Source organism: Glycine soja, chromosome 18, assembly GCF_004193775.1.
Source record: "Glycine soja cultivar W05 chromosome 18, ASM419377v2, whole genome shotgun sequence".
Taxonomy (NCBI): domain Eukaryota; kingdom Viridiplantae; phylum Streptophyta; class Magnoliopsida; order Fabales; family Fabaceae; genus Glycine; species Glycine soja.
The window spans coordinates 5,917,078-6,033,966 of NC_041019.1; the positions used below are offsets into that span (position 1 = coordinate 5,917,078).

The window sequence follows — 116,889 nt, forward strand, 5'->3', positions numbered from 1 at the left end:
AAGGGATCACTTTGACGGATGAGTGTGGCCACTCTCTTGTAGGATTCAGTGAGACCGGACACCAATTGCAGAACCAACCTACTGTTATCGACCGAAAAGTCGGCATTCTTGAGTTGATTCAACAGTGACTTGAGATGTTGACAGTAAGCAGAGACACTTGAAAAGGCCTTCATGGCTGTGTGGGTGAAATCATACTCAAGTGTAACGGCACGAGAGTGTTTGTTATCTTGGAATATATCACGCAACCTATTCCAGGCCTTCATTGTCGTGGTGTCGCGTTCAAGAATAGTATCTAAAAGATCATGAGAAATGATGGCATAAATCCATTGTAGAACGGTGGTGTCTAGTGTCAACCAGAGTTCTGTCTCTTTCTCCGTTGGTAGCGCCTTCTGCTTGCCATCCTACAGAGGAATTATATGATCAATTACCCTATGGGATCGTGCGTGAATTTTGAAAATTTTAGCCCATGTCGCATATTAGACATTTTCCATCTCAAGAATGATTGGGACATGATTCTTGATGTTGAATACAACAAAAGCAGGGTGAAAGGTAGATTTTGAGTCAGGCATAGTGATGGAGAAGAAGGGGAGAAGAAAAAGAAGAAGAAAGGGGTTGAACGGTGCTAGGGTCTGTGTGCGGAAGGCTGAGGAAGATTCAAAAATCTTTCACTAAGCAATTTGATACCATGAAAGAAATTATTTCCTTGAATAATTCATTAAGCATCATTCACTTATATACAAGATTACGAGCTAAAGATATATAAGCTAAAGATATGACTAAAGATAAATCTAATAAAATGGCTAAAGATAAATCTAATAGATATAATAACTATAAAACTAAAAATAAACCTAATAATTAAATATATGAAAATAAATCTAATAGATATAACAATTATATAAAATCAGAATATATTATTATATCTTCTGACAGAAAGTTTAACTTATATATATATTATCTAGATAATGAAGCTTCTCGTTATAGATTAAAAGAAAATCACCTCACTTGGTCTTTTTAAATAAATAAATACAAAATTTTCCTATGGTCTTAGTTCTCAAACAGAAACCTTACATTAGTCGCATAAAAAAATCCGTAAATAACATTTTAATTCTGATAATCCGTTATAATAATTATAAAATAATTTTAACATAATCTAGATGGTTAATATGTTATCAAGATAGCCAAGTTCTAGTGATAGATTATAGACTACAAAAAAAAAAACCAAACCGCACATCGTCCTTTTAAATAAATAAAAAAATGCTAAGTTTCCCCGCGGTCAAACAATAACCTCGCATAAAAAATATTATGTTCAATTGTTCATATCTTCTTTTCATGATGATAACTTATACCACTTTTATATAATCTTATCCAAAGAAGATTCATTCAATGCGGGTCCTCCCTAAACAACCCCATATTCAAAATATCAAAATCTTTATATTAAAGCTGAACAAAAGGGGCCCTCCTTATTTATCCCCTTAGTTTTTGTTTTCATTTCTTTCTAATAAAGGGGCAAACTAGTCTCGTAATATATTAGAGGTTAATTAAATTTATATTCCTCAAATTAATTAAATGAGGTTTTAAATTTTTTATCTCTAAACTATTTTTTTTTAAAAAAATTATCTTTAAAGAATTTATTGTATTAAAGATAATCTTTGTTATTGATATTCTATGTTAAATAATATCATAAAATAAGACACATTAAATATCATATGTATTTATGTAAATAATTAAAATATTATATTATTAAAATATAAAAAAAAATTATTATTAAACGTTTCAAACACGCATATGTAAAAACATATTTATAATAATATTTTTTAAATGATCATCATAGTCGAGAGACTATCTATAATAACAAAAAAAAAAAATAGGAAACAAATTTTGAAAAAAAAATTAAGAATCAAAAATTCAAAATCCTCATTGCAGGATTAAAAATTTAATTAGTCCTATATTAAAATATGTAATATGCTATCTCGAACATGGTAACCCACTTGTATCAATACCATTAGCAAAACCAAGAGTAGTTAGAACCGAAAGGGTAATAGTGTCACTGTGAGTGTCATATACAAATCATATCATATGATATATATTGGTATAATATCAACACCATAGGCTTTGTGGGATTATTCTTAGTTGCACGCAGAAAAATTTTCTGGGAAAATATCTTGGTATGGGAAAGGGATCTTTTCAGGACTCTGTTAAAGCTCTGGAAGCTGACATTCAGTATGCTAATACCCTGTATGTCTCTCTTTCTGTCTCTGTTTTTGGCCAGTTGTTTCACTTCTTTGAATGAGAAATTCTGTTTTTGGCTAGTTGTTTCACTTCTTTGAATGAGAAATTCAGTTTCAAAAGCTTGTAATGTAAATTCCTTCCTATTTCCAGATTAAAAATTGAATATTTTTTCTATGTTGTTGAAGTTTCAAACATGATGCATCACTGGAATTTTTATTTTTTTTCTAGAATTGAGTCTTTTTTCTTCCTCTTATGCATCAATTTGTGTAATCTATGTCAATGTTGTTTTCATGTTGTGTGGTCAACTTTTGTTATTTGGAGCTGAATGCTACTGTGTTTTTCTTGAAGTGGTAGAGTTGGACTTTGAAGCTGAGAATTTGTTTAAAGAAGATGTTGATGAACTGCACCTGTGAATTTGCATGACACTCAGTTGGAAAATTGAATTAGATAACACTTTTCAATATCCAAAAACGTCATTGATATGTTTATGATGGAGTCTTTCATACTAATTCTTTAAGCAGAGTTTAGCACTTTTCTCATGTGAATGAGATTGTATGCTTTCTTTTCCCCTCTTTGTTAGGGCATTAGGCTATCCAAGGGACAAAGATGGAGGATGCTTTCAGATGAGGATATCATACAGTCCAGCAGCCCCTCTTTTTCTGTTTCTTGTTCAATGGACCGATTACCGCCTCGCCGGTGCTCTGGGTTTGCTGAGAATTCTAATTTATGTGGTATGTATGTCCTAAATTTTGAAGTTACAGGGTTTTAGAGAGAAAAGAGAGAAGAGAAAAAGACCAAGGCACTAACCCTTATTTATATAAATTAATAGATTCCTGATTACTTAAATAAGGAAACAAATCATGGTGATTAGTAAGAAATATGTAAAACTAATCCTAGGGGATATTCTAGGATAAGAAACTAATCCTAAAGGATCATCCACGATACTCTAATCCTTAGAGAAGTAATTTAAGATTCTACAATAAATTAAAGATATTTTCCTGATGTTCTAAGTTCTAACACTAAACATGCCATGTATATTCAAAGCTTTAGTAGAGCATAATACATTTTTGTGTCAAAATTTTATTTTCTTCTTTTGTTTCCTTCCTAATTTCCCTTTTCTTAAAATTGTCATAATCTGTTTGTAGATTTAATTTCATAACATTTCCTTCAACATTTATGCAGACTTATGGAAATGGGAAGAATACTATGTCAATATATGAAAGGAAAGCAAGCATTAGACAATTTTACTGTAAGTTATATGCTGTAAGATGAATGTATAGCTAATTACTTATATAGCTTTATGCTATTTCCTCTCTTAGGGAGCAACTGGCTCCATGTTTATGTTCTTGATGATTAACATAACAGTAACATATTTTTCTGTTTTTCTCTTATGCTGATAAACAGCGATTATATTTCCTGCTCTGTTGCAACTTGAGAAAGGCATCACAGATTTGGAGGAAAGGAAACAGAAAGAAGTATATGCTCTTAGATACCAAAGGAAAAGTGAGTTCAATGAGAGAAGACAATCTGAAATTGACATTGAAAGAGAAGAGGAATGTGGAGTGTGCTTGGAGGTGAAAGCAAAAGTTGTGCTTCCTAATTGCTGCCACTACATGTGTTTGAAGTGCTACAGAGATTGGTAAACTTCCTTGATTGTGATTCTATTACTTCATTTCATCATCAAAAACTCTTTAGATTCTTTCCAGTTATATTTTTATATTATGCTGATCATATTTTTGACATAAAACCAAGTATTTATCTCACATGTTTTTAGTAGTCTGTCATTCAACATATGAATGAAACATGTCAATGTCACATTAAAAAGAGAGGATGTCTGTCTCCCCTGTGATGTGAATCATGGGATGCAGATATTTCTATGATCTAAATTTATGATCAACCTTTTTTTAAATCAGGTCCTCTCCTTTGCAGGGCTAGTTTTGTAATCACTTAAATTAGATGATATCAATGACTAAGCTTATGCCACATATAGAATCTTTTATATCAGTGAGAAAATTTTGTATTTGTCAAAATATGGTAGGATTAGTCCCTTTTTAAGTGAGGATCCTGAATTCCTGATCCAACTTTTTTGAAGATAAAATAATTGTTGACAAAAAAGTTGAGAATGGTTCTCATAAATTCATAGATTGTTATCAGATTGCTTTTACTTTATCAAAATCTAAACCCTTGATTTCATCAATGGTCATCCTCTTTTTGCACCTAACTTTCTGAAGTTGAAGGTGCATCCACCTCAACACCCAACATTCCTTTACTCCTTGTACTAGTTGATTGTTATATTTGACCATGACATTAGAAAATCAGAAAGTGATCACTAGTTTGTTGTTCTCTAGATGTGACAATGGTGCTTGTTGATTCAGGTGTCAGAGGTCTCAGTCTTGCCCCTTTTGCCGGGATAGCCTGAAGAGAACCAACTCTGGGGACCTTTGGATTTACACTGACACCAGTGACATTGTTGATGTTGGGACAATTTTCAAAGAGAATTGTAAGATGCTGTTTCTGTACATAGAGAAGCTGCCTCTAATTGTTCCAGATCCCAGATATGTGTTCTATGATCCACTTCTGAGATGAAGGAATTGCCTACAGATTTTTGGAAAATAGTGTGTATGTTTCACTTTACTTGTACATGCATTTTAGACCATAATTTAATTGTGTATATATTTAACTGGCTTTTTTCCAATCGGCTTCAAGTTGGTGATTTATTTCTAACCCAAAGTTCCAATATTCTGCTGTCCCCTATCTATCTACCATACAGTGATTTGCTTATTCACTTATAATAATAATAATAAGGCAAACTAACCACGTTCTCAAGGAATTGATTAAAAACTAAAAAAAATTATTACGATGCACAAAATTATGTTATTTATGACTTATTCTATATTCTTTTATGATTTATATAAGAAATATTTTATATTTTAATTCTTACATTTTCTATAGACATTGGTTAATAAAACGCTAATCATGTTTAGTTTTATCCTTTAAAGTATGCCAAATTTTGATTTAATCGTAAATTGTGCTTAACGCGGTTATGCCCCAATTAATCAATGATATCCATTATCCATTCAGTGTACAAAATGGCTATTGATTGATAAGGATGTGAAAGTGACATAATCATGCCAATCCAATTCCAATGTGAAGGCTCCACCCACTTCACAAGATTCCTTTTTTCATGATATTTTAATGCTTATTAAAGTATAACCCTACCTCGAATGAACCTGTCCCTCTCTGAATCCTACTTTGATTTCAATGCCCATTTTGTTTTCTTGTGTCTCCTTATGAAAAGTCTCATCCAAAACGAGTGAACCAAATAAATGTGGTGCCACTAATTATTTTTCAATTATAGAAAAAATAAGAATATTAGAGTGTATTTGGTTTTGCATTTTTATTTTTTAAAAATTGTTTTCATTTTTAAAATATTAAAATTCTGAAAAAATGTTTGATTTAACTTCTTATTTTCTGCTTTCAAGAAATAAAAACATTGAAAATATACATTTTCAAAAGAAAATATATATTTAGATTTGTTTAAAATTTCATTTCTTGTTACCGTGTTTTTATTTCTGGTTTAACTGAAAACAAGATATTTTATTGTTTCCAGTTTTTTATTCGTTAGGAAAAATATTTTCACTGAAAATGAAAATAGAAATTCAACCAAACACATTTCCATCACCATTTTTTATTTTCTGTGAAAATGAAAATAGAAAATAACCAAACCAAACACTCCATTAATAATATGCAATTAAAGATTTTTTTTTTTCTTTTTCTCTTTTTCTTCCTACCCCTACCCCAACATGTAATGGGGCTACTTCTAATGGATCATCATAGTTGAATTTTGGGGAGTTACTATTTGCTCCATTAGCTTTTGCTATTAGCCACTACCACCCGATGAAATGTCTTTTTGTCCTCTGGTTCAAATTCTTCACCCATCCCTCTTCTACCCTTCCTGTACTCGTGTCCTCCCTTTTTTGGCACTCTTCTCCCTCTCCTTCCTAACTGTGTCTTAGGTGGTGGTTTTCTTTTACTATTTCTTGTTCAATTAAATTATAATTTTGTTAAAGGTATATTTATAATAGAATCATAATTTTTTCTAAAAATAAAAAATGTAACAGAATCTTGATTTTGTTGTGTATTGACACAACGAAATAATAATTTTGGTATATTTTTTTGGAGTTTATAATATCAAAATAACACAATAAAATCACAATTTCGTTAAATATTTAATTGAAAATCACAATGAAATATTGTATTTTGATGTAGTTGCTTAACCAAGACTCAAATTTCAAGCAACTAAAACCATTTCATGTTAGTTCACCCACATGCTTGGTAGTAACTACCTTCTTATTATTGTTGATAAAATTTAACTCAAAATATCATTCAACAATTGGATCAATAAAATCCACATATATTTATAAAATTATTGATGGTGTGACATTTAATTAAATTACATGTAATTATATATATATATATATATATATATATATATATATATATATATATATAGTTTTTAATTATAGTGAAGTGCATTGAAAAATTATTTTTTTCTTGTAACAATACTAACATAATTTACTATTTGATTTTAATATATTTCAGCCATTGACATTTAATTTTATATTAAGCCTATAATTGACATTGAAATTTAACTTTAAATTTTTTTAATATCTTAAATATGATTTATTTAATGAAAATTAATCATCAATAAAAACTAATAGATATTTCATAAGAATAACAGGTAACCAAAAACATACTATGTCATTATTTCAAATAAATCAAATCTTATATATACAATCTATATTATTAAATATTAATTTTAATTTCATATGCATGTTATCACCAAATTCAATAATTTTTCGTTGTATATTTTTTTACTTATTTATGTTTAAATATATTATTATTTCAAGGAAATTAAATTAATTTAAATCATATAGATTTTTTTTTGCAAAATTAAATCAGATAGATATTTTGTTAAAAATAAAACTTTTTTGTTATAAAAGAATTAAATGATACTTTTAATTTGACTACATTGTCACCAAATTTAATGATTCTTTTTTATGCGTTATCTTTAACCACATCAATTATTATACATATTACCCAAAAAAAGAAGATTTTGGTATTTGCCACATGATTGCTTCGTGTTTATTTTTTTTAAGTAAAAAATAGACAATAGAAGTATAGCTTAACAAATTCAATGAAAATAGTATAATTTATGTTACTTTCTCTACCTTTCTTTTTCCCCCATTGAATTAATACAATTGAACTTGTTATATATCCGCGATGCAAGACTTGAGCATGCAATTGCTTCAAGTAAATGGACATGCATGTTCAATATTGTTTTAGAAGGAAACTTACGCAATATTGCACAAGATATTGGGGAAGAATAATTTCGAAACAACATAGAATATGCATGAAATCTCAACTAAGGAGATGGAAGATGTTATTATTACACAACAAAGACGTGGAATTTTTTTTAATCGTAGCAATCCCACTTACAACAATGTAAAATGCATTTTACTTTGGGATTTACTCTTCCTCCACAAAATTCAGGCGGTGGCGGAGAACACTCCTCAACGTCACGGCACGTGCCGTGCTTACATCCTGCCTCGAAACCTGCCAAATTAATTTGTTCACTCTTATCAAAACCTAAATGCTTAACTTAAAATGATTTTCATGATAAAATTTTGCATTATAGACAAATCTAATGTATATTAATGTTAAGTGTGCATAATTGTATATGAGAGACACACACAATGAAGAAAAATCCAGAGAGAGAAATACCTTTCGTTCCAGATGCTACGAGAAATAAAATGATCAAGCAAGGAAAGAATGGTGAAACTTTCGTCATTATGTGTGTTGAAAGTGAATTTCAAAATCAAATTTTGTTCTACGATATCAAAAAACTATGTTTTTGATGACTATTTATAATGCTAAGTGCATTAATTTTTATAATAACAAAATCTTGGTAAAATAGTCGGTTTCCTAAACTAATTAAACTATATGTAATATGGTAAAGTTTTGAAAGGTCTTTTTCCAGTCTTCCTAAAATTTCCATGTTAAGAAAAAATAATCATTTCAAAATCAAATATTTTTTGGGTATGAGATATTTTTAAGAAAAATAAAAGCAACTAATTAAACTATATGTAATATGGTAAAGTTTTGAAAGGTCTTTTTTCAGTCTTCCTAAAATTTCCATGTTAAGAAAAAATAATCATTTCAAAATCAAATATTCCAATATGCTAATTATAAAAAGGTTTTTAAGTTAAATATTAAATATAGTTTAATTGGCATTGGTAGTGTAACAGTTTTTATATTTCAACAAATCAAAAATCATTCATTGAGAAATTTTATTTATACATTGTCTTTGCTTGAACTTTTATATATTAAATAAAAAAAGAAAAAACTTGAACCACAGAAAATTTAACATAATAGAGAAAAAAGAAATAAAAATAATATTAAAATGTTATAAAACCACGATATATAAATAATATAATTAAAAATATTGAATGAGAAAAATGACACATTTATCGAATTAAAGAAACAAAAATAGAATCAAGTTTTTCTGAAAATTAATATTACATTTAACGAATAGAGAATGTTTAATCTTCACATTGAAATTAAAATACAAAGTGACAGCAGTTCTGCAATCTGATTCAACAGTAAATTGCCCGTGACATCTCACAAATTATGCTATCTATGTCCATGTCATTGAGCATAAACACTTCACATTATTTTTCGTGAAATGCGTTATGTTGATATTTTGGCTTCCTCATACGTCATGGTTTTTGTTTTTAGTAACGTCATGGTTTGACATTAAATAACTTTTAATACTCATAATTATAAAAATTATTCTAACGCTTATTAACATAAATGTGATGTGAAAAATTAATGCACTTAATTATCCTTATAAATAATATTTAATTATGAAGAGAACTTTAACGTATTGACACATGAAAATTAATGCATTTAATATTATTATTATTATTATAAATAATGTCAGAACACACAAGTTTGTAGAAGAAAAAAATTGATTCTAAAAATCAGTCTCAACAGAGATAAACAAATGGCAAAAGCTTCATTGTTGTTTCCTTACTTGATAGTTATAATTCTCATAGCATTTGGAACAGGTATTCATACTTGTTTTTCTTAATTTGTTCAGTGTCTCTTGTATACAATTATCTACATTTGAAATTAACATGTTGTCTACATTAGGTTGCATGCAATGCAAATTGTGAAATGAATTTGATAAGAGTGAATGAATTTGGCAGGTTTTGCAAATGCATGTAACTTCCCGTGTCATTCTCGGAACGGTTGTGGTAATCTACACTGCCCTGGTTGCTTAAAGCAATGCGTCAACTTTTGTTGCCTTTGTGATTGTAGTCCACCACCCAATGGAAATGTTTCATAAACAAAGAATCATAATAATTAAATAAACTTGAGATTTCATTGCTCAAATTATGATGTATGAATTCCCTGCCTTTGCATTTGTAATAAGAGAAGATGAAATAATCAACAACATTGGCATCTCTTCATTTGAGATTTTCTTTTTTTTCTTTTTTCTTTTTGTGTGTTTTAATTATATATTTCTGAAATTCCACTATGTGCCAATATCCCTGGGCATTGTAAATTGTTGTATAATTCTGCTCATGAACTTGGTTAATTCATTGAACATCCTATGCAATGTTTTTAATGGTACAAAAAAAATGCATTATACTATAACTGTAATTGCATATGTTTTCGTCGAAAAGAATTCAACACACATGACTATCTTGAATCGTGAGCAATATGCATTCCGTTAATTCTGTAATGTAGTAAAAAAAAAAAACTAAAAATGAAAGACTTGGTGCAACAGACGAAGAAAATGAATTTGAGTCAAAGTTAACCTATAACAATAAGAAATTATTAAATTTGGTCGATCATACATATTAAATTAAAAGTACTATTATTTAATGATATAATAACATATGTTTTAAACGAAGTAACTATAATTTAATTCTTTTGAAAATAATAATATAATATGTGAATAAGTCAAAAATAACGTACAACAATGAGTATTATTTAAAGGTATTTGTTATTTTTTGTATAAAAACTCATTTAATAAAACATCAATTTATTTTAATCTAGTTTATTTTAAATAATAACATAATATGTGAATAAGTCTCGAATAACAAAAAAAAAAAACATCGAGCTTCGTGCTAGAGAGATGAACTTAAAAAAAAACAAAATAAAATATAAGTGTAATAATATATGAACAAATTCTTGCATTTCACATATTTTATTAATATTTTTCGGTCTTTATTATCTTTCTTCTTATCATGTTATATTATGTATTACACTTATATTTTTATTTGTTTTCTTTCTATATATTTGCTAATATACTTATTTTAATTGGAGTACGTTAGTATCTTATACCACCAAAATTTTAGGATGTAAAACCCAATGTTTCTTTTGTTTTAATAAATATAATTTAGGGTGATTAGAGCAATTGCAATAGAAAGAAAAAGAAAAAAAAACTCTTTTCTCTCCCCTCTCCCACCGGTTTCTTTTTTCTCTCTCGTCATCCACCCGCACTCAATTTGCAGACTTATTTTCTTTGCAGAATTGGTACTGATTTCCCCATGCATTTTGTTTCAAAGAATTCAAGGAACTTCATATTTTTTTAACCCTTTCTGGGTGGAATACTCATTACAAAATTCTGTTTTTTTTTTCTTTCGACTTGACATTCACTTGTGATCAAACAGATAAATTATTAAAAACTAAGCACAGCGTGATCGATGGCCTAGCCGTGGCTGCGATTCAGTCAGCGGGACGTGCAAGTTAATACGTTGGGAGATGAAAGAGAAAACACAGAATTGGTGCGTTAAATTACGTTACACTAAATTTATTAAAGCAGTGGAGGTGATTAGTTTTTTTTTTTCAAATGTCATGGGTTTAAATTTTCTGGTGTTCACTTCCTTTGATTTCACAATAATTAACAATTAGTATTAAGATTCATATGATTCAATTATGTGACCATTCAAACAAGTAAAATGAATTTCTTATATCAAAAATCTTTCTAACAAGTAAGTCTACAAATGGAGGTCAAATGGTGAATCATGTCGACATTGTAGCAATATAAGATACTAGAGCATATTACAACAATTAAGAGATCCATTTGAAGAACATGAGGACTTTTTGAAAAAGATCATCATTTAAATATTAGTGGATGAAAATGACTTTAAAAAAAATTACTATAAAAAACAATCATACTTAAAAAAAATTATTAAAATAAAAATGTGAAATAAAATTTTACATCAAATAAGAATAAAAAAATTAAAAACAATCTAAATAAAGATAGATTTCATAAATCAAAATCTTAAAATTAAAATTTTAGATTAATATATTTCACTTGTACTAATATCATCCATCATTAATTAAATTTCGCCCATGTTTACACTTTTACAAACACGCACATACACAAAAGCTTTTATATCAAAATCATATGACTTCACGTGATTCACAAATTAATTTTCTCTTTAATTAATTTAGCAGATATTTGTATCAAACCATGTCCTTTATGGTCAACTTCAAATTCAACTTGGGTTTGACTGCGTGTAAAATTTGACCAACTTTATGTCATAGGGAACAAAAGAACAAGCCTAGATGACATTCACTAGTGCTTTATTCAATTCCATTGGAACCTAAAAATCGTTTTCTTTTGGCTAAATTACAATTATAATTTTCATTTCTTTCAATTCTTAATTTACGAATTTAGTCTCATTATTTTTTTTCGATCTTAGTTTTCATATTTTAAAAAATATACAATTTTGATAAAATCCTCAATTTTTATACCTTATTTATTTATTTTTACATTTTAATAAATCAAATAATTGTTTAATTATTAAATGTCAATATTCATATATGCATTGCAGATGAAGATTTCAAAATCACAATAATCTAGATGGTGATTGAATATGAAGCTAGGTGTTTTTTGTGATGTAACGAGGGGCTCATATGGCTTTTACGCCTTATTCAAGTATTGGTATTACTTGCACTCCTTGTGCAGCAATTATGATTTAATTTATTCAATAATATTTAATTTTTCTTTTAAAATAATATTAATTTTCACTTCATTACAGTATTGACACATCATTATCAATTGTTAAATTAAAGTATATATGCAAAATTGAAAATTAAATTAAAATTATAAATTTTCTAAAATATAAATTAAAATAAGGAAAAAAAAATAAGATAATCAAAATCGTAAATAAAAAATTAGGAGAGACCCAAATTATAATTAAACGTTGTCTTTTCTATGTAAATGGGATGTAAGAGTCAAGAAATCACTAATAAATGTGGCCCCCATTTGATACCAAATGCTGAAGCACATTGGATGTTTCATTACTCTATGGCCTACTAGTGAGTCCACACTCAAACCATGTACACCAATTTTCCAATTCACAACTATAGTATAAATACCAACATTGATTAGCACAATTCCTACAGGGTTAGTAGCTTGTTTATATAGCTTCCCAATCATCATCCATCTTGTGGCAATTTCATTATGATGAAAATGGCTCTACCAAGAAGGCTACATGGTTACTCAAAGATGGATAAGGAAGACCATGAAGAGAGGGTACATAGAAGAGCACAATTTTTTATCTACAAAGTATTAGAGAAAGCAGATTCTCGTAGAAAGCCATCATGCGTGAGGATTAGAATGGTGAAGCTGAAGATTAAGATAGGAAATGGCTTGAGGAGTATCAAGAAGGGGATTTTCTCTAGGGCTGGTTTTCATGGACAATTTATGATGGGTCAGGTGAAAACATTGAAGAGTTTGATGATTGGCCGAAGACAGACCATGAAATTTTGTGTCTGTTAAATTTCATGTATTATTACTCTTATATGTGAAATGCAAGAATTTGTTCTTATATTTTATTTTGTTTTTTTAAAAAAAGTTCATCTCTCTAGCACCAAATTCAATGTTTTTCGTTATTTGAGACTTATTCACATATTATGTTATTATTTAAAATAAACTAGATTAAAATAAATTGATGTTTTATTAAATGAGTTTTTATACAAAAAAATAGTAAATACCTTTAAATAATACACATTGTTGCACGTTATTTTTTACTTATTCACATATCATATTATTATTTTCAAATAAATTAAATTAAAATATGCGAAATGCAAGAATTTGTTCATATACTATCACTCTTATATTTTATTTTGTTTTAAGAAAAAAGTTCATCTCTCTAGCACCAAATTCAATGTTTTTCGTTATTAGAGACTAATTCACATATTATGTTATTATATAAAATAAAATAGAATAAAATAAATTGATGTTTTATTAAATGAGTTTTTATACAAAAAATAATAAATACCTTTAAATAATACTCATTGTTGTACGTTATTTTTGACTTATTCACATATTATATTATTATTTTCAAATAAATTAAATTATAGTTACTTCGTTTAAAACATATGTTATTATATCATTAAATAATAGCACCTTTAATTTAATATGTATGATTGACCAAATTTAATGATTTCTTATATATTGTTGTAGGTTAACTTTGACTCTCGATCTTTTTTGACAGAAAGATAAATCTGGGTTATTGCATATTATATTGTATTCAAATAAATTTAAATTAAATCTTATAAATTATATATTTCACATAAATTCATTTTCTTCGTCTGTTGCACCAAGTCTTTCATTTTTATTTTTTTCACTACATTTCAGAATTAACGGAATGCATATTGCTCATGCATGATTCAAGATAGCCATGTGTGTTGAATTGTTTTCGACGAAAAATTATGCAATTACAGTTATAATGTATTTTTTTTGTACCATTAAAAACATTGCATAGGATGTTCAATGAATTAAACAAGTTCATGAGCAGAATTATACAACAATTTACAATGCCAAGGGATATTGGGACATAGTGGAATTTCGGAAATATAGAAAACACACAAAAAGCAAAAATAAAATCTCAAATGAATGTCAATGTTGTTGATCATGAAGAACCGACGATGTTATTATTTCATCTTCTCTCATTACAAATGCAAAGGCAGGGAATTCATACATCATAATTTGAGCAATGAAATCTCAAGTTTATTTAATTATTATGATTCTTTGTTTATGAAACATTTCCATTGGGTGGTGGACTACAATCACAAAGGCAACAAAAGTTGACGCATTGCTTTACGCAACCAGGACAGTGTAGATTACCACAACCATTCGGAGAATGACACGGGAAGTTACATGCATTCGCAAAACCTGCCAAATTCATTCACTCTTATCAAATTCATTTCACAATTTGCATTGCATGCAACCTAATGTAGACAACATGTTAATTTCAAATGTAGATAATTGTATATAAGAGACACAGAACAAATTAAGAAAAACAAGAATACCTGTTCCAAATGCTATGAGAATTATAACTATCAAGCAAGGAAACAACAATGAAGCTTTTGCCATTTGTTTATCTCTGTTGAGACTGATTTTTAGAATCAATTTTTTTCTCTTACAAAGTTGTGTGTTCTGACATTATTTATAATAATAATAATAATAATAATAATAATAATAATAATAATATTAAATGTATTAATGTCAATACGTTAAAGTTCTCTTTATAAATATTATTTATAAGGATAATTAAGTGCGTTAATTTTCATAATGTGAGAAAATATTATTCAAAACTAAGGATTAATTGATAAATATTTGGGGCGGATTGTTTGATTTGTTTTTGCACAATAATTAATTTAAACCTTGAAAGTGTAAAAGGGTTTCAAATTAATTCCTAAATGTTAAATTTTTAAAAAAAAATCCTTAAAAATGTCTTTCACATTCATCCTTCATTTCAGGTATGTCCATGAATATTATCAATAAAATGCAATTTAGTATTTGCATGTTATCATTAAAATGGAATTTAGTCCTTATATGGGAAACTAAATTGTATTTTAACCATAACATGCATGTACCTATTTAAAATGAAGGATGAATGTTTTTTTTTCTTCTCAAATAACAATATAAGGATGAATTGCAAGAAGAAAGTTACGGCAAATTAAAATTCACTCTTATCAAAACCTAAATGCTTAACTTAAAACGATTTTCATGATAAAATTTTGGATTACAGACAATCTAATGTATATTAATGTTAAGTGTGCATAATTGTATATGAGAGACACACAATGAAGAAAAATAGAGAGAAAAATACCTGTCGTTCCAGATGCTACGATAAATAAAATGATCAAGCAAGGAAAGAATAGTGAAGCTTTTGTCATTATGTGTGTTGAAAGTGAATTTCAAAATCAAATTTTGTTCTATGATATCAAAAAACTATGTTTTTTATGGCTATTTATAATGCTAAGTGCATTAATTTTTATAATAACAAAATCTTGGTAAAATAGTTGGTCTCCTAAAAGAAAAAATTAAATATTTTGGGTCAATTGTTTGACTTTTGACTTTTCTTTTTTTAGGTGTGAGATATTTTTAAGAAAAATAAAATCAATTAACTAAAGTATATGTAATATGGTAAAGTTTTTGAAAGGTCTTTTTTCAGTCTTCCTAAAATTTCCATGTTGAGCACTTCTGTTAAGAAAAAAGAATCATTTCAAAATCAAATATTCCAATATGCTAATTATAAAAAGGTTTTAAATTAAATATTAAATTTAGTTTAATTGACATTGGTAGTGTAAATGTATTAATTTTCATAATGTGGAAATACGTTAAAGTTCTCTTTATGAATATTATTCATATATAAGGATAATTAAGTGCGTTAATTTTCATAATGTGACAAAATATTATTCAAAACTAAGGATTAATTGATAAATATTTGGGGCGGATTGTTTGATTTTTTTTTTGTTTTGAACAATAGTTAATTTGGTCATTCAAAGTGTATAACGGTTTCAAATTTATTCCTAAATGTTAATAAATTTAAAAAAAAAATCCTTATAAATGTTTTTCACATCCATCCTTCATTTCATGTATGTCCATGAATATTATCAACAAAATGCTAGAATTTGTATGTTATCATTAAAATGAAATTTAGTCCTTACATGTGAGACTAAATTGTATTTTAACGACGATAACATGTAAGTACCTAATTAAAATGAAGGATGAATGTTTTTGTTTTTCTTCTCAAAATAACAATGAATGATGAATTGAAAGAAGAAAATTAATTTTAAAATTAATCTTAATTTATTATATAATTATTAAATTTTAGATATAATTGTCACTAAGGAACTTAACATATCTCGTGAGAAAATTCTTTTTACATGAGTAAGAGAGCTCAATCATACAACCAAATATGAATAACAAACATTTAAAATCACACCTGACTTGAAAAAGTCATGTGTCACTTTTTTAAAAAAATTGGATAACTTTTATTTTATTTCTCTCCGTTTTACATGCTTTCTTAAAGGATTGACATAAGTTACACTTTAATTTTAATACATTCCATTGTTATTTGCATTTAATTTTAAATTAATTATAGTATTGACTTTGAAATTTAACTTAAATATTTTTTTTGTCTCTTAAATAAGATTTTAAATAATATTAACCCTGTAATTAATTGAAAATTTTTAAGTTATTTAAAATAATAATTATAACTCTTTAATAATGGTGTGACATGTATTTAGTCTTATCACTTCAACAATCATTTAGGTTTCATGTTAAATATCCGCAATATAAGAGCCTAAAATTTATTAATTCATTTAGGAAACTTATGCATGGAGGTAAAACAAAATGTCCCTCTAACCAAAAATAATATAGGATTTGAATTTTAAATTTTAAGCTCGAATTAAATACAAGTGTTTTTAATCGGATATGATCATAGTTCGATATGAACTTAGTAGTCATGAAAAAATTGGCTAAAAATTCTAGACAACTGAATTTTAAGACTTGAGAGCTTATTTTAGATGTCTAAATTAAATTTAAACTTTTTTAGTCCAACACTTTATAGCTGGCGCAATTCTCATCAGACTAATCCGCATTAGATTGGATACTCATTTTATCACCTTTACTTATTTTTTATTATATAGAGTAAAGAAATCTTGACACACTTTTATCCATAATAAAAGCACTTAGACAATTCCCTTTTAATTATAGTATTACATGCAACATTCTATACGGACAAAACATTGCACAACATATTATTTGGATCGATCTCATTCCTGATCATAATTAACAATAACTTGGAATAGCAAAGGATATTAGTACAAATTAAAATTTCGAAACAATATAAAAATATGCAAAAGCAAAAAGATCTCAAATTAAAATTTCAAAACAATATGAAAGTTAAGAAGGTATTATTTCAATTTCAACTTTTATTATTACAAGTAAGTTTCAACATATAAACATGGAAGTTTTGCATCTTAATTTCTACAATAAAACTCATAAGATTAACATAATAACATAAGATTTCATTATATTTACACGTGAAAAGGAATAATTTATTTTAAAAAAAAAAACTCATTATATAAAATTTTCTTGAAAAGCAAAACAAATAGAAACTTACATTACCCAAGACATGAAAGACATACTAAGACTATTATATATGTCCAAATTATACTAAGACATTTATGTTCAGCAAAAATTTTGATAAATAATTTTAAAAAAATAATATTTCTCTCATAAATTGAAAAAAGTGACTTATTTACCAAGGTTTATTTTTTATATAAAAAACATATATCATTTAAAAAAATCATAGAAAAAAATTGATAGGAAAGAAGTTTCTAATTTCCTAAAAATCATAAATTGAAATACTTGATTTCTCACGTTGGAATGCATTTTAAAAAAATAACATTTCCAAAAAATAATAATTTTTTAATTAATTTTCCAAAATAAACTTTTTCAAATTAAATTTTTCTTTTTACTATAATAAAAATATTATATTATTCTTCATTAATTATATAATCTGATAAATTATTAAAATAATCAGTAAAAATAAAAATTTATTTAAATATTCTGAATAGTCAGTCGATCGTGGGAATGAAAAAATTTCTTCCAGTCAAACACCCCCTCCAAATCTCCGGTTAATTCAGTTTTACATTCTTGTCACAAATCCATAAAATAGAAGTAAATCATTAGACTATTTTTTAAGGAAATAAATTATTAGATTGTTAGAGAATAAGAAGTTCACATAAAATTAAATAAAGCTGTAAATTTCTTCCTAACTAGGAACAACATTTCATACAAGACAACACAGTACACGTAATACATATTGTTTTGTATCAGAAGTCAAATATTTAGGAAATACAATAAATATTTATAGAAGTTTATCTATTTTAAGAATAATTTATCATAAATAAAATCATTACTGGTAAAATTCTTTTCAATTTAAGAACAATCAACCACTAAAATGGTGATCAATAACTGATCGTTCATGTAGAACAAAATTAATCAATTATCTGACTAAATTGTTCTTAAACTGAAAGTACTTTTACTAAGAACACTAGTAATTTTTTTCCTAAACATTATGGTGAATATGCTAAATATATACCATATTTACAGCGGTATAGTGAAAGAATCAGTAAGATTCTACTAGTTTCTGGTGATCTCCCTCAGCAACTCTGCTTGTGAGGGAAGGCCTCATTGTGACAATGGCTGACTCATTAGCCCCAGCTTTAAGAGCAGCCTTTGCAGCTTCCAGGAACCTCTTCACTGCGTCTTCGGCGTACCTGTTTGCTTCTTTCACTGTCATAGTTTTACCAATGTTTGGATAGGAATTGAGTACATAATCACCATTGAGCTGAGATGCAAGCTGGATTAATTCCACTTGGAATTCTGAAAGACTTGAGTCTTCTCTTGGTCCATGTTGCCTTAGCATCTTGATGTCTGGAAGAGTTTCTATATAATTGGAAATAATGTTAGAAACATAATACAGGAAATAAATAAATCACCTGCATCAAACGGCTCTAAACAGAAAATGACAGATAAAAAGCTTTGTGTACTATATATTTTTGGATCTTCATACCAACAAGTGCACCATTGATGTTTCAATATACTTCCAAACCTGAGTTTTAGATATAGCCAAAAGTGGAAACTTACTAGTTTTTTCTTAGTGCAGTTAGCATGGGAGACATAGGAAATTTCCAAGACTGCATTCAGGCATGGCTTGCCTAGCACTAAGACTGGTGTCCACATTAGGTTTATTGCATTGGATGAAAATTTCAGAGTCTATTGCTCATCTTTAGTTTGTCAAAAGAAAAAATGCAGACCAGTATTATAAATGTATTTATACATTAATTTGAAGTTAGTTTTTTATGATGGACCAAATTTTAACACATAATCATGTCTAGTCTGGAAAAGGTTGCTTGCATTGGATGCCTGGACTAGAGACTACAGATGAAATAGAATTTTGCAACCATAACAGAGTACCAAGAATGCTGAAATTAGATGTAACAATCAAAGAAGTAGATGCAAACCTGGACAATCATCACGAGGAGTATCTCGAATGTAAAAGTACTTTTCAAAGGTACCAGCCCATGCATCTCTCTTTGTCAAGAAATTGGATTTTAAATTGAAAAGCTTCTTTACTGTGGCAGGGATAGAGGAATGTTCATATTGAGAATATGGTGTTGGCCCCTCTGCTTCATGAATCACTGCAAATAAAAAATATAAAAAATCAAGAACCAACTCATGCTGAAAATGGTACCAACAAACATGAACTGAAATAATTAAAACTTATTTTTTAGAAATTGGACAAAAGAAGCAACAACAGGAATAACAACATAAGGAAAAACATATAACCAGACACAAAAAAGTGAACTTCAGAGATCCAATATTTGCCTTTGTTCGCAATTTTTAAATATTGCAATGTAGTAGAAATATTTCTTATCATTGTCACATATATTCCATATTTGGCTTCAAGCAATAAGCTACTTTCTTACTGTTCATTCTCTACATAAATGCTCTAACTAGATTCTCTGATTAGTGAGAACTACAGTGTACACAACAATGACCAAAACTAGTTTTCAGCGTATTATACAAGTACACAGGAGCATAAAATTCAGTACATCATTTTGAAGTAATACAAAAATTTTCCCATTAATAAATAAAAATACTGTTAATGGTACATGCACATAACTCCATCAAGTGCAAGAGTGAGTTGATTCATGTAAAACTAGAAACACTTGTATCTCAAAACTCCATTACCAGTACCAACCTATATGCCAATTTTCTCTACGTCAAGACCCAAAATGACATCAACAAAGTTATGTACAATACAAATCCCACAAAAGCAATCAAATAGTAATTAATTAATGTCCTCAAAACTCCAACACCAACCAAATAAACGTAAGCATCTTCATGCACAAGTATACTCGAACCAAGCCTAAAGGTACAACACAAAACAACCCAATCTGCGTCAAAATTTCAAGACCAACAACAAAAACACACTTAGCAACAAGTCAAAATCCCCTATCTCAACCCAACAAAGCCAAAAAAAACGCATTCAACGAAGTCAATCCACAAAACCAAAACAGAACTCATCCCAAACCATCAAAACGAAAAAGAAGACAAAGCATTTCAAGAAGAGGATGAAAAACCATCTCCCACCTGCTTCGGTTTTTTGGTTTTTAAAACACTTGTGTTAGAAATAATCTTCTAAATTTTCAAAGAAACAAAACAAACCAAACAAAACCCAAATCATCTCGAATCTCAGTTAACCAACACAACCTGAAAAAGCTGAAAACTTTAGAGCACATACCAGTACCCTTGTCGATCCAAGGCGAGATAATAAACGTGGGCACCCTCACCCCCAACCTATCAAACCGAAAGTAATAAGGGTGGGGCCCAACGATCCCATCGGGGTTAGGCACCCCTTCCACCGGCGTCGCCACATGATCATAAAACCCACCATGCTCATCGTAAGTAATCAGCACCGCCATCTCCTCCCACTGCGGACTCTTCCTCAAAACCTCGTACACCTCCTTCACGAACATCTGCCCGGCCGCCACGTCATGCGAGGGGTGGTCATCGTTCGCCGGAAAAACCTCCACATCGAAGTACCTCTGCTCCACCACCACGTAGTTCGGAAGCTTCCCCTTCTCGGCGTGCTTCTTGAACTTCAAGGCGTAGTCGTGGAACTTTACCGCATTCTTGAGCTTGCGCAGGCTCTTGAAGAAGAGCGTGGCGGGGATGTTCTGGTAGTAGACGCCGAAGGAGAGACCGTTCTCGTTGAGGGAGTCGAAGATGGTTTTCTGGGGAAAGCCGTGGATGAGGTCCTTGCGGACGTTGCTCATGGCGCCGTGAGAGGTGGCGGAGTGGATGTAGAACCGGTTGGGCTGGGTGGAAGCAGGAACGGAGGCGAACCATTTGTCGAATAAACCGAATTGGTTTGCAAGAGCAGTGTAGACGGGGAGGGTATGGGGTTTGAAACCGCTCATGACGGTTTTGGACATGCCCAGGAGGATTGACTCGGCTTGCTGGGCGAAGCCGTTCATTGGGGGAGGGACTGCAGAGGTGTCGTTGGAACCGAAGATTTGCTCGCGAATGGCCTGGAAGGAGTGGCCGGGGTCGGCGTCGATGAAGAGGGCATCGTCAGTGACGGGGATTGTGGCGGAGGAGGGGGAGGAGACGGAGAGAGGGTTGGATTCGCTGCCGGTGAGACCGTCGATGTCGGGCCGGGAGGATTTGAGCCAGCCGAGGACGTGGTCGAAGGAGCGGTTCTCCATCACTATCACCACTATGGTTTTGATCGGCCCCGGGATCTTGTGCTTCTTGCGGAAGGCCAAGGTCGCCGCCGGAGATACCAGGAGGAGGAAGAGGACCAACAGAGAAAGAGGGACTCCACGCCGGAGAGACATCTTCGTCTCTGGGGAACTGAAAATCAGATTGGAAAACACAGAAGCAATGAGTTTGTTTGTAAAGTTACTTACTTTTTAAAGTCGGGGTTTGGGGTCTCCCATATATGCATGTTTGATTTTCACTTAGAATTGTGTCATGTATCAATGTAGAAGAATTCATTGTTAAATTAAGTGTGAAGAGAAAACAATTTTACTACCAAATAATGATTCTTATCTTTGTTTTTATTGGCTACTAAATTTGGATGCACTGATTCATTCATAAAATTACTTTTGTTTCAAATTTTAATTTTGTAGGTGATTCTCAAACATAATTTAAAGTAATAAAGGAGTTAAGATTAAGTTACTTAGCTGAGGTGTTGACGGGAATAATAATGAAGGGAATAGGATATGGCCATATGGGATATGCTTTCAAATTAAGGATCCCTTGTTCTTGTCGTTGTCTTCCTCTTTTCTAGGAAACACCCAAATTTTACGTGCGTAAATATTTCCAAGCAAATTCTCACCGTAGTTTCGTCGCTTTGTAAACAGGAAAATATCTAAGTTTTGATAGATTTTAGAAATAACAATAATACACTCTTTTTTCAATAAATTTGCTTTTGTTTATAAAAATATTATGTTTTACTAGTATATATTATTTTTATATTATTATTCAATCATAAATTATTATTTATAATAATTTTTTTAAGTTTAATAGAATTATGATAGAAGTTACATAATGATAATACTTGATTAAATAATAATGTAAATCTAGTGCATTACTATTAAACACTTTGTTTATTGAAATCGGTATTGTTCTTACTAATTGTATGAGTTTTATTTTTAATCCGATGGTTTTCATTTCTAAATTAATAAAATTTACATAATTTCAATGAACTTAATTTATATATTGTTAGTGTAAAAAATACGTTACCAATCAATCTAAAATCATGAAAATAATTATTAGTGAGATACTTATTGTAAAAAGTAACCAAAATTATTATAGATTATTTGCTCAACTTCAACAAATATAAAAAGAATGTGTGTTGATATCACTTATCTAAAATATTGTATTTCTAACTCTAGTATTAATCTCGTACTTTTGTTTCTCAGAATTTTCTAATAGAAGACGATGCAAAATAATAGAAAAACATTTTATCATTTTTTTCTGTTAATGGGTCGGTCTTTTCTATGTATTTGTCACGCGTGAAGTTGAGATGTCCATAAAGTATATCACTTTGATGCTTTAAATCAACCGTAAAACGAAACAAAGTATTAGCACTGGTAAATGATTAAATATACTTATTTAAGTACCCCTTGATGTGTTAACATGTTAGGTTAGGTTGAATTTCACTAAACTCAGTTATTCAATCGATTAAAATTTTATAGGTTAGATTAACTTAGACTTATGTAAAAAAAAAATTTACATATACAATTCGATTATAAATGTGTTAGATTGGACTAGTCGAGTCAGAATATTTGAAGAAAAAAAATATTTTATAAAAATAAATTATTTTTTTCTAGGTTTTGTAAATACATTCAAAAAATTAAATTCTCACTGCTTAGTGTTTACAATAGACTTTACAAAACACCCCAAGCTACCATATATAGGATGCTATCGACAAATGCTGAACAAAAGACAAAACTAGAATACACTGAAATTCAAGCTGCTGATTTTCCCTTTTATTTTTTGTAATCTCATCCATTTGGGCCACAAACAAACCATTCTTTCCAGTCTCAACATTTTAAAACCTTGAGAATTTCAAAATGGAAGAGGGAAAAACCTCAAGAAATTAACAGCTTCAAGTAATGAACATAATACACAAACAATATCTATAGTAGACATGTGTGGACAATCAGAACAATCAATGAACAAACTTCAAATGTGAATTTTGTTAAGCAGATACAAATTTATAGCCTTTACCATCTTCAATACCATATGTCTTATGCCTATTCTTCCTACCATCTCTTTGAGGAAAATCTGCAGAAAGGTGAGGAGGATGAGAAAATGCTTTTTCTCTAAAATCTTTACGGATCTCCCACAGAACCTCTGCACAACTCTTCATAGATGGTCGTGGTTGTCTCCCTGGTGCAAGGCATTGGAAAGCTAGCTTGAGAACCTTTTGTACTGCCTTGTTTGAGGCTGGATTTCTCCTCAGTCTCGGATCCATGGCCATCACAACTTCTGCTTGTTTCAACAACTGCATTGCCTGCATTTCATGCAAAACAAATCAACTTGGGGTTCATTGAAGGGTACTATGTTCTCAGTTCTCACCTTCTTTCATTGTCATGATCATTGTAAGACACAAAGGAAGTGGTATGCTATGCTTTGCATACTATGCTATTAACACATGTAATTCAAGTTGCTAAATGAATTTATATCATAGCTTTGTAGAAACAAGAAGTAAGGTAATCACATTTAGCAAGGATCATTGTATGGCTCTAATTTGATTTTTGTTCAACAAACATTGCTCAACCATTATTTCTTTCCGTTGCCTCAATGATAATGACTGTCTTTAAGGATACTGTATGTTTTACAAGAACGATTCTGGTTCAAAATGAAGATCAAATTAAACTTAGTTATTGAGTCAACACTAGAATTTATAAGAGACCTTATGCTATAAGTCTGAGTTCATTTTTTGGCCAAGATTACTGATTTGATATTAGTAGGTTAGCTAGAATTAGTCCATTAAATTTTTCTATTAAAAAGATTATGGTTAATGAACTAAGGAGTTGGAAATTAGGCAAAGAATATTTAATTATCCTTCCTGCATTTCCTTGTTTTCAGAAATCCAATAATATCCTATCAGCCTATTACTGTCCATAATAAGCTTTTAATTGCTTAATCTTCTACTTGCCTTGACGACTTACAAGTGTTATGAGAGAAAGATATATCCAGTCATGGCCAGTGTCCAATTGTTTAATCAATGACTCCAAAGTAGGACGTAAAACTAGATAAGTTCTGTAGAACTAAACTTGAGACTTAAACTTTCATGAAGAGAATAATTATCAAACAACATCTAGTAATAAGGTAATACTAGCAACTTATTGCTATCACTAGTTTCCGAATTCTCTGATAAGAAATCTGCTGGGAACAAAGATACTAAATTCAACTTCTTTGGCATTAGGTTAGTTTATCCCCATGGCCTTTTAGTTAATTATGTACACTTACAAACAGAGGCAACAATGCTTTTAATAGTTCAAAATGACTCCTGGGACAGTTTAGCTACTTACTACATACTTCAAAACAAGAAGAAAACTAAATGTCAATCAGAAAATGTAATATCTATTTATTGAATAATCTACAAACCACAATGTGTATGCTTAGAATACTAGGATGCGGCACAAAAATGTCTTCATGTTTTCTATATTTTGTCTGGGATATGATTGAATCAAGCACAATTTATTCTAAAATGATGCATGTTCTCATGGAGTAAAAATACTTGTTTCTTTGCAATCTATTTGATGGATTGGACCAACTTTTACCCATTTAATTGTAACTCTCTCACTGAGAGGTCTCTGTGGTTCAATTGGATGTCTTCCTGTCATCATTTCAACAAGCAACACGCCAAAGGAATAAACATCGCTCTTTTCAGAGAGATGTTGAGTTCGCATGTAATCAGGATCCATGTAGCCAGCAGTTCCTTTAATTTGAGTTGAAATATGGGTTGCACCAGGGTCTTCTGGTCCCAACCGAGCAAAACCAAAGTCTGCCACTTTGGCCCTTAGTTTATCAGTGATTAAGATATTTGATGCTTTGATGTCTCTATGAATAATTGGATGATCTGTCAATCAAACAACACATACATTCAGTCATTAAGAGCACAAATAAGACTAAAGATTGTTGTAAGATTACTTTATCAAACTTTGCAAATAGCATGCATGAATACATGTAAACGTAATGCAATAATTAAGCAATCCAAATTTGTTGTTACATATTTCTTTGTTTTGTAATCTAATTCTAAGGACACATACCTGTGTACATATGAAGGTAAGTAATTGCATGAGCTATATCAATTGCTATGTCTAGACGCTCACCAATTTCTAGTACATCTCCCCGAATACCTGCATTAATAAGTGCCAATTTCTGTTTATGTCAATATAGGCTATAGAAACTGACTATAAAGTTGATGTATTTGATAACTTCTTTATAGACCAAATATATAGACTATGAGGGATTCCTAAGACCATTAGACAGAGTTCCGTTATAACCCTGGACTTACCATCTAAATGTTCCCGAAGAGTTCCATTACTAACATATTCAACAACAATAATTTTTTCATGTCCATGCTCCAAATATCCATACCACTTTACAAGGTTAATGTGCTCAATTTTTGACAAGGTGTTTATTTCATTCTTGAACTCAGCTAAGTTATTGTTTGGTAAATCCTGCCAAGAAACTTCACTACATCAGGCTCATCAATAAAAAGTAATAAAACTAAAAAAGTCATACATGATCAGGCTTATATATGATGAACCTGCTTCTCTTACATCAACTTAAAGCACAATTGAACAATTCTAGAGATGTGAAATAATCAAAAGATGATTATTATACCTTCTTGGCACGCTTTACAGCCACAAGGGATCCATCATTAAGCTTTCCCTTATACACTGTTCCAAACGCACCTTCCCCAATCTTATTATCAAGAGAGAACTTTGCCGTTGCCTTGTAGATTTCCTCAAAGGTGAAATTTCCCATTCCAAGCTGACTACTTCTTGTAGGGCCAGATGATGCAGAGGAATGAGAAGACACCCTTTTTGATGAACTCTTGGAACTATCAGATGATACATCTGTGGAAGCTGCAAATTCCAATAAATTTTAGTTTTGCAAAAACACATGATTGTGCACTAAGATAAATACCCCCAAAAGCATTTATACATAAAGAGTACTATAAACAAACACAAAATCACTGATTAAAAAAAAAACAAACACAATGAAATCATTGAACATCATCAATTGGCAGAAAAGAAAACGCATGTCATTATTCATCAAACTTACATGATACCCCTCTAACTTTGTGTGTATTCTTTCGGTCATCACTTTCAGCAGCTTCTGAATCTGTTTTTCTCTTCCCAGAGAGAAACAATGTAAAAAATTTCTTGAAGGAAGACTTGAAATATGTCAGAGCAGAATGGTTCTGAACACTGTGACTCTGTGTGCCATTGGCTGCACCTCTATCTTGGAATCCAACATTCTTTTGTCTTTGGTTAGACTGATGCAAACTGGGGGCTGGTGTTTTCTTCATTTGCAGAAGCTAATGCTATTCCATATCATCTCTTTTAACCAAAAAATAAAAGGAAGATGATCTCAGTTGCTTCCATTTTCGTGTATTCTATTTGTCTCCTTGAACTTGCAATTTTTTTTATAAATAAATAAAAGTCATATTCGTTATGTCCCACGACTCAAAGGATCAGCTGCCAGGAAAATAACAAAACATTCAAACCATTCCAAGTCCATGGCTTGCTGGAGTTGGACCACAATGTGCCAGTCTTAGTCACACGCGCTTTCCTAGGTTCATACTGCACAAAATGTTATAAACAGTTCTTTCTAGACTTTGTTTTTGAGATGAGAAATGTTACACTAATGTTACAAACCACTGCAAGTGTAACATTTTAATATTAAAGTTAATTATAATTCATTGTGATGAAGTTGTTTTGTAATTGTGAATCTATTTAAGTATTTAGATGAGGTATTAATGAATGGGAATATTGTTAAAAAAATCAATGTTTTCTTTATGTTTTGAAGCGAATAATACTTTGAAATAAATTAAAATGTTTAAAGAAACATATAATTTGAGACACAAGAGATAAATAACTAACATGGTAAGATATAATAGATAAGATAACTATATTTCTTGAGAATATGATCACGGAATTAATTCACATGTCCTGGAAGAGGAAAAATATTAGTCTTTGACTTCCTAAATACTTAGAAGAGGAAAGACAAAAGAGAAAAAAAAGAAAGAAATAATAGATGGGAAAAAAAATTGGCAGTACTACAAGAAAACCATTAATGTCTTAGTTGCAGGCCCCTTGAATGACTCACTAAATTTACACGTCCTTTTGTTAAAGAGGGCTAAAATGGTGCCCCCTCGTATGGGCAAAATAGAATACAGAAAAGTCGGATAAATGGGTCTGGTCAGCGATAGTTATTAATTAAATAATTTAAATTATGAATGAAAAGTACAAGAAGGTCATGAATTAGTGGCGTGTCTGTGTTATTGTTATTGCTATGTTATTGTTATTTGATAATTACTTTGATGAAAAGGTTGGCGTTGGCTGCCATTTATTTTTAGGTAAAGACTAGTAAGTGTGTTTGGTATTATTTAAGAAATTTAAAGTGAAAATATTTTATGAAGAAACAAAAATTTATATTATTTGTGATGTTTATATATTTTTTTCAAAAAGCAAACTGTATTTACAACGAAATTGGGACCCAAGAAAATAAAGATGGACCATAGGAGTTTGCTAGCAGTTCGTCACAATCAGAAAATTTGAGCATTCCTTGATTTCTCCTTTGTCTTGTAAGGAAAGAAAGACATGCTTGACTATTCCAGGAAATTGTCACACAATTTCGAGTTACGAAGGAGAAGACATTCACGGAAATGACTACTAACACCAAAAATAAGTCACGAAAAAATGTTTCTCTTACATAATTTTTGCTGGTAGAATTAATGTCTCATCTAAGGAGAAATGTGAGAGATGTGATTTATCTAAGAATAAATAAATAAATAAATAATAATTAAAAACTAAATTAAATATGAATTTTTTTAAAAAATAATATTATTTGATGAGAGTAGTGATTATAAAAGGAGTTAATAATCACTAACGTGAAACAAGATCTTCTCCCAAAAAATCAAAGTGTATAGAAGAGAAGTCTCATTATAAAAAAATACGTATTGTTTATCTATTATTTATGAGAATCATAGGTTTCAAGATCCTAATAGTTTCTTATAATTGTTAATCTAAGAAACCCTTAAAATTTACATGTGGTAGATTTTATTTTTTCCCCTTGTAAATATGATATTTTGTATAAAAAATATAAAAGGGAGATTGTTGATTTTTTTCCAAGAAAATATAATATTGGAGAAAGAAATTAATTTTGTATTGTTTGCTTGATTACTTCACAAATTCATGAAAAGCAAAAGTACTATTTAGGCTGGTATGTGCCTTTTTTATCTCAATTGAAATGAATTCTCTAGAATTGTTGTTCCAACCAACTTTTTGCTATTCTCAATCCCAAGTGTTAATTTTTTTTTTCAATATTATTATCAAACATGATTAAAGGATTGAAAGTTTATGTCCTACAATTAAATTAACATAAATGCTTGAAAATTGTTGGTAGCAGTAATGTGATTGGATTTTTATTATTTTATTGGTTATAATGTGAATGTAGTATTTATTTGGCCTAGAATGAAGTTAATAAAATGATTATGAATTGTTAATAGCAATAAGTATATGCATGTCGTATATTCGGTTGGAATTAAGTGTATGATGGATTTGTTAATCACCAAAGTGACCAAATCTATAAGGTTATTTAATTCTAAATTAATAATTATTTCAATTACTCATAGAATAATGGATGCTAAATTATATGATTATTGGTTTGTACTACTAATTGGTGCATATTTAATTTCCAAATAATGTTAAGAATTTTATTAGCATCTTTATGTTTGTATGTTGTGTGTTGGTGTATCACCCAAAGGAGAGCATCAATATACATTGATCGTTATCTGAATGAATTATATGTATAACATGTGTTTTATGTCTCAAAACGCTTATGTGAATTTTATTATGTAGTACATGTTCTCAATTTACTGAATTCTCATGTATCACCTATGTCAATTTTTAATGGGCTTAACTTCCCTAACTGAAATGAGCAAGTCCAATTTAACCTCGGTGTATTGGATCTTGATCTTGCTATATTGGAAGAAAAGCTTGCTACTATTACTAATGCTAGTAGCAATGAATCTAAAGCCCATTATAAAGCTTGGGAAAGATCTAATAGACTCATCTTAATATTCATGAGAATGAATGTTGAAGACAATATCAAAACAACTCTCCCTAAGATCGATAGTGCTAAAGATTTTATGGGGTTAGTGAGAGAGCGCTCTCAAATAGCTGATAAGTCTTTTGTTGGGACATAAATGAGTATGCTGACCACCATGAAGTTTGATGGTTCACGTACTATGCATGAACATGTCATTAAGATGATAAACATTGCAACAAGACTTAATACCTTGGGAATGACTGTGAATGAGAACATCCTTGTTCAGTTTATTCTAAACTCATTACCATCTGAGTATGGTCCGTTCTAAATGAGCTATAATACCATGAAAAATAAATGGAATATGCATGAATTGCACGGTATGTTAGTTCCGAAAGAAACGAGACTTAAGAATCAAGACAGTCACTCAGACCAATATGTAAGCCACCAAGGGAATCAAGGAGCTAGAAAAAAATTGTGAAGAAACATGATAAAGGAAAAGGGCCATTAAAGATCAATGAAAGTCTTGTGCAAATCCAGAAGAATGCATCAAAGAGCAATAATTGTCATTTTTGTGGGAAATCTGGACACTTCCAGACAGATTTCCCAAAGCGTAAGTCTTGGTTCAAAAAGAAATGTGAGCTTAATGCTCATGTATGTTTTGAATCAAACTTAATTAAAGTTCCCTATAATACATGATGGATTGATTATGGATATAAGACTCATGTTTCTAATACTATGCAAGGATTCCTTACCATCCAAACCATAAGTTGAAATGAGAAGTTCGTCTTCGTGGGGAATAGAGTGAAAGCTCTGTGGAAGCAGTCGGGACTTATCGTTTAAAACTCGACACTGGACATCGTTTAGATTTACTGAAAACTCTTTATGTACCTAGTTTATTTAAGAATTTAGTTTCATTATCTAGACTTGATGTTACAGGATACTCTTTTAATTTTGGTAATGGATGTTTCAGTTTATTTAAGCATAATCTTCTCATTGCTATTGGTGTTCTTTGAGATGGTGTATATAAATTAGATGGCTTGTATGTTGAAACAGTTTTAACTCTGCATCATAATGTTTCACTAAACTACGTTTAGTGAATGAACGATATGCTTTCTTGTGGTATAAATGTTTAGGTCAAAATTCTAGAGAAAGGATGGAAAGATTAATAAAGAATGAAATTCTTTCTGATCTAGATTTTACGGATTTAAATATTTGTGTGGATTATATTAAGGAAAAACAAACAAAACATACAAAGAAAGAAGCTACAAGAAGCACTTAGTTTCTTGAAATTGTGCGTATTGATATTTGTGGACCTTTTGATGTTAATTCTTTTGAAAAGGAAAGATACTTTATCACCTTTATTGATGATTATTCACATTACGATTATGTCTACTTACTGCATGAGAAATCTCAAGCAATGGATGCCTTAGAAATTTACTTGAATGAAGTAGAAAGACAATTAGACAAAAAGGTAAAAGTTGTTAGGTCTAATAAATGTGGTGAGTATTACAGAAGATACGATGAAACTGGGAAACACCCAGGTCTATTTGTTAAACTCCTTTAGAAACGTGACATTTGTGCACAAACACAATGCCTAGTACACCATAACAAAATGGTGTATCAGAAAAGGCGTAATACAACTTTAATGGATATGATTAAAAGTATGTTAAGCAATTCAACTTTAACCGTATCTTTGTGGATGTATGCCTTAAAAATTGTCATGTATTTGTTGAATAGGATTCCTAGTAAGGCAGTTCCAAAGACAGTTTTTGAACTATGGACGAATAAGACACCTAGTATAAGACACCTGCATGTTTAGGGTTGCCAAGCAGAAATAAGGGTTTATAATCCACAAGAAAAAAAATTGGATGCAAGAACAATCAATGGATATTTAATTGGTTATCCAGAAAAGTCAAAGGGGTATGTATATGTTTTACTATCCTAATCATAGTATGAGATTATCGAAACTGGAAATGTAAGGTTCATTTAAAATGGTGAAATCAGCAGGAGAACAGTTCCATGAGATGTGAAAATTAAAGAAGTTAGAGTGCAAGCCCCTTTAGCTTGTGCCTCTAGCAGTAAGGTGATTGTTTTTTAGTTGTTCCAAACAATAATGAATAAGAGCAATACAATAATGAGTTCATGATACATAATGAACCTATTATGGAAGAACCACAAGAAGTAACATTAAGGAGGTCTCAAAAAGAAAGGAGACCAGCTATTTCGAATGACTATGTGGTATACCTACATGAAACAAAAACAGAAACAAACTTAAGCATTAATGATAATGATCCAGTTTCATTTTCATAAGCTGTAAGTTGTGATAATTCTTAGAAGTGGTTAAATGCCATGAAAGAAGAGATAAATTTCATGGAACATAATAGTGTTTGGGACCTTGTAGAATTGCCAAAGCATTGAAAGAGAGTTGATTGTAGGTGGGTCTTCAAGACTAAACGTGACTTTCATGAAAACCTTAAACATTACAAGGCTAGACCTATTGCTAAGGGATTTACTTAAAAAGATGGCATTGATTATAAAGAGACATTTTCACCAGTCTCACGAAATTCTTTCAGGATTATCATGACATTAATAGCCCATTATGACTTGGAGTTACATCATATGGATGTGAAAACTATCTTTCTTAATGAAAATTTAGAGGAGAATGTTTATATAAACCAACCAATGGGGTTCTCAGTTAAAGGAAAGGAACACATGGTGTGCAAATTAAAGAAATTAATATACGGTCTTAAGCAAGCTTCCCGCCAATGATATTTAAAATTTAATGATACCATTGTTTCCTTTGGATTTAAGGAAAATATTATTGATCAGTGTATTATTTGAAGGTTAGTGTGAGTAAGGTTATTTTTCTAATTCTGTAAGTTGATTATATATTGCTTGCAACTAATGATCTTGGTCTTCTTCATGAGACTAAGAAGTTTCTCTCTAGCAACTTTGAAATAAAAAAAATATGGGTGAGGCAAGCTAGGTGATAAGGATAGAAATATTCTGAAATAGATCACAAGGATTGTTAGGCTTGTCTTAGAAAGCATATATCAATAAAGTACTAGAGAGATTCAGGATGGAAAAATGCTCAGCATCACCCATTCCAATTCATAAAGAGACAAATTTAGTCTCACACAATATCCTAGAAATGAACTGGAACGAAAACAAAGGGAAGCAATTCCATATGCATCAGTTGTTGGGAGTATTATGTATGCTTACATTTGTACTCGACTTGACATAAGCTTTGGAACTGGAATGTTAGGAAGATATCAAAGTAATCCGGGAATGGAACATTGGAAAGCTGCAAAGAAAGTTCTGAGATACTTACAGGGAACGAAATATCACATGCTTACATATAGGAGGTCTGATCACCTTGAGGTGATTGGGTATTCAGACTCAGACTTTGTTGAATATGTGGATACAAGAAAATTCACTCTTAGCTATGTATTTCTCTTAGCCAGAGGAGCAGTATCATGGAAAAGTGCAAAGCAATCAGTTGTTGTTGCATCTACCATGAAAGTTGAATTTGTAGCATGTTTTGAGACTACAATTCAGGCTAATTGGTTGCGGAACTTTATTTCAGGACTTGGATGAAAAACCAAAACAGAAGTCATCCCAAACCATCAAAACGAAAAAGAAGACAAAGCATTTCAAGAAGAGGATGAAAAACCATCTCCCACCTGCTTCGGTTTTTTGGTTTTTAAAACACTTGTGTTAGAAATAATCTTCTAAATTTTCAAAGAAACAAAACAAACCAAACAAAACCCAAATCATCTCGAATCTCAGTTAACCAACACAACCTGAAAAAGCTGAAAACTTTAGAGCACATACCAGTACCCTTGTCGATCCAAGGCGAGATAATAAACGTGGGCACCCTCACCCCCAACCTATCAAACCGAAAGTAATAAGGGTGGGGCCCAACGATCCCATCGGGGTTAGGCACCCCTTCCACCGGCGTCGCCACATGATCATAAAACCCACCATGCTCATCGTAAGTAATCAGCACCGCCATCTCCTCCCACTGCGGACTCTTCCTCAAAACCTCGTACACCTCCTTCACGAACATCTGCCCGGCCGCCACGTCATGCGAGGGGTGGTCATCGTTCGCCGGAAAAACCTCCACATCGAAGTACCTCTGCTCCACCACCACGTAGTTCGGAAGCTTCCCCTTCTCGGCGTGCTTCTTGAACTTCAAGGCGTAGTCGTGGAACTTTACCGCATTCTTGAGCTTGCGCAGGCTCTTGAAGAAGAGCGTGGCGGGGATGTTCTGGTAGTAGACGCCGAAGGAGAGACCGTTCTCGTTGAGGGAGTCGAAGATGGTTTTCTGGGGAAAGTCGTGGATGAGGTCCTTGCGGACGTTGCTCATGGCGCCGTGAGAGGTGGCGGAGTGGATGTAGAACCGGTTGGGCTGGGTGGAAGCAGGAACGGAGGCGAACCATTTGTCAAATAAACCGAATTGGTTTGCAAGAGCAGTGTAGACGGGGAGGGTGTGGGGTTTGAAACCGCTCATGACGGTTTTGGACATGCCCAGGAGGATTGACTCGGCTTGCTGGGCGAAGCCGTTCATTGGGGGAGGGACTGCAGAGGTGTCGTTGGAACCGAAGATTTGTTCGCGAATGACCTAGAAGGAGTGGCCGGGGTCGGCGTCGATGAAGAGGGTGTCGTCAGTGAAGGGGATTGTGGCGGAGGAGGGGGAGGAGACGGAGAGAGGGTTGGATTCGCTGCCGGTGAGACCGTCGATGTCGGGCCGGGAGGATTTGAGCCAGCCGAGGACGTGGTCGAAGGAGCGGTTCTCCATCACTATCACCACTATGGTTTTGATCGGCCCCGCAATATAATTTAGGCTAATTGGTTGCGGAACTTTATTTCAGGACTTGGAATTTTCAACAGTATTGTTAGGCCACTGAAAATGTATTGTGATAACTCTGCAATAGTATTTTTTTTCTAAGAACGACAAGTACTCTAAGAGTGCTAAGCATGTGAAATTAAAGTATTTTGTCGTAAAGGAAGAAGTTCAGAAACAAAGAATGTCAATAGAACATATTAGTACAAACCTTATGATAACTTACCCTTTGACAAAGGGATTATCGCCCAAGACATTTATAGAGCATGTTGAAAGTATGAGTATTATTGTTATTGATGATCATTAAGTGTAATTTAACTTATGCATTTTATTAACACTCTGAGCTCATTTATGATATGTTTTTTATTACATGTTCTTTATGTTTGCATGCATATTTGTATTAGAATATTGTTAACAGATTTTGTTATGAATAAAGACAGTATGTTGGACCAATTATGTACTTTTAACTAATGCTCATATTAAGGAGAAGACTAATTTGTAGTTCATGGAAGAAGCTATGTTGATTAAGTGATGTACAACTGTCATGACTCGAATTGGTTCTTATTTATAATCATGAAATTATAATGTATCCAATGTATAGAAAGGTTTAGTCATTTTAATGTGTATTATGTTAGTTTAATCTATTTATTTATTTAATTCATAATATTTGGTAATATCACATGAGTCAAGTGGGAAAATGTTAGAATTAATGTCTCATATGAGATAGGCATGTGACTTATGTATAACTAATAAATAAATAATTAATAATTAAGGATTAAATTATAATTGGGTTAAATAAAAGAAGCTTCTAGAGATAACTCATGCTTGATGGGAGTAGTAGTTATAAAAAAGGTTAATACTCACTAATATGAAATAAGGTCTACTTCCTTACAGAAAAGTGTTCTCTCTAACCCTAGTCATCACAGAAACGTAAAGAGACAAAAAGAATAGTCAAGGAAATAAAATCATATTTCTCTCATCTTTCAAGAAATCAAAGTGCACCAGAGAGAAGTATGAGTATGGAGAAAGACACGCATTGCTTATTTATTATTTATGAGAATCATAGATGTCAAGATCTTGTTGATTTCTTATAATTGTTAATTTAGGGAACCCTTAAAATTTACATTTGCAACTTCAAAGAAAAAGAAAGAAAAAATAGATAAATTGTTGATAATGTAAGGTAATAATAAAAGAGAGAAAAAATAATTGGATATTTAAAATTTTTGGATGTGAAAATATAATAGCTATTCCAAAAAAAAAATGCCATCCAACAAAAAGCCCTAAAACCATAAGAAAAGAATGAGATATACATAAAAAATGTCATTCAACAAAAGTAACCGCTGACAGTTATTTTTTAATTAGAATTATAATACTTGCCAAATAAGGATGGCGTTTGAATCCAAAATTGGACAAGTCTTTTATTCAAATTTCAAACAACTTGTATTTACCTTACTATGAGAAAATGGGTGAGGATTTGAAATTAGTTAGATATAAAACTTTATCTTACTTCATTCAAACAACAATTATTGATGTTTGGTTTTGATTTATAAAAAAACAAAAAACAAAATCACTCAAATTCCATTTCAAGTGACTGTCGGTTATCAGTTTACGAATAAATGACTTCTCCCTACCAATTTGAGAAAGACCATGTGTGAACCCTAAGCATCATTTCAATGTTTTCCCTTTCTATAATTAAGGCAAAATATCTAATTTATTTATACAAGACAAATGTTATTGCTAATAATATATTTGTTACCATATTCTTTCAAATACCCTTTTAATTATTAGTTAAAATTATTAAAAATTAAAAATATTATTCTTAGATCTCATTTCTTATTTAATCAATCTTCACTTATAATTTTATATTTTTTTAATAAATTTTAACTAAGAGCACATATTATATTATAATGAATGAATATATTAGAGAGTATGCTTCCATTCCACAATAACTTTAAACGTAACATTTGGGGATAATGGAATCGCTTTGGTTAGACTTTTAGCTATTTTGACTGATCTAAGAGAGCCATTATTCAATTTAGTCTTAGGGGCCAAACGACTTTGTAAATCAAATATTGCTGATGGGAAAGGCAATGCATTCAACGACGATATTGTGAAGTTGTTCTATCATTTTCTTATTGTATTTTGTAGAAATCCCAGCACTTTAAGTTCTCGTGCAATTCAACACTCAAACGTTTCAACACCTAGGCTTTGAAGACATTAATTTCATGCCTAAGAGCTGGAGTTTTAGCTTCTAAAATAAACAAATAAATGCTTCTACATGAATAAAAGGGACTGATGGGAAATCATTTGGGCATTCTAGCAGAGAAGATGCTGGAGTAAACACTTAGAATTCAAATTTGGTTTCAAAGGAGTCTGTCAAGCAAGCATAAACAGAATTTTGATACTCAGTTCACTTGAAAACCTTTGGGTTGAGACACAAACTTATAGCAGCCAAAAACATCCAAATCCAGAAATGAGAATAGCCCGGTCCATGGCCACCATTTCACTTTTCTACCACAGAGGACATAGCCCAGTCCATGACCACCATTTCACTTTTCTACCACACAGGACGCGGTTTTCCCCATTTGTACCTACGAAAAACACCTTTCAATATTTATGGAGAGCACATAATGATACTTGTTTTCCAATGATAGAATTCAAAAGCAAAAGGAGCTTAGAAAAAATGATCTCTTTAGTAGATTGTAGTATAAATTATTTAGTCCCTGGCTTAAACATGATTGATTAATTAAAATTGATGCTAATAATATTTAGATTAAATTATATTTGCATTCTCCTGCGTTTTTTTTTTTTTCCGGATTGCACTCGACACTTTTCATTTTTTTCACCCTGCAAACCCCTTAATTTTTTAGCTCACATTATAGTGAGTCCCCTCTCTCCTAAACATCATTTAACAATCTAACAGAAAATAGGCACATGTTGATCAGATACTTTTAATTAAAATTTATATCTAAAATAATATCATTTTCTCTTTTTCACACTCACATCCCCTGTGTTTTTTTTTTTAAATGACACCCAACACCTCTTATTTTTTGCATCCTACAAAAATTCCCTTAATTGTTTAGCTAACATTACACTCAGATTCCTTTCCTCCTAAACATCGTTTAACAACAGAAAATAGACACGTGTTGGTCACATGACTTTTAATGAAAATTTATATCTAAAATATTTCATCTTCTCCCTCACACTGGTACGCCTATGTTTTTTTTAAAAAAAATTACATTTGACACCCCTTATTTTTTGCATCCTACAAAAAACCATTTAATTCTTTAGCTTACATTATACTGAGATCTCTTCCTCTTAAACATCATTTAAAAATTTAATAGAAAATAAACACATGTTAATCACATTATTTTTAATGAAAATTTATATCTTAAGTATCCACATCTTCTTCCTCTTATCTTCATAAAAGACATGATACAATTTTCAACCTAAAAATATTTAATACTCTTTCTTTTTTTTTCTCTAATTAGGCATAAACTCAACTTTTTATTGAAAGTAAACTCATTGTTGGTATGTATATATTAACATTGTTCTTTCTTTTTATTGAACGTGAACTCATTATTAACATCCTTCTTTCTTTCTTTTTTTCGTTCAATTTTTTGGTGTGTTGAGTTGCTTGGTTGTTATTTTTGTTAGATATGTTCATAGCAACATCTATTAATTAACTATAGTCTTTTTTTTTCAAATTTTAATGTTTTATTCCAGCATTTTTGTTTTTAATTTCTTTTTTTTGAAATATTTAATTTTAATGATTAGATTTTTGATATAATGTCACAATAAAAAATTATACTTTAAGTGTTAACAATAATAAAATAAGAGTTAAACATTAAAAAAACTATTATTATCTTTTCATATAGTCAATTGTTAATTTTTTATTTAATATTTAACAAAAATATCAAAACAATTTTATCTACTCATATATTTCAATTAACATTAACAAAAATAGATAAAACTAATATAAAAAAAGAAAAAATATTAGATACAATTGAAAAAAATAAAACATATGTGGAACAAAAATGTTAACATAATTTCTAATCACAAATTTCAATTAATGTTGATTAACAACATTAATAAAAAAAATGATCAATTATGCGGAACACAATCGTTTTAGGTACTTTTCCATCTGTGTTCAATACTAACTAACTAGAGCGATTTCCTAAGGTAAATAATCCAATGCAAAAATATTCACAACACATTAAACATTGAGTAGAACAAATCTTTGCGAAATATTAGATAAAATTAATTATTTAATCCATTAATTTATTTTTTAGACTTAATTTATTTTTTTAATTTTTTAAATCAATTCAATTTAATCATTAAGTTCAAATTATAAAAAAATTAGATATTGTGACAATTCAAATTTATCTTTAAATAATTTTAAATCATCATTTGAATCTCAAAACAAAAAAAAAAAAACAAATTACACCTAAATAATAAAATAGAATAGAAGAAAAAAAAACTAATTTAGCCGAAATAATATGCCTAACAGAAACGATACTCCATTTAAATTTCAAATGAAATATTTTCTATGCAAACCAGAGATTCGTATGATACATAACAAACCTAAACTAAAACACCACGCAAATTCAAAAGAACCAATGTCTTATCCTGCAACCCAGAAAAGAAGGGTTAAATTCTTTAGCCTCCAAAACCGTAGAGGGTCCTTCCCTGCCTCTTGAGCGCATAAACCACATCCATGGCAGTCACCGTCTTCCTCCTAGCGTGCTCGGTGTAGGTCACAGCATCTCGAATCACGTTCTCCAAGAAAATCTTCAGAACTCCTCTGGTTTCCTCATAGATCAAACCACTGATCCTCTTAACGCCACCTCTTCTCGCTAACCTACGAATCGCAGGTTTCGTGATACCTTGAATGTTATCACGAAGAACTTTTCTGTGCCTCTTGGCACCTCCCTTTCCCAAACCCTTGCCACCTTTCCCACGACCAGACATTTTGTGAAGAAAATTTGATACAAATCGAATTTGAGGATTTGGGATTTTGGTTTGAATTGAAGAAGAAGAGGGAGATTGGGGTATTTATCGAAGCGGGGAGAGGAAGCCAGCGTGTTTTGAATTTTGATTTCTGTCGTTGGATTTTTCGCTTAATCGACGGTTCAGGTTTGCGATCCGTGGACTAATAATTGGACAATTATGGAACGTCGATAGATAGATTTCAATGGCCAGATATCGTTTTAAAGGGAGTGTTCGGATCGGGATTTCCTTCACTTTTTCGAGTTTTCATGGATGCTGCTCTTTTATTTTCTTTCTTTTTAATGTGATAGACCGGAATTAAACAATATGAAGCTAACACCCCATATCATAGCATCTTCTAAGTTCTAGCATAAGCTAAAGCAGGGAGGATTAATCTTATAACTAATAAGTTCTAACATATGAAGCTAAAGCACGGAGAATTAATCTTATAATCAATTCAAATAAATGAATTTTATAGGAATATTAATGTTTTTGAGTTTGGATTGATCATTAAATTGACCGTGACAATAATTCAAAGTTCATTGGTTCAGCAATAATTAATCAGTAATTAAATCGATTTTAATAAAATAATACAATACATAAATATGATACTATAATTTTATAACATTAAAAACTAAAGTAAAATATTATTTATTAGATTCTTAACATTTAAAGCACACATAAAAATGTCAATCAAATATATCACGATACTTAAGTTTAAATTTTAATAAAATACAACAATTTTTATTAACAATAACATGTTTACATTTAAAGTGGAAAAAAAATTAATACAATACAAAATTATAAGAAATCGAGATAAACAATTTATATCTATTTGTAATTTTTATTAAATGTGTGTTTTATTTAGCTTTAAAATATTTTATATTAAAATTTTAAATTCAAAGAAAAAACAAAAAAAAAACATTCTTTTAAAAATACCATTTCAAATTGATATTTTATATCGATTTTATTTGATGTTACACTAGTTATGAAATACTCTTATCTTATAGAGTCTTTGGATCTCCCTAGATTGGTTCCGATTCAACCAATTGCTCCCGTCTAATTTTAACAATCTTAGGGATATTTTTGGATATCACTAGGAGCATAAGACCCTAGTTACGATGACTATCAAATCAAAAAAATATGAAGCACAAGCAACGAGAGTTTAATTGCGTTGTATAAAAGTTAAGGCTACCACATTATGTTTATTACTTTCATGACAACATAGTTAATTAGTTAAAACGTCTATTTTATAATAAGTAACTAAATAGAGTATAAATTGATTACTCTGTAAGTTTATATGTTTGACTATTTATATAGGTGAATGATAATGACTTTAGGAACCTTATATTAATAATCATTTTGTAAGAAATTATATTAATATTTCAATACATTTAAGTTTGTTTGATCTTGTTTATAATTAAGTTCTGAAAAAATTAGAAGAGCTTTTTTAAAATAGTTAAAATGTTTTATTTTTTTATCTAAATTTAGTTTATTTAGCTGTAGAAATAAATGAAGAAAAAAGATAGCTAGTGTGAGACCCAATTCAAGGCTAAAGGGGTTAGAGTTGAAACCTGGTGTGCATCGAGCAAATTGCTCCCACTTCCAAAGATTTGAGTTAAGTGTGAACCTCATTCTCAGCACATAGGCCATTATGCAAGAATGACAGGACAATATGTTTGGCCTTCTTTAAGCTCCAAGGATGCGAATTAAAGGAAGATTTGGTTAAGAGAGTTGTCTAGGATTGAAGGTGAAGGCTGGGAAACTTTCTTCTTTGCTCTCCATGACTTCCCTACTATTTTTATGTTGGAAATCTTTAATCCTTATTCACCACAAGAAAAAAAATGTTATAACCGACAAAAAAATTTCACGAAAAATTATGATTTCCGACAGATTTAATTCTGTCAAGAATTTTAATTCTGTCAGTCGAAAATTGAAGTTTTCCCCAAACAAAAACGACCCAACCCTAGCCCTCCTCAGTCACCTAGCACTGCTACCATTGATCCCTCAATCACCTTGCATTGTGCTTTCACACTATCGTTGACCTTTCACATCGTCACTACCATTGACCCCAACCCATGCCCTTGAGCACACTATCATCCTCACTTTGGTCATTCAACCTGCTACCATTGTTGGCTTCACCTATACTATGTCCAATCGCTATTCATCTTTCAACCCACATGGAATTTTTCTTTGCTTTCAAATCGTAAGATAATCGTTGCGCACACTCTTTGTTCACCTTTGTCCTATCTTTTTGTGTTTGGTGATGAATAATATGAATCATCCTTTTATTTTTTGTCTTCATTTTGTTTGGTTTCACCTTTGTTCAGTTTTCAAATCCTTTTATGAATAATCTACTATCTTCATGGATGTTATTCTTTGAAATAATTTGCATTGAACGAGGGAGGCAGACTTATAATGCTTCTTTGTGGATATAAACTCTTGCTTCTGCGCTTAGCAACCTTATATCGATTTTCAATGTCATTCCAACAATCATTTCCAAGTGAATATCAACCTAACTCGTTCAATCTTGGAAATTTCCCATGGATATATTGCTATTGGAAATTTCCCATGGAAAATATCCATCATAAATTTTCAAAGGAATCTTTTTGATGGATATTTCGGTCAGAAATTTTCAATGGACAACAAAAATCCATATGTTAAAATTTCCTACGACCATTTTTCCAATAGATTTTGGTTTGTCAAAAATCCGTCGAAAGTTTTGAATTACCAGTGGATTCTGGTTGTCGGTAATAGCTTTTTTTGTAGCGATTCTTTATTCTTTTTTATGCATAAGCTAAAATTCGCAGGTACATATCCTAGAACAGTTCACCAAAAAGCCATAAGATCTACAACATGCCTATTTATTAAGTATTAGAGAAAATATCTGAATCCGTAATTAGTTCCTGATCAAAGTATTCTTCAACATCGTTGAATCACAAACAATCGATCAATAATATAACAAGTGGTCTTATGGTCTTTCTCAGTCGGAGCCTCTTTATTTCATAATAAAACTATTAACTCGTTGGCAAGTGTACTAAATTTGTCACAAGTAGTAAAGTACTCGGAAGTCCGAGTGTCGAATCCACATGGACTTTGTTTGTACTTAGATTAATGCAAACCCAATCTAAAAGCAATAGATAAAGAATTTAAAATAAAGATAAGAAAATATAGTAGATAAGATAAAGATTTAAAAGAAAGGATAAAAGATTTAAAGATAAATATAGAAGATAAAATATTTAAATTAAGATATGATAAAGATAAGAGAAAATAGAAGATAAAAAAATAAGATAAGAAAAGTAAAAGATAAAAAATAGAAGATAAAATCAGAATATGATAAGGTTGGGACCTGGCCTGCCTTGTTTGCCTAGAATGTATGAGTTTATGATTTTTCTTTATCAACTTAGGTGACTCTGTTCTACCCACATCTGTTTAATTACTTGCCCCTGATTCCTCACAATGACAAGCCTATTTTATTTATCTATCTTCCAAATTCCTTTGCAAAGACTCAACAAATAAAATGCATGAAGTATGAATTATAGATGTTTGCGAGAATGCATGGACATAAAATAATCATTATATTCCTAGGAATGACTTTTTTATGAAATTCTTTCTTTTTGTTCGATTAGAAGTTACCCTCTTCCGAGTGTCTAACCCCTAAAACCAATGCATGCATACCTTCTTTAAATCTTATTTAGAAGTTACCCTTTCCCGAGCGTCTAACCCCTAACAGAATATAAAGATGAATAATGCAAGATAAAAGCAGGAAAGATAATAGAATAGATGGGGCTTGGCTTTTAGGCCTGCCAGACCCTAACTAGGGGTTCAGCCACTCATGGCCATCGACCCTTAGGAGATGGGGGTTGTTGTCTTTTTCTCCTCCTTGGCTTGACTCTCTTTTTATAATTGTTGGAGTGGACTTGGGCTTGATGCTAGAAATCTTTCTTTTTTGATATTTTTGATATCTTTTGTATTTGTTTTGCTTGTAATTATATCTTCTTGAGATTTCTTGATATTTTGGATATTTTTTTGGATCTTTTTTTTCCTTTAATCTCTCCTTTTCATATTTGCAAGCCATGAATAAGAAAAATATTAAATCTTAATATTTAAGCCAAAGATAACTGCTAAATTAATATTTTTAAAGATATTTTCAATATATTTTTATTATCAAAATAACTCATATTTAGCAGTTATCAAAAACCTTCGTAAATCTTAAGATAGGGAAAAGATAAACTATGTGCGCAACTTGATATGTTGGAAACCATAATCTTCTTATAGTGTATTAACCTAATAGAGTTTTCATTATCTGCTAATAGCCAATACTGATATATGCTCATTTAAGCTCATATCAGCTTATTTAATAGTCTAATGAATTCACTTAATTTGACCACATAAAATAAAGTCCACTAATGATAACTAACTAATGTAATTATCTTATAATATTAGTTACATTAATTATTAGAATAAAAAATTCCAACAATCTCATTATTTTTTCATCTATTTTCTTCTTTTCTTATAGTTGTATAGTTAGATTTACCTATACTGGGGGTTGATGTAACTGAACTCATTCTTATGTTTGCATTTTGATTATTAATATTTATGTTTATTGTTCATTATTAAGTGTTATTTTCTATGCATTAATATTTGCTTTGACTTGATCACTACCATTTGTTTGATGTTGTGGTTTGAATTGTCATTGAAAAATGCTTTTGAACTTAGAAATGGAGAGGAACACCTAATGGTTTTTGTGTCTAGGAATGAAACAAGAATTGTTAATCATCTTTTAACTCTTACTCTTAAAGCAAGCCACTTGGTTAGACTAGTCAAAAGATTGATAGTTTGGTCAAGGGATTTAAGGTTTTTTTTCATCTGAGGGATCCGGGTTTGAGTTTTTTTTGTGAGTAGATGATAATAATTTGACTTTGAACTAGAGGAGTGATCTTTTCTAGTGAAATCAATCTCATCTCTTTTATTCTTTGTTATTTTTACCTCTTTTTATCGCATTCTAAATGTTAGTAAAAATTACCCAAAAAGAGTTTTTTGTTCTTTTGCTCTTGAACTTTATGTTTATTTTTAATTTCTTTCTATTTAAATTTTGGCAATCAAATTAAATTTGTTGTTTCTAAAAGCAATAGTTAGTGAACGTTGCTATTTTATCGAATATTACATGAGTTCTTGTAAATAGGTATGATACTTGATCTTTCATTCTATATAATTTGCTCGACTTGGTATGCTTGTCAAAAAGCTAACAAATAACATGATTAATATTTCAAAAACATATGTATGATTTTGATACATTATAACAATTTTAATATAATAAAATAATAAATAACAAAAATATAATTTATATTTGTTTAAATAGGTTGGCTGGCTTGTTGGAATTTTTTTTAATGACTTGGTATAACCTTTTTAACTAAATAGGCTTTTATAAAAACTGAAGAGTAATTTGTTGTCAGAAAAGTTTAATGTAGGCTAGGTGATAGACCTTTGTTAAATATATTAATTGTTATTTTTAATTATTGATTTTTTTTTTAAAAATATTGAAAAAAAAAGTTGATAAAAAGTTGTGTTATTTATATGATAATCCTCTTATATATATAAATTTATATCTTGTTTTATTTTTATATTTTACTATTTTATGTCAAATTACTATTTACAGCCATAGTTTTCTATTTATTGGATTAGAACCAAGTATTTTTATAAATAAAAAAAACAGGTATTCTTCAGCTTGCCATTATCTCATGACAGTCATCGGCATAAAATTAATAATTAGTAATAAGGATATATAAAGCATACCAATAACACAACACAATATCCAATAATAAATAATTTTATTCTTTTTAAAAGAAGATGACCCAACAAACTCACCTTGACACACGTTGGATGTTTATACAATATTAAAGGGGATGCATTTCCCACAACTAAATCGGTCTGCAACAGCAAAATAAATATCAGACTCATTCTGTCTCATAATTAAAATACAGAAAAAGTAACAATATTTTAATAATATTTCAGTTATGTTTCTCTTATAATACACCTTAAAAGACACATTAAATTGACCATTATGCGATCTTAAAAATAATCCTTCCGTGCCTTATGAAAGATTAGGCACACACGAACATTAATTTATCAGCTTCAAATCAATCCTCAACTTCTGTAAGTTGTTATCGGACTGAACTGATTTTTTATATTAAATCTGTGATTTAATCTTATCCAATAAAATATTTCAATTTTTAGTTTATTCAGTTTTAGATATATTTTTCAATCACTTTTTCAGTTTTTGTTAGATTGGATACCTACTTTTGCCAAAAAAAGCGCAAGGGTTTTGAAGAAGTAAACAGTGTAGCGGTTTTTTGTTAAGGCAAACTCCGTCCAAGGGTCCAAGTGGCTCAGTCCATGCCATTTGCATGTCACTGATTTTCAGCTACTTACACATTAATCTTTCACACTCACACAGTCACACACAACATTAGCATTGACAAAACTCTTAATACACTCTCAACCATCATGATTGTCAAACAAAGTTTGCAAGCAGAAAATGAACAAGAGCAGCCACACCTCCTCACCTCAATCAAGCTAAACAAAGATTTGTTGAAGAGTGAACCCCCCATTGATCATGATCACAGTGAAGCAAAGAAGAGTGATCAACCCTCGCAATTCCTTTGTGGTATATGTTTTGATGACAAACCACTGTCTGATATGTTCAAAGATGGCAAGTGTAACCACCCCTTTTGCACTCACTGCATATCAAAACACGTGGTGACTCAAATACATCAAAGTATTCTCAAGGTCATTTGTCCAGACCCCAACTGTTATGTGGAATTTAAGCCTGAATATTTGCGTACCATCTTGCCTTGTGATGTCATTGATAGATGGGAATGTCTGAGACGTGAGTCTTTGATTCTTGGGTCGGAGAAGACTTACTGCCCTTTTAAGGATTGTTCGGTTTTGTTGGTGAATCAGGGAGGAGAAGTTGCCACCAGTGCTGAGTGTCCCTCTTGTCATAGGCGATTTTGTGCACATTGTAAGGCTCCTTGGCATGGAAGGAAGAAATGTAAGGAATTCCAAAGGGTGAAAAAGAATGAAAAAAAGTTGGATAAGAAGTTTTTCAATTTGGCAAAGGAAAAAAATTGGAAGAAATGCCCCCACTGCACTATGTTTGTCCAGAGATGTGGTGGATGTGACCACATTGCCTGCAGGTTTTGTGTTATGTATCATTGATCATTTTCATGGCTTTTGACATGCTTTCTAAATAATTCATTTTTATTTCATACTAATGGAAATGTATGTGGGAAGTGATTGTATTAGCTCCAATTTTGTCTTTCCAGGTGTGGATGCAACTTCTGCTACATTTGTGGGAAGAATTGGAACCCTGAACATCGATGCATGATAATGAAGAGAATAGTTTACGACCTTTATCAGAGAACTGTGGGTTGGTTCAGGCGTGCCAATTTGCGTTTTTCGGGGGGCCGAAATTCGTCAATGAATTGGTGAGGAAGACGAGCAAGGAAAGATGAAAAGGTTGTAGGTGGCAACTTGGTAACTTTCAGAAAACCCAGATTCAAAGAGAAATGCTCCAATGAACATCACAATTTGAATAAAGTGAGAAAAGAATAGTGGAAACAAAAAGAAGAGAAGTAGCCTGTTAGCACAAGAAGAAATGATTAAAAAAGTTATTGCTGGTTTCAAAAAGTTATTTATTTGTATAAATGAAGAAGGCTAATTATTTCTTCATCTGTTCATCACTTTCCTCAATAAGAGTTGTAGGTAATTGAACTTTTAATTTTAAAAAAGTATAAATTGTTTTTTATTGTGATTGGCTGATGTTCATCGTGTTATTTTTTTTTTTTAAATCTGGATATCATATTTGTTATTTTAAATATGTTCAATACCATCCATTTTAAATTCAGTTCATGGTTAATTTATCACATGGGATGACATTCGATATATCTCCCACGATACTTTATAAGTGTATGCAATAGTCATATGATTGTCATGTTTGACAATGGAGTACTTGGTTCTGAGTTTTCCACACATTTTTTATGAAAAGAAACTTAGGTGCTTTGTGTATGGCAATAGGCGTTGATAAGCTGTAAGTCGACAGTTTACAGCATAAAGTATTTGAACCTCTTAGATAACTTCCGAGTACAAGGATTTTTCTAACATGGATTTTAGAGAGTGGCTGCATAGTAACACCTCGTCTATGGATGTTCTGCAAGGGAGAAAATGGAACATGATTTTTGTGGTCACATTGGATAATATGCTTCTAAGTTATTAAAGCATATTTACTGCAAGGTGGATGCCATTCAGGTCAGTTTTCAGAATATTGAAGTTCTGAATGCAAATTCTGATATACATGTGCCTATTCCTAATATATGTTGGATACCTTGGTGCTGTGATGTTTGCTTATGGTGTTGATATGGGATATTGCACCATTGCTCAGGCTGAATTATGGGCAATTTATTTGGGAATGAAGATTGCCTGGAGAAGGGGTATATATACATTTTGATGTGGAGTCTGATTCGTTGGCGGTTATTAATCTTATAAGGCATGGTTGTCCTATTTCAGATGCTTGCTATGCTCTGATTCAGAAGATTCATGAATTTAGGAGGCTTGAAGGGAATTTTGATTGGTCTCACACGTTCAGAGAAGGAAAAAAAGTTGCTGATAAAGTTAGTAAAACTATGGTTATTCGCTTGAGGATCAACTGATTTTCGATTTAGTTCCTTCTTTTCTGTCTTATGCTTTTTTAGAAGATGTTTCTTCTACCATGTTTCCACGCAGTTTTTGATTAGTTTGTTGTTGGAGCTTTAGCCCCTTTCATTAAAAAAAAAAACTTGCAAGTACAATCATGTGATGTTTGTGTCTTGAATATATCTGGTGGTCTAACTTACTGAATTGCCAAAAGTAAAAAAAAAAAAACTATGGTTTTAATGCAAGAAAATTAATCATAATGATAAAAATTAACTTTAAAAAATCACTTTCAGAGTAAGTTGATCCCCATATATATTATCTATTTTTTAATATCATTTTATTGTAGTTTTCATAAAAAAAATTATTTATATATAATTTTCTTAGCGAGACTAATTAAGTTGATTTGAGATTAATTCATCATAATTGTTTTATTTAAGCTGATTGGTGAAGCCAATTTTTTTATGTTTATATTCATATTTAGTGGTATAAATAAATCAACCAAGTTATTCCTGAATTTCTGAAATATTCAGTTCGACCCTTAATTACATGTTTAAGTTTATTTGTTTAATTAAATAAATAAATTTAAGCTTGAGGTTAAGTTCAATCATTTAAATAAGTCGAACTCAATCTTTCAAAGTTCAACATTAAGAATCCATGAATAGTTCATTTGTTTAAATATATATATATATATATATATATATATATATATATATATATATATATATATCATATTTTTGTGAAAGCAATTTTGATCTCTTAAAAATATGTTAAACTAATTATTTAGTTCATTTTCTATTAATTTTTTAAAATTCCAGTTATCGCTCATTTTTCTATTAGTGGATATATAATTATCTAATGTTAAAATGATTATTAAATATTATATCGATATAATTAAAAATTATTTAAGAAAAATTTTATAAAAAAAAAATAATTAAGTTATAAATGAGTTAAAGATTATGTTTCTCGACAAATCAAGTTTAGATTTTTTATTTATATTGATTCAATAAATTAGTCAATTGAATCATCAATTTTTTTCACAAGTCAAATTCAAATTTTAAGAACTCCATTGGACTCGTTATATTCCTATTCATACTTAACTTGGTATCAATAATCAAGATCATTTTTGTTATCGATTCTATGAAGGATTTTAATATATAAATTATATATGATTTGTTTATAAAAGTGTCATAGTTGTTTACAAAAGAAATTTTTTAATTTAGTTTCTATAATTAATATTATCAATTAATTTAAACTAGGCCAATTGACACATGTCTCTATCCAAAACTCCATAAATTAATATTAAATTGATTTTTAATATTAAAAATTAATTTATTTAAGATTTAGAAATTTAGTTACCAAAAATATATATACTTGTTAAGTTACCTTGTTACCATAATTAAATAAAATATTTTATTTTTATAAGTTAAAAAATAGATAAAATTTTGGTAAAGAAAAAGAATAAATACAATGATGACACTTTATTTAAGCATAAAATCTACCAGGATTGAAAAATAATATAGTTATCATTATATAACAAATCTTTTGTTTTGGGTGTGTATTATATAATAACAAATTACAAATCTTACGAGTCCAGCAAAAATAGATTTCTAAGAGCGTGACAGTTTCATCAATCAGCCTCCCTAATATCATCATCATGGTCCTTTTACTCTCACTCGTGACTTCCAAAACTCACCATGCCCTATCTCTCCGCGAACGCTTCGCCGCCATCGTTTCCAACTTCACCACCTCTCTCTCCGCCGCTCCTTCCGACAGCCCTTGCCACCATGGGGCGAGAAGAAGAATGGTGATCAACTCTTCAACAGCCACGTTGACCGACGGCGACGAGAAGAAAAAATTCCCCCTGCTTTGTCATCATGATCACGATAATGAAACAAACAAGAGTGACCAGTCCTCGAAATTCTTTTGTGGTATATGTCTTGATGACAAACCAGTGTCTGATATGTTCAAAGTGGGTAAATGTGAGCACTCCTTTTGCACTCACTGCATATCCAAACACGTGGCCACTCAAATGCACCAAAACATTCTCGTGGTAATGTGTCCAAACCCAAAGTGTTCGATGGAATTGAAGCCTGAATATTTGCATGCCATTCTGCCTAGGGAAGTTCTTGTTAGATGGAAATGTGCGATGTTTGAGTCCTTGATTGTTGAGTCGGAGAAGACTTATTATTACTGCCCCTTTAAGGATTGTTCTGTTTTGTTGGTGAAAAATGGAGGAGAAGTTGTGACTGGTGCTGAGTGCCCCTCTTGTCATAGGCTGTTTTGTGCGCAGTGTAAGGTTCCTTGGCATGAAAAGATGAGTTGTAACGAATTCCAAGAGTTACAAAGGAAGATAAAAAAATTGGATGAAATGTCCCCGGTGCACGAGCTGGATGTGAACACATTACTTGCAGGTTACATTGAACATTTTCATGGCTTTTGACTGCATTAATTCTATGTGCTGTTGTAATTCATTGTTAGTGATTGTGTCAGCTCCAATTTTGTCCTTCTAGGTGCGGATGCAGCTTCAGTTGCATTTGTGTGAAGAACGGGAAGCCTGGACATGTATGCAAGAAGTGATGGCATTGGCAAGAAAGATTTTTGAGTTCTACAGTTAATTGTCAATTCTAGGATCCTTGGCTTATCACTTTCAAGTTTCTATACACCAAATCGGTCGAGGCTTCTGATATATAGACATTTAAAATCGTTTTTCATATCAAATGCTTGTTTCTTCTCTCTACTATGTAGAGCTTTCAATATAGCTTCAAGCATGAATTGTGGCTGCACATAGAATATAGACAACCATTAACATAAGTGTTAATCTCTTTTGTGTCCTTTAAGTGATTTAAAATTTGAATCATCTCTTTTGATATGAAATAAATCATATTAAAAAAGAATTGTTTGTGCTCACGATCTCAATTGGTAGGGGTCTCAATTGGTAGGGGTTACTTCCTATTAATGCCCTGATTAGGAAAAAAAAAATACTAGTATAATTTTCAATCACATGAAATGATGCAACCTCATCGAAACCGTATTGGAGCCTTAACACCATTTTATTCTGTTTTTTTTTTTTGTCAAAATTAAATTGAATTTAGATTTCAATCTTCTATTTATTAACTTCCAGTATCAATGGCCGATTGAGTTTTATTGTATTTACATGGGATGTTAAGGGATACCAAATCTAAAATAAAGACCTAAATATGTTTTAGGTTTAATCTTTGATTTTTCTAGTTTACAAATTGTAAAATTGAGTTTCTCACATTTCACAGTTTTGCGATTTTAGTACTTTTGTCAAGTAACATTGACCATTAGAAGCCGATGTTGACCACTCACTCTATAACGTGGCACACTTATTAATTATTAAACCGTAATTAGAAGATAATTAAGTACAGAAATTTATCAAAAGAAGCAACCTTCATCAAAATGAAAGAGATCTAAGCCAAATCTGAATTTACAACAACAGATCTAAAACAGATATAATTCAACCTTTATCAAAATCAAAAGATATCTAACTCAAATATGAAATTACAACAATAATAGATCTGAAACAAATATGATTCAAAACAAAAAGAGATATAATCAGAAAATAACAATGGATTTGTTTTTTAAGACAAGGTGTTGTTCGAAAGGCACCTACCATGATAGGAGATCTTCGTTGATGAATCAATCCTACGATGGTTGCTTTAGTTCTCTATATAGTAAACTAGAAATAGTTGTTAATGTTTATTTATGTGGAAACTTCAAAGAATGCTAGAGAATTGAATTTCTTTATTTATGTGGAGAAGACACATTAAGTGAGTAGACAAACATACTAAAATCGTGAAATTATGAAACATGCTATACTCAATTTTACAATTAAAAATCAGGACATGAAAATGACAAATTTTACAAATTAATGACCAAAATTATAATTTAATTTAAGATAAAATATTTTTTTGCTTTTTAATTTTTTTTAATTCAATTTGTCTTTTTTGCCTGTTTTTTTTTCTCTCATAATTTTGAAATATATCACTTTCGATCTCCTCAAAATATCGTTTGAACCACCTTTTGTCTTTCTATAAAGTAGTATCTAAATCATTTTAAAGTATAAAAATTGCACATTTCAAAATTAGGAGAATGAACAAAAAGAATTTAAACGGACTAAAACCAAATTTTAAAAATTTTAGAGGAAAAAACATATTTTATCATCTAGAATAGAATCCAATGTTTAACCGAATAGGCATAAAAGGAATAAAACATAAGAAAAAAAAAATTGAAGACAGTACAGTCAACTTATAAAAATAGAGAAGACAAAAAAATAACAACACTACTTATATCGATCGTTGTGATTTTCACAAAGTCGTGGGTGAATGCATTCCTCAATTATATCTAGGTCTCTAAATACCTTGCTTTTTGGAAGAAAAAAAAAAGTCAAATTGTAATGTTAAAATTAAATATAAGTAAATTTCGCTGGACTAACCTAACAACATATTTCAAAATAAAATCAATCAATTTTTGTTAGGATATAATTTGTTTTGAAAAAAATAAAATCAATAATAGTAACTTGATATATAATTTTTTTAAAAATCAAATCTGTAGGGACATGTAATTAAAGTGAATAACAACTAATATACAAAATGTATGGATGCATATTAATATCAGAATTATAAAGAAATAAATATTATAGGTGTAATTATATTCTCTATATTGGAGATTGATTCACATGATCAGGCATCTGTTGAGGAATTTTACTCACATTCGTTTGGAGCAGTGTATAGAGAAGGGAATATGTGTGCAGACAAGCTAGCTGGCCATGCTCGTTTTGTTTTTGCTTAGTTGTTTCTTGGACCTCTAGTCCCATTATTTATCAAAAATAAATAAAATCACATAATAAATATTTATATCAAAAGAGGGAACTCAAGAAGAGATATGAGGTTTTTTTAATCCGTATCAAAGAATTTACAATAATTACTAACCATATTTTTCAATCAATCAATTAAACTAGATCTTTTTTATAAAATAGAGTATGTTGAAAAAGTTAAATCAAACAGATAGTAAAATCTTTAGAGAAGAAAAATAATATTTAAAAAAAGGTGTTTTTGGAATAAAAAAATTGAAATACGTGGGAGCTAAAAATAACAATTGAGGAGGTGAGAATAATAATCCCCTTGAGCAGCTAATGTGTGAGTTATTGGATTTGGACTTCTAAGTTGTAGGCTCATTAAATTATTAATAAACTTAAGGCTTAATCATCAATTTAATTTTTAAATTATATTAAAATATTTAATTTGGCTCCCAAAATTTTTTAAAAAAATTGAATTTAATCTACAAATATTTTAAAACGGATCAATTTGATGTTTTCCGTCCAATTAAGCCGACGCCGTTAAAATAGCAAATTACAATGACTTTTGTTTACAAATACTGATAATTTTTAATCACCATTATATTTATTATTATTTTGAGAAAATAAAACAATTTTCATTTCTTCTTCTTCTTCACTTCGACTCTGCACTATGTTCTTTCTCTGTCACCACCCAAGCCCCCACTGTGGACACTCCAGCCCCACCCTTCACCTACCACACCAACTCCATCACCGTCACCTTAACCCACCCAAACAACACCCTACGCCACCACCCCTCACCTATCACATTGACTCCATCACCACCACCTTAATCTACCAAAATACCACCCACAACAAGTCTAGATATTATCCACCCCACCACTGTTCTCTGTGAAAGCCTTTCGGGGACGAAGCAATTGGAAGTAAAAAGAAGAAATGGAAATCATTTAATGGAGGTTAAAAATTATTATTATTCCTAAACAAAAATTACTAAAAATTGGAATCCTAACCACGTCAGCTTAATTTGAAAGAAAGGACCAAATTAATCTATTTTAAAATAATTTAGACTAAAATCTTTAAAAAAAATTGAAAACTAAATTAGACCTTTTAATATAATTTGGAAATTAAATTGATAATTAAGCTTGAACTTAACGCTTATCCATTTTTTAAAATTCTTATAAAGTGGCTGAAAGAATCCTCTATATTAGTTGAGAAGAATTTCAGAGTGGGACAAGTGGACCATTATGTACTCAACTTCAAATAATCTAATTTGCAAAAGCTGTTTGGAAAATGTGCAACCTCCTAGATTTGCTTGGTGGATCGTAATTCGCAGCTCTCTTTCTTGTTTTAAAAAAAAATTAAATTATATTAAACCCAAAATAATACAATTATAAACGATATATATCTCAGTTAGAGAAAATTAAAAGCCAAAATTAAAAGTCTCCCTAATACAAGAAGACCTATATGATGATAAAATAAATACGACAAGTACACTTGTTTATACATAAGAAACTTAATTTTATTTTATTATTATTATTATTATTATTATTATTAATCTTGACTTGTTTCTTTTGTGCTTATTCAATTTAACAATCGTTACAACGCATGCCCCAAAACCAAAACCCACGGCACGCAGTAGACAGGAGTAGTGGTGCAAATGATGTCCTCCCTAATTTCACGTTGGAATACTGTATGGAAGTGTCATTGGTTGGTCCTTTCTTTTTTAAATGTTTTTGCTTAATCTAGTACTTTTTTAAATGTCTAACTTCATACTAGAACAGTATTTTTTAAAATATTTCCTTGACAAATCTCGTAATATTTAACAAAAATAGTAGATGTATTTAATATTTAAGAACTATAAAAAAAAAGCGATCGAACTCATTATTTATTGAATTCTACATATGTTTTATCTAATGAAAAGAATATTAAAAAATAAACCTGAAATTCATCATTTAGTGATATAAGAAATTAGATGTGTCTTAAATTAGCTTCTTTTATACTAATCTTCACATCCACAAGGAGAATCAACCAACATTTTTATAAGATATTATTTTGATCTTAATCTTTCGATTCATCTAGAAAAATGAATCTTGATTAATTTAAAGTTTCACTAAGAGATAAATAAAGTTTAACTAAGAATTATTTTTATTCAGGGTTGAACTTAAATATTATTCAAACGAATCAATCTTCACTTTAACATATTAATCACTTGTGTTCAATTATTTGATTTATAAAATATGAATTTGATTCTTATTTATACTAGTAAATAAAATTGACATTTAAGGTTTAATATCAATTAATTAGTAATAAAAACTATATTATTTAACTAAATTATATTCTGATAATCATAAAAGAGTGTCATGTTGGTTCAAGGTATAGTTGGATTAAGGATTAAAAAAAGTGTTTATAATTGGTGCTTTAAAATGATGTGAAAATGGAACAAAGGTATCAACACTCTGAAAAGTCAGTCATTTAAGTTTGGATGGAATAATTTAACAAACTTATATATCTATTACTTATTGGCGTACATGTGGATTTGAGCTAGGTGTAGTTGTTTTTACAGTACTTATCCCAATTGATGAAAAATACAATTTTTTTATTAATCATCATACGTATAGGCCATGATTTAACACTATAAAAGATCATGATCTCGTACATGTGAAAGAAAAAGCTATGTAGCAATGAAAACTAAAAATACATGTAGAAAGAAAGGGACTTGGGTTTTAGTCCACTACTATTTTTATAATATTTTTAAATTATATACTACTTTATCACATTCTTAATTTATATAAGTGTTATATCATCCATGTCATATTAAAAATATTACATCATCGTCAACTAATGATTAACTGAGGGATTAAAATTGAAATCAATGGTCACCTAATCAATATTTTCCTTTTTATCTTATAATAAAATCCATTTAAGAGTTCTTAAAAAAATTGAAAAATTGATTACTGAAATGGAAATGTTATTATATGATTTTAAAATTGATCTTTTCTTATTAAAATTGAAATCAATGGTCACCTAATCAATACTTTCCTTTTTATCTTATAATAAAATCCATTTAAGAGTTCTTAAAATTGAAAAAATTCCCTTAAAAAAATTGAAAAATTGATTACTGAAATGGAAATGTTATTATATGATTTTAAAAAATAATAAAAATACAAAATGTAGACTAATAATAAGTTATAAGATTGAGAATCTAACGTATGAATTTGACATTGATATGACAGACATTTCAAATTATTATTCATACATTTCAAATATACGAGTGTTCAAAAATAAATAAATCATTAATTACAATAATTAAACCCATAAAATGGACTCAATTTTTCATTGAACTTAATTTAAATTCATTTCCCCGTAGGAAAAAAAAAAACAAGTTCATTTGACTCAATTTCTATCTTAATACTGATTGTACTTGCTTTTCAAACAAACAAACAAAAAAAAAATGGTTGATTGGTTGTACTCACTTGAGACACAAGTAATAAGTTCATAGCACCGCAACAAGCCAAACTAAACTATATTTACAGATCTTAATGTAAAATTGAATACACTTGAGACACAGATCTTAATGAAGACATTGATTAGTTTGATTGATAAAGAATGGTGATAAGTTACTTCATTTCATTATCGGTAAGAGCAGAAAAATGTTTATGTAAGTTATTGAGCTTTAGCTTTAAGTAATATTGGTTTTATTTCACACGATTAGATCACATCAAGTTGTTTATATAAAATATTGTTATTAATATAAACAATCACAACATAAATAATATATTTTTTAAACATTATAAAACTGTAAAATCGATTTAAATACCCACTTTAATAATCTTGATCATTATTAAAATAGGTTAAATTATTAATTTACTTCCTATTTAGTTCTTATAATTTAAAAAGTGGTATTTTTAGTTACTATAATTATACGAACTAAAAGAAAATTAAAATATAAATTATAAAGATTAAAAAGAACACTTTTAAATTACAAGGACTAAAAAAGAATTAAAATATAAATTATAAGAATTAATCATTTTAGACTAAAAAATAAAAATTATGAAACTATAAAAACAAATAAATAATTTCACCATTAAAATAAACAATTCATTTAAAGAATCATTCATTCTACTTGAGTTTTCATGCTAATCCAAAATGAAAATATATTAATATTTATTGATCAGGCGCGAAGGGTTTAGTTCTTATTTTTAAGAAGAATATAAAATAAGATGGGAAAAAGTCTCATTACATGCAAATCTAGCTCAATTTATTTTTAATATAAAGTTGGTCCAAATATTAATATCTATAAGATTATATATTGACTAGCACTCACAAGTCACAAGCAATGCACTGAGTGCCTATCACTTTTGGCGCTACCTTACCTAACCTAACATAACATGATCTCACGACCACACTCCTTTCACTCTCACTCATGACTTCCAAAACGCACCGTTTCACTACCTGTCACCGTCACCCTTCCACACCCGTCACCGGTTTCTGTGCCTCCTGTCTCCGTGAACGCCTCGCCGGCATCGATTCCTCCTCCGCCGAATCGCCGGAGCTCCGCCGCACCAAGTCCTTCTCTGGGCGCACCACCGACGCTCCCTCCTCCTCCGCCGCCCCGGAGCCCCGCCGCAGGTCCTGCGAGGTCCGACTGCCGCCGTTGGGAGGCTCGCTGTCGGACCTCTTCAACGTTGACGACAAGAAGAAGAAGCCTCCGAATCGGAATGCTGAGATCTGTTCCAGCACCACCGGCGGCGGAATCGGAGAGAAAGAGCGCGGCGACCCGGTTAGGGTTTCCGGCGATGATGACGGAGAGGGTAAGACGATGAAGGAGTTCATAGATCTTGAATTGCGGAGCAAAAAGAACACAGGGAGAGATTTCAGAGACATCGCGGCGAGTTTTCGCGAGGCTGCTTCCGTATTCAGCAAAAGGTTGATGAAATGGCGACGGAAGCAGAATGCGAAGAGAAACCGCTACAACGACGGCGCAGGCGCCGGCGCCGGCGTTGGTCCGATCGAAAAGCTAGGGCTAAGGACATTGCATGAGGCCCAATCTGAGGTCGGAGAATACGGCATCGCCTTAGGTAGAAGATCGTGCGACACTGATCCGAGGTTATCCGTGGACGATTCGCGGTTTTCGTTCGAAGCTCCTCGAGCTTCATGGGACGGTTATTTGATAGGAAAAGCGTACCCTAGGGTTTCCCGAATGGTTCGTGTTGGTGATAGGGTTTTGCTTGAAGAAGAAGAAGAAGAAGAGGGAGAAGAGAGTTTGGAGAATGGTGAAGAGTGTTGTCCTGGTGGTTCAGCTCAGACTAAACATTACTACTCGAATTGGCATAGGAGGAGGAGGAGTTTCGATAGGTCGAATTCGCGTAGGAAGTCGTTAATGGGGGAAGTTGATGAATTGAGAGCGATATCTAATGCTAAGGTTTCCCCTGCGACCACTGAGTTGTTCTATGGTGCAAAGGTGTTGATCACTGAGAATGATTTGAGGGATGCGAATTTGAAACCAATTAATAGTGTTCAATCTGATAATGTAATGGGTTCTGCTTCCAAGGATGATGCTTGTGATGTTGCAATTGGGGATGATCAAAAGGGATTGAACAGGTTTCACAAATGGGGTAGGTTGTGGAGTAAGTTGGGGTTAATGCAGAAGAGAAGGGAAGATAGGTTGGAAGAAGGAGAGTATGCTGGTGGTGGTGGTGGTGATGTGGTTGATAAGCCAATTGCAGAGTCTTGGCAGAAGCTGAGGAGGGTAGTTAATGGACAAGTGAGTGAGTCGGTTAGCCAGAAGCTTATTCGTAGCTATAGTGTTAGTTGTAGAGATTCTAGTAGAACCGCGGGTTTAGTCAGTGGCTTTGTGGGTTCTGAGACTAAAGGCCATGTTTTCAATGGAAGGCAGAAGTTTATGCTTCAGAGAAACCGGAGTGTTAGGTATTCACCAAGTAATGTTGACAATGGCTTGTTAAGGTTCTATTTGACACCCTTGAAAAGCTATAGGAGAAGCAGATCTGGAAAGAGTAGTTTAAAGAGTTCAAATCCCACAGCCAGAAGTTTCTTTTGAGGCTGTAACTAGTGGAATGTGGTTGTAAAAACATATATAATGAAATTGTTTCTTGTCCTTGCGATATAGCACTTCACATTGTTAGATTGCATCACATTGGAAAGATATAACTGTTGAAATCTGGCGGGTTGCAGCTGTTCTCATGATGTTGGTAGCAGAATAAAACATTCATACTGCGATACTATTGGCATTGTGAATTTCTGATTGCATACTATCATAAGAGTAAAGATGTAGGTTAAGTTTTTAAAGCCTGTTCAGCTAGCAGAGAGTATTAAGCTTTATCCTCCAATTATGGTTCAACTATGCTATTGTTATGGAAGCATGAACTAAGACCACTTGTAAATTTCTATAACTATTATGAATTTATGATTATGAACCTAATTTCTGTTTTTTTTCAGTGTGTAACTTTTCTTTTTATTTTAAATTAAAATTATATGCTTTAAATGATTTAAATGTTCTTATTCTTGTTTTATAAACTTGAAATTAGAAGGAAAAAATGGGTGTAAGCCTATTTGATTGCTATAATAACAATATAGGATTGTCAATTAATTTTATGTGAAATTTCATAAACGATCTGTTTGACAATGGGCTTTGCAAAATTCAAGCGATAGGAGAGAGCAAATTTGATCATTTAACAAGATTTCTTGAATTTATACAAGAGCAGACTGATTATTCCTTCCCTTTTATCATCAATATATAATCAAACACTAAACGCAACAAAATGCTACTTCACCATGTAGCATGAACAAGTTTCCTAGCATGTACTACAACTACAGTCACACAATCAGTTCATGTGTCATGAGAATAACACTGGCATTCACTCACTTTACAGTGTAAAATTATTCAACATCAAAACCCTTCTCCCTAAGTTCAGTTTTGACCTCATTCTTCATCCTCAACCACAGCTTCTGAGCTTCCTCATCAAAATTCTCCTTATCACTCTCAGCCATCCCTTTTGGACTAGTAGATGTTCCAATCATCCCTCCCTCGGCGATGAACCCCTTCAATGCTTCTTCGTGCTCCTTCAGCCGTGGCTTCAGTTTCTCCCACCCCAGTGATGAATTGTTATTGTAGAGCCACAGAGCCCCAAGTACTGCATAGGTGCAAAGTAAGCCCTTCCCAACACGTTTGAAAAAGTGGTAGTCTTCGCTTTCCAACCCAATATTCTTCAGGTATTTCTTAGCATGCATTGAACTCAGCAGATGAAAACCTGGATTGGAAGATAAGAATATAAAACGAAACAAATGCAATCAAACAAAAAGGAAACTGAGTGTCTGTTTCAGACATTTCATCAAACACCTGATAAGCAAAACACAGTTTCAGACATTTCATCAAATACCTGATAAGCAAAACACGGTTTCAGCTGAAAACGAAAGGATTCACTGTATTGAACATAAGAAAGGTACCTGTTTTGGGGTCCCGAAAACGCTTAGGGAACATTGCAATAGTTCAAGTTTGACAAGTGTCCTAGATTAGGGTGGGGGGTATTTCTTTGTTGATGATAACCTTTAGAATCAAAAGCTGGCAATAAGGTAATGGGGTTGCTAGAAATTAAAAGTTTTATGGTTGAAATTTGAAAACTTAGATTTAACAATGAATCTAACAGATGAGCATCAAGGGAACCGAACACGTCGAAAATTCGTGGTTGTAAGTGAAAATTGTCAAAGCATTGTTATAGGTTTGGCACATTCTCAGAAAATTCCACGTTTGTCTTAATTAATTGGATGGACACGCACTTCCCTTTTCCCCCCTAAAAAAAACGTAAGCTCACAAAAAAGGTTCATGGAACATTTGTTTATTTGAAACAAAAAATGAAAATTTGATGAGATGTGTGAAAAAATTTTACCCATGTAAATGATACGCTTTGAGAAAATTCCCGTGGGATTCTAAACACATTAAGTTGTATTTTGTTGTTTTTCTATTTTTGGGGGGTCTAGGACATAATTTTTTGTTTTGTAGTAAAAAGACATTTATTTACACATTTAGAAAAAAAAATATTCTCAATTAGTTTTGTTTTATGCTAATATATATGAGCAAACATAAAGTCATAAAGTTTAAGGTGGTGTTTGATTTAGGGTGGAAGGAGAAGAACATGAATTTTTTTTTGTATTTTTTTTATATGAATTCACATTTTTTATCCTCTATTTTAATTCATAAATTTCTCTTTTATTTTTATCCTCTAAATTAAACACACCCTAAAAGAACTTATTACACTATTAAGTCTTTCAATATCTTATTCTAATTTAACTTAATGATTTATTTTTGGTGAAAACTATATTTTAAATAAAGTTTTCAAAAATAAATCACTTAATTTTTTAAAATAGTTTAATTTTTAAGCATTGTTGGATAAAAACTTCTATAATGATAACCAATCAGAAATCATTTCATGCTTGATTTTTAAAATAATTATTACACCGATGCTAATGACCCAATTGGAGAGGAAGCTTCACTAGAACAATAACTTGGGTCGATGTCATTAGATGAGCCCAAGTTTGTAGGCCTCAAAAGATGAAGATTAAATCAAGACATTCACTTTTTTGTACTTCTTTACCTGTTTCTTGCACTTTCCATTTTAATTGTGTAGATAAAATGGTCCTCAATGAGTTTTTGCACTTCTCTACTTGCTTCTTGCCCTTGAATGTTCACTCGCTCTCTCTCTCAACCCTAAGAGGCTGTGAAGATGGTTTCGGAGTATGGACCCAATGGGTCGCCGTCAAACACTTGTGAGAGTACTTAATTAATGTGATCTTTTAGATTTAGATAGAATGAAATTAAATAACTATGGACTTGTGGTTTGTCCCCATATTAAGGCCAAAGAGAAATGTTAACAAGATACTCTTTCTTATCTACACTCTTTTAAACACACAAAATTTGTTTTATCAAGAAACAGAAACGAAAAAAATATATATTAAGTAAACATTGAACAAACACAATTTTGATATTTATTAGAGTCACAAATATATTTTAATCCGTTATTAATGGTTTAAATAGAGTCCGAATTTTGTCTTGCACATTCGTGTACTTTCCAAGTTCAGAAATGTCAAGTATTTTAAGCTGGGGGCTTTTAGCTAAGGCACAAGAATGAAGATTAAATAATGTTCATTCCAATAAATTCAATGGTTCAAATTCAGAATCTGAATTTTGCAGTTTTTTGCATTGTATTTAGTGGACTTAATGATGGCGGAAGCTTATACAATTTTTGGGATTAGGCATTCATTGTGCTTTTAAAGCATAAATGACATAATCCAAACGACAAGTGCAAAGAAACTTTGCCTAATGAATCAAGTCAATAAACCCAATATTTCTGAGAACCAATGTGTGCATTCTATAATACAAATTAAAACACGACACGATGTTAGAGGAAAGTTAGCGATCTCTAGATTGTGCTAGGGGTTAATCACATTAATCATTAATGACCAGCGAAAAGCATAGCAAACACTAAAATAGCTACTATAGAAAGGCCTCTGTTAACAACGTTTGCAACCTTAAGAGGAGGAAGTGCTGGTGGCTGAAGTTCAGTAGGAATGGTGTTTAATAGATCACCAGGCTTAACAGGTAAAATAGTAGGATCATGGGACTCCCTGCAAATTACAAATAGTTACATTAAGTTTCAAGTTTTGCTTACCAAAAATAATGTTTTAGTCATACAGTAACTGAAATTATAGTTTGCTAAGATAAAGAAAAGACATTTAGATTGGAATAACTCACTCATGAATCTACTTGCAGTGGCTAGAAAATCGGTCACGATTCCATCAACCTTGGCAGTTTGGATATAAGTTGCAATCTTGACATCAGGATCAGACCAATACTCAAATGCCAGGGTTGTGTATTCATTTTTGAGATTATGGACTACTACTGTGAGGTTTGCATCTTTCAACTTTTGAAAAACATTTGGCATTCCTACTAAGAAGGAAGCAGATACTTTGATAACTGAGGGTTTTTGGAAGATTCATTGCCTCCACATGCTTCTTTATTTCTTCCACTGTTTGTCTTGGTACATCACTCACTTAATCATTCAATAACATAACCCTTTGTAAGATGGGATGTATTTAAACTTGGATAGAACTGAGCTATCATCTGATTGAATCAGAACTTGTTGTTTGGCTTGCTTATCAAAGGTGGCATTGCTCAAAGCAGTGCTGACAGCATCTACAATGTCAAGACTTTTTTTGGATGCAAGGTAGGCGCACATTCTGTGAGGAAAACAGAGTTAACAATAGTAACAATTTTTTCAAATAGAAGTTTAAGGAGGTTGGTAATACTCTTACACACTCATTCAAACACACTTTATTAGTGGTTGAAATTTATTAAAAACTAGAAAATAAGGGGAAAAAAACTCATTAACAGAAGTTTGTGCTTTTTAATGAAGTTTAACCAATAGTAGAGATTCTGTTTGAAAGAGTGTATTGCTAACAGCAAAAGCATTATGGGGAAGTTAGGAAAGTTGCTCACTTACAGGGTAGAACTACATGCATCTCAAAAGGGGCATCCATCCCCCCTAAAGAATCAAAATCCCTTAGTAACTGCACCTAAAATAGAAAATTGCCCCCGTCAGCTTTTAACTTTTAACGTGTTAAGTTTAATATTACAACTTTCTTCTTCATGCCTCTTTACAATAATCCTGTGTTAATTTTTTCGCCCCCCTTAACTTTTTTCTCTAGTTCCGCCCCTGCTCACTTGTATGTTTGACCAAAATGCCAGGAAATGCCTTAGTCTTGACTAACTCCAAAAATTTTGAGGGTGACAAATTTATCGTTGGTCTTGTTTGCAGGGTTTCTTATGAAACCATTGCCTTTACTAACCATTTTAGCTGAAACAAGAATTTTATACTTAAGTTTATTGTTGAAATCTTAAAAGCTGAAGCTGAACTTGAAGTCTTCAACTTCTATAAAAGTATTTACGTTTTAATGTCTGAATCTCACTCCATATAAGGTCAAAGGAGAAAATTCCACTTTTTGGTTGAAGTTCTGGGACATTGGGATGAGATTGATGAACACCCTGAAGCACCGGTTTAAGAGCTGATTTAGAAACCATAGAAAAAAATTTATGTGTTCTGGAATTTGGAGAGACCACATCCAGGAATCGTTAAGCACTGCTGAGCCATTGGTACGCTGTGTGCAGTCTTAGCAGAGTGTAGACACCGTTTGGAGAGGCATCCCAAACGACCAAGTCAGGTATTAATAGAGACTACATATTTCATTCTTCACTTCAGTAGATAAAGGAGTAGCTAACTTGTGCCACTGCCACATCCCTCCCTCATGGATATCACAAAGAGATAATTGCACATCTTGTATATGAACATCAATTTATGATGTAGTAAGGAAAGACAGAATATAATTGGAAAGATATATTTTGACACCCTAATGCTAATAGACACCTAGTGAGAGAGAAAAATATAGGTATGATAGACAGTATAATGTGATAGGAAGAGAGAGATAGAAAGAAATGAGAGTTGTTGGTGGGGTGTTTGAAATATTGGGGTGTTAAAATATCACCACTCAAAATAATTAATGTTTGATGCTTAATATTTTTGAGTAATACTGATTTTAATAATAGCATCTCATGCAATGCCTAATTAGAACAAGTTTGTTTATTGGGAACAATTAGGTAAAGTTCACTTAGCAATTTAACTCACTGAGATGAAATTTTATGTAATATGGCATCTATATGAAACGGAGCAAGTATTGGTTAACTTTAATTCCTGCATGTTGATGAGAAAGATCAGACACATAATAGCAATGGTGATAATAACAATTTTACATCATTTTTTCAAGGATTTGACACAAGAGCTTACAGTGTAGGTGAAAAACAAGACTACAAGTGAAGGAAACTTCCAATGTGATGTATAATGAAACTACTTCCAATGTACAACTTAACCCACTTTTCAGCGCAGAGTTCCCACAGGTCTCTTATATGTATACAACATAGACACCACAAGGAATGCTATCAAGTTCACTACACTTAGCAATGCCAATAGCCAGAAGAAATAATCTATGTGACCAAAGTTTAGATTATCAGGTATCCACCCTGGACTTCCATTCCTAGTGCTGATCTTTGTCACAATTGTCACAAGCAGAGAGCTCAAGTACTGTCCAAGCGCAACAGTGGTAAGTGAGAGAGCAGAACAAAAACTTCGCATAGCATCAGGGGCTTGCTCATAGAAGAACTCCAACTGACCAATGAAATAGAAGACTTCTGCACAGCCTATGATGAAATATTGAGGAACCTGCCAAAATATTGTCATTGGTATCTCCTCAAGTTGATAGTAGTTGTGCCTCCTCACCATTCTAAGCCGTATGAGCTCCAATATTGCTGCAGCTACCATGGAAAATATGGATATGAAGAGGCCAATTCCCATTCTCTGGAGCTGAGTTAGGCCATTTTTGTTCCCAGTGAACTTTGTAGCAATTGGCACAATGATCCTGTCATACACTGGGACCCAAAATATGACACTGAGGGTGTCAAAGATGGACAGTGAAGCTGGTGGGATTTTGAAAGTGGAGTTGCCAACACGAGTGTCCATGGTTTGTCCTTGCAACACAAATAAGGTGCTCATTTGACCATAGACAGTGGAAAATATGATGCCAGTGGCCCATACAGGAAGTATTCTTAAAATGGATTTCAGCTCTTCCACTTGAGTTACAGTGCAAAGTCTCCAAGGGTTTTTTGATTCCTTCACTTTATCTGACTGTGCTAGCACTGCTGCTTTGTCAAAAAATCTGTGACACACAACAAGAAAAGTGAATAAAAATTAGATAAGTCAAATAATAGGTTAATGTCTAATGACAAAACTTAGATACACTTCAGGTGTTTTTTGTATTGTTCTCCAATCAAAATTGAAATTTCATTTCAGTAATCCATTTAAAAAGGTTAGCATTAAAGAAAAATGTAGATTACCAAGATGAAACTCTAATTTTGATTAAGGAACAACACCAAAAACACTCCAGAAACTGTACCTAAGTTTTGTCCAATGTCTAATAGATCGAAAGAAACACTTGGGACAGCCCTTATATAATTTGCAAGGATAATATTTTCATTTTCTCACTGAACAATTGAAAACCAGTGGTCGTAAGATTGTCCTATTTTGATATGATAGCATGTAAATGGCATGAATGTAGACTAAATCCCTGCCTCTTGCATTCTATACTATATAATGCAAGTGTGACATCAAAATTGCTTCTTATTGAGTAAGCAAAATCCACTACTTTGTCATCTAGAAATCTGTTGCCATTTCTTCATTTACCTTAGCTCATTTGTGTGGTCAAGCTTTCGGCTTCCTTTTATAGCAGATTCAGTTTCAGCAGTCTCATATAAAAGTGACTCGTCAGCAGGTACTTCAACATTGTATTTTCTTATGGATGCCATTACCACCTGACAGATTCTAGTGATGGCACTGCCTCCAGGCTTCTGATTCCTATACAACCTAGTGCCTGAAAAGAAACTCACCACAGCAATTGCCATGGCTACAGCAGGAATACCAAAGCCCCATCCCCAACCCACATTATCTTGTATCCAAACCAATAGAGAAGATGCAATAAGAGCACCAATGTTGATTGAAAAATAGAACCAATTGAAGAAAGAACTCTTGCGTTCCTTCTCAGCCGAGTCAGTGTCATCAAACTGATCTGCTCCATAGGATGAGACACAAGGCTTAATGCCACCGGTGCCAAGAGCAATAAGGTAAAGAGCTAGGAAGCACACTGCACTCTCTAGAGTAGTAGCACGACAATTTTCATCTCCATGTCCATGACATGTTGGTTTTATGCCAGGAACTGATGCAGACAATGTCAAGAGTGTCATTCCCTGTCAATAAGATTTTTAGATGTTGTTTGACAGGAAAGAAGATACAATTTCACAAAAAAATTGGACCAGTTTGCACACATTATTGTTATGTTGATTGACTTCACAGCACAAATTCTGTAACATTTTTGTGGGGGATCTAGGAAATATGAATATGACACAAGATACATATACAATACAACATAACAGTTTAAATATAATTATTGTGATATTCTAATTAGTTTTGACATAAAAGTTATAAAAATGCATCAACAATATTTGAAATGTCTATGCAATCTGATATAGTGAAATTATTACATGATTTAGGACCACCACATGTAATAGAATTTTCCAATTTAAAAGACAGAATCAATAAAACTTAATTACATGTCATATGGAAATTTGTCCAGACCATGATAGTCTCGGATCATGTAATATTTTCTACTGGTATATATGTATCTGACATGGTTACAACACTAAAGGTTTAGAAATGTCTGAGCTTTAGGTGGAAATTCTCTTTCTTCATTCTAATTAATTTAAATCCTCTTTCTTCATTCTAATTTATTTATTTGGAATCAATATTAAATCTCAAAGTGATCATAGACAAATTTTCAACAAAACCCCAGTTTCAGTGCCCACTCAATGAGTACCAAATCCATATCCCTTTTTCAGGAAGAAGTCAGTAATCATAGACAATTGAAGAGACCATACTCACAATAGCATAAATTATTGAAAAAACAGCAATTGTCCAATATCTTCCAAGGTAGGAATCAGCCAAATATGCCCCAATCAATGGTGTGATATAGCAAGTTCCACTCCAATTAGAGACATTCTTGGAAGCAGTAGCACTATGCTGATTTAGCCGGTTCTTGAAATAAAGCACCAGGTTTGTGCTCATCCCATAATAAGCCAATCTCTCACAACATTCGTTTCCTGCAAATAGAAGCTTGAAACGATAAATATTTCACACACAACACAGTACATACACATCACATCCTACCTTGGACTTAAACGAACACAACAATTACCTAAGATATAGGGGCAGGCTTTCCAGGTTCCAGTTTCCTTTTTATTAGCTGGATTTCCACAGTAATCGACTGTTCCATCTTTCGTGTAACCATCATCCTCTGCCATTGTGATTCAAAACTAGTACACACTAGCCAATTGTTCACTTGCAATTGCAACCAACCAAGCAGCACGGAAATTGACAAACTAAAACACCAACAACAGAAAACAACAAATTACTGATAAAGGTCAAAATTGAACATTAAAAGAAAACAAAAAGAAACAGTTTTATTTTTTTAGCAATCTCAGTTATAACTAAGTCACAACACTTTTCTGGTCTTTGGCTAAAGAACAAAATTCCAGCAACCAGTTTTTGATTCTGATGATGAGTTATATTCAGTTCCTTTAAAAAGAAAGCAGTCAATTCAAGAATAACAGAAAGGTTCAAGATTCAAATACATGAATCCATATATCAGTAGAAGTTAAAAGAAAAAGAAAAACTTCAAATCTGACTGCAACCACTGATAAAGTCTCAGAAAGATAAACCCCAGATCAGAATACAAAAGCAAAGAATGGAATCAAATAACTGCATCTCTAACCTTAAGCATAGAAAAAAAAAAGTGCATCTCTAACCTTAAAGTTGGCAACTCAAGCAAGCATCATCCAGCAAGATGTAATAAATATTGACAATGGTGTGTATATATACACTTGATGCAGTAATGATGGGTACCTACTTTTTAGTTTTTGGTCTAGCCGCCATGAGAAAATATAATCTCACATTTTCTAATATATTCTTTTTAATGTATTTTTTTATGGATTAAAATTGTTAAAAATTATAAAATTATGAGCACAATTTATTAAATGAAATTGAGATTTGCATGATTTTATAATTTTTAATTAATAAAAAAATATATTAAGATATACATCACAAACTAATCAGTTGGGGACTGTTGACTTGTTTCACATGTAATAATGTGATTAAAGAAAGATGCAAAGTTTGGGATTTACCCTCTTTCAGTTGTAAGATACATAGCCCACAGAGAAAATTATGCAAACATGGACCTTAAATTGGACTTTTTGGTTATGACTTTTGATTGCTCAGTCAAGTTAAACTACCTATGTACACCTAACAATTATCTAAGATCTCGTATGAAAAATTGAAATAAATGGGAATGATTGTATGAAAAATAAATGAAAATGAGTTTTTAGTTTGACTACGGAAGTGTGATGACGTGGGTCAGTGTACCATAGTGGGAACACAGCGGTGCCAAAAGCCAAAGCAGAATTCTCATTATTGTTTTTAAAATGTTTTGCTTTTCAAAGGAAAAAATCAGCTCGCGCTCCGGCTGAGTTTAGCTGTGTGGAATGAAAAAAAGAAAAAAGAAGAAAATTGAAGATAAATATTTAAATTAAAGAGTGCTGGAGATTTAGGACCCATATTATTTTTTAATTTTTTTTTCCTTAAATAATAATCTCTTCTTGACGACCAAACCAAAGGTTGGTGTTTTGAAAAAGAAAAGAGAATGTGGATAAAATATACTAGCTTCTTTTGGATAAGCTTTCACTTAATTACCACTCAGGACATGTTTGAATAAAGTTTTATATATAAACTTATAGGAAAATAATAAGAAAAAAATATTTTTTTAATGATTTAACTTATACATAAGTTTTTGAGAAGCTAATATGAGAAAAATTATAAATTAATTATAATTTTGGGGGAACATATTTTATTTTTTTTCTCTTTTAAATATTTTTACAAAAAAGTTATTCAAACATTTATAATTAATGAGAACATAATCCATCGAGTTTGAAATCATTTGTCTGTAAAAAAATATTTTCTTTAAAGAAATTTATTAGAATGTTATTATCATGTAAAGATTCGATTATACCCTATCTAATTGTATTGTGATGTAAGATTATTGATTTTTGTAATGATTATTTTGAAAACCATGTTTAGTATAGTTTATAGTTGGTTGATAATGTAAGTTCTTTTTATATTAGTAATGTATTAAAACTACATTTTTCTTGTAGGGATATAAGGTTGAGTAAGAGTATATGAGTTATTATAAATTTTTAATACTCTTCTTATTTTTACATATAAAAAAATAATATAGAAGATAAGTTGCTTTAATTTTAATATAAGAGTTTAATTTTTATATGCACAAAAAAAATTATACTATCAATTAATTAACAATTAATTGATATAGAAGATAAGTTGCTTTAATTTTTATATGTAAAAAAAAATATACTATCAATTAATTAACAATTAATTTAAATATAATTTTAAAGTAATCATTATAAAAATCAACCATTTAATCATAAATAATACAATTAGATAATAATATAAAAAAACATATATTTTTAGTGCATACAATTAAATTCTTAATATAAACTATCAATTAATTAACAATTAATTATGTTGCTTAATATAAAAACATATAAAAAAATGATATAAAAACAATTAATTCTTAATATAAAAACATATAAAAACATATAAAAAAATGATATAGAAGATAAGTTGCTTTAATTTTTATATGTAAAAAAAATATACTATCAATTAATTAACAATTAATTTAAATATAATTTTAAAGTAATCATTATAAAAATCAACCATTTAATCATAAATAATACAATTAGATAATAATATAAAAAAAACATATATTTTTAGTGCATACAATTAAATTCTTAATATAAACTTTCTAATTTCATGCGAAGATAAGGGACTACGGGACAAAGAAGGAATTCAAGTGTCATGATTTACTATCATGAATAAATAAATAAACAAATATTAATGTGAAATATAAATAGATAGTAATATAAAAAAATAAAATATATTTGATTTTCAAATCATGTAGTAATATCAAAACTATAAAAGTTAAAAAGAACTTTTATAAGAGAGCATAGGCTGTTGGGGTCAAGTACTGCTATCTTTGGCCAATAAAATAAAAGCCTTAATTATGTTTTTTTATGTAAATTCATATTTTTCTTTATTTTTTTTTCTATAAAAAAAAATCATTTTTAGTTTATCTTTGTGTTTTTTCAGTTTTGGTCCTCTAAGATATTTTGTTTGTTTTTAATTTTATAAATTTAATTCTTTTTTAGTTTTAGTTCTTGTAAACGAAAACTTATGGGATTATAAATAAAAGAATTGAAATAGTAAGGGAACCAAAATTAAAAAGTATCAATTTACAAGAACTAAAATTAAAAAATTTACAATATCAAAAATAAAATTAAAAAAACACTAACTTATAGAAATTAAAAACATACTTAATCTAAAATAAAATATAATTTTGACCTTCGTTTGTCATGTGTGCATATGGGTGACGATTGGGTTTCACTATAGGAAGAAAAAACATGTAAAATACCAAATACTAATTATTGTGAAGACAACTAACAATAATGTGAACATCCTAGCTAGCTAGTGTCAACTAATTATTAATAATATGTCATTTGAAAACAACGCAATGCATATTTAAGATAATCGACTATAATGTAAGCAACGAATAACGAGATCGAGATATATACATAATGATAAGTGACGCATTGCATATGCCATATCGTTTCTTTATCGATCAATTATCCACATCTTAACTGAATGATTATAGTATATATATTTTTTGCTTTCAAACTTTCTACATAACTAATTTAATACCGTGAGCTTTTTTTTTTTTTATCAAATACGGGGTAGTTTCCTTTTAAAAATATTAAATTAGTATAATTTTAAAGAAAATTAGCATAAGAGTCGTAATTGTAAATTTTTATATTAATTATTTATAATCGTCAATAATGATAAATTCTGACTGTTATAAACATTTTTGGTAATTAATTATAAACTGTCACAAATTGTTTGTAAAAAAAAAAAAGAAGTCATACTTCTAAAATATAACTTCTTTTCATAGACAAATATTAAACTAGTTTAGTAAACAAACCCACCAAACACGCACCTTATTATTTAAGTTGTTTAGTACGTGCACTTAAATGTGTCTTACAAACTACGAATCCAACCTTAAATTATTTGAATTTTGTGCTGAAACTGAGCATATTTTAATATAACTAGAAATTTTACCCCTGAAACCGTGCATTGCACGGAGTTAGCAAAATATTTTTAATAAATTATTTGATTTTTTTTTTTACATAATGTGAGTTAATTTAGTGTGAATATAGGTAAAGATATTTCAAACATTAAATGTGGTTAGTTCTATGATATGATACCAAAAGTTTTCTTCTGTAACAAATTTTAACAACTACCGAAAATAAATTTTACCTTTCTATCAAATGCTTATGGATTTCCTATAGCACAAATATTATAAAGAATCAAACTACAAACCTATGACACATAAACTATTTATCCATGGCGTGATGTTACTCACTAACAATAAAATTGGATATGAATCAAATTTAGTCTTTTATTTTATACATGATTATGAAAAAAAAACTTGAAGCTAAACAAAAGTAATTAAAAAACCGGTTATTCATATTCTTTCTACAAAATCTGAGCACCAAAATATTTAAATAATGTTTCGGTTTTATATAGTTTTGACAACATCCTCTCACTTAATTATCACATTATAATTCTTATGAAATTTTTTTATTTAATCTTATCTCAATATATAATACAAATATTTTGTTAGATTTTAATTTAATTTTCAAAATAATTTTTTTTAGATAAGACTTTTGCAAAGATTAAATATATTTCTTTATTAGTTTTCAATAATACTTTTTTACCTTATAAAAAATTCTCTGATATTTTATAATTTAGAAAAGACTTTAAAATAACTAAAAGGAAAGATTAAAATATATAATTGATTGAATATAAATAAGATTTAAAAATATATTAATAACTCGAACTAAATAATTGATCGAATATTTTGATACAACTACTAACTAAATAACTCTAACACGTTTCTACCTAATAAGCATCTATAAAATATTATCTTAATATTTTTATTTAGATAAAAATTTGAAATAAATTAAAAATTAAAATTAAAATATACATGAATTTATAAGAAAAATATAAATAATTAAATATCATTAATTTTTTTATAAGTTGATTGAATACAAAATGTAATTTTCTTCCAGAAAAAGAAATGTACCTACTTTCAATTTGTTTCTTCAAATTTTGGCTCAATGAATAACACACCAGATGGAAAACAAAAATAATATTGTTCTCAGGTTTATAGAGCAAGAATGAAAGATTATAAAATTAATAAATAACACAAATATATAAAATCGATAATCAACATAATTGAATAAATTGCAAAACACAAATGAAAACCCACATAAAAAAAATCTATTGATAGTAAAAAAAATTTATCATAATCCCCTTCGATTAGTTGAAGTTCTTTGCAAATATAAAGATGATACAAAAAAAACCCAATACAACAACAAATGCACAATGAAATACAATGTAAATATTTTACATTTGACTTCAATTCTTTAATTTTGTGTTCATATTTTTCTTTGTTGTTGTCGTCTTGATTATTGACTATTTAAAAAAAAAAAGATAATAATAAATAGAATAATGTTGACAATATATTTCAAATTAATGTATTAAAGATTTTTGTTGTGTCAAGACCTTTTAAATTTGAATTTGTCCCAATCAATGTTATTAATGTTATTATGTCGTCTATTGTTGTGTCACAACAATAGTAAGGAGTTTTGTAGTGAATTGCGGCAATAATTAAAGGATGGTAAGATTGAGAGAAATAATATAAATGAAAATAAAAAATAAATTAAAAAAGGTAAGATTGAGAGAGAGAAAGATAAAAAGAATAAATGAATATAAATCAATTTTTTTAAAACAAAATTATCCCAAAATATGCTAAATTCCTTTGAATTTGATGCTTAATCAAATGCTTCAAGAACATTTTAAAAAATTATAAAAATATGTTAAACCTAACATGCACATAAAATATCAGGATGAAAAAAAAACACAAAGACAGATAAAAGAAAATATATGAGTAAATACCGTGTCTAAAAAACCGCATACCTAAAGGTTAAACAAAGAACATGTAAAATGAATAAATTAAAATAATTTAGATAGTTATTTTAAAATTAAAATAAATTAAATGATGAAAAAAAAAAGAAGCTTAAAGTTGATTGGATTGTAAACATGGAAGTGCATGACAACCTGATATTGTGTTATAGGTCCTGCAATAGTGATAAGAAAAAAAAAATCAAATTTTGAATATTACAAGGAATTAAAAATACAAAAGGATCAATGTGATGGATTGATAGTAAAGTCCTCTTTTCTAGTACACCAATTGTGGCTCTCTCCTACGTGAATTTGTTTGAGAGTTTATGTGCTTGGTGTCCTTTTCCAAATACAATGAATGGAAGTTGCATAGATTCATAGGAAGGAAGAAAATCAAGAACACAAAAAATATAACAAAAACTTCTCTACATAGCTAGCAAATACACAAACTCCTTAAACATTACATATTGCATTTGGGTTGAGTAAGCAAGAGGCGAATCCTCCGATAATGAAATGTCAAATCAATCATATGGAATAATATTCATGCATAGTTTTGAATTAATTTTTTTTAGAAGGTTGCATTTTAAATAGAAAATTTTGATCGGAGGATTACAAGTTAAATAAAAATAAGAATAATTTCATATTTAATCACACTCTAATCTATTCATTCAATTCTTCAAATCAATTTGAATTTTTTTAATACGAGAAATAGTGTGCACTTGATGAAATTAGGAAATAATACAAATCAAGCAAAATAGTTAGATCTAAACAAAATTTTGAAATAATTCAAAAAATATTATATGTAGTGAAACAGATGAACGTTTTTTGGTTTAATAGTAAAATACATAAGACATATAATTAATTGACACGAGTGTTATTTAATTGATTCAAATGATTAATTACTATTAATTGATATAAACATTCTTTAATTTATTCAATTTAAGTGGTTAAAAATATTTTCATAAAAAATTTGGTTCAATTTAATTGGCACTAATTGGAGAACTTCTGAAATTTTTGTCAAGAATACTTTGTAAATAATTATCAAACATGATTTGATTGGAACCATAACGATATTGCCACAATTTTATATATTTCAAAATTAATTTGAAACATAATCAAATAAATTAAATTCTGAAACATAAATTATTACTATTACTATATCACGTTCAATTATAAAATAAAAATAAAAATAAATATTTTCTATTTTTAAATTAATTTTTTGATATAAAAATAAATTATAGAATATAAAATAATAATCTGTCTCATTTTTAAATTAATATTTTATAGAAAGTAAAACCAAGATCTACTATTTTTAATTATAAAATAATTTTTGATTCCGTAAATTTTTTGGACTTTTACAATTAAACGTTGAAATCTCTCTCTCTCTCTCTCTCTCTCTCTCTATATATATATATATATATATATATATATATATATATATATCAGGTTTATTTATTTAATTATGAATCCTTCTGGTTATTATTCATCTTATATAAAGAGTATAAAAATATTAAATTTAATTTCAAAATATTAAATACAATTAACAATTTGCAAATCGTAGTTAATAAATAACTGTTTTAGTTAACGCGATTTTAATTTGGATTCATATAATCAGGATGTGATTTAATATTAATTTGTAATTAGGAAATATTTGTTTTAGTTAACTTAAATTAATTAAATACGAAAAAACAAGGTCCATCATTTTCGAATTTAAAATAATTTCCAATTTTCATTAATTTATTCTTATTTTTACAATTAAGTGTTAAAATTTTACATAAAGATATTTTTAATATAATATTATTTTCTATTTAATTATAAAATGGAAATGTAAAATAAAAAATTGTATATCATGTTTATTTAATTAATTTATTATTTATTTAAATTTATATATCACGATTTAAATAAATAAATAAAATATAATACTTTTAAATAAAAATATAATGTTTTTAAATATAAATTATAATTATAACAGTTATTCTAATATAAGAAATACTTTTAGAATTACACTTTTATCCTTAAAAAGAGTGAAAATTTTAAAATTACTATTTTAACACCAAAAACATAAGCAGGAAAACATTTCATTTTTAGGCTGAAAAATTATATAAAATTATTCTTTTATCCAGAGTGGCAAATTTAAATTAAAAATTTACCCTCATTTTTATTTTTATCTATACTAATAATAAAGAAAATATGTCTATTTGGTGTACATATTTCACAAACAAAGAGATACAATTAGGAATGTGATGAAAAATATAATTGACAATAATCATACAATCTTGACACCCTGGCCAAAGTGTGAGTTCGATTAGCTGGTGTTTTTACAAAACATACTGTTCAGTTGCGAAAATTAGAAGAAAAGAAAGTTTTGCATGAAGATGAAACCAAGTGAAAGTATGATTCCAAGAGTGTTGTTGTGGAAACCGTCTATCACATTTTTGGAGTCCAGTTAGAATATTATTCTGTGGTTGTGCAATTCATCAAAAGGCTAAATGCTAAAAACAAATTCTTAACCATAGTATTCTGAAGCCGCCAAAAGTTAAATTTAATAGTGTGAACACTACATATAATAGTATAATAGTGTATGACAAATTCGAAAGTGTGAACAAAATATGAATAACGAATAGGATGATGCCAAAAACAACGCATCAATCTCTGGAAGAGTCAAATTTCAACGAAAGCTGTACTGAGTGCTTAAATATCCTTTTTTGCGAACCGCAACTTGTTATTAGATTCAAGTCGGCATATAATAGTAAGGTTGGAAAGGCAAAATAAGAGGGGGGGAAAATAGAAAGAGAAAGTTTTTTTTTTTTTTTTACAAGGAGGAAATAATCATATTCAGACCAGATAAGATGATTATGGGTTATAAAAAAAAATCTTCTAATATTTAACGCATGTGAATTAAGGGGTGTATTGAATTAGTATTTTGAAATTTTTTAAAAGATTTTTTCTTATAGAATTTTTTTTGAAGTATTCAATCAAGACTTTTAAATAACATAAATAAGTCTTGCGATATTCAATTATAATTATTAAGATTTTTTATAATAAAAAAAATCTTTTAATATTCAAAAATATAAAGATAATGTATTCTTTTTTAATATGGATTTCAATGAATTTCATATTACTTTTCAATAAAAAATGTACATCAAATAATCTCATAAAATTTTTTGAGACTTTCTTGGATTCTCTTTTTCCTTTTTCTCTCATTACTCATAATTTATTCTCTTTTTCTTGAAAGTAATATAGATATTCATGTACAAATATTTCATAATCATCAATATCTTGATAATCTTCAATAATTATATATTAATTTACCACTATCATGTATAGGCCATTTTTCCTTTTTCTTGTTTCTCCATAACAACTCTTTATTATTAAAATACAAATACAATCATTAGTTGCCTATCATGGACACCCAAGACATTTTGGCCTATGAAAATTCTATCTCTTTGTATTGGTGATTGTTTATAACACTTGTTGTGTCTTATTCAACTTTTTATTATTAATACAAATACAATCATTTTCAACTATATATTCAAATGGAAATTTGCTTCAACACTAGAAAAACCTGCAAATTTAAATACATTTTCTAGCATGCAATTGTTGCGGGATTTGATTGATAAAGAATAATCTTATTTTTAGCAATAGTAGATCGAACTATCTGCAACTCATCTCATTTATTAAAACTTATTCATGGATGTGGTTATTGTACAAAGTCGGAATTCAACCGGATATCTTTTATTCCTCATGATGCATCTATCATGGAGTGTGTCTTCCCTCAGGACTTATGGAGGTTGTCTTTTGTTATAACCACCATGTTTTCCTTTGCTTTTAAAAAACAATCATTTTATGTGAAAAATGCTTGCAATAACAAAAACCTAATTTAGTAGCTTTAATTATCAATTGAATAAGATTTATTGTGTTTAAAAGTTGAATCAAACGGGATAAGAAAAAAAGGATCACATATCTCACTTATTTAAAATCCTAATCTAATAACAAATAAATATCTTTGAATATAAGTTATATTTTGAATTTATATTAAATAATTTACATTGTGATATAAGATTATTTTTAACTATTCATATTCTGTTTTAAAAAAATTATTGAAACTTAATTGAATGAAAGAGATAAACAAGGACATATTGAGAAGGATAGGTTGTCAAAACAATTCATGTAAAAGTAAAAGGAACATATATTGAAATGATTGAGAGAATTTTTTTATGGTTAATTACGAGAGTTGTGTGAAAGACACATCTAAAAAAGTTTAAATTAAGAATGTTTAATTTACACAATTTTTTTTTTGGTTATTTATAATAAAACTTATAATTATAAAATGAATGTCTATGTATTATTAGTGTAAATTTTTTTACAATATTTTAACGAATTAAAAATTATTATTAATATAATTTTCAAAATAATTATTATAAAAATTAACCACCTCATGTACTATAATATGTATAACGAGATAAATAGAAAACACTATACAGTTCATAGTCTATTTATTACTTTCAAAACAAACCAACCCATAATCTTGTTAGATATGTGAAGGAATGACACGGCTGCAACTTAATGAAGAATCACTTGACGATCAAGACGTCTAAGTGCATAACGGATTGTGAAGGTATTCCAAAGACTTTAATTCGATCAGGAATGAGGAAGCATTATATTGATTTTAACAATAAAAGACAAAAACATTGACATTTGATAATAATTAACTTGTGTGATCTTATCGAACAAGATCGAAACTGCTAGTGTTGTGCCATAGCAATGGTTTTGAGAAGTTTCAAGAATTTGACACAGAGATTGCAGTTTAAATGTGTAATTATTTATTTTAAGGTTTAAGGAAATTACAAATATTTCATTTTTTTTAAATTAATACATAAGATTTAAAAAAATTATACATATTTTTTTAAAAAAAAAAATTTACACAAATCTTATAAAAAAATTTAAACAGTTGAGACATTAATATGTGTTAATAATTTTGATTAAAAAATATTAAAATATATTTTTCATCCTTATAAATATAAAAATATTTAAAATTCTTAACTATTTTTCGTATTTGTATGTTACTTTTTATCCAAAACTAGATTTGAATATATTTGAATGTTATTGTAAGAACAATCAGGTTTTTTTTTAAAACTTTTTTACATGAAGGTTTTTTAATTTCTTTACTTGTCTGGTGGGAGAACTTTCGATGTTCAAGGTGAAATTGTTTGGAATCAGGATAAATGTGGAAAAAACAAGCATTGCAAGAAGCTTTCCATGGTAAATAATGTGTCTATTTTTCAATATTTCAATTACTACTAGTGCATATATTATTATCAAGGATTTCAAATTACGTAAGCCTCTTTTCAATCTGTTTCTTCTACCTTTCATTAAAAAACGACATGTAATTAAGAAAATAATATTTTCTTTCCTAAATGTTAGTTAATTTTATAGACGCGTCATTTTTATAATAAAATGATAGGGGGACAAATAAGTAATAGGTGTTTTGCTTCATTTTATCAAAATACTTTAATGTATAAATTGAGTTTCATATATGTAATTTTTTCTGCAGAATTTTGATTTTGGTTTCCTCAATAATACAATTATCCGGGACATAACAACAAAGTATAGTAAAAAAATTTCATGTCAATGTTTTGGGATACAATAATATTATATTTACAAACTTCAACATCATTACACGTGCCACTAGCCCCAATACCGATGGAATTCATATTGGAAGATCAACTCAAGTGAACATTACTAGCATTAACATTGCCACTGATGATGATTGCATTTCTTTGGGTGATGGTAGCAAACAAATCCATGTCTTAAATGATACATGTGGCCCTTGGCATGGTATTAGTGTTGGAAGCTTGGAAAAATATCCAAATGAAGAACTTGTTAAGGGTTTGACAGTTAGAAATTGCACACTAAACAACACAGATAATGGTGTGAGGATCAAGACTTGACCTGGTAATCCAAGAACCACTATGTGATTGATATGCATTTTGAGGACATCAACATGGTTAATGTTATGAATCCAATAATTATAGATCAAGATTATTGCCCATGGAATCAATGCACCAAGCAAATATTTAACTAAAATCACTCTTGACCATTTCAATATAAGTTAATATACATGGATATTTTGGTAGCTAAATAATTATAAAACAAAATATTCACCTCAAAAGCTAAATATATAATTTACTATTAAAAAACACCGACTATTTTTTCTTTTTTCTTCATTTGTGTTTATGTGATTGTAGTGTCCATCAAAAATTAAAATAAGTAAGGTTACATTCAAAAATATAATTGAAATTTCTGCAACTCAAGAAGGAGTAGTTTTGATTTGTAGCAGTAGTGTACCATGCAAAGATGTGATGCTTAGTGACATAGATCTAAAATTCAATGGAACCATTGCAGCCGCCAAACTTGCTAATGTCAAACCCATAACCTAGGGAAAATCACTACCTCTGCTAAATTTAGCTTAAACTGTAATAATCAATAAGTCATACTCTTCCTAGTTATGATTTGTCTTAAATATAGGAAGAGTATGATTGTTGATTATAATCCTTTACAAATTAATGATCTGTTCGTTGTAAAACTTTACAAACTATTTTTTTATGCAGTTGGTTTTACTCAACAAATATTTCAATATGTTCAAATGTCAAAATTTTGCAACTATTTCAATATGTTCAAATTTCAAAATTCTGCAACTACTTCAAAAGTTACTTCATTAAATTTCCCTTTTTTGTTGATTAGTGATGTATATATGTCCAATGTAAACGATTTACATCATTTTTTTTTATGTTTTACACCATATGAGCAACTTTTGAGCAATAAACTCAATTCCTCCTTTCAGCAGTCAATGTTAACTCCTAAATAATTAATGTCTAATGGTAATTCATTTGGGTATATACGCAAGCACAGGAGGAAATAAGTCCAAGTCATCTGCGTAGCATCCAATTCCAAACTCATAATATATGAAAGTTAATTAAGAAATCGATTTAGAAGACGACTCAAGGACAATAAAAGGCTGAGTTGGTATATGGAGTAGCATTGAAGATTATGCTGATTGAGCACCTGATCGTCGAAATGTCAACTTTAGTACATTAGAATTTATGCTTCAATTTTTATTTTTTTTGAGAGGTGCTTCAAATTTTATGTATATCATAAATAAATATGCTAAAATTTTAGTCTTAAACTTAATCTAATACACTGCATGTTGCATGATAAGTAATGAAAAGGAAACCATATTTTTGTGAACCAAGAATGTATACATGTGTTGATAATGCAAAATAAATAGAATTGGAAAAGCGAAAGAACAGAGAATAAACAGAAGGGAAAGTGCTACTTCATTAATGCAAATTGATTATACAATGTGAAAATGGAGAAATATAGACAACAAATAAGAAGATTAAACTATCTTTGAGGAGAGTCAAACTAAGAAAAAGCATAAAAGGACTTATTAATCTAGCAATATGCAGTAGTGTATTTACAGAGTATTTTTATATATTATACCTTCTTTAATATATTTTAAGATAATTAATTGATGTGCACGAAATTATGAATTAGACTTTCGTAATCCGTGAAACTAGCTATAAAGAATTTATAGTAGTGTTAAGATTTGTTGTGGGGGCCGGTAAAACCGTAACAAAGACATGAATGGGCAGTGAATTAGAATGGCAGCAGAGGTAAATTGAGAAAAAGAAAAGAAAACTATTCACATGAAAAATATTGGTCTAATGAGATGAATTGTAATCTGCCACGCCTACACTCAGTGGTTACTGAAAACCATTGTTCACCAATATAACTTAGTTGAGATAACATCCCCCAGTATCGACCACTATATTCATGCATGCCCCTCCTTCAACGTCAAAACACCTTTTAATTATTTGTTTAATTAACTTGGATTAACCACTTCCATTAAAATCTTCACCCACTTGAACTGTCTAAGCTTAATTAAATATAGATTCAGTTGTTCAATATATAATTAAAACTATTATTTATATTTGAACATCATCTTAATAATTAATAGCTTAGGTTTTTAAGAAAAATAATTATTGGCATCAAACCTTCTTTAATCACAAGTGATCTGGAATTAAACGATCGGATTCATTCCTATTAACCAAATGAAGTTAGTCAATGTAAAAAAAGAAAAAAAGAAGAGCTTAATCAATTTATATCATTCACTGTTTTGCAACCATACTATGATTAATTGATGTGTGATTGTTTCAGTTTAATGATTTGAAATTTAAGTATTAAGTATGCAGTTGTGTAAAAGAAATATATTGAGAGTTTTGTCATTCATATTCATAGTAATGTTAATAAAATTACCTAATGACAAACTAAAAATACAAAACTAAAATAGCATTTTTAATGTATGACTCATTTTTAAATAACCCATTGCTGAAATTTCTAATGACAAACTAGAAGCTACGTTATGTACACTTAAGGGACTATACTGATATTCTGAATTTGTCATGCCGTATAGTTGAAACTCGATGTCCATTTCATATATTGGTACATAAGTAGTTGTTGAGAATCGTTGTACTTTACCCTATATGGGTGGACCAAACCAGCATCTGAGTCTGACCACTCATTGCAGTAGAAAGGAATAGAAAACAGACACCACCCCCAGAAACTCAATTAACTAGCTTAGCTTCAAAAGGTGTCCTTGGTTGATGGATAACAACTTTATGTAATGCACAAGAAAAAGAAAAAATAACACAAATTTCTGGACAGTCTATGGTTTCCCCTTTTTTATTGAGTTATTTGTACTTTTTAATGTGGACCTTACGTCTTAACTCTTATGTGTTCCTTCTACCAACTTATTAAAAGGGACATTACAGCAGCGTGTGGCTCTTTATAAGGTTGTCCTTCTTGCTCTGTCTTGCAGTGCATTCAAGAGTAGCTAGCCAACAAAGGAGAAGATATTGGAATAGAGAGATCAAAAGGGGAGGCTATGGCAGCGTTTGGGATTCGAATCATGCTATTGATGGCAGCTTGCTTGCTTCCACTATCTGTGGAAGCTATGGTTCGCCACTACAAGTTCAATGTAGGTGCATTATATATGTTGTTATTTGCATTTTGTCATGTCACTCTTGCAAGGCATATAAGTATATATGAAGTGTGATAGATTTATAACATTGGAAAATAAAACTTGCGTGAGACCAAAATGAACATGTTATATATTATTTTCATTACTGTCATCAGTCTAATTGTTTTTATGCTTGTAAAAGCATGAGTTTGAAAATTATGATAAGTGTTTTGTATTTTGCTATGTTCGTCCACTAAATTGAATACACAGCTCAAGCGTTCGAATATAAGAGTTTACAATAGCATTTTTTTGAAAGGAAAAAAAAAATTGAAGTTTTTGACGAGTGAATTCTGACTGAAGTGTCTAGCTAGGATATATATAAAATGGGATTTAGTAGACGAAATTCTATATTTTTGGTAAGCTAGCTTATAGTGCACCAAACGTTGAAGATGTGAAAAAAATAATTGCAAGCTAATCGTGAAATAACGTCTTAAAATTGTAACTTACTTCCTCATCCAAAAATATTAATTACGTATATATTTGGCTGCTATGATGTTTTCTTTGGTAGGTTATTTGGCTGCTATGATATGAGCTACTCCTTACTGATGAATATATATAATTGTAAGACCCGCTGGATGTAAGAAAATTTAATTTGAGATTCCACAAGTCTAAGTAACATTTGTCCTTTTCCATTACTGTTGTCATTTTAGTAAATTTTATTTCCTGTTAAAAAAATGAAGTACTTAACAACTTTTACCCAAACTTCTGTTCTCATCTCTTTTGAGATTAACCCAAAAATGAAAGCAATGTCCACCTCAAGTGACATATAGCAAGCTAATCATGACCCTTAGCAAATGTTGACATTAATAATTGAATCTTTTTTCTTACATTAAACACTTTCCCTTAACCCAATCAGGGCTAGTTTCTGATACACGAATTTCTCTTGACAAAAAGTGCTGAGACACAACTTTCTTTAGTGACCAGGATTCATCAACTGAAGTGACATAACCACATGGAGGCAAATTTATTGGATATTTTTTGGGAGGCTAATCATAGTTTTAATCCAATGATTTAATTTGCTTCAGTTGACATATTTATTAAAAATTTGATGACAGGTAGGTCCATGATTTAATTTCTAGTAGTTAAGACCATTGACTATAATATTTATAGTTGACACATATTTTGGTTAAGACATAAAGAGGTACAGTTCATTTTTAGTAGTTGACTCAACCAGAAAGGTTAAGCGAAGGAAGTCAAGTCATAAAAATATTTAAAATTAGTTCAATTAACCAAATGTCTTATGCTGCCTACTGAAAAATATATGAGCATGCATGTACATACCTTTACCAAACAGCAGTGCAAAGTGGGTGTGGAATTGTTGAGCAAGGCAAGGCACTTAAATTTGGTAGAAGTTGAAGTTGCACTTTTTTTCTTGCTTATTATTATTGGTCCAGAATGTTGTTGCAGTAAACTAACTCCACATTCCTGTAATTGGATGTGTTCTTCACAGGTGGTGCTGAAGAATGCCACAAGATTGTGTTCAACAAAGCCAATTGTCACCGTAAATGGAAAGTTCCCAGGTCCCAACATCTATGCTAGGGAAGATGACACTGTACTGGTTAAGGTGGTCAATCATGTCAAGTACAATGTTAGCATCCACTGGTGAGTGTGCTAGAATTTCTTATGATTCTAATATCAATTATTTCTTCCATTTATTATTATTATTATTATTAGAATTTAGTTAAAATATCTTGAAGGTATAAAAGAAATTTATACTAACATGTTAATTTTTATAATAATTAAGATTTATAAATTGTCATGATTTCTTATTAACTGACATTATAATTTTTGTATACTAATTATGCATGAAAATTAAACTCTTATTATTATTGAACTCTTATCAAACATTATTAAAATTGAACAGGCATGGGGTCAGACAATTGAGAACAGGTTGGGCTGATGGGCCAGCATACATAACCCAGTGTCCAATTCAACCGGGCCAGGCTTTTATCTACAACTTTACCCTTACAGGCCAAAGAGGCACACTTTGGTGGCATGCACATATCCTCTGGCTTAGGGCCACTGTCCATGGTGCCTTGGTCATCTTGCCTAAGCTTGGAGTTCCTTACCCTTTCCCCAAACCAAATATGGAACAAGTTATGATATTGAGTAAGTTCTACTACTTTTTTTCTTATGCTGCTGAATAATTTCACTTTGTGGTTCTATGGTCATAAGTAATAAAAAAAATATAATGAATATTTTCCTTTGAACCTTGATTCATTGTGTAATAGAATAGAAATCATGCTCCATAGTTCTCACAATATTTGAATTTGGTTTAGGTGAATGGTGGAAATCAGATACTGAGGCTGTAATAAATGAAGCTTTGAAATCTGGTTTGGCACCAAATGTCTCCGATGCTCACACAATCAATGGCCACCCAGGACCTGTCCAAGGTTGTGCTTCACAAGGTAAAGTCCAAAAACCAAACTCTAGCTTTAATGTAACTAGACCATGCCAATGTCACTCAACAATTGAAATTAACAATTTGTCCTCAGTAGCTATAGCTAAGCCAAAGGAAAAAAAAATGGAAAACTAAAAAATAACATCTTATTTTCACTTTATTTTTTGTTTTTAAATATTTGTATGTTTGAAAAAATAAAGCAATTTCTCAAACAGAACCTTAATTTTCAATCCAAACATGAGATTGTCTAATACCTTTCAACTTCCTTTTGTGTGCAGAAGGATTTAAGTTGGATGTCCAACCAGGAAACACCTACTTGCTAAGAATCATCAATGCTGCACTCAATGAAGAGCTATTCTTCAAAATTGCTGGCCATGAACTCACTGTTGTTGAGGTTGATGCAGTCTACACAAAACCATTCAAAACTGATACCATTGTCATAGCACCTGGCCAGACCACAAATGTGCTTCTAACAACCAAACATGCAGCAGGCAAATACTTGGTTGCAGCCTCTCCTTTTATGGATGCTCCCATTGCAGTTGACAACAAGACTGCCACTGCCACATTACACTACTCAGGCACCCTTGGTTCCACCATCACCACCCTCACTTCCATGCCTCCCAAAAATGCTACCCCTCTTGCCACCAGTTTCACTGACTCACTCAGAAGCTTGAACTCCAAAAAGTATCCTGCTAGAGTGCCTTTGAAGATTGACCACAACTTGCTCTTCACTGTTAGTCTTGGAATTAACCCTTGTGCTACTTGTGTGAATAACAGCAGGGTGGTGGCAGATATCAACAATGTTACCTTTGTGATGCCTAAAATTTCTCTTCTCCAAGCACATTTCTTCAAAATTAAGGGAGTTTTCACTGATGATTTTCCTGGAAATCCTCCTGTGGTTTATAACTTCACAGGGACACAGCCATCAAATTTGAGGACCATGAAAGGAACAAGGGTGTATAGACTTGCTTACAATTCTACAGTTCAATTAGTCTTGCAAGATACTGGAATGATAACACCTGAGAACCACCCCATTCATCTCCATGGCTTTAATTTCTTTGTAGTTGGTAGGGGACAGAGAAATTTCAACCCCACAAAAGACCCCAAGAAATTTAACCTTGTAGATCCTGTGGAGAGAAATACAGTTGGAGTCCCAGCTGGAGGGTGGACTGCTATCAGATTCAGGACTGATAATCCAGGTAAAGTTATCGATTCTATTGTGTCTAATATTAAATATTGACTCTAAAAAATTTGTAGAAAAATGAAATAATTTGGATCACATTTCTTTAGGTGTTAGAATTGGAATTTCGCTTTGGTAATTAGCATAATCCTTTATGCAAACCCTTATTGCGTGGATTACCAGGGTGAAGCTCTAAATTTAATTGTAGAACAGCACAAATAATGGCTAAGGAATTGTGTATTTGTGTGTATATTTTTGTCCCTTTTTTTCTAATGTTATGAATTATGATATATGGTACTATTATGTTTTGTTAGGTGTTTGGTTTATGCATTGTCATTTGGAAATTCATACAACATGGGGACTGAAGATGGCTTTTGTTGTGGACAATGGTAAAGGACCAAATGAATCTCTATTACCACCTCCAAGTGACCTCCCCAAGTGTTGAGAAAATTTGTAAGAGTAACATTCTATACGCAATGAGGAAGGGAAAACATATAAAGAGAAATATATATGTGCAAAAGGAAGGAACGATCAAGGCTAATAACAAGATTTTCATAGAGTAAAAAAAGGAGAAGATGATGAGAGTGGAATAAGATCCAATGACAAGTTGCCATGTATTTTTTCCTTTTTCATCATTTTTTTTGTATTGTTTCATTGTTTGTACTCTCTCCTCTTTCTCCTTCTTGAATGATATTTTTGGCTTTAATTATACATATAAATGTCAATCAAAATTTTAAGAATTTTTAAGTCCCCTTACCTTGTGCTGCTTCTGAAGTTCTTTTAACTTCTTGTTACTGGTAATGACAAAGTTCCAGCAATGGTTATGCAAAAGATTTTTTTTTTTTCATCTAAGGAGAAGTTCATGATAAGCTATCTAAGGAGAAAAGGTGAGGGGATAAGAGAATGAGAAAAGGATACAGGCAAATCTCGTTAATGTGGCCCAAACCTCAAACCACAATATTAGGATGGCAAGTGCAATGCAAAATAAGGATGATACTAGGTGCACCCAGCATTTTAAGTGAATGAACAAAAATGTCATTCATTCAAGTTGATCCGTATAAATCATACGGATCAAGTTGATTCTTACAAGTCATGCGGATCATGTTGATACGTAAAGTTGGGTGAGCGTGAGTAAATCATACGGATCAACTTGATCCATAAAGCTTATACAGATCAAGTTGATCCGTATGTTGATATTACACATTCAGATCAAGTTAATTCATAAGACTTATACGAGTCAACTTGATCCGTATGACTAATACGGATCAAGTTGATCCGTATGATTTACTCATGTTCACCCAGCTTTTTAGGGAAGAAGATAGAAGAGAGGCATTTTAAAAAAATGTTGGGTGCACCAACAATAATACTGAGTGCACCTAGCATCACCCGTGAAATAATGATATCTCGCTTCTTTTCGTTTTCTTGAGCCAAAGTCCAAAGAAGATATAGGTTAACAAAAATTGGAAATAAGTATAGGTAGGTAGAATAAAATTCTCCCCTTTAGTCACCAGCAAAACATGTGGTATCAATAATATATGATAACCAAAAAAAAATTCCTCCCTTTAGTCGCATTTATATTAAAAAAAAGTCTTTAAATTCATATCTACTTTATTATAAATACTTACCTTTTTCTTAGACGAAATTATGAATACTTACCTGTGTTTTTGCATATTGCTAACATTATTTACACGTTGCTAACAAATTTATTTTATTACTAAAATTAACTTTCAAATTTTAATAAAACAAAGAACAGTAATTAAAATGCTACAGTGAGACATGGTCCTAAAAGTAGATAAAGATGAAGCTGCAAAAACATTAGACAACAGAGATGAAATGTATATTACTGTTCCAGTAAAAAAAAAAGTAGTATACTTCTGTTTGAGAAGAATGTGAATAAGTATAGTAATTTTTAATTCTCAATTTGATGTATTAAATAATTCATGCAGGTATAGAGTACTATAATGGATATTAAAATATCCATATTCGTACATCTACCCCATTAATATTTTTTTTAGTAAATACTAGTGTATAGATAAACTTGAGTTGATAAATTTTTTCCATCAAGTTTTTTTCCTATGAGTACCATCATATTTAAATATAATTGAGTTTATGAAAAAAAAAATTGTCATCCCTGATATGAATAATATTTAATTTAATTATGTCATCACTTCCTCCAACCTTACTCTCTGATTAAAATCAAAAAGAACGAAAAGTTATTGTTTGACGTAAGTTGCTAGTCTAGGATCAGAATATCAGACTCGGTGCCTGAGTAGATTCAGAAACAGCTAGCGTCATAATTGATTAAATTTTTAACTTCTATCTTGTAAGACGCGACTGAGGATAGGCATAACAAATTCTATTAGTAATAACATCTATTTGGAATATATAAAAATAAAAATTAAATTTAGTATTCACATTTCAATTACTTATCACATGGACATTTTACCATATATATTATGTTTTGATTTAATTAACTCTTACGTTTTTTTTTTGCGTTTAGTTACATGTTCATTTTTTAAGTTATTATTTATTATATTTCTTTTAACTATCATAATCAAGATCTTTGGTTCTTAAGTAAGATCTCAATATATTTTTATAAATTTAATCATTTGAATTAATTATGAGATTAACTTTTGATACAGGATTTAATCACACTTAAAATTTATATTTTCTTTTTGAAATTACATTATTTAATGATCAAATTTATTTTATCCCACAAACTCAACAGTCAACTAAATCATTGAGTGTTTATTATAATATTTTAGTTTCTCAATTGAATATTACATATAAAAAATAGTCAACTGAATAGATGTTTGTTCATTTTAATTGCGCTTAAATAATCTAATGTGAACCACCTAAGAATTATGTCTCTTTTCTCTTTCAAAAAATAATAACAAGCCATTCATTAGTTATTTGTATTCCATGCTACAAAGAGGGGAAAAAATGAGTGTCAAAGTTTGTTGGAATTGATAAGAGCACATCACTATTTAAAACAATATATTAATTCATCTAAACATTAGTTACCACCACTATAATTTGTAAAAGGCAGTAAATTTTCATTACTTTGTGTTAAATTCGCAAGTGATAATATTAATGGAATTGGCAAGATCAAAACATTTTGCACATTTATATTTTTATCTAGACAATAAAACATATCTATGTATTTATGAAGTGTTAATAAAAAAAAGAGAGACGTTTATCAAATTATTTCTTAGTTGTTGGTCTTAAGAGCTATTTCCATTCTATTCTATCACCTTCCTAAATACAAAACTCCAATTTAAGACTTAATAAAGATTAGGTATGGTGTGTGTTTGAAAGACCATTTACAAAATTAATTTTAAATAAATTGATTTGGTTAAAATTGATATTTAAAAAATAATTTATTTTGGATGTTTTTATCTTGAATTTTACTTTTGGCTTGTAATTAAAAAGAAACTATATATTAAATGTCATAAAGTTACCACTGTATCACTTGAATTCTTGAATTCAACAAACCTTCCTATTTGGTGGTCATCAGAGTAGTCTACCCAGTATTCAATGAACACACTAGACATAACAAAGGTAAGAGAAAAAGTCCATTTTTTATTAGAAAGATAAAAATATTTCTCAAAATCACAAGTTATGTGTTATCAAATAAAAAATAAGATAAAATCATATATTTTTTTTATTTACATTACCTTATGAGGTAAACCAACTCTTAATTCAACCCATATTTTGATATTTGTTCTTACTTCTGCACCTTTAACTTGAGCGTTAGAGTATCTTTATTGGTATATCCCACTATCGTTCATGAATTAGCTCACGAAGGAATGTCATCAGGAGATTTTGTTAGATTCGATAAGAACAACTACTAAATGCATATTTTTAGAAACTAGAGCAACATATATAAATTATCTCTTTCAAAGCAAAATTGTATATCAATAAACTTGTCATAGTTAGGTTATATCTAGTACCTAGTAAGGGTGTTCATAAAGCAATCCAATCCAATGTAGATCGAAAAAATCAATCCAAATATTAAAAAACCAAATAAATCAAAAATCAATTTTTTTTTATTAGATTGAGTTAGATTCATATTTGATTTTAGAAACCAATCTAAACTAAACTTATACATATGTAAATATTTTTAAGAGTTGAATGTCTATACATTGATAGTGTAAAATTTTTTACATAGTCATCAATTACAATCCATCATATATGATAAGTTTGTTAACTTTTTAAATGATTATTTTAAAGTAATTCAAACAATGATTTGTAAGTGAATGACTGTATAAAACTATTTTCACACCATCAGTGCATTCACATTAAACTCTATTTTCATTCATAAATTTATAATACCACTCATTTTTATTTTTATTTCTTATGTATTAATAAAATTATCATATAACTTGTATCTATTATGAAATATATCTAATTAGAGATATTTTTACTAATTATTTGAGTTAAGATGCATAAACATTTTATCATTAGATATACAATGACATATAAATAAAAAAATTGATATTTTAAATTATTTTTTTTATTATATTTATTATATGACTTACCTTTTATTTAATATTTTCTATAAAAAAATTAAAAGTATAATTAAAATCAAACCATTGAATCGGATTAGATTGGATCAAAAATTTAAACTAAATCGATTTGAGGATAAATTAACAAAACCAAAATAATTTGATCGAATAATTTTTTTCTTCATAGTCGATCCAATCCATTTAGTAAACACCCTAGTACCTAATCATTTGAGGGAAAAAGAACTTGGGAGAGAAGATAAACATTGGTTTTTTTTTTGTTAAAGAAAGATAATATAGAATAAAAAAGGGAAAGAATTACACCCTAAACAATTGCACTCCCCTTCCATAAGTCAAAAGGTACTATCTTAGACCAAGAGAAGGGGATTTCAATTTTAGTTATGTTTGATAAAATTAACTAAAATGCTAGTTGTAAGTTAAAAATCTAGCCAAAAGTTAGAAAGCTAGCTAAAAGTTAAAAACTAAAAACTAGTCTATTAAATTATTAGTGTTTGATAAAATTAGGTGTTAAAGTAGCTGAAAAATATAAGATGATAGAAAAATAATAAAATCATAATTTATTTAAAAATGATTACTAGAAAATTAGATAAATATATTGAGGATAAAAATAAAAAAATATAAAAAACCAGAAGTTATAAACTAATGTTTAAAAAAATATTACTTGAAGTAAGGTTTCAAAAAAACGCTAAAAGTTACTAAAAAAACTTATTTATCAAATAATTAAACAAACTTTGAACAAATTAAAAATCTAAAAACCAATGAAATAACTTGTGAAACATAACCTCTCCTAATAATGCAATAAGTATTGGTTTGGTAGATGCATTATATGTATAACTAAATCAAGATTCTTCTCCCCAAGAGAGTTGGGTGTAAAGTCTAGTTAAGTTCACATGAATGAGAATAATTTATTTAATAAAAAAAATTATATTTAATTTTTACTATGTACAAAATTTAAACCAACCATAATCATACACTACCAGTAAGATTAATATGTGATTTAATGTGTTGAAGAATCATCCTAATATCGGACTTGGGAAAAAAAGATTCTTCTTTGGCTGGATTTGCACGCGCGCACATGAGTTGATGCGCCACACGCATAACGGAGACTGGGGTCTGGGAGAGAGCCTAAACTAAAACCCCACAATCACATTGTCTCACTTTTGTTGAAAGCACAACGAAAAAGGGAATCTTTCTATTTATGGAAACAAGTTGGTTGTTAGCTCGTGTCACTGCCCAAACATGTTCAATATTTTATTTCATTCATAATTTAATGTTGTTTTTTCTATTAATTTATTTCTTTCCAACCACTAATTATTTCAATTCATATGGAGTCACTTTTCTTTCCAACAACTACTCTATCTCCACATGACTATCAAGTGACACATGATAATAAAACACATTGCAAAGATCTAAAAAAACAAATCATGCTACTTAGCATTCATACCATTATTTTCTAATATATATATACTTTTTAATTATATTACTTGTTTAATTAGGAACTATACTTTATAATTACTGGGTTTGGGAAGTGGTGGCTTTTTCTCTCTTTAATATATTAATTAATATAAAAATCTTCCTGCCTGTTTTGTTGGATCATGGCTGCAGATTAACCGCTGAATATACAATTATATGTGTCAAAACATGATATTAAAAAGAGTAATATACGTAAAGAGAGCAGAAGTTTTTATTTAAATAGTTTATGTGTTGAAAATAAATAAAAAGAAAACATAAAAAGTGGACGAGATGATGTCTACATTATACAAAAGTATAATTGAGGATGCTATATATGATACTTTTGTGTTAAGTAGCAAATTTGCTAAGTAGACCCCATTGGTAAATAGTTTACAAAACAAATTACACTGATTTGTATCTAACAATGCTATATATGATATTCTTGACAGGAAACTAAACTTGAACATATCTCGTCAATGGTGAAGGTGAGAGTACCCTTGTCAGGCCCGTAACGCCAATGGAGTTGGCGGATTCAACGTGGATGTGTCTTGCCAGTAGCACAGGCGACACCAAGCTTCTCGCCAACTTCAATAGCGATACCCATCAAAAAACAGACTCTCGTTATAAAAAAAAAGATCTTCTTTGATAATTAGTTTTTAAAACTAAACCCCTTTCATAAATTTGCCTTGGATTTAATGTTTGATAAATTTGCCTTGGATTTAATGTTTGATAAGAACAGCATCATTATTTGTTGCATCTTGTTAACAAGAACTAGTATTTAAATGGGAGAATACATTTAACAATTTCAAGCGACAAAATAGTTTTGTTTGCTTTTGTTCCCCCAGGAAGTGAATGCATGCACTCTACAAAAACAATGTGAATAATCTATTACATAGAAATAGAATGTGTCACAAAAGCCACAGTTTCCAAAGAAATAATGATAATCATTTCGTCCATCTAAAAGAAAAATAGAAATAAAACAAATTGTATTTTCCAAGGGTTGAAAACTACACTGGTTTATTATTTTAAGTGTAGATAGTGTATGTATTTTGCATAAAAGATTTTTTATATTGTAATTTAATTATAAATTATTATATATGATCAAATGTATTTTTTATAATAATGATTTTTTAAAATTATCAGTAACTTCTATTGATCGATAATGTAATTTTTTTACTTATAATATATAGAATTAAAATCTTATTTTAAATATGATTATTAAAAATATCAATAAAAAGCAAACTCAATATCAATAAATTTATAACATGTATATCACGTTCAATCAACCAATCAAACTTCTTGGTAAACATGATTTAGTTTCGTATTCAAATAAAAAGGTCGTATTTATTTTATTTTATTATAAATAATGTAAAAAAAAATGCATTAAAAATGACGTATAGATAATCCTATTGTTGAAAATGAAAAATGAAGTGGCAAATAATCAGAATAAGCAAAGGGCAATATTGTTGTGAGGTGACACTAGCGAGGGACGTTGTGCCATTAAATAATAGGGACGCGTCACGCGCGAGATTCGAGGAGCCAATTCGAAGAACCTGCGGAAACAAGTCAATCACGTTACGTACATCTATTTCAAACTTAAAGCAGTAAATAAATAATGGTTAAATTTTCCTTTCATATACAGTTTCGAATTTGGATAGAAGAAAAATTATGCTCCTAGCAACACTATTTAACATATTATTTTAATTTTTTTTTTACTAGTGATTGAAATTTATTAAAATATATATATAATTTATGAGTTTTATTTTATAGTTAATGTGTCCATTTTTTATATTTTAATAAATTTTAACCAATAATAAATAATATATTAAAAATACATCAGTAACATTTTCTCTAAGAAATAGATATAGATAAGGAAAAAACATTTTTTTATCTTTCTTATAGAGAAAAATATAAGAAAAGAAAATTTATTTAATGAGAGATTATTTAATGAAGTATTAAATAGTTTTGAGATAACTTTTTTTATGTGATAGATGACTATATACTGATCACTATATTTTATTACGAACATCTAAGATTAAAGCACGTAGTGTGAGATTATAAAAAAACAGAAGGATTATTAAAAAGAAACACAGTGTTACATGAGCCTTTGTTTTTATCAGTAAAAATAAAAAATAATATTAATATATATATAATAATTCACATATCTTATTTAATTTAATTAACGGAGTTAATCAATTAGACCTTCTTAACCTGATGTGAGTCTTTTAAAATGTTATATTTCATATTTAAATAATTACAGTAAAATTTGATTATTTAGACATATTTATATATTTCTTTTATCTCATTATAATTGTTGTGTAAGAGAAAATAATTTATCTCAAAATAATTATTATTTTGATTTTTTAATATAATATTAATTACTTTTTTCACTATATATTTTATAATTAATATTAATGATAAAATATATAAATGAATTAATAATAATATATAATTAATTGTATAAAATTATTATTTTTTCATCTATTTTATTAATTTTTCTTGATTTTTATAAAAACAAGCTATATAAGACTATTATTATTTTGGGACAGAAGTACATGGTTTATCATTTGTCTTTTTTTACTCTCGTGTGAAAATATAACTCCCTTACTAACATAAATCAATTTGATTAATTAATTTCAGAAAATATGAGATAAAGATTGAGTTCAGTTCCATTTGATTTGGATTGAACTCAATTGCTGTAAAATTTTAGTACTTATCTACTTGAGTTTGATTAATTTCTATGAATTAAAAAAAAAAAAAACTTCTCTAGTAAACACTACTCCAACTGTGGTGAGTCATCAATTTATCAAATATTGCTTTTGCTTCTAATAGACCGCCATATAGTTGAGCCCTTTCATTATCATATTGCAGTTCGGGAAGAATTCTCAATGATTATATTTCTTCAATCGTCAAAGACAAGTTTTAATCCTTGTTTTCCAATCAACATGAAGAAAATTTCCTCCTCCAATGAACTCTTTAGACAATTAAGAAACTTTATTTTATCTCTACAAATGTGGATGTCATTTTTTTCGCAGCAAACCCATTTGACATGACAAGTTTTGCAATAATCCAGAAATCAATTTTAAATTTTAATGATAGAAAAAAAAAAAAGATTGCTATTTTTACTCTCCTGTCTTGTGTCTTCTTTTTCTTTTTGTTGATGTTGATTTATGCATCATAAAGAGAAGCAATAGAGCCAACGGTGGATAGCTCAAGCTACAAAGAAAAAGAGGGCTAGTTGTTTTAATGGGAAAGAGAGAAAAACTTTCTTGCTTCTTTTTTAAAAATTATTAATTTTATACTTTTTTATATAAAGAATCATTTGTAAGAAAATTATATCAAATAGCATAATTAATCACAATTAGAATATAAATATTATTTTTATTTAACTGAAGTATACATAATAAATTCAATCAGGTCTAACATAATTAATTAAATAAGTGTGAATTATTATAAATATCTAACTCTTTTATTTTTATCTATAAAAAAAGTAATTAGATATTTATAGAATACAATATTAAGTGGATGTATCACTTTATCTCACACTAAATTGATGCGAAAGAAGAAAAATTAGTTAAAAATCTAATAGAAGCTTTAAATACCTCCTCATAAAAAATTTGACAAAAGATAAGCGGTTAAGAAAATAATATGGATAAAAGGAACTTTATTTGAGCTAGAAAATTGAGAATGATTTTTTTAATGTTATTAAATTAAAAGTAAAAGTAAAATATATATTTAAGATGAATAAAAAATAGGAAAAAAACTAAATACACAGTATATAGGATTGTGAATTTGTGATAAGGCACGTGAATTAATAAAAGTGACAATAACTCTAAAAAATATCTCATTCAAGAATAATTATTAAAAAACTCTTTAAAAAATAACTATTAAAAACATTTTCAATCAATAAAAATAATAATTGAAGTTTATAATAAAAATAATTTAAATGCTTATGTACAAAATAATATACGATAGTTGCATACAAAGTTAGTCAACGTGCATATAAAATAGAATGATGAAATAATCCATCCAGCACACATTACATGTGTGAATGATGCATATAGAAAAGTGATAAGGTTAGAAACTGAACACAAACTCTATTACTTTAATCCCAAACAGATTATATAGAACATTTTCTTTCTAAATATTACTTCAATTAATTTACATTCAAACTATTCCTTAGTATTTCGTTATTCTAGAATATTAACTGGAGTCAAATTTCTCAAATATTGTATTCGAGTTATATGAATAAAAGAATATAGTTAAAAGAAAATATTTATTAAAATTGATCAATTAATTTTTTTTATAAAAATTAATCATCAATAAAATATATATTTTCTTTTAGTAGATACTTTCCGTTTATAACATGATATCAAATTATTTCTACTTTTTTATTTTATGAGTTGTATGAATAAAAAAATATAATAATTAAAAGAAAAGATTTTATTAAAATTTGAAAGTGAAGATTAATCATTAGTAGTAGTAAAGTATGAGTCAGTTTGTTAAGCTTATCTGTTGATTAAATAAATACTTTTCAAAAATATTTATTTTAAAATTGTTTACTTTAAGTTTAAATAAACTGATTTTATATGTTTTGATCATAGAATTCAAAAATATTTTTAATTTGAAAATAAGTTTTTTTCTTCTAATAGATATTTTATATTTATAACATCTATAAAAAAATCATTTTTTTTTTCATTTTACAATTTACAGTCCCGTTGGGGACACCTAAAGTAGACGTAGGACAGTTGCATTTTGCACAGAATATACAACACGCAAGAAGAAAGAAAGAATCCCCTTGGGCCTTAGACGAGACTTATATTTGAGAAATGATACTTTTCGCTTTTCGCTTTTGTATTAAGATTGAATTACGTATTTTATTAAGATTACAAAAATGATTAATTTAATTAATAATGATAAATTTATTTTAAGTTTATAAAAAAATTTAAAACTATTAATTATCAATACATTTTCTTTACTTTTAGTTAAAGGTAATTATACTTATTTTTTAGTCCAAGTAGTAATAGAATTTTTAATTTAAAACTAATTAATAGATTAAATTTTATAATAAAAAATAAAAATTATTTTAAATTAAATTACTCATTTGGTCCCTATAGTTTCATGATTCTTAATTTTTTAGTCTTAAAGTGATTTTTTTTAATTCTTACAATTTATATTTTAATTTTCTTTTAATGTAGTTTTGAAAGTAATTTTTTTAGTTCTTACAATTTATAATTTTTATTTTTTTGTCATATAATTTTTAAATTAGAAGGACTAAAAAGAATACTTTTAAACTACATTAACTAGAGAATTAAAATGTAAACTATAAAGATTAAAAATATTATTTTCAAATTAAAGAAATTAAAAAAAATAAAAATTATAGAACTAAACAAATGAATAATTTAACCATTATTTTAAATTTAAGTCTTATAATAAATAAGAAAGGAAAAAACATTGGAATAAGTAGGGAGGGTGTGAAAGGGATGGAGAAAAGGGGAAATTGTGAAAGGCGTATATATCGAAAAAGAAAGAGACAAAAGCAGTGGAGCAGTTGGTCACATCTGAAGGGGACCGCATTAGCCTTTGCTCGTTCCTCTCCCAACCACACGCGGTGCTGCACAACCCAACCCGTTTCCGCGTGCTCTCCACGCTCCGCTCCTACTTTTACAGCACACTATGCTCACGCGCATGCTCATGCTCTGTTTCCTCCTCTTTTTCTATCTTTTAATGTAAGTAAAATAATAAACTGTTACTGTTGTTGGAGTATTTAACTTTAAACAATGACATGCAACAATAATACTTTTCACCTAAAGTTGTCTTTCATTCAAGAGAGAAATAAAATATCTAATATTAGAAAAGAGATCATTTGAAGGAAAACATACCATAAAAATAAAATAAAAGTTGGGTTGTTTCGTTAGTCATAATTTTAATGGGTGATTTTTCTGGGAAGATGAATAGTTAGGACACCGTTTAATTGCTCGTTTAATTACTCTTAGAATTATTGATTGTTCTTCAAATTAGTATGAAACTTTTTAGTATGTTTTTTTATTGTTTATTTTTTGAATTTTTTTTCAAAAGATCACCTCACACACTTAACTTTAAGTTTTTAAATAATAGATCATTGAAAAGTTAATATACATAGTATTAATTAATTTCTTTTAAGTTATTTTTAGTGTTAATTTAACATATACTTAAAATTAAGTTTATATTTTAATATTTTTTAATAATTTATTACACGCTTATAAAATAAAAATACATCTGTAATATTTTTAAAATATATTTAATATGATTTTATTTAATAAATAAGAAAATTAATATAAAGTATTACTTCCTCTTATGTTTTTATGAGAAATAACTAGTTAATTTATCAACCGATGAAAAACTCATTTAGAAAACCTTTGTAATTTTGGGCCAAGATATATTTTTGGTGTTTCATTTTTTTTTTGTTTTAATTTGATTTTTGAAGTTTAAATTTTTTATATTAATCTCTTAAAGTGTCTTTGTTAGATTAATTTAGTCATTTTTTTTATTTGTCACGCCAATTTAATCAATTCACAGACACACGAATTATAAGAGATATTATGTTAGTGAGTATTTGTCACGTTAGCCTAAATTAACATTAGTTATGCAAAAAAAAAAAGTAATGATTTCATTATAAGTTATGCACACTTTTAACATGTTTCATTTTCTCTACTTGATTTTTTTAAAAAGAAGTTGGTGATACCAGATGCATTTGTATGTATGACGTATGAATTTTATGATTGTTGTCGTAGAAGTTATAAACTAATATTATAACTTAAAACTTAAAAACGAGTTGTGGTGATAAAAATTAATAAATGTATTGTATATAATAATTTGTGAATTTAAAATAATATAAAGAATATTTACAATTTTCACTATACAAAAATAAATCCTTTAAGAAATTTCTTAATTATTGATTGGAAAGGGAATTTCATTGACACATGCATGATGATGATCACGTACACTGAAGCCCTTTGTAAAGGACACGTGACCTTACGTGGGTCCAATTCAATGGTTGTTGGGAGAGTTGTCATCGTATATTATTAAATTAAACTACAAAATTGTTTGAAGTATTTTAGAATTTAAAGGACTGAATGCTGCTCAGGTAATGTTATCCAATGAAAATTTGACACGTGTGTACGTCAGTTGGGTGTTGAAGGACCCACGTCCTAGAGATCCTAAACCCACAATAATGTGGAAAGGTGGCGAACCAGGAAAGTGTTAACTCTGCAACCGTACGTGGGGCCCACTGCATCGACTTGCGGAGTGACATTTTCCCATCCATCTGAAACGTTTCTTTGGCGGCTACCCCTTTTAAGTGCCCTTCTTCCACACTTCAACTTTCAAAAAACATTATTTCCTTCTCAATAAAAAAAAAAGAACTTTTAAGAAATTAAATAGATATGATAATCCTAAAAAAAACATTATGATTCTAATTTTTAAATATAATATTAATTATTCTTTTGCTCTTTATAATATTAATAAAAAAATAAAATATTTAAATAAAATAATAATAATAATATAAAGTTAATTTTTTAAAATCATTGATCCCTTTCTTTTATTTATTATTATTTTTAATTTGTATAAAATAACTTAAGATAATAATTATTTTAGGACGGATGAAATATTAAAAATCATACATGAAAGCACATTTAAAACTTATAGAAGAACATATTTTTCACATGTTAATAAAAAAGTTTCTTCTTTTACTTCCTTAATTAATATCCTTAAATATTTATAATAACTTACACATCATGTACAATCAACTGAGTTAAAATATTATAATAATTAAAAATGTAATTTAATCATTTTTATAAGATTCAATCTAAAATGTTTTTAATATTAATTATTTTTCCTCCAAAAATACCCGTAATTAATCTTAATCTTAAAATGACATGGTAATAAAAGAAATAAAACTCGTTAATATTTGTTAATTTTGTTATGGGATAGTTTTGAAAAAAAAAAGATAAGTGCTTTGTGTTATCCTGACTATCAGAATTGATTTCACACCTATTAAGGAATTAATTAATTTCATTATATTATGTTAATCTCAAAACAAAAATAAGTTTTCTTTTCCTAAACTATTATTTGTTGAAACTTGATATTAAGGATAAAAAAATCTTTAACCTAATAAAAAACTACTCCCTCCATCCTAACTAGTTCTACATAAATAAATAAAACAACAATAACTTTACAAAATTAACTTTATATTATATCTATCCTTATAAATAATATATTTCTTGTTATATTAATTGTTTCTTTTTATAAAACCATTTTCTAATGATTTATTGTATTAATTATTTATTTTTTATAATATCTTTAATTAATTACTCTCTCCCTTTCTTACTAGGATAGAAGAATAAGAAATCACGTTAATTAATTAGGAGAAAAACAATTAAGTAAGGAGAGAAGTGAAGGGTAATATTGGAATAGTAGTATAAATTATTAATAAATTTAATATGATTAAGTAAATTAATTACTTTTCTTAAATGATGTGAATGAGTTGAAAAAATCTCATATATATCGATGAATGTAATATTATCATCAATTCATTTATAAAATGTTATCTATGATTAGTTAATATTACAAGGGATACAAGTGAACAAAAATACTACCTCCACCCTAAAATAATAGTCATCCTAGGTTATTTTACAAAATAAATAGATGAAAATGTACTCCATCCATCCCAAAAAATACCCCTTCCATCCCAAAATAGTTATAATTTTATAAAATTAATTTTATGTCATCATTAATTCATTTATAGATTTTATTGTTTGTCATTAATACTATAATGAATATAAGTGAACAAAATAATTAATGTTATATTGAAAATTTAAAATAATAATTATTTTGAAATATTTTTTTTACACAATAATTATAATGAGACAGAGGAAATAACCAATATTAAATTAAAAAATTAAAATGATAATTATTTTGGACAAATTTTATTCTCTTATACAATAATTATAATGAACAAAGTATCATTTTACATATTTAATCAATCTTAAAATTAAATTTAATAAAATATAAATGTAAACCTATTTTTTATTTATTGCACTAAAAATAGTTAGAGTCAATAGAAGATATATTTTAAAAAATTTATAGTCCAAATCTGTTAATAATATTAAATGTCATACATTTAAGCAGTGAAAAAAATGTCACATTTTTAATATTTTTATTATTTTTAATTCCTTGGTTATTAATATTAGTAAGACCACAATTCATAAAATTGTAGACAAATAGTAATAAACTATATTTAAATTGGGATTTGTCCCGAAATGCCATGTAAAATGAAATACTCTGGTAGAATAGAGCAAGGAGTATATTTTTTTAAAAACGATGAAGAGAGAAGGGAATCTATTTTATAATATTTTATGTAAAAAATCAAATATTTATTCTTTAACATGAGATATTTGTATACATATTTTTCACACAATCGTATTTATTTATTTATGTGACAGTTTTCACTAAAATATGTACTAATTGTGTAAACATTTTATATATTATAATTACTCACTGATTATTTTATAATCTATTTATTTATTGATCGATAATATAAAAATATTTACACAAGCTTTACACGAATATTAATGTCTTCTGTGACATGTTTTAACTTTGATAATAAACTTAAAATTTTAATTAATCAATTAATTAAATATTTTCTTTAATGCGTTAATTGATATATTTATGAATGTAAAATTTTATCATTAAAACTAAATTCTAAAATTTTAAAATTGAAAACTCCTAATAGTGTATGAGATCATAAATTAATTAAAATATATCAAAATAATTTTTTTATATTTCAATTTATTTTTTGTATTTTATCTCATTTAAAAAAACCTTATTTTTTAATTTATGTATATTATTATTATTATCTTCATTATCATTATTATTATTATTACACACAAATATAAATAGAAAAAAATAATTAAAATTATACTAAATAAAAAAAATTATTTAGGAATCGATTTTTTTCTCTCTTAAATGATAATAATAATAATAATGGAACAGAGAACAAAAATTTATTGTAAAGCAATAAATGATATTGCTTGGTAATAATTTCTTATACTATTTTATACTGTATTTATTATATTACACATACATAATAGCAATATAATTAATATCATTAATCATTTTTCTTGACGATAAATTCTTATAGTAGTAGTACTACTATCATTCACTAATATTATTACTACTAATATTTACTAATATAGTAGTATATATAATAGCAAAATAACGTACTATTATGTTAAATTTTCATATATTGGAGTATAATTTATTTATTTTTAAATGTATGTCTATTATAATAGTAACAAATGATATAAGAATTTATTGTATAGCAATAAATGATATTGCTTGGTAATAATTTTTTTAAGTATCACCAATATTTTATTATACATACATAATAACAAAATACTAATTAAGATCATCAATGATATTTCTTGACAATAAATACTTATACTATATCATTTATTGTTTTACAATAAATTTTTATATCATTTATTACTATTTAGTATACATACATCTTAAAAAATAAATAATAATATATATACATTTAATACAGTAGTACGGTTATTTTGCTATTATATATACATTATCAATAAATACAAAATTATCATTAATATACTCGGTAATTATTTTGTTTTTGACAGAACTTTAGTAATTATTATATGTAGTTTGCAATCAAATAACAGCGTAAAATTTTTACAGTTACTATATACATTATTTACTCTATTTTATTAGTTATCAATATAAAAAATTTTACGATTAAATGAAAATTAAACTGAAATCCTTCGTTCAAGGCTAAATATGGATCATATTTATCCCAAAGTGGTGCTTTACAATGTTACATTGACCAGTGCAACACAGCCAAGCTTGATGAGCTGCCAGTCCCCATTTGATTTAGAACCTCAATCAAAAAGACAAAAAATATTAAATGAATGAATTAAATAAAATAGCATATCAGTAAATGATGCATTTATAAATCATTAATTACTTTATAGTTATTTTTTTTTTAATAAAAAGTGCACAGAGGCAGGGGGGGGGTCTCCATTATAATAAGAGGGAACTTTTTATATAGTTGCATTGCAGGATCCACAAACACATAGCATCCAATCACAGCTCACCAGCTTCATCCACTGCTTTTTTGGTTTCTCTCCCTTTGGTGGTGCCTTCCCCTTTGAGGAGGAGAGAGTTGCAAAGTTTGTTTTAAGATTCATTCTTGCTTTTTCAGCTTCCATATAATTTCCCTCTTTTTCCATTGGGGGGGCTCCTATTCCTTTTTTGTGCTTAGTTTTTTTTTTTTTTCTTTTCAATATTTTCTTTGCTGCTCAGCATCAGGGAAAAGGTGGAATTTTTATTTTTAAAAAAAAGTTTTGTTTTGTGTTGTTTTCTAAACAAGCTTTTCTTCTTTTTTCTTCTACTACTACTTCCTCTTCCCTCATAAATTCAGAGTCTTTCTGCTCTTTCCTAATTGGGTTTGTACATTCATTGTCTTTGGCTGTGCCCCTTTTGCTCCTCCTTAGCTTCTAATCACTTCCCAATTGGGGTAAGCGCAAGTTGAAGCTGCAGAAAGAGTTGTCAGTTTTTTCTCTCTCAAAGTTGTCATTTTTTTTGTGGGCATTTTTTTTTGCTGTGTCTCAGTTCCTGTTTAGTATCTGGGAGGGAAGTTCATTGGGTTTAGATCTCATCTCACAAGTGGTTTCTAGGGTTTTTCCTTTTGGACCAATTAGGTAATAATCTTGAACCTCAATTTGGAGCATTCTCTTTGATTTTTTTTTCTTCAACAAAGTGGGTCTTTTGTAGATTCCTGAGGAGCATGCCTCCTTTCCTACACATAAAAAAAGGCTATTCTGATTCCTTTTAAAAAAAAATGCTTGTTGATTTATCCTTCATAGTGTTGTGGTAAAACCTCCACCTCTGCTTCTCACTTACTATCTCCCTCTCTCTCTTGCCCTGAATCAGCCCTGCTTCCCATAAAGTTTGTGCAATCTTTCAAGTACAATCCACAAACACAAACACACACACCAAACCAAAACATCCTGAATTGGCTGAAAACCTTGTTCTACATGCTCTCATAGTTTGTGTGTTTAATTTGTGTTGTGACTTTTGGTGTGATGAAGTGGGAAATGGAGATCCTCCCTCCTGCATCACCTTACATGTACAATTCCAATTGGCTTCTTGATGATAACAGGACCAACAACACCAAATGGACCCCTGCAGAGAATAAGCTGTTTGAGAATGCTCTTGCCGTGTATGATAGGGACACTCCCGATCGGTGGCACAAGGTGGCCGAGATGATACCAGGAAAGACGGTTATGGATGTAGTGAAGCAGTACAAGGAATTGGAAGCAGATGTTTGTGACATAGAAGCAGGGTTGATCCCAATTCCGGGGTACAGTAGTGGTACCACCACAACCTCACCCTTCACCTTGGATTGGGTGAACACTAGTCCTGCTTATGATGATGGCTTCAAAGGAATCACTGCTAAGAGATCCTCCTCTGGAAGACCCCTTGAGCAGGAAAGGAAGAAAGGTGTGCCATGGACTGAAGAGGAACATAAGTATGTGTAACCTTGCTGCTTATTGTTTATTATTACTTTTGCTTTTTCAATTTTAATTCCATGTGTGTGTGTGAAATACTATGTGATGATTTTACTATTTTACTTTTTGGTTATTGAAAATGTAAATTGGTTTGAAAAGAAAAATTGATGTACATGAGGACAGTAAGGAGTTAATGGATGTAGTTATGTTTATGAATTATGATGTACTTTATGTATGAAGCTAGGAGTTGGAGCAATAATGCTATCTTGTTATTAATTGTTGGATATTTGTTATTTGTGGTGTTAAGGTCTTTTTAGCTTTCATGAGGCAAACTATATGGGTGGTTTGGTTAAGTAAAATAAATAATTCATGTGCTATTTATATCAGATTTTTGGTTTTGACTTTAAATTTGATTATGATTTTGTGAAAATTTTCCACAGGTTGTTTCTACTGGGGCTGAAGAAGTATGGCAAAGGTGATTGGAGAAACATATCGCGAAATTATGTGATCACTAGGACGCCAACTCAAGTTGCTAGCCATGCTCAGAAGTACTTCATCAGGCAACTATCAGGAGGCAAGGACAAGAGGAGGGCTAGCATCCATGACATAACAACGGTTAATCTCACAGAAACCACCAGAACTTCTTCTGATGAAAGCAAGAGATCTGCTTCGCCACAAAATTCCGCAATGCTCTCACGCCACCAGCAGCTGAATTCTAATGCTGCCTCATCCGGATTGAATTTCCAGTGGAGCGATCAGCCAAATGCAGGGGTAGCTATGGCACTCAACCCTGCACATGAACAAGTCTTCATGTCCCCTTATGGCCTTAACTCATACGGGTTTAAGATGCAGGGCCAAAATCTGCACAGAAGTTCTCTTCATGAGTCTTCTTACTTAGGACCTCAGACACCAAACATGGTTTTCCAAATGCAGCCCTCCCAACACTATTCCCATGCATGAGGTGGTGGTGGTTGTTGTTTTGAATTATTATTACTATTATTATTATTATTATTATTTATGGCTAGAACCAGTGTCTTTTGCTCAGTTCACTAGTACAGTGTCTGTGCTTTTTACCATGTTTTATGTGAATATCTTACATTAGACTGTTAGTTAGTTATTTCCTTCTTGGAATATGAACTTGAAAGGAAGGTGTTGAAATTTTGTTTCTTCATCAACCTTAAAACTTATGAAAGGTGGAAAGCTGTGAGGCAAACTGGTACCAAACTTTGGTTTTTCAATGTTGTTTAAGAATATTGGATTTCAAGCTAAGTCTAGAATGAAATGTTAACTTTAAAGAGAAAGGGTCCCTTGTACTATGGCAAGGCATTTTATGTATAAGAAGGATACTGTTGAAGTAATTGTATTTAAAATAGTAAGAGTTTGAGAGATCCGTAATCTAGTACCTTAGCAATGGTTCTTCGAAGATAAGATTAAGATGCACGAATATATTTTGTACAAAGTGAGATTCATGTGGATTAATTAGTTATTTTAATTAGAATAAATAGAAACATATGGAACAAGTGTGATTCATGTCGGATTAGATGGGTAATATATTCTTAACAAAGAATTTGGTCATGCACGATGGTTAAGACTGTTTGTACACTGTTCACTGAGTAAATCCAAAGAAAGGCATCACAGTCATTGTGATTCTATTTGTACGGAACCCTTCTGTTGAACATAATTTTAAATGCTTCACTGTTCTCCATATCTTTGGCTCAAATCGATGATCCCATTTATGGAGACAACCTAAGCCTTTTTATTTCGCCAAAAAAAGTCTTTAGCATTCATTAATCAGATATGATAATAAATGATGTATATAGGCGTGTAAAATAAGTCCAATTTAGCATAAAATAAAATGAGTCCTGTTTTTATCACGATAGAGTATTTTTTCAATGGAAAGTTTATAATTTAGATGAGCAAAATTTGATAATTAGATTTTACATGGATGTCATGTCACTGTTAGAAATCATCAAATAATAGTGTAAGGAGTAAATTACAATCTATTCTTTTAGAAGATGTTTAATTTACAATTTTTTTCTCCTTTTCTTTTATTATAAAAAATTACACTATTTTTACTTGAGTGAGGACATGTTCACACTTTAGATTGTTATAAGTTAATTACTTGTCGGCAATGAATAATTATAAACAACTGCTTAAAGATTTCCTTTTTCTTTTCACACAACTTTAAGTGTCACAACACAACTCAAAGTATAGCTAATTTTGAATAACTTATTATTGATGTTGATATTTTAAAAGATGAGATGAAGTCTTAAACATTCCTTTTATCAACTTTGGAACTTAAATCAAAATCAATATTTTATCTTATAAAATCTCTGGTATAACAATACAGTTTAAACCTCGTTGCCAATGATATTGATAAATATACCCAAAAAATCATGTCTAAAACCTTTGTTTATATTAAAATAGATCTAGGGATAATATATTGATCTTCCAAAGAAAGTGACCGTAACTTATAAAATTAGAGGAAATGGTCATAGTATAATTTAAGCATCTTTCAAAAAAAGAAGTGTAATTTACTCTCATTTAAAAAAATATATGACTTTGTGTTAATTGACTTTCATATAGGATTTAATAGTCCACACTTACTCATTTATACACACACAAAAGGAGTTACGGATTCTCTTTTTGGTGAGAAAATTCATTGACCACATATTGCCTTTGCTTGAAAATGAGAATGAAGAATCTAGCTAATACCCGTCCTTCCCTCCCGCAAAGAGTGCTTTGTGGACCTAATGATAATAATAAATAAATATCCCATGACACAAAGTAAGCATCGTGGCAGATAATCTTTGTCATGAAATAACTAATTAATGAAGTTACTAACACAGTATTTTGTAGCTACCTTCTAATTAATTTAATTTATTTTGTGATGGTCTATTAGCACTTATTCTGCATGATTCTAAAATATGTGCCCTCTCTCTTGCTCAATTGTACAAAGACACGCCTACAAACTTTCCTTGGAAGCAGATTCTAGAAATTAATTAATTAAATAATTGATCAACACCCGAGTAAATAGAAAGCTGTAATAATTGAAATAGAAGCTATTATGTGCATTTGATTAGAGGTGTAAATCATCAATCATAAGCTTTTCTTCTTAGCAATAAGGTCATTTTGACCACATCTCCTCCACTTTCTACAAGCCTGGCTTTGGAAAATAGGATATGCCGAGACAAATTCCTTTTGCACAATTGCACTGTTTCTTTGTTATGGACCAATCTCATTTTTTTTCAAGTAGGTGTGCGCATATATGCTTCAATTTGTGCACATATATGCTTCAATTTTTGCACAATGCAAAAGTCATGCATGTGTGGACAAGTTTTTTGGGCTTCAAAGTGTTTCGTCTGTTAATGACAAAGCGCTTCGTTCTCATAAAGTAGTGAATGATTGGATGTTGAAAATAGCAAGGTGGTCTCGAGTGTAAATTTTTATAGGCCAAATTAAAATTTTATAAAGTTGAAAGATGAATATGACACTAAAGAGTATGTTGGAACAAAGATTAAATTAGGACACTAAAGAGTATGTTGGAACAAAGATTAAATTAGGACACTAAAGTAAATATCTAATAATGTTAGATGATCAAACTGAAATTTAAATTAAATTTAAGAGTTCAAAAATGTTAGTGATATGTTTGAAACTACGTCATCAACATTAAACGCACATAAATTACAAAGAATTCAAAAATATTAATGATGAGTCTAGAACGGTGTCATCAACATTAAATGCATATAAATCACAAAGAGTATAAAGAAAATTTAATAATGGGTTTGAAACCACGTCATAAATATTAAACGCACATAAATCACTACATCAATCGTTATAACTCCCAAGTCATCCTTCTCCAATGTTGGCTATGAATATCATTCTTTGGAACTGTTATCAACATGAAACACACATAAATCACAACGTAACAGCTGTAGCTCTCGTGCCATCCTTCTTCAATCTGAGCTACGGATGTGGTTCCAAACATATTATAAAACTTTGTCTTAGATAATTTTTTCTATAACCATTTAGAGAAGATAATAAAAAACACACATAAATTAGATAGAGTACATAAATATTAACTATGGGTCTAGAACTGCGTCATCAACATTAAACCCAAATAAATCCCAAAGAGTATAAAATTATTAACCGTAGGTTTGAAACCGTGTCATCAACATCAAATGCACATAAATAACAACACAACAAATGTGTTTGTGGATGTCATTCTTTGGAGCTATGCATCAATATGAAACACGCATAAATCACAACGTAGCGGTTGTAGCTTCCGCGTCATCCTTGTTTAATGTGAATTATGAACGTGGTTCTAAACACATTATAAGACTCTGTTTTGATACATTTTTTCTATAAACGTTTAGAGAAAATAAAATAAAATAAAAAATTCTTTTTTAAGTTAAAATTAACTTTTGAAGAATTTAATATGAAAAAATATTTATAAATTAATTTATGCATAAGTTAATTTTAACTTATGAAAAAATATTTTATTTTTTCTTATTACAAGTGCTTATGAAAAAAATTTATCCTAACATAACAAAATTAATTATACAATTTTTTTTTCATGAAGATGAGGGGTGAAATTATAGAATACATGACGATCATTGAATACAATTCCACAAGTAATTCTAGATGCATTAACCAAACCTTTTCTTTTGAAGAAAAATTTGACCCTTTATATAAAAGTAGTACTTCACTTTTTGTTAACTTTATTGTCAATTATTCATAGAAATTCCAAAATTATTAACGCATTTTAAAACGACCCATGTCTTCCCTTGCAACTTGGGCAAGGATATAAAATCTGCCAAGTCTAATAAAACAACCACACCATGCATGACGGTACAAACCTAAATGGTCCTGCTACTTGGTTTTGCTACAGTATATGACAAGACTAGCCACCATCCTTTACAAAAGGAAAACCTTCTTTTTTGCAAGTGGAATTAAAAAGCACCTTGGCCACTTTATTCTTATTTCCATCAACACTTGCACTAGTTACAACCAATTTCAATTTTTATTTTTGGAATAATGGAGGAATAAGCATCTAATTAACGACGGTCAATGAGTAATTAATTTAGTGGAGAAAAGTCCAAAACAGCGACAGACATTAATTACTACAATCTTGTTAACATACAGGGAAATTTCATAGGTGGATATTATTTACCAATTCTCACCATATAAAAATATTATATGCAATAAAAAAACATCAAGTTGCTTTCATTATCATATACATAGTGTAGATTTTCAATATTTATACTAACATTTTTTTATTAGACAAAAAATATATCAAAGAAGGCAATAAAACAACACCTAGCCATTAGGACAATATATTTCGTTAAGAAATATTAAAAACACATTCTATAACATTTTTTTTAAAAAAAATTATTAGATAATCTAAAATCATAATCTATCCATATAATCCCTATCAATATATATGTGACACATATTTAATTTTTTTTTTAAATTTAGACGAAAGAAGTAATAACAATTAAACTGTGTGTCATATGGAGATTAATAATGATCATGATAATCTATTATCATTTAATAGTTTTTTTCTTTTGAATATATACTTTATTATTAACTAAAATTGATTGAAAATCATAAAATTTAGTTGAAATTACTTCTTATTTAACCTATGCTTGGAATCATGTCCTGGAGCACCAAATCACATTCAAACAGGGAGTGACACAGGAGCTACCGAAAATTACTTTCGGTGTGACGTGAAAAATTACATCCATAATACTTAACCAAACATGTATTTAATTAGTCTCACTCATAATTTTATATTTTTTCATATATAATCATAAAAACTATGTTAGGAGGCATATATTAAAAAGTGTATTTACTAGCACTTCTATTTTTTTTAGTTAGCTTAACCATTTTATTCAACAGCTAGTTAACAAGTATAAAAAGTGTTTTATTTAAAAATTAATGTACATTTTTAGCATGGGTCACACATCTTTACACACGTTAGATACTAAATGGAGTGATTATATGGTAGATCATGCTTACCATAATCCAAAGTCCTGTCTATGGGACTATGAGAAAGTGGGTGGGGATTCTCTCCATGTTTATTCATTGGCCCAGAATCTGAGAATGGTGATAGTTTAATGAGATTTGAATTACACACGTTGGAAAAGAAGAGAGAAGGACGGAAAGCTGGTGCATCAAATCTCATTATCATTGGGCAATGCAATTGTACCTGAAAGATTTCATATCCTTGTGGGGAATAAACCAGAATATTGGGCACCAAAGTTAATTATTTGAGTTTATGTAGACAAATAGAAACGGTAAAGGACATGTCTTCTCAATAAGATTTTGAGATCTACTGGGTTGAGAATAGAAAACTGAAATAGTAGGTCTGAAATATCCAAGTCGTGACATGGGACCCAAAGCAACCCAATTCTTACACTTTATTATTATTATTATTATTATTATTTCCATGTAATTGTGACCACCCTCAGAATTCACATGTATGCACACAAACACAACCGATCGATCTTGTTGATCTACAGAATAAAGTTCACTATAGTGTAATCCAAATTGTAAAGGGCAATCAATTATAGCATACATGATGCTAGGGATAACAAATTGGTGCCCGAAAATGAAACTTAGTCTTAGACATTAGCCTTATTAGGGTTCGTTTATTTTAGAGTGTGGTAAAATTATAATTTTGTTATAATTAATTTTGAATCGTTGAAAATTTGATTGTCATGTGTCCAAATTAATATTAATCACAGATTTTTCATTATAATGGAATTGATTCTTGTAGTTTGCCAAAGAGCACTTATTGTCATAACAAAGCATATACCAATTCTGTTGGTCATAGACTAGGGACATCCAGATATGAGAATAACCAGGGTTTTGATTGTTAGCAACAACTTTTATTAGAGACCACCAAGAACTAACTACAACAAGAAAATGATTAATGACATAATAGAAAGACCTAATTTTTCTATCACTGTCATAGTCTCATAGAGTTTCTATATATGATTGAACATAGCATGTAAATCTACTTCAAGAAAGGTGAAAGGTGAACTAATATTTTACCCTTTATAGTTATTCCATCACTAAGCCTTTAATTTTTTTTGGGTCCGTAACTAAGGCTTATATTTGAAGCCTTTATAACTGAAACTATCATGAAGCATATAATGTCACCACCGCATAAAAGGAAAAGGGGGAAATATTTATGTAAGAACAATATTTTTTGACATATTAAACCATGGACACCAACCAAGTGTAAGTCAGTACAATGATTTTCCCCATTATATGCATTGTAACTTTTAACCATAATTTAGAAAAGTCATCTTTGAGATATGAAGGAGCAGAGGAAGAATATGAATGTTCACTCTTTAGACTCGACAATTCCATACAAAGAAACCTTATTAAGCAGCAAGTCTTATATGCTATTGTTAAGAAGGAGAATATGATTATTTTATTTTATTTTATTTTGATGATAAAAATATGATGGATGTGAGACTAGCCCTCATTTTGTACTATTTCTGTTTCCAATTTTATAGAGGATACTTTCATTGTGCAGAGATTTTTGTTTTTATTAGATAGCCATTGTGTAGAGATTCTAAACTCTTGTAACTTCTATGTTTTTAATACACAACTTTCGGTAATATTCTATGATTCAATCGTTTGTGTTACCAATTACCATCATCCTATGCTTTCTTATCTTATTATATACAATTTACGTGGAAAAAAAAATGGATCTGAAAAGATATTAGATAGTCATGTAATTTTTTAATTTACAATTCTCTTGGTTTTCAAAAGTCTATTTGAGACATAGCCTTTTTGTAACAGAAGGCTAGGTAGTGATTGTCAAATAGCCTTTGTCCCCCCGGTCTCCAAAACACATCCACATAAAATGCTGGAGTTGGAAAAACAAAGTAAACAGAAAGTAGAAAATAATTTTTCCGTACCAAAGGCTAAGAGTATTTACAACCAAACAAACTGAAAGAAGAAAATAAAAAAGTCAAAATTATTTTTAGGTTGATTTTTTAACTTGAAAATTGATTGATTTGGATCAATGTTATTTTCTTTTTTTTGAAACTGATTCAAATCAAACCCGTGATATATGATTATCATATTTGAACTTAATTATATTTTTATATTATATTCTAAATTTGTTAGTAATTTTGATTTGTCTCTTTTTTGTTTAGAATTTATGTTGTATGCTTAAATTGATGGTATTGAATATTAGAAGGCTCGGATAATTAGTTTATATTTCAAAATTATTATGCTGGATAAAAAATACTCCCAAACCCTAATTACTTTAGTTTAAACTTGTGAGATATAATTGTGTTTTTTTATTAAAAAGAAAATAAAAATGGAATCAAACAATCCAATTCAAACTATGGAAATCTCATTGTTCAACTTGGTTATTTATTTTCCCCCTTAAGCCAATCCAAACTAAATTGTGAACACCTTTACCAACGACATCTTCAATAATATGGGAACAAATAAGGCAACCCTAATGTAGAGGCCATATCATATGAGAAAGAACAGCCCATCTTCATAACTAAGTTAAATACAACCAACATAGGACTCTGATACCTTTATTCACTCTGTTCCTTATCTTGTATTTTCTGATACCTTTATTATTCACTATGTTCCTTATTTATAGATTGCTCTTACAAAATATCTGAAGTTTGTTATAACAAACTTTTGAATATTGCCACTACTTAGGTAATGAAAATAAAACGTGCAAAATGATAACTAGCAAAGGAACAAATTCTAGAAGCTACTATGTTGAATCAAGCCATCTGCTACAATAACCTTTAGAAAAACTCCTTAAGGTAATTGGGCCTGTCTTGGTATACGCTGAATTGCTATCACAATTTCTACCCATCTCAATTGTACCCTGGTGATTGATTAACTAATATGGAGGGCAAGTCTACTTATATTAAGTCCTTGTCTATCTTAGTACTTATTCATGTAAATTCTCCTAGTTTAGTTATATGTCAGCCCAAAACCAAGAGGAAATAATGGTTCACATGAATTAGCTCCATCAATCGGTTGATCAAGCTGTTCAACTCTGGCAAATTCCCCAAATTGGGGTTCTTTTAGAAACTTATTCCCCAAATGGGGTTGTTTCTAAACATATTTCTGAGGGGTGTTGTTTTTCGACGTAACCTCCATGCATGGCGCCACCACCAGTGGCGCTTTCGCCAGGGACGTGCCACGTGACGCCATTCCCACCAGCGCCTTGCCTTTTGTCTATGTCTATGTGGCGTTGAAAACACCAGCACTAATGGCGAGTTGGTCATGGCTCCAGTCAAATGCGAGGCCTTAGGGTTGCAGCATTGCAGAGTGCAGCAGGTTAGGGTTGCAATGACGCAGGGGCAGCAGGTCAGGGGTGAGAGACGCACCATTGGGTATTGCGAGTTGCATAAAGGAGCCGCCATTCCCTCCAGCGATTATTCAGAAAGCGCTTGATTCGTAGTGCTTCTTTGGTTTATTGCTGTTACTTGGATTTCTTGGTAAATATTTTTTAACTGATAATAAATTTTAGGTGTGTTTAGTATATGTTATGTATGTTTAGGTTAGGTTTGTTTTATATGTTATATCTTATGTATCTTTAAGTGGTAGTTATAAATTTTAAGTAGTAATTTGAAATATTAATATTATTTGTGTTATATGTATATGTTATAATTTTAGTTAATATGTTATTATTTGTATTATAGGATATATTAGATTTAGTTGATTGGTTAATATTATTAGTTTGAGTTCTTCTTCATTTGTTTTTTTTCTCCTCCAATTTGTTTTCCTCTGATTTTTTCTCTTCCTATTCAAAACACAAAAAAAAAATCAGAACCCGAAATGATACATTGATGGTAATTGAAGAAAAAAAAAAGAGGAAAAGAGAATGATTATGCAAACCTCGCCCATTGGTGTTGACGACTACAGAGATAAGGTTGTTACTATGAATTTTTGGTTCTTTTTATTTGTGCAAGTGTGTGTGAGTTCTTTTTCGTATATATACCTCAATTGGTTCAGAACCATTAAATTTGAAGAAGCCACTCATTCTATCATCATTAAATGACGTGGCATTAAAATTGACCTCACTAACAATATTACTTTAAAATTTAACGGAAGGACTATTTTGCAATACTTATGCAAAAGATTGAGACTATTTTGAATTTTTCATTAAGTTAGGAACTAATATGCAACAGGGGTACAAAGTCAAGGACTAAATTGTCTATTTACTCATTTTGTTATCATCAAATGACGTGACATCTTTTAAGAGGCACGTCTATGTGTCATGTCACGCCATCCTTTAGTGTCACGTTGGATAGTCCACGTGGCACTAAAATTGACCTCATTAACAACGTTATTTTAAAATTTAACGAAAGGACTATTTTGTAACACTTATGCAAAGATAGAGACTATTTTGAATTTAATATTAAGTTAGGGACTAATATGCAAAATTAGAACAATCTCAGGGACTAAATTGCCTATTCACTCGATTAGGTTTAGTTAAAAAAAATTTATATAGTACATTAAAAATAGTTTTAGATTCCCTAACTTATTAATTTTAGATTAGGTTTAGTTTAAATTTTTTATATCAAACATTACATTTAGTTTAAATATTTGATATGATAAATTAGGAATAATTTAAATTTTTATATGGTAAATTACATTTAGTTAAAAAAATTTATATAGAAGATTAAAAATAGTTTTAGGTTACGTAACTTATTAATTTTAGATTAGGTTTAATTTAAATTTTTTATATGATACATTACATTTAGTTTAAATATTTGATATTATAAATTAAGAATAGTTTAAATTTTTATATGATAGATTAAATTTAGTTAAATTTTTTTATATAATACATTAAAAATAATTTTAGGTTCCGTAACTTATTAATTTTAAATTAAATTTAGCTTAAATCTTTTAAATAGTACATTATATTTAGTTTAAATATTTGATATGATAAATTATAAATAATTTTAGGTATTGTAAATTATAAATTAGGTAACAATTAAATAATTTATATTACGTTAGTTTTAGTTTCATATAGTATGTTTAAATTAGAATAGTTTAACGTATTTTAAATAATTAATTTTGTATATATATATATATTATTTTAATTTTTAGTTGCAAATATAAAAATTATGTTATATATTTAAATTTATATTTGTATGTAATTTAATTTATTTGTAAAATATATATGAATTAGGTTATTTGTATAATATATTTTGTTATTAAAATTAAAAAAATAATTTGTTATTTATGTAAAGTTATGTTTGGATGTGATTTAATTTGGAGAGTATGTTTAAATTTTATTGTATTATATTTTGCATGATCAATGATATCTTCATGCTCATCAGATATACAAACTATGTCTCGTCTAATTGATGGTGACATTTTGTGGGTATAACCTAAGTATGTTTCAGAACATATTTGAAATGGGGAACTAGACAGAAAATTACACATCAGACGAGCAGTCCCGACGTATCAAGGTGAAGAACAAATACCAGAGAAAATTGTTCCTCTGCTTTGACAACCTCGATTTCA

At 29.6% G+C, this 116,889-nt stretch overlaps 12 protein-coding genes, 3 long non-coding RNA genes and 2 pseudogenes across 20 annotated transcripts in view; 8 read left to right on the forward strand and 9 right to left on the reverse strand.

Annotated features, from left to right (window-relative positions):
- LOC114396302 overlaps positions 1-569 on the reverse strand; it is a 585-nt gene extending 16 nt beyond the window's left edge. Inside the window, exons 1-2 of the mRNA XM_028358210.1 lie at positions 483-569; positions 1-401 (exon numbers count right to left, since the gene is read on the reverse strand). The exon at positions 1-401 is cut by the window's left edge and continues 16 nt beyond it. Coding sequence (XP_028214011.1) covers positions 1-401; positions 483-569 — 488 coding nt within the window. The remainder of the gene's footprint in view (positions 402-482) is intronic.
- A 1,480-nt stretch (positions 570-2,049) lies between these two features.
- LOC114397613 (E3 ubiquitin-protein ligase AIRP2-like) lies at positions 2,050-4,968 on the forward strand. Of its 3 annotated transcripts, none has more exons than XM_028359732.1 (5): positions 2,050-2,235; positions 2,810-2,960; positions 3,412-3,478; positions 3,634-3,868; positions 4,605-4,968. In XM_028359732.1, the coding sequence occupies exons 1-5, from the start codon at positions 2,168-2,170 to the stop codon at positions 4,813-4,815; spliced, it is 732 nt and encodes a 243-aa protein (XP_028215533.1). In that variant the 5' UTR covers positions 2,050-2,167; the 3' UTR covers positions 4,816-4,968. The 3 variants fall into 3 exon arrangements, with proteins under 3 accessions (XP_028215533.1, XP_028215534.1, XP_028215535.1); XM_028359733.1 differs by having other exon boundaries at positions 2,055-2,235; positions 2,578-2,960; XM_028359734.1 differs by lacking the exon at positions 2,050-2,235 and adding an exon at positions 2,340-2,357.
- A 2,651-nt stretch (positions 4,969-7,619) lies between these two features.
- LOC114395519 lies at positions 7,620-8,119 on the reverse strand. The gene is made up of 2 exons (XR_003663056.1): positions 8,014-8,119; positions 7,620-7,845 (listed from the first exon to the last, which is right to left on the reverse strand). It is a non-coding gene; the product is annotated as an uncharacterized LOC114395519 (long non-coding RNA).
- A 1,108-nt stretch (positions 8,120-9,227) lies between these two features.
- Positions 9,228-9,769, forward strand: LOC114394707. Its single transcript, XR_003662822.1, has 2 exons — positions 9,228-9,359; positions 9,501-9,769. It is a non-coding gene; the product is annotated as an uncharacterized LOC114394707 (long non-coding RNA).
- A 4,455-nt stretch (positions 9,770-14,224) lies between these two features.
- On the reverse strand, positions 14,225-14,737 carry LOC114394837. The gene is made up of 2 exons (XR_003662856.1): positions 14,629-14,737; positions 14,225-14,491 (listed from the first exon to the last, which is right to left on the reverse strand). It is a non-coding gene; the product is annotated as an uncharacterized LOC114394837 (long non-coding RNA).
- A 3,642-nt stretch (positions 14,738-18,379) lies between these two features.
- Positions 18,380-22,256, reverse strand: LOC114396538 (non-specific phospholipase C1-like). Its single transcript, XM_028358569.1, has 3 exons — positions 20,925-22,256; positions 19,642-19,818; positions 18,380-19,063 (listed from the first exon to the last, which is right to left on the reverse strand). The coding sequence occupies exons 1-3, from the start codon at positions 22,021-22,023 to the stop codon at positions 18,744-18,746; spliced, it is 1,596 nt and encodes a 531-aa protein (XP_028214370.1). The 5' UTR covers positions 22,024-22,256; the 3' UTR covers positions 18,380-18,743.
- A 1,391-nt stretch (positions 22,257-23,647) lies between these two features.
- On the reverse strand, positions 23,648-27,348 carry LOC114397751 (calmodulin-binding receptor-like cytoplasmic kinase 2). Its single transcript, XM_028359941.1, has 6 exons — positions 26,999-27,348; positions 26,555-26,799; positions 26,223-26,388; positions 25,975-26,064; positions 25,486-25,784; positions 23,648-24,209 (listed from the first exon to the last, which is right to left on the reverse strand). Exons 1-6 carry the CDS (start codon positions 27,243-27,245, stop codon positions 23,895-23,897), a joined length of 1,362 nt encoding a protein of 453 aa, XP_028215742.1. The 5' UTR covers positions 27,246-27,348; the 3' UTR covers positions 23,648-23,894.
- A 6,297-nt stretch (positions 27,349-33,645) lies between these two features.
- On the reverse strand, positions 33,646-35,092 carry LOC114396304 (annotated as a pseudogene). Its single transcript, XR_003663276.1, has 2 exons — positions 35,062-35,092; positions 33,646-34,852 (listed from the first exon to the last, which is right to left on the reverse strand). The product of XR_003663276.1 is annotated as a non-specific phospholipase C1-like (transcript).
- Positions 35,093-39,300: 4,208 nt separating this feature from the next.
- Positions 39,301-39,877, reverse strand: LOC114395397 (histone H4). The gene has a single exon (XM_028357172.1). It carries the CDS (start codon positions 39,804-39,806, stop codon positions 39,495-39,497), a length of 312 nt encoding a protein of 103 aa, XP_028212973.1. The 5' UTR covers positions 39,807-39,877; the 3' UTR covers positions 39,301-39,494.
- A 6,454-nt stretch (positions 39,878-46,331) lies between these two features.
- On the forward strand, positions 46,332-47,214 carry LOC114396305 (E3 ubiquitin-protein ligase RNF14-like). The gene is made up of 2 exons (XM_028358211.1): positions 46,332-46,878; positions 47,153-47,214. The coding sequence occupies exons 1-2, from the start codon at positions 46,332-46,334 to the stop codon at positions 47,212-47,214; spliced, it is 609 nt and encodes a 202-aa protein (XP_028214012.1).
- A 2,958-nt stretch (positions 47,215-50,172) lies between these two features.
- LOC114396306 (E3 ubiquitin-protein ligase RNF144A-like) lies at positions 50,173-50,958 on the forward strand. The gene has a single exon (XM_028358212.1). The coding sequence runs from the start codon at positions 50,173-50,175 to the stop codon at positions 50,956-50,958; it is 786 nt and encodes a 261-aa protein (XP_028214013.1).
- A 6,692-nt stretch (positions 50,959-57,650) lies between these two features.
- On the forward strand, positions 57,651-59,784 carry LOC114397742 (protein OCTOPUS-like). Its single transcript, XM_028359930.1, has one exon. It carries the CDS (start codon positions 57,758-57,760, stop codon positions 59,390-59,392), a length of 1,635 nt encoding a protein of 544 aa, XP_028215731.1. The 5' UTR covers positions 57,651-57,757; the 3' UTR covers positions 59,393-59,784.
- A 207-nt stretch (positions 59,785-59,991) lies between these two features.
- LOC114395697 lies at positions 59,992-61,174 on the reverse strand. 3 transcript variants are annotated; one of them, XM_028357532.1, is made up of 2 exons: positions 60,799-61,174; positions 59,992-60,691 (listed from the first exon to the last, which is right to left on the reverse strand). In XM_028357532.1, the coding sequence occupies exon 2, from the start codon at positions 60,580-60,582 to the stop codon at positions 60,232-60,234; it is 351 nt and encodes a 116-aa protein (XP_028213333.1). In that variant the 5' UTR covers positions 60,583-60,691; positions 60,799-61,174; the 3' UTR covers positions 59,992-60,231. The 3 variants fall into 3 exon arrangements, with proteins under 3 accessions (XP_028213333.1, XP_028213332.1, XP_028213330.1); XM_028357531.1 differs by having other exon boundaries at positions 59,992-60,602; positions 60,732-61,174; XM_028357529.1 differs by having other exon boundaries at positions 59,992-60,602; positions 60,799-61,171.
- A 3,902-nt stretch (positions 61,175-65,076) lies between these two features.
- On the reverse strand, positions 65,077-68,937 carry LOC114396387 (protein NRT1/ PTR FAMILY 8.1-like). Its single transcript, XM_028358323.1, has 5 exons — positions 68,810-68,937; positions 68,200-68,383; positions 67,887-68,104; positions 66,636-67,195; positions 65,077-66,111 (listed from the first exon to the last, which is right to left on the reverse strand). Exons 2-5 carry the CDS (start codon positions 68,303-68,305, stop codon positions 65,277-65,279), a joined length of 1,719 nt encoding a protein of 572 aa, XP_028214124.1. The 5' UTR covers positions 68,306-68,383; positions 68,810-68,937; the 3' UTR covers positions 65,077-65,276.
- A 9,977-nt stretch (positions 68,938-78,914) lies between these two features.
- On the forward strand, positions 78,915-80,590 carry LOC114396307 (annotated as a pseudogene).
- Positions 80,591-83,024: 2,434 nt separating this feature from the next.
- Positions 83,025-87,581, forward strand: LOC114395213 (laccase-4-like). The gene is made up of 6 exons (XM_028356931.1): positions 83,025-83,190; positions 84,683-84,834; positions 85,097-85,341; positions 85,512-85,640; positions 85,912-86,832; positions 87,128-87,581. The coding sequence occupies exons 1-6, from the start codon at positions 83,098-83,100 to the stop codon at positions 87,256-87,258; spliced, it is 1,671 nt and encodes a 556-aa protein (XP_028212732.1). The 5' UTR covers positions 83,025-83,097; the 3' UTR covers positions 87,259-87,581.
- A 16,311-nt stretch (positions 87,582-103,892) lies between these two features.
- LOC114397602 (transcription factor DIVARICATA-like) lies at positions 103,893-106,623 on the forward strand. The gene is made up of 2 exons (XM_028359717.1): positions 103,893-105,374; positions 105,795-106,623. The coding sequence occupies exons 1-2, from the start codon at positions 104,929-104,931 to the stop codon at positions 106,312-106,314; spliced, it is 966 nt and encodes a 321-aa protein (XP_028215518.1). The 5' UTR covers positions 103,893-104,928; the 3' UTR covers positions 106,315-106,623.
- The last annotated feature ends 10,266 nt before the right edge of the window (positions 106,624-116,889 follow it).

Excerpts from the sequence above, each read along its gene's own strand:
- LOC114395213 (XM_028356931.1), top strand. The coding sequence starts at position 83,098 with ATGGCAGCGTTTGGGATTCGAATCATGCTATTGATGGCAGCTTGCTTG. Across the intron at positions 84,835-85,096 it reads TACAATGTTAGCATCCACTG|GCATGGGGTCAGACAATTGA; the intron begins GTGAGTGTGCTA and ends AAAATTGAACAG. Across the intron at positions 86,833-87,127 it reads ATTCAGGACTGATAATCCAG|GTGTTTGGTTTATGCATTGT; the intron begins GTAAAGTTATCG and ends ATGTTTTGTTAG.
- LOC114395397 (XM_028357172.1), bottom strand. The coding sequence starts at position 39,806 with ATGTCTGGTCGTGGGAAAGGTGGCAAGGGTTTGGGAAAGGGAGGTGCC.
- LOC114397751 (XM_028359941.1), bottom strand. The coding sequence starts at position 27,245 with ATGAAGAAAACACCAGCCCCCAGTTTGCATCAGTCTAACCAAAGACAA. Across the intron at positions 26,389-26,554 it reads CTGTAAAGCGTGCCAAGAAG|GATTTACCAAACAATAACTT; the intron begins GTATAATAATCA and ends GTTTCTTGGCAG. Across the intron at positions 24,210-25,485 it reads AGAGAGTTACAATTAAATGG|GCAATGCAGTTGTTGAAACA; the intron begins GTAAAAGTTGGT and ends CATGAAATGCAG.
- LOC114395697 (XM_028357529.1), bottom strand. The coding sequence starts at position 60,832 with ATGTTCCCTAAGCGTTTTCGGGACCCCAAAACAG. Across the intron at positions 60,603-60,798 it reads TTTTCGGGACCCCAAAACAG|GTTTTCATCTGCTGAGTTCA; the intron begins GTACCTTTCTTA and ends CTTCCAATCCAG.
- LOC114396305 (XM_028358211.1), top strand. The coding sequence starts at position 46,332 with ATGATTGTCAAACAAAGTTTGCAAGCAGAAAATGAACAAGAGCAGCCA. Across the intron at positions 46,879-47,152 it reads TTGGCATGGAAGGAAGAAAT|GTGTGGATGCAACTTCTGCT; the intron begins GTAAGGAATTCC and ends TTGTCTTTCCAG.
- LOC114397613 (XM_028359732.1), top strand. The coding sequence starts at position 2,168 with ATGGGAAAGGGATCTTTTCAGGACTCTGTTAAAGCTCTGGAAGCTGAC. Across the intron at positions 3,479-3,633 it reads AAGCATTAGACAATTTTACT|CGATTATATTTCCTGCTCTG; the intron begins GTAAGTTATATG and ends GCTGATAAACAG. Across the intron at positions 3,869-4,604 it reads TTGAAGTGCTACAGAGATTG|GTGTCAGAGGTCTCAGTCTT; the intron begins GTAAACTTCCTT and ends TTGTTGATTCAG.
- LOC114396387 (XM_028358323.1), bottom strand. The coding sequence starts at position 68,305 with ATGGCAGAGGATGATGGTTACACGAAAGATGGAACAGTCGATTACTGT. Across the intron at positions 67,196-67,886 it reads TTTCAATAATTTATGCTATT|GGAATGACACTCTTGACATT; the intron begins GTGAGTATGGTC and ends TCTTATTGACAG. Across the intron at positions 66,112-66,635 it reads GACCACACAAATGAGCTAAG|ATTTTTTGACAAAGCAGCAG; the intron begins GTAAATGAAGAA and ends TGTGTGTCACAG.
- LOC114397602 (XM_028359717.1), top strand. The coding sequence starts at position 104,929 with ATGAAGTGGGAAATGGAGATCCTCCCTCCTGCATCACCTTACATGTAC. Across the intron at positions 105,375-105,794 it reads TGGACTGAAGAGGAACATAA|GTTGTTTCTACTGGGGCTGA; the intron begins GTATGTGTAACC and ends AATTTTCCACAG.
- LOC114397742 (XM_028359930.1), top strand. The coding sequence starts at position 57,758 with ATGACTTCCAAAACGCACCGTTTCACTACCTGTCACCGTCACCCTTCC.
- LOC114396538 (XM_028358569.1), bottom strand. The coding sequence starts at position 22,023 with ATGTCTCTCCGGCGTGGAGTCCCTCTTTCTCTGTTGGTCCTCTTCCTC. Across the intron at positions 19,819-20,924 it reads TTGGATCGACAAGGGTACTG|TGATTCATGAAGCAGAGGGG; the intron begins GTATGTGCTCTA and ends TTTTATTTGCAG. Across the intron at positions 19,064-19,641 it reads TCCTCGTGATGATTGTCCAG|AAACTCTTCCAGACATCAAG; the intron begins GTTTGCATCTAC and ends CCAATTATATAG.
- LOC114396306 (XM_028358212.1), top strand. The coding sequence starts at position 50,173 with ATGGTCCTTTTACTCTCACTCGTGACTTCCAAAACTCACCATGCCCTA.